Source organism: Medicago sativa, chromosome 6 (genome assembly GCF_051527215.1).
Source record: "Medicago sativa cultivar Bolivia chromosome 6, Bolivia_mono, whole genome shotgun sequence".
Lineage (NCBI taxonomy): Eukaryota > Viridiplantae > Streptophyta > Magnoliopsida > Fabales > Fabaceae > Medicago > Medicago sativa.
In genome coordinates, this window is record NC_140754.1 from 92229493 (window position 1) to 92361876 (window position 132384).

The 132384-nt window shown below is 33.5% G+C and overlaps 4 protein-coding genes, 2 long non-coding RNA genes and 2 pseudogenes across 17 annotated transcripts; 5 read left to right on the top strand and 3 right to left on the bottom strand.

The window, feature by feature from the left end:
• Positions 1–2261: 2261 nt before the first annotated feature.
• On the bottom strand, positions 2262–3624 carry LOC146918244 (alkane hydroxylase MAH1-like; annotated as a pseudogene).
• Positions 3625–19821: 16197 nt separating this feature from the next.
• LOC146918245 (uncharacterized) lies at positions 19822–23038 on the top strand. The gene is made up of 4 exons (XR_015016088.1): positions 19822–19963; positions 20544–22207; positions 22281–22380; positions 22667–23038. It is a non-coding gene; the product is annotated as an uncharacterized LOC146918245 (long non-coding RNA).
• Positions 23039–53106: 30068 nt separating this feature from the next.
• Positions 53107–55456, top strand: LOC146918246 (transcription factor BEE 3-like). The gene is made up of 6 exons (XM_085719877.1): positions 53107–53602; positions 53708–53827; positions 54230–54295; positions 54409–54477; positions 54602–54679; positions 55157–55456. Exons 1-6 carry the CDS (start codon positions 53201–53203, stop codon positions 55247–55249), a joined length of 828 nt encoding a protein of 275 aa, XP_085576003.1. The 5' UTR covers positions 53107–53200; the 3' UTR covers positions 55250–55456.
• Positions 55457–63383: 7927 nt separating this feature from the next.
• LOC146918247 (peptidyl-prolyl cis-trans isomerase CYP59-like) lies at positions 63384–70643 on the top strand. Of its 7 annotated transcripts, none has more exons than XR_015016092.1 (16): positions 63384–63529; positions 64622–64762; positions 64850–64954; positions 65325–65442; positions 65602–65652; positions 65901–65992; positions 66097–66196; positions 67139–67261; positions 67352–67429; positions 67550–67596; positions 67691–67746; positions 68095–68135; positions 68612–68708; positions 68838–68967; positions 69053–69886; positions 70038–70643. XR_015016092.1 is itself a non-coding variant. In XM_085719880.1 (15 exons), the coding sequence occupies exons 2-15, from the start codon at positions 64665–64667 to the stop codon at positions 69732–69734; spliced, it is 1818 nt and encodes a 605-aa protein (XP_085576006.1). In that variant the 5' UTR covers positions 63384–63529; positions 64622–64664; the 3' UTR covers positions 69735–70195. The 7 variants fall into 7 exon arrangements, 2 of the variants coding, with proteins under 2 accessions (XP_085576006.1, XP_085576005.1); XR_015016093.1 differs by having other exon boundaries at positions 70312–70643; XR_015016090.1 differs by having other exon boundaries at positions 64626–64762.
• Positions 70644–82901: 12258 nt separating this feature from the next.
• LOC146918248 (uncharacterized) lies at positions 82902–91003 on the top strand (annotated as a pseudogene). Its single transcript, XR_015016094.1, has 10 exons — positions 82902–83130; positions 84587–84858; positions 85040–85274; positions 85996–86168; positions 86490–86632; positions 86883–87059; positions 87143–87722; positions 89115–89227; positions 89714–89957; positions 90475–91003. The product of XR_015016094.1 is annotated as an uncharacterized LOC146918248 (transcript).
• Positions 91004–92137: 1134 nt separating this feature from the next.
• LOC146918249 (protein SRC2-like) lies at positions 92138–93510 on the top strand. Its single transcript, XM_085717381.1, has one exon. The coding sequence runs from the start codon at positions 92434–92436 to the stop codon at positions 93307–93309; it is 876 nt and encodes a 291-aa protein (XP_085573507.1). The 5' UTR covers positions 92138–92433; the 3' UTR covers positions 93310–93510.
• Positions 93511–94686: 1176 nt separating this feature from the next.
• Positions 94687–98516, bottom strand: LOC146918250 (uncharacterized). Of its 5 annotated transcripts, XR_015016087.1 has the most exons (7): positions 98033–98516; positions 97677–97707; positions 97408–97526; positions 96954–97054; positions 96255–96312; positions 96005–96104; positions 94687–95348 (listed from the first exon to the last, which is right to left on the bottom strand). It is a non-coding gene; the product is annotated as an uncharacterized LOC146918250 (long non-coding RNA). The 5 variants fall into 5 exon arrangements; XR_015016085.1 differs by having other exon boundaries at positions 97677–98516; XR_015016086.1 differs by lacking the exon at positions 97677–97707 and having other exon boundaries at positions 94687–94984; positions 98033–98515.
• Positions 98517–101338: 2822 nt separating this feature from the next.
• LOC146918251 (VQ motif-containing protein 20-like) lies at positions 101339–102362 on the bottom strand. Its single transcript, XM_085719881.1, has one exon. The coding sequence runs from the start codon at positions 102292–102294 to the stop codon at positions 101563–101565; it is 732 nt and encodes a 243-aa protein (XP_085576007.1). The 5' UTR covers positions 102295–102362; the 3' UTR covers positions 101339–101562.
• Between the last annotated feature and the right edge of the window lie 30022 nt (positions 102363–132384).

The window sequence follows — 132384 nt, forward strand, 5'->3', positions numbered from 1 at the left end:
ACTAACCAAATCACATGTTACAAACTGTGATTGATGAAAGGATAAGCATTTAAAGAAAGGATAAGAAGAACATCAATGGAGAGAGAAACGAGAATCATGGTTTCTTGTTGGTGTCTAATTAATCTCTTGGGTGGAACCAATTAAGATCCAATTCAAAAATTCTAAAATCGATATAATGAAGAAGGATAATCCAATTCTAAAATTCATGGTTTCTTGTTGGTGTCTAATTAATCTCTTGGGTGGAATATTGGCACAAAGAAACAAGAAAGTATGAGCTGTAATTGATGTTGCAGTAATGGAACGGTTAGAAAAATAGGATTGAGCTGCATAAATCCCATTGAGATTGGGAAAGTAACGATTTTTGCTGTTTAATAGTGATTCAGCGGTAGTTAACCACCGTGGCGGCGCTTTAACCAACGGTAGTTAACTACCGCTGGGGGTAATTTGGTCATTTACTTGTGTCAATAGGAAGTATTCTATGTCAGAAAAGCAATTCTCAAATTTTAACATGCACTCCCACCCCGTTAAAGTTGGAAGAATTCGGGTCGGTGTGGATTATGTTGACATGCCTAACCTATCATAAGTCTAATACAAATGTGGGAATATATTTAGGGATTAAATTGATGAATGGAGCATATGGTCCAGCTAACATATGGTTGAGACATGATCTAATTTATTTGTTGAATAAAACCAAGTTAAAATTTGGACCGAACTGAATGGTTAAACTGGTTAAAGTGTGATCGGCGCCGGTAAATTTGAGTCGTTCGTTTGCAATTTCACCTTGGTTTAAGCAGTGTTAAAAAGTTGAACCATAATTCATAAGTCTTGCCAATACTGTACTCATACAGAACTTAAGGACAAGAAAATTAGTACTTTATAACTTAAGATAGATTCAGTTTAGTTCAATATAAGGTAGACATTTGGTTTAAAAAATCTTTAGAAAAATAAAAGCCTAATATAACACTATATATGTTTTCACTCAACCTTTTTTTAAAGCGATGCAGCTAGCTAATCTCGTTTGTTTTGGATTCTTATTTCTGCTTTTGTGAATTTTTACGTGGTCAAGGATTGCACAAAACTTGCTAGGAAGAACAGACAATGAAATCAAATGGAAGACATTTTGGTCACTCATGGAAGAATAATAAGATGTCATAAAAAATCAAAAGAAACCATTAGAGTTATCATTGATCTCTTCATTAAACTTAGCTTCCGCGACATGATATTGTCGTGTATGTATGTCAACAACTAATATACCAAACAAATAAACTTTTTCTTAGTTGTCTTGTCCCACATAAACTGTTATGTTGTACAACACTAACTAATAACCAAACATTACTTTTTTGCAATGTTTTTGGGGCAAAGTGGATTGTTCGGTTAGGTACACACATCTCTTCTCTGTTGGTCAAATTTGAATTTACAGAGTATAATCACATTCCAACATACTTTCATATTTTAATTTCAAATTGCATAGTTAGGGAAATCAACAAATAACACTTCACAAGTGTGATTGGTTATACGGTAGCGAAATTTTATAGGAATTGATTCGGTAATGTTGGTTTTAGTTAAAAATGATTTAAGAGAAAATGATTTTTCTTTGGATATGCTAATTTGAATGTGTTTCAGTATTGAAATCATGTTTGTAGAGAAAAGCTACAAATTCTCATTTTTAGAATCAATTATATAGACAAAACTAGTTCTAGTTGAAAATCCCAAAACATACCAAAATAAATTTTTATGTCTCTTCCTAAATGCACTTAGTAGTAGGGTTAGGGTGCAAACCAATGTTTAAATAATCGGTCCGTCTGTTTCAACCATTCCACCGGGAATATTTGGTGCCGGGCAAGTCATAACGAAAGAACTCTAAGTGTTAGAATTGCTCTCTTTTTTAATAAAATATATTTTGTTAGAATTGTTATTTGAAGACTAATCGAGTTGAGCTATGACCAGTGGTTTTGCCGGTTCGACCTTAGAATCAGTTTTAAAACATTGGTGCAAACAATAACTTAAAAGAGATCAACATTGATTGAGTTAGATTCCTTTGTTTCATTACAGATACAATCAGAAAGATCATAACTTATATGCATCAAAAAACCAAAGAAGAGGAGAAACAGATTCATATAACAAAGCAAAAAAAAAAGTTTAAAAATATCTCTGATGTATTATTTATCTTGGAGAGTTTGTATAACATAAAAGTACATATATCAATCAACAATGCACCCTAAAGCACTTTATTCAATACTATTTAAATAGAGTTTGTATAACTATAACATAACATAAAATACCATATAGTATAATATCACTAGACCATAACAATATTTAACCAGTACATAGAGAGCATCAATGTCAACTGAAGCCCTAGGGGTTACAGGGTGACTTTCCACCAGCTGTATGTGAAACTTACATAACAAGGCAGCTGCAACCATCTTCATTTGAATGAAACTGAGATCTTTACCCATACAACTTCTTGGCCTGTATTGAAAGCTATGAACTTGTAAGATGGTATATATATAATGTTTCCTCTTTCCGTTACCCATCTCTCAGGCTTAAATTCCAAGCAATCTTCTCCCCATATTTGTTCAATCCTTCCCATAGCATACAAAGAGTAAATTAACTTCGTATTTGGATTAACATGCTCTCCACTAGGTAGTATATCAGATTTGATTGCACTGATAAGCTCAAAAGGTATAGTAGGATACAGCCTCATGGATTCACATATAGCTCCATGGAGGTAGAATAGCTAATCAAGGCTTTCCACCATTGAAGTTATCCATTCTCATGTTGTGATACACAATTATCTTTGATCTCTTGAATAATGTTGGCTTCCACAATAGGATGAGTTGAAACAAGCCAGAAAAACCAACTGAGACTTGAACTAATTTAGTAATTGTGCCATTACCTGCTAACAAAAGAGAGAGTGCATTGTCTCTAAGATACTTATCACACACTCCCTCCTTTCCACAACCTTCCTTCATCAGTGCTTTTACAAAGTTGAAATAACACATTCATCCATTTCTTCACTGCTGCTGCACTTGCTTTTCTCTTCGCGTTTGGAAAATGTTATACTTTCATACAAGAATCAGTCAAGATTTTCTTGAGCTATCTTGTACTTCTTTTCTTGACCAACAAGAAACAATTTCTGCAGCTTCCATAAAAAACTAGGAATGAAGTTCCTGTAGAATTGCACTTCCTCTATCACAATAAGATATTTTTGATAAGAAATTTCTCTAAGATCGCTTATCTTTATTGGAAGCCAATCAAGATCAAATCCAAATACAATAATGCAAAGATGCTATCAAAAGTGAACCTATTCAAGATATCTTGCAAATCCACCTGAGAACCTGCTTCAGAAGACATATATAAACCATTGCTGTGCTCAGAATCTGAAATAATCTCATAAAGATCCTTATAAGCGACTTTTGTTGGTATAGTCCCAATTGATGAATAACGAGTAACACCATCAAGTGGCAAAGGAATTGATTGGTTTTTGATGTGCATGGTTGAATTGGATGATTCTTTTGATTTTTGATGACATCTTATTATTCTTAAAGGATTAACAAAGCCTAGAAAGCCTCTTCCATCTATGTCATATTTCAAATGTCTTGCTTGTTTCTGTCTTTCTGACATGTTCTCCAATAGTTTTTGATTTCATTGTCTGTTCTACGTGGCAAGTTTTGTGCAATCCATGACCACCTAAAAATTCACAAAAGAGAAATAAGAATTCAAAACAAACGCGATCAGCGGGCTGCAACATTGTAGAGCTGTTGGATATAAAAGATCTAACGACTATGTAGTAACTGTACGGGCAGCTAATGTAGAGGATCCAAACTTTGATCTTTGATGTTGTTTTGGCATTTCTTCCATGTCTAAGCATTCACGTGCTTGTATCTGTTTTGTTAGTTCAACCAATGAAGATTGAGGGAAGTTTGAGTGTGGCTTAGAAATTTATCATGAATGTCTTCCTAAAGTCATCCATGATGTGAGCACAGTTATTTCTGATTATACAACAATCAAGCAAAATTGGAAACATCAAATATATAAGGATGCACCAGGATCATTAAACTTATTCATATTATACACCTCTACTCTAATGTCACCATCGTTGCTCACAATAGTGACATATGCTAGTAATGTGAAGCAACCGTGATTTCAACCCACCATGGCCTTGTATGAGCTGCCCCTTATGGAACTTTTGCCACCACACTTCACCTTGTTCATCTAATGTACCATTGCTCTTAGAAATATAGTTCCATTCAATATTTAAAAGAATCAAATTCTAGTTCAACTAGATTTGTATTTTAATCCCGAAAGAATAACTGGATTGTTCAGTTTGATCATCAATTACTTGTGTCCTACGAATTATTCAGACTAATTAAATTGGTTTCATATAGTACCTGTTATGACCAATTGAATTCTACCATTCAAACCTTGTTCTATATGATCATTCAGCTTATTAAGATACTTTTGTGGAAACATAAACATCTTATTGTAATTTAAAGCAATTAACATAATTAATGATGCACATTCAATAAAATTGGCATAAACTTAAGAGTTCAACATATGAGGCATTGGATAAATGCTTGCTTGCAATATCATTATTATGTGCTGCTGGTGAATTACATTTTATGTATCTTCTTCTAAGCTTAAATAATCACGAAAAGTGACACCATAAATAGTCCCACATCTACAGAAAAACTAGTATGGGGGTGTTTATAATTGTCAAGGTGCCCACATAGTGCACATGTAAGGTTGAGAATTACATGAATGAAATTTGAAATTTATGATGTCTCAATCTTATGATGTCTCAATTTTTACATTTTTTATTTTTATTTTCATGTAGTCTTCTACTGTTTGACATGGTTTTTTTTTTCTTTCTACTTTTCTACATTTTTAAGGAGAAGGTAGGTCAAACACAATATTAAATGGTACGGCGCTTTTTAACGAAATTTGACCAAATGTGATTTGTTTACCATCACATTGGAGAAATCAGAGGTACTATTAAGATATTATCTGCTTATTTATTTTATTAAAAAATTAGAGATTCAATTAAACAAATACTACTACTAGATTAAATTAAAAAAATACTACCACTGATTTTATAGAAATAATAATAATAAAGATAGTGATCATGTGATGACGATAAAGTCCACTGGATGGGGAAAAAAGTGCTACGAGATCAATTTATTTCTTACAAACCGACAAAATAGGTATATGGCACAAAGAAATCAAATCAGTGTTCAATTGCTTGCTTCTTCTACCATGCATACAAGAAGAAAAAATAAAATAAAATAAAATACAGGCCTTGGTCGTCCGTGAAATTTCGTGCGTACAGTATTCGCACCATTCAGCATTTTCCTTTAGATAATTGTACATGAAAACTCTAATTATGTGCTTTTGTTAATGTAATTGTACATGAAAACTCTAATTATGTGTTTTTGTTAATGTTAGTAAAGGTAGATATCATATATTTTGGGATTCAAGGAATAGAAATAGAATTTCATAGAAATTATAGTTTAAATTACTAGTTTTGTTTATGTATTATGTGTGTAAACACCAGATAGAAATAAGTTACAATGACATATACTAAAATTGCCTTATGTTGAAATAAGTAACTATTTGTACTTAGCTGTGAGATAATTGTAGTTTACTGTAATAATAATAAGTTTTTTTGCAGCAAGTATAAAGTTAGCTCTAAGTGTATTCATTACATATAGACATACAGAAATCAAAGTAATAAATTGTGAGGTAAGAGCTAGTGAAGTAGTAAGTGGGACGCCGCTTGCGAATAAGTTAACTTCACTAGTAGGTAGATTATTCCTAAGTACCATCACACTTACGAGTATCTGCAATTAAAATTGACAAGACTACTTCCTCTATGTAATACTCATTTATTCTTATATGTTGAGTTGCACAAAGAAATATATTACTCATGCCATATTCTATTTGATTTGGTTAAAGGATTCTAAGAAGAAGTTGTAGAGTGTAGCTAAAGTAAATAATGTACGAATTCCTATGTATATAAACCATTGTCTATTTGGTAAAATATTAGATATGTACAAGAGTTTATTAATTAGTATTATTGATGAGAGAGCTTTTTCCATGTCTAGTACACTATACATGGCTGAGAACATCAAAAGTGCATTGTATTTTATATTCTATGTTACTGAGTCTTTGTGCTCACTATGTTTGGATGTTGTTTTCAGATTAAGCTTGACATTGGAAAGTTGAAGAGTATGTCCGGACTAATCGTCAACAGCTTCAATGTTGAGTTCTTCGTTACCGAATCACAGTTAGAGTCGTAGACTAGAATGTAAATTGTAAATTCTTGGTGTACATTAGAAAATATATATAATTCTAGTATTAAAGGTTCCAAAATTATTTAAGCTTTATCTGTTCATATTTTTTGAAAATTTGGTTTTTTCATTTCCAATTATATCATATAACAAATTATAAGAATACTATATTTTTGGTGTCATTCAAAGCTTTGTACAATATTTTGCCAAACAACTTTTAACATAAAAATAGTTGTAAAGCTAAAAATAATAAAGTAACCAAACAACTTTAACTTCTATTTTAAAGCCCTTAATTTTATCTTTGTTTTAAAATAGGTTTTAGACCGTAAAAAAGCCAAGGCTAAACGATGCTTTCACCTTAACGTCTTTTAATTGCACTTCTATCTTTCATCCTGTAAGCAAAGCTATCTCACGGTAAAAAATATTTTGGGTAGAATTTTGAGATTTGAGTTAATGCTCTAAAAAAAGAGAGGTTTACCCATTCCTTGATAGTTGCTAATTGAGACTCTTTGAGGTAAATAAACAATATATTTGTCAAGCAATGTATCTTTCAACATATTTAGACTGATTTAGAAATTAATTTTAGAGATAAGAGTATATATTAGAGGATTTTACGGTTGCCTATAGTTATAAAAATTCTAGAATTATTTTCTTATATTAGAAAATGTTAAAAATAGAGTGGATACTCCGTCGAAATTTCTGTAAATATCATTTTGGAATTAAAAGTCGAGTTTGAAATTTTATAACTATGGTTTGTCAAGTTTTGTCAATACTGAGGATGCCACCCAACACTAGGATCTCCACTAAAACGAAAGTTAGTCCCTAGTAGGTTACTTCCCAACCTTAAGACCCCAGTCAAAGAGCACATTGTTCAAGTCGTACTCATGGTTAACTTAAAGGAAATGATCGAGTACGTAGCGTTCATCTTGACAAACGTGACTTGGTTGCACGAGTAACTAATGATGAGGTGCCTAGGGCAGGACAAATATTATTAATTTCTATAATACATTATGAGATGTTGTCCATTCTAAGTAATCACAAAAAATATTAGAAGGTATAAATGAATATTTCTTGAGTAAAAACCTAGAAGGTCAATAAGATATGTATATGTGACAATACCATCACCAGAATATTGACAATTTGTTAAAAGTCCACCAGTAATATTCAGATGATCAACTTCAAAAACCTTAGCACAAATTTGATGAGTATAGTTTACCATAGTAAGTAATTGAAGAATCCCTCAAATATCAACCCAATAATAACTAACCGATTAGTTTTCAGTTTCTTGATTTGTGCATATTGAGTACGGATAGATGCTATACCATGTCGCATAAATGGATGTAGGTGGGAAACACATATGTTTGGTGCTTGTGCTGGCGGAAAAATATGAACAGGAATGAGCACATAATGTTGGAAAATTTATAGATGCAGCAACGCCTATCAGATGTTGTTAAATGGTTGTCGGAGAGTGCAACGGGTGCTCGGTGAAAAAATGTTACCAAAAGTTGCGAAATTTGTGTTTTCACAATGAATTATTGACGACAGTGGAGAGATTATGGCTCACATCAGTGTCATAATAAATTTGTGTCTTTGGTTAAAGACACTTACAAGAAAGACTTCCTAACCAGGTCGACTGTGAAGATTCCCTATGAACATTCCTTGACGTGCACCCTCTAATTTTCGATACTGGTGCAATGTTTGCAGTTCCCCGCACTGTCGCAGTGGTGGTAAATGTCACAACACCTGATCTTTAGCTTCAATATACATGGTTTTTGCATCATCATCTTTCATCCATGCGGTGATGAACGCCGATTTCGTTATTGGGCGGCGATTTCCTATAATTAATGTCACACGTTTTCTCCTCTGTTGCTGGCATTGGATAGAGCAAGACTTGGGGTTTGAATCTGTTGTAAATTTTGAATATATTTCAAAAGTTTCAAATATTTGTGTCCCATATTTTTAATTGAGAAATATAGAAAAAAATATTTTAATAGAAAATCTTTATCTAATTATTATTTATCCTCTTTGACCAGGTTTTGTAACATATTTTTAACTCCAAAGTTTTGTAACCGTTTTGCTTTAATATCTCTTGAATGTAAAATAATATTGTTTAGCCAAACATTAATTCTCTAAAACTAAATATATATGTGTATCTATATTGCTGTACGTTAAACCACTTGAGAGGGGAGTAGAAGTATACACCTACACTAGAAAATTCTCCCTTTTCATGGTTAGTGAGCAGTAGCACAACAAAAACCAAATCCCTCTTTTAAGCTTCAAGTTATGTATTATTTGATTTTTCATGAGTCTATACACAATAATGGGTTCTCATCTTCCTCGCTAATATTTCTTCTTGCGAGTTCTCGCATCCTTGATTTTATATCAAGAAGGGTCTCGTTAAATCTCGGGGGATTAGCGTATAATTACGCGGAAAATCCTTAAGGACAAGGTGCGATCGCACGTCTCGTACTACCTCCACCGTTTGTTTATTTTGCAGTCCTCTTATCAAATTGATGTTTAAAGATGCCGATGAATTATGTAGATGGTCGGTTCTACAACAATATCAAGACAAACATAAGTTTAATTGATCTTTCTCCTTTGTTTATTCTCATCAATATAAATTGATTATTATATTTATATATTGTTTATTATTTATAGATATAATATTATGCCTAAATTTACAACAATCTTAAGGATTTTCTTAATGGAATTATTTGCGCTTTAACTCCCGCATCAATCACCATGATTCGTACAAAGAAGAACAAGTATAAAAGATCTAAAAGTGGCAAGATGTTTTGTTCCTCTAGTTTTATGATTGATCGAGTATGGTGAAGTGATTAAGATGGTTGAGGATTATGCTAATTTGAAAATTCAAGAAATAAATACATGTATGTATCTGATGAAGGATGAACATTATTTATTTATTTTTGAAGAAAGATGAACATTATTTATGACATTCACTTTTAAGCAGGAGATGACAGTATGTTTGAGGCCAATAAATTATTGAGGTAAACAATATCTTTCCCTTGCACTTTGTTATATCTCTAGAAGCTTTGGTGTTTGCATGTGCGTGTGAAATGGTTTCATATTTTTATCCTTAACTTGTCCACTCATATTCCCGTTTGGTATAGTTTCTATATTATTTACTCTCTATAATTTATTTGATTTGATTGTGTAGAATTGAGATAAGCTTTCTATTGCTGAAATTTTATTGAGCATAAATTATAGAAACATGACAGGTACAAGTGAGTTTTGGAAAATGTGTGTTGAACCATGGTTGATATGCATGCCAGATTTATATAGAATTTTTATTTTCTCGTGGAGTATTTTATCTTGTGAATGTTAATATATATATATATATATATATATATATATATATATATATATATATATATATATATATATATATATATATATCTTCAATAAGCTTTTCAAAATTAAACTGAAATTCTGTGAATAAATTCTTGAGATATTTCTCCTTCAATTTGTGTAAACATGTGCTATGTGGATCTTTGGCTTGATAATTTATTCATGAACTTATTTTAAACCGTGTCATTAAGATAGAGTTAGAAGATATATTGAATTGAAATTATATGGAAAATTATGATAATGAGATATGAGAATAAATTTGAGTTTGGTCATGTATGTCTCTCTGTGTTGCATTATTTTTGGAGTTAAAAGTTCCTAACTTATGAGTACTTGTTTTCATATTAATGGTTTGATGTACGACCTATATTTTACAGTGTTATTCTTGGAGGTTTTAATCTAACGGTTTTGGAATATAAGACCGTAATTTAAATTGAGATATTTTTTTATGACAGCTAGTTTCAAAAGGTCTTGAAATATCATTTGTGAATGTTTATTTTTATATTGTATGGCTTTTAAAATGAGGGTTGCATTTCATTTAGTTGATTTATGACTAGCATCATGTGATAAGTTTCATAATTTAAAATTTCATAATTTGAATGTGCATGTTTTGGTAGATAGATTTGAACATGTTATACGTAATTAAAAATGCATTGTTGATAATGAGAAAGTATATGAGATTATATGCATATTGGTTGAAATTATTTGTTTGTAAACTACCTTCTCTCGGTGCAACTATATTTAGCATAATTAACTTGACAAATCTCACACTTTGATTACTTCTATTTCTTTAATTTTATTTTGACTTCAAGAAATGAGTTAGTTGATGCTATAGTTGTGAAAATATTATACTTATATTCTTTGAGGAATATTTGAAATGACTTTGACATAAGAGTATACTTGAAAAATAATCCATTGTATTCAAATAACACAATGATGTTTAACAAAACTTGTTTATGAGAAAAATATATTTTTATCGGATTTATTTTTCATTGTGGAACTGTTGTCACTTGAAAATTATTCAAGTAGACCTGTATAATAAATCTATACATATAGTTATATTTTCTTAATGTGGGGGTTTGTCGCTTAGAATCTATCTAAGTAGACCCGATGAAATATATTAAGAAAGTCAGTTTGACACTTATGAAATATTGTTGATGAACCATTGCATCAAAACAATGCGATGATGTTAATTGAAATTGAAATCCAATGAGAATAAATCAAAATGTAGAATTACTTTTCTTATTGTGGGGATGTTGTCGCTTGAAGTCATTCAAGCAGACCTATATAATAAATCTACAAATAGATTTATATTTATCCACATTGATAGTGATGTCGCTTAATAATATTGTAAGTAGACATGTATAAAAATAATTATAGAGATCAAGTTTATTGTTATAGACTTTGATAAATATATATGATTGATTGACTTAGAGACGTCTTAGTCAATCTTATATGATGAAAGAAAATTGTCTTCATCATTTGTGTATAATGTAGCTACTAAACAAAGCCCCTTGGGATGAAATAAATTTGTGTACATCGAGGGGATTGGGGCTTAAGCCATTCGAAATTAATAAGTGATGGGAACCCAACCTTTGTGATTGGAGATCCCATGAATAAGGTTCATATGGGTAAGAACTAGTCACTTATTAGTTTTGCTAGCACCAAAAATTAGTTAATTAATTTTTGTTCTCGTCCCTTTCCTATGGTGTGTGTGAGAAGTGCTAGACACTGCATTATTGAGAGGATAAGCGTATAAAGCTTTTAATGAATTTCATATCCCTTATGGGTGGTGTATGATTTGCAGCATACACTTGATGAAATCACCTATGTGAGTGTCAAGTGGGGCCGCTTGTATGATATCTTGGTGAAATCTCTGGAGCACTCATGAAATATTCCAGCACGCGCACGGCCTATTCGCACACCACGGCGCCAATGCCAAGAATTGTTGGGGTGTGATGCGAATGGTATACCGCTAACATACGCCAAGTGATTTTGGTTCATATAGCTTGCTACACCAACTTCACTCTCGTGTTAAGTATTATCATTCTAGGGCCGGTTCATATAGCTTGCTACACCGAGCTTGATGCATCACATCTAGGATGTTAACCCGTGAAGTCCTTTTTCTAATTTCTTTTAAACTTTTGAAATATGTGGGGGATTGTTGTAAATTTTGAATATATTTCAAAAGTTTCAAATATTTGTGTCCCATATTTTTAATTGAGAAATATAGAAAAAAATATTTTAATAGAAAATCATTATCTAATTATTATTTATCATCTTTGACCAGGTTTTGTAACATATTTTTAACTCCAAAGTTTTGTAACCGTTTTGCTTTAATATCTCTTGAATGTAAAATAATATTGTTTAGCCAAACATTAATTCTCTAAAACTAAATATATATGTGTATCTATATTGCTGCACGTTAAACCACTTGAGAGGGGAGTAGAAGTATACACCTACAGTAGAAAATTCTCCCTTTTCATGGTTAGTGAGCAGTACCACAACAAAAACAAAATCCCTCTTTTAAGCTTCAAGTTATGTATTATTTGATTTTTCATGAGTCTATACACAATAATGGGTTCTCATCTTCCCGCTAATATTTCTTCTTGCGAGTTCTCGCATCCTTGATTTTATATCAAGAAGGGTCTGTTAAATCCCGGGGGATTAGCGTATAATTACGCGGAAAATCCTTAAAGACAAGGCGATCAAGACGTCTCGTACTACCTCCACCGTTTGTTTATTTTGCAGTCCTCTTATCAAATTGATGTTTAAAGATGCCGATGAATTATGTAGATGGTCAATTCTACAACAATATCAAGACATGTAAGTTTAATTGATCTTTCTCCTTTGTTTATTCTCATCAATATAAATTGATTATTATATTTATATATTGTTTATTATTTATAGATATAATATTATGCCTAAAATTACAACAAAATCTTCTTGTCTCTCGGCGTTGGATTTGAGTTGGAACACAATTCTCGTGAGCTTAGCTCAGTTGGTAGGACGATGCATAATATATACAAGGTTTGGGGTTCAAACCCCGACTACCACAAAAAAACCATTGGAACACAAATATTTTTTGTAACTATAACCAATTAACATAATTAATGATACACATTCTATAAAATTGCCATAAATTAATGGACTGTGTTTTTCATATATATAAGAAATTTTTTTCTTCTTTTCAAGCAAACTAATGGTATTTCATTAATAATAGTTCCAAAGCGGTCTCTCTCATCCTTCCTTTGTTAATTAAATAAATGATTTTTATATATTTTCCAATCTTATTTCGTTTGCTTTTTTATTTTGTTTTTCAGTTTTAATGCGGTGTTTATTTGATTCAAGTAGAAAGGTTGGCTTTGAGCAAGTGCAGATTCAATAAATGATTTTGGCGTCGTCAACTTTGCAGATTCGTAGACATGAGTATTATGAAGAATTGAATATAGTCATATTCGTAGGCATAGGTACTCTATCGTTTTATGTTTTTAACATAGATGATGTGAGTTTGTTCGTAGATTCATCCTTTTTATTTTTAACAACTTTGAATTTGAATTGTATAGATATACTATATCAAAATGAATGAATGAATGAATATATTTTTGTCAAAAAAATAAATAAAAAAGTTTGGCTTAGTCTTTAACCCGATAAGGTTATTAAATCATTAGTTTATTCGTCGAACCATTGAATCATGATCGAATCGAATGATTGAATCGTATAAAACCGGATGACTTTGTCATATGAATCAATCTCTCTAAAAAAGTTGTACTTGTAATAAATCGGATGGCTCAGTTTCAAAAACTTCTAAAAAACTCAAGACAAGTATATAATATATATTTCCTTAAAAAATAGTATATAAGATATATTGTAAAGGAAAGAAACACATATTATATACATATCTTATCTAAATAAAAAAATTGAACAATTGTTTTTAAATTCACAATTATAACACACATTTAAAAACAAGAGTACTAAAAGTATATTTTATATTTCACGAAAAAAAATATTTATAATTTAGTATAGTAAAAATTGTATCATTGCCATAAAAAGAAAAATAATAATAAATTTTTTATTTGTATTGCTCTTCGCCCTTTGAAAATTGTTCATTCCCCTAATTTAACGTGAGTTAACTCACGCTCAACATTTTTTTCTCGCGTAAGATAACCGAAGTTGGCACTTTCAAGATCGGTTGAACCAGCCTTAAAAGTGATTGAACCGATCTTAAGAGTATCGCCGTGAGTTAACTCGCGCCGAAAAATGCCGACCGTGGGTTAACCAACTCACGCCGAATCGCTAATCCTAGAGACTCACGCCGAATATATTATGCTATGGACAATGCATAATATATGCAAGATCCGGGGTTCAAACCCCGGCCATCACAAAAAAGAAGCACAAGAAGAAGAACATCCTTTATGGGAGGCTTCTATCAAAGTAGGTTAGAAGAAAAAAAAAAGGCATGATTATGGACAATCTTCAGAGCTGGACATAGAGTATGGGAAGACTTTGTCAACTGCAACTCTGAGTCACATGAAGATAACCAAGGAAAGTGAGATAAAGGAATCTGATGTACCTAAACCCTAAACATATTCCTAAAAATAGAATTGCATGCTTATTTCTTTCGTATACAGTTTATATATTTTCCGTTGCTAGCATTATGCATTATTATTTTTAAAAAAACAAATTAGTGTCATTTTCATAGTTTATAATGCAAGAAATTTTTTTTTATGTGAGCAAACTCATGGTATTTTATTCATAATAATCAATAAGGTTACTGAGTCATTGATTTATAGCTCAAACAATTGGACATTGATCGAACTTCATTGATTTATAGCTCGAACAATTGGACATTGATCGAACTGCATGATTAAATCGGATATTTTCATAGTTTATAATGTAAGATTGTTTTTTATTTTTATTTTTATGTAAGCAAGCTCGTGGCATTTCATTCATCATAATCAATGTTTTAAAAATTAGATCCGGTTTCTCTCAAAAAAAAAAAAAAAAATTAGATCCGGCGACCCTATAAGATTACTAGATCACTGGTAGAAACATTGACTCATTGGTCGACCCTACAATTGCTTATTTGAAAGTTTAAAGTCATTTTTGTCTATGTAATCTTTTCCTTTGATCGGTGATTTTGTTGCATGTTTGGATGCTTCTATTCGCTTTGGAGGGTGGAGTCTATAAGTATTTTGGTTGGGTGCACATGTTAGCAATTGCATGTGGTCTTTTACGTGCATTTGTAGCACGAGCTGGTCTTTTGTGTTGTTTTGGATCAACTTTGATCTTTTGTATCTTAACTTTTTCATGTTTTTTCCATTCTTGCATTCTTTGTGCATGACACTGGTTTAATTTATTTAAAGTAATTTCTCCTTCTTTTCTTCTTTGCATGTATGGACCGGTTTTAAAAGAAGAAGAATGAAGCAGAAAAAATGTTGGGATAGGTGGTGAATATAATGTATTTTACTTTTAATTAAACAAAATATCCCCTGTGCAGGGCACGGGTATACACGCTAGTTAAATATAACACACACACACACTTTAATCTAAGTTATTATATAACTAGTACATGTATCATAAATTTCATTGATGAATTGTTTACTACAATGATTCAATGTAACATCAGTCGTTTTGAAAGGAAAATTATTTCTCTTTGTTTTTTTTTTTTTTTTTAGAATTAGATAGTTAAGAATAAAACTTTGATTTAATACACAAACCAAAAGTGCTGCAACCTGCTATCATGGTTCTAACCTTGAAGGATATGCCCCTTTTGATGATGTTAGTCATCAGGCCTATATTTCTTTGGGAATAACTTGCTTGCGCACAATTTTTGTTGAAAATTACTCTTTAGGCATCTAGGTTTGTTCACAAGCACCTCGAGTTTCTGAAAATATCGTCAATGGTAATTACCTATCGTTCGCTTTTGAACTTGCCTTACAAACTATTAGCTCATATCTGGCAAAGTTCACTTGTACTACACTTCTCTATCACAACCCTACTACTGTAGAAACTCTTTAATTTAATACTCGGTAAATTAATAAACTCTTTAAAATAATAAATTTGTCCGGTCCCAACTTGGGCCAATGTAAAAAATTGAAAAACTCGATAAAATAATAAGATAATAATTTTTCGGAGATCCCTTTATAATTTTCGGTCCCAAGAAAATCATAAATTAATAATTCATAGAAACTTAAAAAATATATTAAGAATACATTGAACACATTTGTTCCTCTTGTATACATTTACTATACTTCAAAAGTCATTATTGATTTCCAATGCATATGAACACAAGTAGTTACTAATTTACGTTGAGTCTCAAGGTTCGCCGCAACGTAATTCTAAGAGGCATAGACTAATTTGCCTTTTTGTTTGGTATGTACAGTATAATTACTTAAAAACTCTTTTAAATTAATAATTATTAAATTATCGATAAATTAATAACTCTCTAAATTAATAAATTTCTCCGGTCCCGACATTATTAATTTATAGAGTTTTAACCGTACCTTTAGTTTTGGTTGAACATGCGGTTGATAATTATGTTGAGTCAAAACCTAATATTGTTGAGTCTTCCAGTGAATTCAAATCATGTATTGTTGAAGCTTCTATAAAATTGAAACCAAACATTGTTGAAGCTTTTGTCAAATTGAAATCAAATATTTTGAAGTTTCTGATGTTGATTCTAAAAAAAACATTATTTTTCCCAAACTTTTTCACAGAAGAGGAATGGAAATAAAGAGATGATGTGATTAATTGAGTTCATCAACAAACAACAAAGACATGATTTAGTTAAATATAGAGAAATCCCTACATTGAGAGAATTGTGCATTCATACAGATATCAGACCAGTGGATGTTTGTCAAGATGAGACGATCTAAAAATATACAGTTTAATTTTTGTTTTAAACTTCACAAACCCAACCTTGAAATTGGACATCGATGCCATGAATGTTGTTGTTTTTGGATTTCCAAACCGTTAAATTTGGATTTCCAAATTCGTTATCTACCGAAGTTGTTACTAGGTTGAGTCACGACCTGTGTCACTCTCTTTAAGACGTTTCGTGGCACTACCCAAAGTTGTGCAAGGTAGACTATCAACCACGCCGCCTCCAGATAAAACAAGCCCAAACCTACAACTGTTCAATTAACTACCGCACCGTAGAAAAATCGTTCGAGAATTACACCCTCAAATATGGTACTAAGACCACTCTTTAATATTGAAACCATTCAAATTAATATGGTATTATTACCATTCTATTGTGGTGCCGAGACCACTCGAATTAATATGGTATTATTATCATTCTATTATGGTGCCGAGACCACTCAAATATGGTGTTACCACCATTCTAACTTCTCCAAAACATCAATATGGCACTACGACCACTCAAATATGGTGATACCACCATTTCTCCTTAAATAGAAAATTATTAAAATAATTTATATACCGTTAAGATCATTCTTTAATTCCGACGGGACATTAGTATTACGAAAAGGGACTATGATCTTAATAGTACTCTATATTCCGAAGAATCATATATTATCGAAGGGACTATGAACTTAAGACCAAGGGACTATGGTCTTAAGAACACTCTTAATACCGAAGGGACAAATGAGTAGAAGCGAAGAAACTCGCTATCGCAAGTCGGAGGGAGAAGAAAAGAATTCCCGACAACTCAATGAAATTCTTTTCGGTGTGAAGAATGAGTGGGGCGAACTTCTCCTTTTATAGGGAGAGTTTGTAACAAAAAACGAGTGACTTGGGGATTAAGTCTCGCTTAATACTTAAGCAAACGCGTTTTGTTTTTTAATTGGATATATCCGAAGTTTCGGATACGCGTTATGGATCGGGTCGGATCGTAACAAATTTATTTGTTACGCGTAGCGCTTACGGATAATGATTAAATTAATTAATTAATTAATTTAACATTTTCAAGTGACAAAAAATATATATATCATTTTTTTTATTCGATATATATATTTTGTAAGCGTTCACCCGTTCACAAAATTGGGTATCCCAAGGGCACACCCTTGGAGGTCACTTTGCCCATATATAAACACTTACTAGTTGGGGTGACCCTCCAATGTGGGACATTTTTTAAGTCACACCCACACACTAGTTCTTTCATAGTGTTTTTCTATCCAATTTTCTTCACTAGAATTAACTAGTGTTCCAACAAATGTGGAAATGCTGAGAATCTCCAATTGTAACGAATTTGAATCCTATTGTCAAACAGACATTAAAAACCTGGTCGCGGTGGTCCAAATTCAGCATGCATATAATTTTAGGTCACATAATTGTGAATTGTGATGCCTTAAACAATAATGTTGTGGATTCAATTTCTTATATTAACAAGCTTTGAACGACAATGTTGCAGTGCCAATGACAAAAGATTGATAATAGATATTGCAAAGACAAAACATATGAACATGTTGTAAATAGATGGAGAATTAACCAGAGTGAGATTACATATCTGAGTACATGATTTCAATTATAACCGGTTATGACTACATCAGTAAGGTTGGCCTCAAATTTGGTGGTGTTTGATTAAGCTCTTCAGAATGTAAATGCTCGAATAGATTAAAAGATAAACTTTTAGGGATGACCAATTGAATTATACCATCCAAACCTTGTCCTAAATAATCATTGAGTCTAAGATGCCTTTATGGAAAGATAAAAATATATAGCTTTTCAACTTTTAAGAGGAAGAAAAGAGGCACCAAAACTAGTTAGTCCCGCATCTACTCAAATTAGTAGTATAGTAGTGTTTATAAACTTCAGACTGTCAATAACATTCAAAGTTGATGGGAAAATAGTTTGAATGATGCTTTTCTAAACTGTTTTTTGTCTCACCTTATTTTAATTAGTTTATTAAAACTTAATTCCATTCATTATATTCATATTTGCATTCATTATATTCATATTTTGTCTGATTTGTGAACAATCCCTCTTTTTGAAATTGAAGTTTTTGACCCATAAATTTACATATTTGTTGAAAATTGTAATTTCTGCTTAAATTTTCTGCTCTAAAATGGATGATTTTTTACTCCAAAAGTAGTGGTTTATTGCCTAGATGTTGAATCTCAAGAGAAAATATAACTTCTGGGATAAAAGTCACATTTTCTAGCACTAAAAATCAACATTTTGGGGTAAAAAATGCGGGTTAGAACTAAGTCGGCGAGAAATATAAAAATTGAGGGATCAAAAATTTCAATTATTTTTGAAAAAACACTATTTTCGTGAGTTTTATTAAATAGAAGGATCTAAAATGCATTTTAATTTTTTTTTTCTTTGAACTTTTAGTCTTTTCTTTTTGTTTCTTTTTTTAGTTTTTGATAGATAGATAAAATGACAAATAACCATTGAAACTCACATACATAAATGAGGGATCTGGATTCGAGCCTCGCACAACGTCTTTTATATTTTATTTAATAGATCAAATTATTTTTTGTCGACATTAGTGTCTTTTATTTTTATTTCCATCTTTTACAATACAAGATTGCACAAATTAATCCACTACAAGAATTCCTAAAATTACCGACCAATTCAAAATTGCATTACCGAGGGATTTAGACTTCGCAATTACCGCGAACAAACCCTCGGCAACTCGAAAAAACCCTCAATAACATTATTGACGGAATAAACCCTCAATATTTCGTAGATTTTCGTTATCGACGGATAAATCCGCCGCAATATTAATAAGGAAACCGCCTTTGATTACCGATAGACTTTTTCCGTCAATAATGATAATGGAGGACAGCTCAACATGGCTTTGTATTACCGACGGGTGTAAATCGCTCACTAATGTTCAAGGATTTAATAATCCGCCAGCACCCTTTAATTTTCGCCAAGAATCCGTTGCATTCAATTTCGCCCGTAATTCAAGATTTCTACCTCTAAAATCCGCCGCAATTCAATTTATAATTTAAAAAAAATAAGAAAATTAAAACAAGAGAAACGCCTTTGGCTTGGCTTTCACATATATGGTTTCCCTTCATCGAATTTGACTTCATCTCATCCATTTCCTCTTCATCTTGTTTGCTTTCCAGTCATTCAAACATCAAAATCTCAAACGTTTTCCCTTCATCTCAATTGGTCCTCTCTCGTTTGTTGTTCAACCGTGCTTTATCTCAATCGTTTTCCTTTCAAGGGTTTGCTTATGTTTTCATCTCATTGATAGGCAGCTGTCTATTACTCGACGAAGAAGATGAAGGGCTCGTTTTGAAAAGGAGTAAAAGGCGAAGAATGAAGGTTTAGAGCTTGGTGAACCCACACTTCATCAAAATCTTGAGGAATTAATACTAATTGAGGTGAGTTTCTCAAATTAGGTTCTAATTATAGCAAAAGGGAACTTGAATTTGCAATTAGGATAAGGAAATTGACATGGAATAGAACGAAAATTGAAACCTTAGATTTTCCCTTTTTGTTGGTGTGTTTTTACATGTGTGAATTTATTTAGTTAGGCTTGAAATTTGTATGTGGGATTAATGAAAATTCTCATGTTAAATTAGCTTAATTCATTAATTAACTTATTTGTGTAGCAGCAAGTAGTAACTGAGTTATGATGTTGTCATGTGTTGTTGCTCTACTTCTTATTGACATGTAGAGGGTTCTTATAACTAATGTTAATTAGTTACATTTGTATTGATTTTGGCACTGATATATTTCTGAATCTATGCTATAATAAAGGTTTCTGTGATCTAATTTATGATGGTTCAAATTTAGCTTGAGTTTTAAAATGGTTTCCTTTGATGGTAAAAATGAATTTTGGGAACATTGAGCTACTAGATATGAAATGTTCTTATTCTAAATCTTTGTTCTTTTTGAATGGAAACTAGTATGATACTGATACTGATGCTGAAAGTTAATTTTGCTTTTGTTTTTTCAAAGACTATTTTAAAAATGGTCTTTTTGTTGATTTTCCTACACAACAAACCCACAACACCACACCAAAAAGACAGCAGCAACCTTCCTACACAACAAACCACACGCAGGCCTGGAAATCCTCCCACCAAACAGCACCCTAAAAACCACAAACAGCAGACTAAGGAGTGGATGTTAACCCCACAAACGCTGCCCAAACAGCAACCACTGCTGCTGGACTGTCATGACAGCAGCGCTGCCACAGACAACCTGGCCGCACCGCAGGAATAGAACAGCAACACAGAGGAGGCAGCAGCTTCTTAGCGCACCAAGCAATCACGAGGACTCCAATTGATTTTCTAGGTATAAACCACTAATGCCAATGTTAGTTGATTTTTTGCAACATTCATTTGCTGGAATTTTCTACTCACGCCTCAGAATGATAAGAAGCAAGCCTACAGGTCTTCCTCTAGATCTTATTGCCTTTCAATGTCCTGATGAATTAAAATATGCTAGTGATTTTTTTTTTTATGCTAAATGTATGATGTCTTTTTAAGGTCATGAAAGTAATACTTATGGAGTAGTACTTATGATGTCTTTTTTCTCTACGTGACACAGTTAATCTATATATTGATATAAGAGTAGTAGTGCTGAATTTTCAAGTTTAACTAATACTTATGGAGAGAAAGTGTGATTTGTTCTCTCATGGCTAGAAGATAGAAAGTTAGGAAAAGAAACAAATTGTAAACATGGTTATTAGTATCTTACAAATTGTAACTTACAATCAATAACTTAAACCAAAAAATCTCATGAACTAGTCTAAAAAACCATAACAAACTAATCAGTTGAACTAACAAATTACATAAATATGAAAGTAGTCTAAAAAACCTCTACAACCATCCAATAAATATTGCAATGTAGCATAGATAAATATGAAATGATGGAGGCTGTGGCAAAACCCCAAAAAGATCGTGCATCTATTCTTTGTGATGGAGGTTATGACAAATCTTGTTGGGGACAATCTAGTAGTTTAAAAAAATATGAAATGTTGATTTTATTAGTAAAGAATCTATTTATTAAAGAATGGTAGCACTCAAGACCTGTGATATAGCATGGGTTGTCTGGATATAACACCCCTTCTAGCATATGATGTTACCCCCTACACTCAAAGGTCTAAGGAGAACCAACTACATTATGATGATAATATTTTGAAAAATTTGTTGAAAGAATTTCATTAATTCAAAATATAGGGTAACATTTTTGTCCTTCATTTATGAAAACATTTATGTATCTAAACAAAAATGAAGAAAAAGGTAATAATCCATGACACTCCCTCATATTATTTAAAGTTACATTGTAAGGTAATAATCCATGACACTCCTTCTAAAAACCACTTCATCACACAAGCACATAACTTGAATACTCAAATATTACATTCACCAGCAAAAAAATGGAAACATAATATCACAAGTCTACTTCAATCTTCATCTTATTAATTGGGAGCAAGTTCTTCAAAATTCCCATATCTTGAAGCTGCAAATCCAAAGGAAGCTATAGTTCCTACATGAACAGCAAGGACTGCAGAAAAGAGTTGAACATTAGCAAGCGGTTATGTCCTCTCTTTTTCCACTTTTTGCCGAGGTTATTATAAAAATTAAGCGGAGGTTATCGGGTTTCAAAGTGGTCCATAGGTCATCCTTCTGATCTTATTTCCTTTCAATATTTGCTAAAAATTTATTCTAATAACTGCGGATATTGTTTCAGATTGGGGAAAACAAGTTAAAAAAAAAAAAGCTTTCTACATTGTTTCGGTGAAAGCAAGTAATAAAAGAAAAGCTTAATACATTGCAATTTGGAACCAAAGGTAGGTTCTGTTTTGTGAGCTAGATTCCTATCTTTTAATCTCTCGTTCTTTCAAATGGAACACAAACTATAAGACTGTGTGGATACCGCAAATTGAAAACCAACAAATGAAATTGTGGATTCTTACATGTGTGACTATTTATAAGATTTCTGTCTTTGTGCAATACATTCAGTGTGACTATTTATAAGATTTCTCTGTCTCTGTGCAATACATTCAGTGTGTTTCAAATTAGTTGATGTTAGATATGATGACTGTTGATTGATTAAATAGAGTGTTTTATTTATAGGTTATATTGGTGGCTCAAAGCGTGGTTGAGTATTTTTCAGTTTTGCTACAAGTTTGGATAGGATACTCAATGTTTTTGGCTGGTGCTGTTTTTTCCCCCTTGTTGTCTTGAGAAGGGATGTTCTGTTCTTAGCTTCCTGTTTGGTCTGGGGCGTTACGCGTATGGATATTTGCGTTATGCGTATGGATATTTCAACAAGCCATCATTCACGTAGACAAATATATTAGGTGTTGTCTATCATACCAAAGTTCTTCACCACTTGATTAATTGAAATAGTAGTTGCTGCAAAATTCACATGTATGAATATTATTGAAATATTTATGATTTTGTACAAAAACTATTGATAATAATTAGTTTAGTCTTTTAGTTTAATTAATTTGTGTCATATTATGTTTAATTTTTTTTCCTTTAATTTATTTGTGTTTAATTAATTTTATATCTTTAATTAAAATAAAAAAAAGTGATGTAACAAAAAAAAGGTGGAAAGTGCATTACTGGCGGAAAATTCTGTCACTAATGCAGATCTGCAAAAACATTACCGGCTGGTAAATCCGTCAAGAATACTAGAAGGAAGTTGATGGTGCATTATTGAGGGATTATTCCGTCGCAATTACCGGCGGATTGTTCCGCCAATTACCGACGAATAATCCCCGCAATGCTTTGTCGAATTACCTCACCATTACCGAGCGAAAATTCCGCCAAGCAATATTACCGACGCCAAGATATCGAGGGACAATAATCCGTCGCAATGCGTAGTACCGAGGGATTTTTTGCATTATTGAGGGTTTAATTCCGCGCAAGAAATGCAAAATTCTTGTAGTGATCTTTAAGTTTGGGATTGGATTAGACACATGGCTCTTAGAAAAATAGTTGAATTCAATATTTAAATAAAGCAAATCCTTTTTTTTTTTTATAGCCTAGTGGCGAGCTCACGAATTAAATGCGAGACGCGGTGTCCGAGGTTCGAACCCCGACCCCCGCATAAATTATGCAATGTCCCTACCAACCGAGTTAAGCTCACATGGACTAAATAAAGCAAATTCTAGTTGAACTAGATTTGTATTTTAATCCCAAAAGCAAATTCTAGTTGAATTCAATACTTATATCTACAAATTATTTAGACTAATTAAATTGGTTCTTTATAGTACTTGTTACGACTACATCAGTCAGATTAGTTCCAAAAATTAGTCTGCTCTACCTGCCACCCCGAGTATAGAACCAAACGGAAATTAGATTTTGAATTTGGTGTTTTGAGTTTGGTATTTGTAGTCGATGATTTTCGGGTGTCAATCCATTAATTGGTTTTGAACCTTCAATCGTTTGGACTTTCTTGATTTTCACGCTCTCATTTGGATCGGCTCCCGTTCCCTTCTTCTCTCGTGAACTCGATACATCCCTTCATGCCTCCGTTCTTCACCTCGGTTCGATGTTGCTAGTACGGAAATTTGTGTTGCTGTTTGTGTAAGAACTTGTTATGAATTTGTTGGTTTATGCTTCAACAGATTTGAACCGGTTGTGTTGTTGTTCGATCTCGGAAGTGATCCGAAATCCACTACCTTCCTCTCTTGCTTCTACTTGATTCGATTCTGCTTGAACCTTAAAAGTTTGAGCCGATTTGGTTGTGTTATTGGGAAAGGAGGTGTTGGATTTGAAAGAAATGAAGGTTGTTAGTGATATTGAGTTTGTATCAATTTCTGGAAGAACGATTGCTGGAAAAAATTCTTGAGAGTTCTTGTGTTTGATTTTTGGACTGTGTTGTGTTTGTATGAAATGGAATGATGTTTATGAATAGATCGGAAAATAGTTGTGAGGGTTTGTGTTTGAGTGATGAATAATCGCTGAGAATTGATATGTGGTTCGATGTATGAAGGAAATTGAATTTGTGTTGAGAGATTTGTGGTTATTTGTGAACGTGATGTTTTTGTATTGATTGCTGGAAAATATTAGTGTTCTTGAGAGTTTTTGATAGAAAATGAGAAGAAAAAGTAGTTTGATCTAATTTTTGGGGTCTGCGGATTTGGTTTGTGTTATTGTGATATTCTGTGTAGCCTCTTTGGAAATTGTGTGCAGCCCCCAATCATTCCCAATCATTGCTACTTAAATAGTGACAAAATAGGGTAAGACTAAAAAATATAAGACAAAAATGCCCTTACTTGGGCACCACTTCTGGACAGATGGATCAATTGGAGGAAAATTGGACTCTTCTTGGGCCTTAAAATAAAAAGGAAACTCTAAAAAGAAAATAACAAAACCGTGACATTAATGGATAAAAAGTATAAGGAAATAGATGAAATAAAGTACATAGAATAAAAAGGAATTTAGCTACTAAGAATTCAAAACAATAAAGATGAAATAAATGAATTTAATAAAATGTAAAAATGTCCCTTTCGGAACCAAAATGAGGTATTTTAAAATACCTTTCTCGCCGAAAATTCGTCCGATACGACGAAATTACTCGGCGTTAAAAATATACATAAAAATTAAAAAACAAAGAAAGGTGGTCAAAATTTGGGGTATGACAGTATTGTTTGATTAAACAATTGAGAATGTAAATGCTCATATAGATGATGGTATTTGAAAATAAGAAAAATAAACTACTGTGAGGTGTTAAGAGAAAAACTTTCAGAGACGACCAATTGAACTCTACCATTCAAACGTTGGCCTATATGATCATTTAGTTTAAGATACTTTTGTTGAAACACAAATATCTTTTTGTTACTATAAGTATTTAACATAATTAATGATACACATTTTATAAAATTGGCATAAACTTAAAGAGTTCAATTTATAAGAGGCATTGGGTAAATGCTTGCTAAAAATATCATCATTAATCCACCAGGAACATTTCTTCATTGCATAGCATCTTATCTCATTTCTGCAAGAACAAAAGCTATAGTGTATTAATTTGTAGTCTTTAGTCACACTTTGTGATTATAGTAGGAACCAAAGGTTAAAAATATTCTCGATGAAATTTGATTAACTGTAGTCTTTTCAGTCACAGAATATACTCAAAGAATAGAAATGAATTGTTTACTACAAGGTCATTGAATATGTTAGAAAGACAACAAGAAAAGTAGAGATGAGAAAATTGATTCAACACCCTTCTTTTTTCTTCATTGACAATTGGATGGACTGAATTGTACCATTTTAAAAATGTATTGGTTAGTATGCAGGCATGATCTTATAGTTTTCTAAAGATTTTTTAAACTCGTGCTAGCTTATTTTTCTTAGTATTAGGCTCTTATTTTTTTAAAGGTTTTTTAAACCTATGTCTAAATTATTTTGAACTAAACTGAATCTATCTGAAGCTATAAAGTATTAACTCTCTTGGCCCGATGGAGTGGTGGTTTTTGAACTTGAAATTGTGTCCCTAAGTTCCATGAGTATAGTATTAGCAAGACTTCAGATTTATGGTTCAACTTTTTAAAACTGTTTAAACTAGGATGAAATTGCAAACGAACCACTTAAATTTACCAAACTATTGATGGTGCCGATCACACTTTAACCGGTTGAACCATCAAGTTCGGTCCAAATTTTAACCTAACTTATTCAACAGATAAATTAGATCATATCTTGACCAGATGTTAGCTGGACCATATGCTCCATTCATCAATTTAATTTATTCCCACATTTGCAATATAGACTTATGGATACCTAATGATAAGTAAATCTAATTAATTTTCGAAGAGTTGACATAATTAGCGATACGCCTTCTATACAATTAGCATAACCTTAAAACCTCAACTTTTAAGAGTTATTGGATAAATGCTTCTTGCAATATCATCATTATGAGCTGCTGCTAAATAATTTTCTTTGTATCTTCTTCGATAGCTTAAAGAAGCACATCAAGTAGTCCCATATCGACAGAGAAAACTAGTATGGTAATGTTTATAATCATCAAGGTACCGCCTTCAAAATATAATACTTGATCATTGAATTGCATTGCATAAACGACTTATTTCTTTGAAATTGGAAAGATTGCAATTCAATGATTCTTGTATTAGTTTTTTTTATATTTTTACGCTAGCAGTTGGTCAGTATTTTTGATAATTATATTTTAATATCAGATTGGTCTCTTTTATTTTCATGCAATATTTTTTTATTACGCAAGCAAAAATTGACTCGGTCATAATAACCAATGTTTTAAAAATTTATGCATGATACTCAATAGCACTTAGTACTCAATAAAGCACTTAGATGCAGATGACACGAGTCTCTTCTAACTTAATCAAGGTACCGAGTTCAAATCCTACCTTGAGATTTATCGTCCATTTGGATCCCACAAGACTCGACATATAAGTCTTCACAATTGCGCATGCGTAAGATACCTGGTTTTAAAAAAAATGCAAGATTTTCATGGTCTTTCATTAATAGTAATCAATGTTTTAAAAGTTGGCTCGGTCATCGACCCCATAGTTTTAAAAACCGCCTCGACCAACCGGTTGAACCGTAAACCGGACCTATTATCGAGCTAACCATTGGATTGGCTATGCTACCGACTCGGCTACCACGTCATCGGACCGGTTATCGAACCAAAGTTGGAAATCTAGCGCCTTTTTTTGTAACAGCGCCTTTTTTTAGCTTACAAACTGAAAATGTTTAAAAAATAAGAACATGGCTCACGCAGGAGTTGAACAACGAAGGAATAAATAATTTAATAGTTAAGCTTTTTTCTTCTTTTATAAAAAATAAGACAAACTTACTCTAATATAATACTTATAAAAAAATTAAATAATTAAAATATTTAAACCATGTATACCATATACAAATTTTACCTAATTAAAGTTTGTCTAATAATAAAATAACTTACACAATATTTTTACCTAATTAAAGTTGTGTCTAAAAATGATTTTTTATAGGCATCGTGAAATATTTTTTACATGATTTAGAGACCGAGTCACCCGGTTCAATACAATTTAATACCTATACAAATATTTTATAGTGTCCGAGTCATAAGAACGAGTCATCCGGTTTAATCGATTCGGTCATGCGGTTCAACCAAAGGTGACCCGGTGCTTCGACCAGCAACCCAATGACTCCTTAACCTTACCGAGTCGATGACCGGTCCAATTTTCAAAACTATGATCAACCCAATAATGTTATTGGGTCATTGTTTTACCGGTCGAACAATTAGATTATTGCCTGACCACATGATTGAATCAGATATTTTCATAGTTTATGATGCAGATTGTTTTTTTCTTTTCTTACACAAGCAAACTCATGGTATTTGATTCATAATTATCATTGTTTTAAAAGCTGAATCGGTCATCGACCCGATAAGATTACTCGGTAACTGGTTTATAAATCATCTTGATTGTATTTTGAGATAGGTTCTTGTACTAAGTTTTGGGGTGGCTTCCTCTAGTTTGTTTGGTTGATTAGGCGGGTTGAGAACTACTTTTACTTTACCACATTGGTGGCTTGAGTAGCACATGTACTTATCGTCACTTCAATTAATAAATTTGTGGAAGAGACTAATAGTAAAATATAAAGAGTCTAGAAAGAAACTCTTTACAATTCAAATTGACCTAGGCAATATATATATAAGGACACACATGGTCATGGACATGATTTGAATGTCATAAACTATACACTTTTTGGGTGTGCTAGGGTGATATACAAGTCAAAATGAATAATATCCATTTGCTTATTTCTACTAAAGGCCTACTACTATCATAACTTACAAACTCTATGATGGCTTTGGTGAAATACTACAAGACACTAATATTGAGACGTTAATATCAATAATAATTTGCAAAAATTGTATCATTGAATGTAACTATATGTATTGTTGTCACGTCTGTCGACACAATGACATATATCAAACTTTAACATGCGTCGACACCTAATAATAATATGTCTTTAATATGAAATAAAGGTTAAAAATATTATTGCTAAAATTTGACTAATTGTAGTCTTGTTAGTCGAATAATAAACTCAAATATCAACGTCAAAAAATAAACTCAAACAGAAATGAATTGTTTATGACAAGGTCATTGAATATGTTAAAAAGACAACAAGAAAAGTAGAGATGAGAAAATTGGATGGACTGAATTATCATTTTAAAAATGTATAGGTAAGAAGAATCACTCTGTCATTTTATGATGGTTTGACAGATTAATTGCCCTTATAAAATTTGAATTTATTATATAATTAAAATTATATATCATTTTATAAAATAATACATGCAATTTTAGTTAAAAGCAATTGAATCTTAAGCTTTAGACATAAAAGAAGCTTTAGAAGTTGGAATTATTAAAATGTTTATTTAAGTACTTGAAGAAACATACATAGAAAATTTAGATTTTTAAAAGTATTGTTAGTGCTGAAAAAAATCAATGAAATGAAGATTAAATGTTTAAAGAAAATGTACTCACTTAATAATAGAAAAGATTTGAACAATATAACACATGTGTATATTTTTGGATTTTGTTTTGAACTGAATTGCTTATATTATTTTTTGATAATATGGACTTGAAGAGAAAAGGATGTATAGTTATGGAAATGATAGTGTTTCCACTTTCTTACCTTAGGTGAGAAGAAATAAAAAGTGAGTAGGATCAATAATTTTTTTACAAGTCTAACAGTGTAACACACACATACAAAATGTTTAAAATGAAGAATCATATGTTCGAATATGTGTCCGTACATATTAAATGTTCTTGCAACTACCATGCACGTATACATTTTAAACTTTCTTGTGAATATATCTTACTTTTACTAAATAGACCGTCAATTCTAAGAGCCTTTTCTCCAAAGAATCCAAGGGTTTTAGAACAAAAAAATTGATACCACAACATTAAGAAGGTATTAACTAGAATTAATAGCCAAAAACCAAAAGTGCTTCAACCTTCTATCATGGCTCAAGCTCAGAAAAAACCTCTCATCAGTATCTTGGATCCGATAAATTTTAGTAGGAAAAAAATGCCAATCGAAAACTATCTTCCGATAACTGGGGGCTTTTCCAGCAATTTGGGGGCTAAACAGCTGCTACCATAACATTTTGCAACTTGCAAGCCCAGCCCATGTCCCTTTTGGCTCGACTTTCATAATCAATTTATTAGGCTAATTATTATGCTATTCTTCATATTAATTTGTCCAGCAATAATGCAATTGCAGTGTTGGTGATTCTGACAAAAAGTAGTACATGTAATTTGAACAGTAAAATTGCCAAGTATACAAGCATGATCCATTACATAAGAAATTTGTTTGGGAAAGTCAGAGCAAGAAATTAACAAATGCAGGGTCCATAAGATGATATTTAAACTAGAACCAGGATAATGACAATGTGGTCATAATGATAATGACTGAAATCAGCACATTGATGATGAATATGATTATTGATTAGGATTATTTATTTTGATGATATGATTAGGATCATTGATAATTAATCATGAAGATAACTACAAAAAAATCATGAAGATAACTACAAAAACTGAGATTACATCATTGATTTATTGATGACAAACAGAATGTACATACGTACAGTTAAAATTTAGCTTTGATAACAAGCAGGGTTGGGTGAAAACATATATAGTGTCATATTAGGCTTTTATTTTTGTAAAGATTTTTTTGAACTTATGTCTAGCCATAAAGTGCTAATTCTCTTGGCCCAACAAAAGATGAGGGGTGGTTTTATCATAAGTTCATAATATGTGCCCTTAAGTTCAATATGAGTAGAGTATTGGAAAGACTTCTAAATTATGATTCAACTTTTTAAAACCTATTAAATTGAGTTCGTTTGGTTCATATTGAAATATCAACTTCACTAATCACATATTTAATCAATGATTTGGATGTTAATGTTGCAGATTTGGAAGCATGGGTATTCTTGTGATTTAGATTTTATTATATTATTTGTAGGCATTTTTTCATTTTATTTTATTAACTTGGGTGTTGTGAGTTTGTTTGCAGATTCACGCTTTACGTTTTCCGTGATGTTGATCATGTTATTGTATTGATGTTTTATATCAATTTGAATAAATGAATATCGTTTTATTTTTGTAAAAAGAATCAATATATTAATGAAAAATGTCTAAAATGAGAATTACAAGATTTAGATCAAACTTTGAAATTTTGAAAAGTTGCAGGACGTCCAGCTTATATGAAAAATAGAGACTAACTTCTTAAATTTTAAAAATCAGGGACCAGCTTGACCATTTATGGAGACCAATTCACAATTTTTTTGAATATTTATAGGGACCAATTTTCAAAATTTGAAAAATATATGGAGCAATTTGTAAAATTTAAACGTAGACTAATGTGTAAACTTTTTGAAACATATTGGCGTCAATTTGCATAACTCGTAAGAACTGATATTCTCATTATATACAGCGTAAGGAATGAATTTTAAAATCTTGATTTTTAACTAGTAATAAAATTACCTAAATTTAGATTTGACAAATACTTCATAACATTTCATTATTTTGACTTTTTTCTATCAAATTTATCATCAAACAATGAATTTTTAATACAACAGTTTGAATTACCCTCTAAAACTGCATTATCTCACCCAAATACACTTTAAACATCGTTGTGACAAGAACTTTAGTATTTTCTTTTACATGAAGAACGTTTATATGTTATGTTGTCTTTAATATTGCAAAATAGATCAGAAATTTAGAATTTGCCGTGAAGTTAATATTTATGCGGACGTGTTTTAGGTGATAGATCTAAAGTCAAAATTTCCTAGCAAAGGGGTGTGAGGAGGGTTCTTCTATGATTTTTTTACAGGGAGATTAGTCACTTTAGTCCCCGAATAGGAAATAAGTCATCGTTCTAGTCCCCGAATGAAGATAAATTGCCAAATAGTCCCCGAATGTAGACTCCGTTAGTCAATCTAGTCCCCGAATGTAGACTCCGTTAGGCACTTTAGTCCCCGAAATTGACCAACAGAGTCTATCCAGTGGACTCGTTTTGCAATTTCTCTCGCATTCGTGACTAAAGTGACTATTTCTTTTCTATTCAGGACCAAAGTGACTAATTCCCCATTTTTATATGCAGTGTGGCTTGCTGCTTAAATTAGATTTCTTTTCTTTTCATTTAGGTGATATATATGATGTTTCTACGCCCTGTTTGATTATATTATTGTTTTTTTTTATTAAACTTCGCCTCTCTTTTCTATTAAAAAACTACAATATTTGAACAATCTAAATTTTCATACATACATTCAACATCTTATTTTATCTTTAAATCTCTCTTTCTGTCAAATATGTGCATTTTATATCGCTATATTTTTTTTTCACTTTTTCTCTTTGTTTCAAATGAGTATAGACCCAATGTCAAAAAAAATGTGCATTTTAAATCACTATATTTTTTTTCACTTTTGTCTCTTTGTTTCAAATGAGTATAGACCCAATGTCAAAAAAAGGAGTAAAGATCAAGGTTGTCAAAATCGGGATTTTGCTCCAGGTCGAAAGGAAAGAGCAAAATCGAAAATCGTAAAATCGCAATCAAAATCAATGAATTTTACCAAAACAAAAGTAATGCTAAATATGTGTTATAAATTGTATATGGTCATAAATGACTTAGTTTAAAGTCTATACAATACTTCTACATAAATGACTAAAAAAATTGACAAAATCCTTCAAAACCCTTTAAGATTGTGCGATTTTGTATGAATTTAACGATATTGTGCAATTTTGATGCAATTTTACTAGGATTTTGTCTATTTTAGGATTCGTTGTAGATTTGAGTCGTTGAAGGTGAATAAAGTCATAAAATTCGGATTTTACAATTTAAGTCAAAATTTTGACAACAATGATATAGACCCTGCCGCAGGTGACTAAATATTTTCCTTAATAAAAAGGTTGTCTTTAGTATATGCTAAAAAAATCCGTTACTTAGTGAGTTGATTGTGCTATTAGAAACTATAGTTAGATCATCACTTTGCAACCACTCCATCAAATCTCATGATTCATTGAACCCCATCTTAATTAATAATTAATATATATATATGTTAGTTGATCAATCAATGATAGTTCGACCACACATCAAGTATAGGAATTAATGGAATATATTAAAAGATCAAGCTTTTCCAATTATAGTTGATTTCATACATAGCACTTATAATTTTCTTCTTGAAAATGTTCCTTCCATTGCCACATAGTCACAATAGAGATGATATGAAGGATGCATTTAGACATAACATGAATAAGTGGTCAACAAATTTTTTTTTTGAGTCAAAAGTAGCCAGAATTTCTTGTCACTTAATCAGTGATCTTTCCTAGGTTGTTCCAAATACATGATTGCGTAATAGTCTTTTGATAAAGATTTATAACATTAATTAAACAAGATGAAATGTTGAATCCTATGGATTTGTTTAGTTTGTAGATAGATATCATATTTGGACTATATTGAGGTGATTACAATAGAGCCACGTATTGTATTAGTATAATGTGGTGGTACTGTACGTTTTGGCTTCATTTATAATCATAATGATAATGATAGTAGATTATATATTTTTTTGAAAAAGTATTTTGTTTTTTTTCATATAGAAGAAAATATAATACAGTTCCAAGTGTTAAGAAAGGACACGTTTATGGTAAAGGTTATTTTTTCTTTTTAAACTAATGTAGCATCCTTACATATATAGACTAATCATTCAAAGTAGTCGATATCTATTTGATAAATTGATCTCTTTTAATAAAATGTTTTTTCATGTGCATCTGTTTTTTTTTTTTTTTGAAAGATCATGTGTATCTGTTAAAGATTGAACTCTTGATTATATATTTAAGGAGACTCAGGTTATCTATTATTTATATCGCATTATATTGGTACTGGTTATATCTTAATTTCTTGGTTATTTATCTAAACATTTTTTTTTGAGAGGTAAACTTTTATAACCTAACATGGGAAATGTCGATAAAGGATATTTTAGCGAATGTTCGAGCTTATAGATCTACATTAATTTTGTTGGGAAATGCCTGCATAATTTCCCTCCTCCGTGAACTCAAAATAGGCACTTTAGCGGAAACGTAAAATGACACACAACAAATTTTTAGCATGGAAAACCTTCTCAATGTGAGTAAGGAAAAACCACGGGACCCGTAGGCCTCTTAAATCTCCACTATAATAATAATGGGAATACAAATCTTCACCTTCGGGTGGACCTAACTATGTATCTCAATTTGTAGATACAACTCTCACAAATTGGCTCACTATATTTTTCTCTCACACTCTTATGAGGAACTCTCTATTTTTCTCTCAACTCTATGAGTGAGGATTTCTTGTTGTTGTTGTTGTGGTGTAATTGCCGCAATTGCCGTGTGCTATTTATAGGCTTAAGAAGCACCGTTGATTCATAATTAATAATTGCAAGTGGCAATTGCAAGTGGAGAAAACAAAGCAATTTGCAAATTGCCTTCTTTCTTTTAGCCGGCAATTCACGTGAAGTTTGAAACTTCAATCACTTTGGGCTGGACCCCACATTTCTCCCCCTCCAGCCAAAGGGAAACTATCCTTCGATTAGTTTGGGGTTGTCGCCAAGCCTGCAGCCTTCTTTACAAAACTCTATCTTCTCTTTTGGTAGAGCTTTTGTCATCATATCTCGCTCCATTGTCATTGGTATGAATTTTCTCTATTCGCAGCAGCTTATTCTCCAACATATCACGTATCCAATGATACCTCACATCGATGTGTTTTGACCTTGAATGGTATGTCGAATTCTTGCCGAGGTGAATTGCACTTTGGCTATCACAATAGAGAACATAACTTTCTTGATTACGGCCTAACTCTTGCAGGAACTTCTTCATCCACGGGATCTCCTTACAACCTTCGGCTGATTGCGATGTACTCGCTTCGTGGTACTTAAAGCAACGCACTTTTGTAGTCGCGATTGCCATGAGACAGCCTCCCCGCAAAAGTAATCAAATATCCGGATGTGGATTTTCTTGAATCTACATCTCCGGCCATATCAAGATCTACATATCCAACGAGCATTTGATTTCCATTGCCAAAACATAAGCACTTTTTGGCAGTTCCTTTTAGATACCTCAAGCATCCATTTCACAAAGACTCCAAGTGTTCTTTTCCCGGGTTTGATAGGAATCTACTCACGACTCCTACAAAGATAACCGATGTCCGGCCTCGTGCGTACCATGGCGTACATAAGGCTACCCACGAACAAGAATAGGGCACCTTGCTCATTTCTTCTTTCTCTTGGTCATTCTCTGGACATTGTGTCTTACCGAGTTTCATATGACCGGGTAGCGGAACATGCACAGGTTTAGCATTATGCATGTTGAATCTTTCAAGAACTTTCTTGAGATAATCTTCTTGTGACATCCACAAGATTCTTCTCGAACGATCTCTAATGATCTTCATTCCAAGAATCTTCTTCACCGCACCCAAATCCTTCATAGCAAAAGACTTGCTCAATGCTTTCTTGAGAGCATTTATCTTTGCCTTATCTTTTCCAACGATAAGCATATCATCAACATACAACAAAAGTATGATGGATTCTCCATTTTCATAGTTCTTCACAAACACGCAATGGTCTCGACGTCTTCGTGAAGTTGTGTTGGGTCATGAAGAGATCAAACTTCTTGTACCATTGTCTTGGAGCCTCGCTTTAAGCCGTATAGACTTTTCTTCAAGCGACACACAAGGTGTTCTTTGCTCGGTTCAACGAAACCTTCAAAGTTGCTCCATATAGATTTCTTCCTCTAGGTCTCCATGCAAGAATGCCGTTTTTAACATCAAGTTGTTCTATCTCTAAGTCTAGTTTTGCAGCTAGACCAAGGATTGCTCTAATGGATGTCATCTTCACCACCGGTGAGAATATTTCTTCAAAATCAACGCCTTTCTTTTGATGGCACCCCTTCACGACAATTCGTGCTTTGTATCCGGGGTTTGGGTTGTTCTCTTCGGACTTGAGCTTGAACACCCACTTATTTTTCAATGCCCTCTTTCCATCCGGTAATTTTACCGAGGTCATACGTCTCATTCTCCTTCAGCAGATTGCATCTCTTCTTCCATGGACCGCAACCATTTTTCCTTATTGGTTGTCTCTATGGCTTCCATGAAGCTTTGAGGTTCTCTTATAGACGTTTGGCAAGTGCACCAAATACTATCGAAGTAGTAAAAATATCGATCCCACGAGGACCGTTTTTAACTTCAATAATTCAATTATGTTATATAATTAGGATGTATAAAATTTATTTTGTTTTGCCACTAGGCAGTAGATTTGGTTTGATTTTAATTAAATCAAAAAACAAAAATAAAGTTGATTAAGAAAAATATGGAGAGAGAGATGAGATCGTGTCTCGTCGAATCCTCTATGTTTCCCCTAATTGGTTACCGCACCTATTATTACTAATGATTCTCTAGTTTCACGATAGTTAACAAATTAGCCCTAATCAATCCCTTGAGTTAGGACCCTCTTTTTAAACTACAGCCCCTAATTCCTTAGGTGGTCTAATAATCATCAAAGGTTTAAGCACGTTAACCTAATATCACTAACAAACGATTATCCATTCCTAGACTAACCATGTTTATTAGAACAATTCAATTAGGTCTAAGTCGAAAGCTATGGTCGTAGTCATTCGTTCTCACAAAATCATGTTTATATTTGATCGGTGATATAAAAAGCATTAAGAACAATTGAATTGAATGAAAACTAGAATATCATTAATAAGTAATAGAGTTTCACAAAGAACATGTATCAATTAGGGTTACATAGATTCATCTCTCGACCTAATCTCTCGAGAGATTTAGCTACTCATAATCAAGTTTACAAATAGCATAATCAATGAAATAATTAAAACATACATGAATTGGTAAAAGGATGAAGAAATCGCCCTTCTAGCCGTCTCTACGATGTCTCAAAATCGCACTTTGCTCTCCAAAATCGTAACCCCGTTCTTCAGATTGAGTGCGGTATTTATAGAAGTCATGGGCTCGACCCATCAAAATCGCGCCGCGCCTTGTATATAGGCGTGCCGCGATTTCCTCTTTACAGAAGTGTGTAATTTTGCTTCAAAAATCGCAGCACGGCTTGAAATTGGCGTGGCGCGATTTCCTTCGAACGGACTTCAAATTTTAAGCTTTTTGCACTCCGAACGATATAAATTGCATGAGAACTCTATCAAAATGTCACAATAAGTCCCTAATATTACGTAATGACAGGATGTCATCACAACCCCAAACTTAAACCATTCCTTATCCTCAAGGAATTTGCTTGCAACAGTGACAAACGACAAGAAATAACAAGCACTCGACAAAACGATAGTACCCAAAAGTTCATTCTCCTTCTAGCTAAAGATGAGCTAGTTTGACTTGTTTGCATCCACCAATTCACAACTCCTCGCATCAAATTGAAACAGGTTCTACCACCGACATGCAGGTCTACATATTACCATACGCTTGAAAAGTTTCTAAACATCAATCAAAGTCAATATCATTACACACTTTTGAGGTCTTTAGGGTTATAACGGGGCTTAGGTGAAATGTGGGATATATTTGGATAAGTAGGCTACAAAAAAATTTGAGTTAGGCATTCCTACGGAAGTTAAAGCACAAAATTCATTCCTTCATTCATTCACCTTGTGGAAATACAATCAATGCAAAGGTACTAGAGAACATTTTTAACATTTAGGGACACTCGAGTTTGAAGTTACTCGGATTTTAGATGTTTGTCCCTTTTTCATCATTCAATTTTTTTTTTGATACACCATTTTTGTGTGTATTTTGCATGACAATTTCATATTTCTTTCATTTTTGTTCTCTTATTCTCTAGTACCCCTACCCCAAACTTAGTTGGTTGCAAATTCCAATAGCAACCCCAAACTTAATCTTTAGCAACATTCTACAATGCCTTAACTCGAAAATACATTAAGGGACAAGTCCTAAAAGTCTCTAGGCTTGTAATGTAGTTTGTCACCGAACAAAAGTTCTAATCCTACCGGCTCAAATTGGCTAAGAAATGGATAATATATAACAATTAAAATCAGGGGTAGGCTTCAAAAGGCTCACAGACCAAGCACTTTTGCCTCAAAGGTGTAATTGACAAAGACCAATCAATAATAGAGAAACAATGCAAGTTCTAGAAATGTAGTTGCATGGAAAACTAATCTAAATATAAGTAAATTGAAAAACAAGATTTGGCAATGAACCTTATGGCTGAGATTTCGGGAGTATGTGACTACCTAGCAACGCCGTACACTTCGCCTTTGAATCAAGTCACCCCTCCTTTAGAACTTTTGGAATACCGTTTCATCAAACAACTGTTACTAAACCGGAATAGGTCACATGAAACAAAACAAATTCATTAATAATAAACAAGTGCAGGAGCAATTACAATAGGGAAATAAGTTCAATGGACTTCGACATTAAAAAGAAAATAAAGAAAAATACATCAAAAAAAAATGACCGAAAATAAAATACAAAGCGAGAAAATGCTAATCCATCGGTAGATCAGCCCATGTTCACATCAATCTATGAAGAGTTTTGAAGTCATCCGAGTGTCCAGCCCCCGGTGTCCTCAATCCTTCAAAGATGCCATCCCCTTGATCTTGCTCGGTGGTATTGAAATCATCGTTGATTTCCCTCCTCATGCGCAGCCCATACTCTTCTTGATGTGTAAAATATTGCTCCATGCGCTCACGGGAGCCTCCAAACCTCTCATAAGATCCACTAATCGGACCCATATGCAATTGAGCCTCCGCAAAGCAAACGCAGCCGAGAACCTAGGGACAGTTCACCCATAGCTGGTCCGAAGTCCTCATTCATCCAATTAGCTTGCACATGCATGAATTCCTCAAGCTTTGGGTGAAGAGGAGCATAACCCCCTTGGCTACTACTCCCTCCTTGCTCCATTTGTTGTTGCCTTGCTGCCTCCCTCTCTCTCTCCTTCATATAGCCCTCATATTTCTTCATAAATCCATCCATTACCGAGTCGGTGATTGGCTTCATATTGCTTGTGTTGAGATCACTATCATAAGCCGGCACCAACTCTTGCTCACACAACCAATTAATTAGACTCCCATGCCCCAATTGTGTGGTGTTTCCGGTTGCTAGATCATGAAGACTATTGGCCAAGAGGCGGCCAATATCTATAGGGTGCTCCTTGATGATGGCATAGGCAGCAAGCACCCTCTTGAGAGGAATTCTCAGAAGTGTAAGATGCACTCTCGAGAGTCCGGACCACATAAGACACCCATGCCTTGGGTACCGGCAGCATCTCCGCATATGTAAGCATCCGGGACTTTTTCCAAGTCGACCCAGGCCTACACATGGTGGTGATGATCTCATCAAAGGTATCCTCCGTAATAGCAAATCTCTCCCTCCTCAATTTTTCAACCCAACACTCCGCCGGTGCTTGAACATTCAGCCATGCATTGAGAGCATCCGGCTGAAATCAATGTATTTGCCTCGAACAAAAGATTGAAAGGGTGTATCGGAAACCCGTGCATTTGCAAAGAATTCGACGATCACGGTTTTGTTGTTCGCTTCATCGATCATCTCATTCAACTTCGTCCACCCTCTCCTTCGTAACTCGGCCTCAAAGAACGGATAATTCACGAAGCTTTGTGAATTCAAACTTCCTCTCCCCCACAACTTCAAAACTTTTCATGGCTTTGTGGAACTCTTTGGGCTTGGTCATTTGATAAAATGAATGGCGTTTTCGGGTGGTTCGGATGCGGTACGAGGGCGTTTGGCTTTGCTTGTGGATGGCTTGGGGTTGGTGGCTTTCTTTGAGCGGGTGTTTCGTGGATTGGAGGCCATTTGTGGTTAAGGAAGATGGTGAAAGGAAAGTTTTGTGTAGTTTGGGAAAATTGTGAAGGATTGTGATGGATTGTGAATGATAATGGTTTGGATTGATGAATTTGTGATTGGATTGTGGTTTGATGATGTTTAGGAAGTGATAAGGTAGATTAAGATGGGAAAAATTCGTGAATGGGAAGTCTAGGGAAATTTTTGGTAGAGAAAAGTAGGAAAAATGGAATGAAAATGATGATGAATAGTGAGGTTTTTATAGGGCCGAGGAGAAAAATCGCGCTGCGGCCATATACGAGGTGCGGCGCGATTTTGTAGAAACGAGGAGTTCTCTCATACCAAAACTTGTTTTCTTGAAAAATGCCTGAGTCTTATTGAATTTTTGAAAAACTTTTGAAGAGAGAATCATGCAAGACATCGGTACCTTGCATGATTTTCTTGATAGGAGGTACTAGAACAATTTTTCGAAAACCTTCCCGCCTCATATTAAAAAGAAAAGAAAAATATTTTTGTGTTTTTATTTTTGAAAGCAATAAAATCATACCTGAAAATTAAACAAAGGGTTGCCTCCCACCGGCGCTTTCTTTTACGTCATTGAGCTTCGACGCTTCAACCACTCGTTAGGGTGGCAAATATGTCGAAAGAATATATCATCCTTCTTCTTCCTCTTGTTTGGTAGGAATTCCATGAATTTGTAGCAAAGAAGTAGATGCTCCCATGCTCTCACCGTTAAACCTTTAGAGTTTAAGCTCTCCCACCGTAGAGAAGGACGTGCATCCATCTGCACACGAGTGATTTCCTCAACCTCCGTTGGTTCGGACTTCGGGAAAATGTCGGCATTCCTCACTTTTGGATTTTCTTCCACCACAACCTTGTGACACTCAATCTCCATTTGAACCAGGCTTCCTCTCGAGACTCATGTGCTTTCTCAACAAGATCACCACACTGAACATCAAACTTTTCAAATGAAACTTGATTTGACACCAAGAAATCATCTAAAATATTCTAAAGTTGAGTATTGTAATCGATGTTGATCACCTCTTTCTTCCCTTCACCATCACTACTGGTTGATTCACCTCATAATGACCACAAATCGAGATTTTGTTGTCCAAAATTTTGATCTTAAAAGATAGCATATATTTTTCATACCGCAACTTAGCAATCTCTTCGGTGTCATAGAGGAGTAACTCTGTCTATCATAGGCTGCAAAACTTGGATAAACTTTTCGGTAGCACGGTACAATGAGAAGAAAACAAAGAGCATAATATTTTTTTTTTTATAAATATATATACAGTAAATATAAATGACGAAATCCTAAATAAAAACGTAATTGCCAAATTGAAATGACTCAACAAACTACGCAACGGCGCCAAAAACTTGATAGACGTTTGGCAAGTGCACCAAATACTATCGAAGTAGTAAAAATATCGATCCCACGAGGATCGTTTTTAACTTCAATAATTCAATTATGTTATATAATTAGGATGTATAAAATTTATTTTGTTTTGCTACTAGGGCAAGAGATTTGGTTTGATTTTAATTAAATCAAAAAACGTAAATAAAGTTGATTAAGAAAATATGGAGAGAGAGATGAGATCGTGTCCGTCGAATCCTCTATGTTTCCCCTAATTGGTTAATGCACCTATTATTACTAATGATTCTCTAGTTTCACGATAGTTAACAAATTAGCCCTAATCAATCCCTTGAGTTAGGACCCTCTTTTTAAACTACAGCCCCTAATTCCTTAGGTGGTCTAATAATCATCAAAGGTTTAAGCACGTTAACCTAATATCACTAACAAACGATTATCCATTCCTAGACTAACCATGTTTATTAGAACAATTCAATTAGGTCTAAGTCGAAAGCTATGGTCGGTAGTCATTCGTTCTCACAAAATCATGTTTATATTTGATCGGTGATATAAAAAGCATTAAGAACAATTGAATTGAATGAAAACTAGAATATCATTAATAAGTAATAGAGTTTCACAGCAACATGTATCAATTAGGGTTACATAGATTCATCTCTCGACCTAATCTCTAAGAGATTTAGCTACTCATAATCGAGTTTACAAATAGCATAATCAATGAAATAATTAAAACATACATGAATTGGTAAAAGGATGAAGAAATCGCCCTTCTAGCCGTCTACGATGTCTCAAAATCGCACTTTGCTCTCCAAAATCGTAACCCTGTTCTTCAGATTGAGTGCGGTATTTATAGAAGTCATGGGCTCGACCCATCAAAATCGCGTCGCGCCTTGTATATAGGCGTGCCGCGATTTCCTCTTTACAGAAGTGTGTAATTTTGCTTCAAAAATCGCGGCACGGCTTGAAATTGGCGTGGCGCGATTTCCTTCGAACGTACTTCAAATTTTAAGCTTTTTGCACTCCGGAACGAGTATAAATTGCATGAGAACTCTATCAAAATGTCACAATAAGTCCCTAATATTACGTAATGACAGGATGTCATCATTCTCCTTCGTCGCTGATGTTTACATATTCACTCGAGAAGTATCTTTTTGATGGTTGTCTAGATCCGGTCGATCTTCTCAATTGAGGTTCTTGTCCCATCTCAACATCATCATTATCATCGGCATCATCATCCGCCATCTCGTTCTTCATGCATTGGTTAATTTTGGTCTCTCCGATCAGCTCCTCCATTTGATTGGGTTCGTTAGCCGATCACGATCATAATTCATTTGAGGAGTCTCTCCCCGAATTGTTTACCACAATAGTCTTTGGCTTTTTAGATTGAATGTCGTGGATTGTCCGATCTTCATAGAATATTACGTCTCGCTTCGAACCATCTTCTTAGTAGCAAGGATCCCATAATCTAAAGCCAAGTTCATCTTTTGGTGAACCAAGGTATATGCACTCCTTCGTCTTAGCATCTAGCTTTCGCTCTTTCATCTTTTGGAACATGCACAAATGCCCCGCATCCAAAGACTCTCAAATGACCATAGGAGGCTTTCTTTCCATACCATACTTCATCCGGTATCTCTCCATTTAAAGGTCTTGAAGGAGATAAATTTATCAAATCAACTCAGCTTCATCGCTTCACCCCAAAATGATTTGGGAAGTTTTGCTTGAGAAAGCATGCTTCGACTTTCTCTCGCAATCGTCCGGTTCATCCTTTCGGCTACTCCATTCATCCGAGGAGTCTTGGGAGGTACTTTCTCATGTCTTATTCCATGAGATTTACAAGTAGGCCGCAAATGAGCCTATATACTCTCCACCGTTGTACGTTCTTAAACATTTCGGTTTTCTTCCGGATGCCCGTTCTACGGAGGCATGAAATTCTTTGAAAACCCGAAGAACTTGATCTTTCGTCTTCAATGGATACACCCACACTTTTCTAGAGTGGTCGTCAATGAAGGTAACAAAGTATTGTGAACCACCAAAGACCTTTCGTATGTAGAGCAAACATCCGAATGAACAAGATCTAGGATATGCTTTCTTCTTCTTGCATCATCTCGATCTTTGAAAAGATACTTTGTGTTGTTTGCCTCGCTAGACAATCTTCACAAGATTCCAAAGTGGTTGACCCTTGATGTTTGGAAGATGATTCTTAGCAAGAATCTCCAAACTTTTCTCGCTCATGTGGCCAAGTCGTTTGTGCCACAGTTCTTTGCTCATGTCTTGAGATACATTGATATCTCCCTTGTTTATCTTTCCCTACATAACATACGAGAGAGCCTTCCTTTTTACCACGAGCAATGATCATGCTTCCTTTACCGAGCTTCCATCTACCACTCCAAATTGGTTTATCATACCAATATCATCTAACTTTCTGTTGAGATAAGGTTTAGACGCATGTCCGGAACATGTCTAACCTCCTTCAACACGAGCTTAGAGCCATTATACGTAACCGTAATCACCTCGCCAATGCCAACAATCTTACTTGTGACATCATTGCCCATCTTTACCATACCAAAATCTCCTTTTTGATATAATGAGAAGAATTCTTCATGAGGGGTTACATGAAATGATGCTCCCGAGTCAATTATCCAAATGCGGTCATTAGACGCTACATTTAGATAATTTTTCATCTTCAACGAGAAAGAAATTCTCGTTAGTTGCTACGACCGCCGTCGTGGTTCCATCTTCTTTCTTCTTTGGATCGATTATATCGGGATGGATCGTTCCAGCCGTTGATCTCTCTTGAAGAATCTCGCACTCAAACTTTTTATGGCCCGGTTTGCCACGGTAATAACAACTTAGTTTAGTGTGAGTCTTTGATACGCCTCGTGATTTTTCACGGCCACCTTTTTGACGGCTTCTTGCTCCTTCCTCTATTGTCAACGACGTTGGCTTCGAACCGATTGTTCAAGCCTCTTTCCCTTCGTCTTGACTCTTCATTTAACAAGCGCCAAGGATCGAATCCATGCTAAGTTTTCCATCTCGGGAGCGTAATTGCCGAGAGTGACAACTAGAGTGTCCCAACTTTCGGGTAATGAACCGAGAAGTAGAAGTGTTTGCAACTCGTCATCTATCTTCATTTCTCGTTTTTGTCGGTTGATTTACAATACCTTTGAAGGTATTTAGATGCTCGATCATGTTTTGACCGTCCGAATATTCTAACTTCACCAGCCTTCTAAAAAGGTGTGCTTTGTTTCGGGCGTCTTCTTTTGAATCAACGATTCAAGCTTCGTCCATAACTCATACGCATTGGTATAAGTTGATACATGCTCGAACAAGCTTCGATCAATGTATTTTCGGATTAGCCCTTGTCTTCCGATTCTCCGTCTCCCATTCCGTAGCGGTCTTCTTCTCGGGTTTATCTTTTTGGGTGATTGGCTCATGGAAGTCTTTGCAATACAAGTGGTCTTCCATCATTGGCTTCCAATATGTATAGTTGTCACCGTTAGCTTGAACATATCACCATCATGGCCGATTGAACCATCCATCTTGAGTTACACAGAAATAATTTCTTTAACCAAAGGTCACTAGTATCGTATACTAGAAAAAATGAGTTTGTGAATAGTGCACCAGAAAATTCCCAGGTAAGAGAGGTGGGTCAATAGACACACTTAAATACCAAGTCTTTCCTTGCCGAACTTTCCTAGACATGCAATATATCACTACCTCACTTTATATCTAGCGACAAGAAATTTCTTTTCGATGTGGAAGATCAAACAATGTTGCAGCCCACAGAGCATACTAAGAATTATCTTGCAGATACAACACCTCGTAGTCCTGCAGCAACGAGTGCTCGATACCACCGTTGGGAAATGCCCGCATAATTTCCCTCCTCCGTGAACTCAAAATAGGCACTTTAGCGGAAACGTAAAATGACACACAACAAATTTTTAGCGTGGAAAACCTTCTCAATGTGAGTAAGGAAAAACCACGGGACCCGTAGGCCTCTTAAATCTCCACTATAATAATAATGTGAATACAAATCTTCACCCTCAGTGGACCTAACTATGTATCTCAATTTGTAGATACAACTCTCACAAATTGACTCACTATATTTTTCTCTCACACTCTTATGAGGAACTCTCTATTTTTCTCTCAACTCTATGAGTGAGGATTTCTTGTTGTTGTTGTTGTGGTGTAATTGCTGCAATTGCCGTGTGCTATTTATAGGCTTAAGAAGCACTTGTTGATTCATAATTAATAATTGCAAGTGGCAATTGCAAGTGGAGAAAACAAAGCAATTTGCAAATTGCCTTCTTTCTTTTAGCTGGCAATTCACGTGAAGTTTGAAACTTCAATCACTCGGCCGGACCCCACAAATTTTTCATATATTAAATGTATTATCATAAATTAGAATTGAAATATGATGTAATATATAATCAAATTCTCTAAAATATCATGTTAAATATCAAAAGGGGATTTAATCTCATTTATCTAGTAGTTTTTTTTAACCGAAAGGAAAATCATATTAAATAAAAATAAAGATACAAAGATTGGGGCATTAGACTTAACCCATGTATAATTCAAACGGAAATACATTGTGATAAATCGGACCAAGTGGTTTAGTCCTAAACTATCATAACAAAAATTCACTCATCATGGACGCAATCCGGCGAACACTCGTATAGGTGCGAAACCAAGTTACAAAAAGTATGAAGAGTGAACATCCGTAAAAGAGCATTAGGTTTAAATCCGACGAATGGATCGACCACAAAGAACATTTATCTAATAGTTCATTAGTCTATTTAAACATAAATATGATTGTTTATTTAAATATGTTTATATAAAATAAATTTTTAAACAGACAAATATTCCATATCGGACTTTCAAAAAGTTCAGACACATACCTTAAAAATAAGTCTACCACAATAGATTTAAGTCGTAAACTTTTTTGATAACGCGGACTTATGACTTACAAAGTCTAACTCGACTCAAACTTATTTCAATCCCTACTTAACAGAAGTACAACAAAACTTGAAATGCGATTCTACTTCTGGCACTATTTAACAATTTTGAGAAATTTATGTCCTTTGTTATAAGAAGCTCTCAATATTCTCTCTAGCACCACCTTTTTTTTTCACCAAAATATCTTATAATTTATTACTTCATCTATCCCTGTTCTATGAGGAATGGGGAAAAGAGGCGGGTGATAGTCTTAATAGGTATGAAGGTAATGTTAGATAATAAATTATACAAAACTGATTGAAAAAGAAAATTATACAAATTAATGACAAAATACATCCAACCAAATTATCCAATTTTCTAAATTTGTGTGAATTTTATGTATAAGGACAAATAGTATATTCTAAAAATCATTGTGCAATTATTAAAGCTTGTCAATCAATTGTTCAGAGTTTGAGTCAAGTTAGTGTCTTTTAAGGTCTTTCATATCTTAAATTTGAATACCATCCTCTCACCCTAAATTTTCTTAAAAAAGAATAAATAAAAATAATTTCATTAAACTACCTTTCAAATTTACTCTTAGTATCATGATATCTATCACTTTTTATGTGTCTCAAATTATTATTATTTATTGAATTAATATATGTTTTATCCCTACAAATATATTAACTTTGTATCTAGTCCTATAAAATTTCTTAAAACTTTAGTCCTCACATGCTTTCTATTGCAATTTAAATTAGTCCATGCTTGTTAAGATCTATAAACTTTCATTAAGTAACTATTTGTCTATTATTTGGGTTATACTACTTTTGTTGAACTACTTTTATTGTACGATAAACCAAATAGACAGAAAAGTACTATCATAATCAAGTCCACCAAATATTCTCTGAAAATTTCTTAACTATCTGACACATAGTACCTCTTCCCCAACCCTCTCTTAACGTTTTTGTTATAGCATATCCAAAATTAATTAACTCATCTAACTTCAAAAATCTATATAGTACATTGTTATGGGAATAGTTACCTTAAAGTTCAAGGCATGACCAAATAAAGGACGTTTCCCAAAAACCAAAAGTCAAAACAATTTCTGTTATGTGTTAGGTATAAAATCCGTCCTATTAATTAGTAGCCATCCATATCCATAGAAACTCTTTGTATGGTACCCATTTTCAAGGTTTAACTTGTTTGGCTGTAGACTTTGTATTTACACTAAGGCTTAAATGCAAATGCATGGGCATGCAAGTTCAGTTGTGCACGTTTATCATATGGAACTAATTTACCCTTTAGAGAGTGTGATATATGACAAACCAAATCTCTTGTACTCCAGCCAGCAAGGTCTAAAATTCAGTTATCAAACTAAAAAATAATAATTTGGTTTACGAAGGTATGTATAAGCACAACCAAAAAATAGTTTGTTGACAGTGGTGGAGTCAAACCCTAGTTTAGGGGTTGAAACTTTTAAGTTCATAGACCTTATGGACTGATATACAAAAAATGCTAGGGTTTGAAATGCATCATTTATAAGGGCATATTTTCATCTTTTTAAGTTTAGGGGTTCAGTCGAACCATTTTTAAGTTAAGGGGATTCAGTTGAACCACTTCAAACCCCTATCTTCGTCACTAGCTGACAATGTCCCTACTATTGTCTATAACAAACTTTAAGAAACGTGTGAATTTAAAGAAATTGTGAGTAGTTAAATTAATAACCATACGAAAAAACATATAAAAAAATACATGTAACAGTTTCAAAATCATGCGGTGAGTGTTTGATTATGCGGTGTTAAAAGTATTTTGAAAGAAATGATTATGTAAAATTGATTTTATTAAAATTGAATTGATGATAAAAAATATTTATGTTTTGATAATATTCATATAAATGAGTTGAATGATAAATTTTTGGCTAAAAATCTGTTTAAGAGACAAAAGTTCTAAATTCTAATGCAAAGTTAAAATCAAATATGAAGGCAAAATCAGATTTACTTCGGAGCAATGGAACATATTTTTTTTATAAGGCCAAAAGAAAGGTTAGGCATGGGGGGGGGGCGGATCGAAGCATACAATTATGCATCAACCAAACAATTGAGCTCAAATGGTTAATTAATTTCATCAAATGCCAAATTGTTAAATATAACTTGAGTTTTTCTTCTTCAAAAAGAACTTGAGTTCGATTCATGAGCAAAACAATTTTTGGTTAAATTTTCTTTACTTTTTGACCGAACTTCGAATCTTCATAACCCTTTTTCTTATAATAAAGTATGGGTCATGTTAACTTGTGCTCCAGCCACATGCTAAGCAACCTAAATAGAGCAATTTTGCATTGGAAAACACAATATAACAACTTTTAAGAAGTTGAATGCACGCCTTTTGATATGTGTATTTCTATAATGAGTATCTTAACATGTGCCTTTGAGCGCAAGTTAACATTAGCCATAAAGTATATATTACTACTATAGAAAAGATACATTGTCCAAAAGTTAACTATTTGTCTTTTTTGTATATGAACCGTTAATGCCTACAAACAAATGTTCAAACCATTTATACATCTATTTTTTGGTTAAGTGCTACACAATTTGGTAGATAGGGGTAACTCCTACTTTTGAGTGCCCATATGCTATCTTTAGACTATGAGACCAAGGAATGTAACCCTTTAATAATGAGAATTGAATGAAATGCTATATGCCAAACACACACCCCACATGTCAGAAGGCATGTTATAAAGTTTGGTTCATTCATTTTTCATTTTTCTGTTCAAATCAAAGGCAAGGTTGAGCAAATAAAGGATAGTGAACTGTGTGGCAAAGGTGATAGTAATTGAAAGGTTGATCAACTTATAAATATAATTATATAAATATAATACAACTTGCTCACTAACCCTTCAAAAAAAAAAAACTTGCTCACTAAGAAAACTATATTTAATTTTCATCTTTTTCCCCTATATATGCTCATGTTCAATTGATTGTTCCCTTAAATATATATTTGGTTTCTTTTTTTTTTTGAAAAAATCGAAATGGAATATATTACTCAAAAACAAAGTGATTCACCCCGCACAAGCGTGTCTTAAAAAGATGAATCACCTAACAACATACAACAACACGACACCTATAAAAGATGTCACCACCTAAAACAATAACAAGAAAAAGGCGCCGTATATAAGCGGAACACCCGAACACAAAACAAAAACCACCTCCTAACCAAGCGTCACCAACCACACCCTGGTAAAGTTCCCATCAGCAGAGCGTTTCGATACTAGATACATGACCACCCATCCAAACCACACCAAGACAACCCCTACCTACACCCACGCAAAACCGAACCACCGCCACCACCACCATCTCAACCGAAACCACCACTATAATCTCAACTGAACCACCACCACCACCACCATAAAACTACCCCGCCAAAACGCCTCACCAAGAAACCTGCATCAACTAAAACATCTATCCAGATCGAATATAGTCGGTCGCCGGTGACATATGGGAAGGCGTCCATCGGAATAAACAGCCATCAAACCACCACCCACCTCCAGCCGGAAAAAGTCTAAATGAATCCAATACACGTATCTAACAAAAACACGCACAGAGGGACAGGACCAGAGAAAACCACCAACTAACCACAACTTCCCAACATAAACAGCAACATAACGAAAACAAATAACAAAAAATCAAACACCAGCACCACCTTACAACCACCAAACAGCCATGAATAGCACCACCGAAAGCGGCAGGTCTCGCTCCACCAAACCAACAAGAATAGCCTCCAACGTCATACTACCATAATGAAAACTTGCTTAAAACAAAACAAAGAACATGCCGGCACATATAACCTCAAGGAAGACAATATAGTTCGTCTTTCTCACCAGCCGCCGGCCACCAAAGATTCATATCCAAAACTGGATCCAAAACTACCACCATAAAAGCACCGTGAGCCACCATCTGCACCACCACAACCACCACGAGATCTACCATGAAAACCAACACCAACACCCAAGGAACCATCCAAAACAACCACCACAACCTTCACGAGATCCACCACGAAACCAACCAAAACAACCACAACAAACCACCACAAACCACCATCGGCCCCACCACAACCACCACTGTGAGCTGCTACTACCGCCTTCTAAAACCACTGACGCAAAGAACGCCGTGTAGCCGGAGGTGAGGTGATGCGGAGGCCGAACCCTCATCGCATCACCATCATGGGGATCTACATTTTGAAGAAGATGAGTTGGATTTGAGGGAGAGGGAGGCTGTGTTGTGTTTCTAGAGAGAAGACAGAGGATTTGTTTTAGAGAGAGAAGGAACAATAGATTTTGTAAATTTTTATTAAGGATTTTTAATGTCTCTGCATATATTTGGTTTCTTATTTTCACCAATTCACGATTTTAGTACTCAAATTTCTATTAAAAAATCTCTAAGTTTTTCAAATTTTATAGATTTTCACCACCTTTGAATTTAAGACTTACTTTTTGCTTGTGTCAATTTGATGTGCTAGAAAGTCACATAGTGTTGTGATGATATATGTAGATTAAATTGTATTATTTTTTTAATAATGATATTTGCATAAACATTTTGTGACAATATTTGGGATAACTTTTTTTTCACTCTTCCTATTAGTCAAAAATAATAGAGAGAAAAAAAGAGTAAAAACACAATGTAAATATGAAAGATAAAGTTGTGACAAAATACTTGTACAAATATCATTTCTCTATTTTTTTTAGGGGGGAAAGATTAAATTGTATTACTTATTTTGCACATCGTTAAAATATTATTTAATAAACTAAAACTTTTTTTTTGACAAAATTTAATAAACTAAAAATAAAACAAAAATGTAAACCTCTTAAAACATCAGATTTCCCAATAAATATCCATTGCTACATAGTATCAATTATTGACTAGCCAATTTTTTTTTTAGAGGGACTAGCCAATTTTTATTTTTATTTTTTTGACAAAGAGGGACTAGCCAATTTATTATTCAACATGAGAAATCATTAAATTAAGTCTAAAATTAATTTCAGTGAAAAAATTCTAAACTTTTAAAATCCAAACACTATATTTTCAACTACACGTTTCAAAGTAATGCATATATGGCAAGTGTGGACAAACTAAAAACAACTTGAAAGAATCATACTGTTAAATGGCAGGTTATGTATGTAGTATACATGACAATACTTAGGTAAATTTACAATTCACCAAGGGTGGTGCTTGTTATTGGGGATTGGGGGGACATAAGAAATTGACAATCTCAGATGGATGTTTTTCTTGTACAACAATTGGAGCCAATGGTATCAATTGGACATAGTTTTATAGCTACAATTATTGTGCATTAAAAATACTGTGGTAATGAACTAATGATGTTGTAACTATCAATTTGATTGGTACATTTTTTGTGGAATGGAACAGTTTTTGTATTGAAAATAATATAGCATATATTTAGGAGAAAGTGACTATGACTTGTCTGTAGTGTTTTAACTATGGCAGGAAGGTGTTTGGCATTGTCACAAGAAAAAACTATGGTAGGCAGGAAACACACATGAAAGTGTCACAATTAGAGATGCCAAATTGTAGCTCAAGAGATGAGCCTCTCATATTCGAGTCAGAGGATATTTCAAAGATGTAATAAATAAAAATAATGGAGAAAGATTAATAAAAGCTATATAGTGAACTGACTTAATACTCTTTTAACATAATAATAAAAGGTTTGACTATGACTCATATTCGCAGATAAATGAGTATAAGCTCGAGTTTTTACCATTTGGGCTTGGCCCATTCGTATGTTGGGTTACAACTAGAAGGGTTAGAGGACATCGAAGTTGAAAGCTTTGTTATACGGTTCGAGAGGTAAATTTATAATGTAGACTTGTTGTAATTTTTGCTATGTAACTATAAATATTGCAAATTAAGTTATTGAATTCAAGTGGTTGTTTATACCTCAAAGTCTCATGTTGAATGTGGAAAATAATTTCTTGTTGTCCAAGGCACTAGGATCGCGAAGATCGATCAATTGACAATATTGTAGTGCATTTTTGTGGATTCTGCACGCCTCATGCGCCTTGCACATGACAACACATGCAAAGCGTGTCATGTACTATATCGGTCACACGCAAGGCATACGAGCCTGGCGCCTTGCGCCAAGCTCTAGACATCAACTATAAAATCTGCATTTTCCAATCTTTTTTTGGCTAATCTTGCAAATCCAAAGGAGAAAACTTTTAGGAAACATCATGGCTTAGGGGTGAATGTCATTGGGTGAGAATCTTGGGTTGATGAACAATTCTTAAACACCTTGAGTAGTTGAGATCCCATTAAAGGAAAGATTAAAAGGCTTTCTCTCTTGATTTCTATTAGGATTTGTTGTGGGTTTGAGTGACTTAAAAAATGGGTAGAAATTAGGAATTGTTCTTTGAGAGCTTGTTAGTATAATTTATTGTAACCTCTTTGTATCATTCAATTTATAGTGGATTGGAGATTTCCACTCCCTAGACGTAGGTCAATTTGGCCAAAGCCGGGTAAACAAATATTGACGTCTTTATTCATATACACTCTTATATTTATGCCTCGGCTTATATTTGTGGATTTTCTTTACTCATAGTTGCTAGGTTTGTTGTTGTTGTTGCCTCGAAACCATTTGATTATTGGTTGTTGATGATATTCACACATCTAAGTTCTTGGTGTGATTTGAAATTGAGTTCGCAACGCAAGTGGTTATTAAGTCCTAGTTAAGGACGAGCCATTCTGGAGAAACCGAGTTTGAATCCCGACTAAAAAATCTTTAGTCATGTTTTACATACCTCATGGCCGAACGTCAAATTACCAAAACTCCTTTCTCTAAGAATTAGAGGATCTCAAAGTTAAAGGCGTAAATACAATTAGTCAAACTCGATGATCAATCATGTTCTCGTTTATTTATCTATTTAATTGAAATATTCAATAAATATATCAAGATAAAATTTACTATAAAATACGTACTTTGTAACAAATCGATTTTCCTTTTTGGAAAAGCCAAAGATATTGTAACAAGTCTTTACTTAGACACACATAAAAAAAGGAATTATGGAAGAGTTTGCACCTAGACTCAGACTATACTTCTCCACTCAAACAAGTCCACTTTTTCTCAATTCCCACTACAACTTAAAAAATTACTAATAAAGGTAACAAATACAGTCATGGTTCCCAAATTAAAAAGTCTAAAAGCTCCAAAAATAGAAAATGCTTTTTTTTCTCTCACAAAAACATGGACCCTTATTGAATATTATAGATTTTTCTATATACATGGGACCCAACTAGGGAACAGAAAACTAAAGAAGCTTGATTTGCCACGTGACCACCAAAGATTAGTCCTATTCGTCAATGCAGCTGAAAATTCTACAGTATAAATAGAACATTTTGTTCCTCACATTATCCACAATATTACAAGTTCTAAAAAAAATTCACAATATTTCTAAGTAATAAACTTGTTAGAAAAAAAATACACACTTTGATTTATTGAAATCTCACATGGCTGAATTCACAGAAAATTTTCAAAATATTATTAGACCCTCTTTTCCTTTTCTTGATTCTGATCAAAGCATGGAACTGTTGAATCAATTCATGGAAAATTCAAACATGAACATGATGCATAATTTGATGCCTTTTTCTTGTGACAGCATCTTGGAACATCATCAACAACAAGAACAAGAACATGTTTTTCCAAGAAACTTGGAAGAGAATTTTCATGGTCTTGTCCAGCATGTCAATAATCAAAATCACAATGCAGTTCAACTTTCACTTCCAACAATTTTTCAAGAAGAAAATAAAGTTCATCATGAAGGTAAAAAGAGAAAAATGATGGATTTTCAAGAGACTAGTTCTGGAAATTCAACTCCTGCAGTTTCTGAAAGTGGAAGCAAATCCAAACTTGTAAATTTCTTCTACTTGTTTTTTTCATTTTATTCTTCATTTTTTGTGATTGTGATGAAATTAAATTATTAAATGGTTTTGTTATTTTTCTATGATTAATTTCAGAGTGGTGGAAGAGGAAAACGAGTGAAAAGCTATGAAACAGAAGAAGAGAAAGCAAAGGAAGTTGTTCATGTTAGAGCAAGAAGAGGTCAAGCTACTGATAGTCACAGTCTAGCAGAAAGGGTATAATTTCCTAAATATAGGTTAATTAAGTGTTTATAGTATAATCATTTATTATATAAGTGTTTATGCATAAGCTATTTCTATAATAAATGGTAAAATAAAATCAAACTGTTTTATATAAGGTATAAGTTGTTTTCGTAAGCTACACTGGTGAGCTTAAGAAAATAAGTTGAAAAAAAAAACTTATGGATATGTTGTAAGTTGTTTCCATAAACTCTTCAAAATAGTCTTGCACTTATTTATATGACAGTAGATAAGTTCAAATAAGTCAATATGAAAAGACAATAACAATTATGAATAGATTTAATTATTTAAAGTCTTTATCAAATTTTCTTCTATCTTGGTTCATAATTGATGTGTATGGACTAATAAAGTTTTCTCTGATTTTTTTTTGTTATTCAGGTTAGAAGAGGGAAAATCAATGAGAAATTGAAGTGCTTGCAGAATATTGTTCCAGGATGTTACAAGGTTAATATATGATCCTTTTAATTTTTAAAAATATAAAATAAAATAAAAATCACATTTGTGTCTAATTTCATAATTGTAAAAATCTTATTTTCTTTTTGTTTCAATGGTTGCAGACCATGGGAATGGCAGTAATGTTGGATGAAATCATAAACTATGTTCAGTCTTTGCAGCATCAAGTAGAAGTAAGTAATATTCATTTATTTCTAGAAAAATATAGTTTTAAAATATATTTAATTAATGTTAATTTATCACCTCAAAAAAAAAGAAAAAAAATTAATGTGAATTTATGTTTGGCTATTTTTGCAGTTTCTTTCTTTGAAGCTTACTGCAGCAAGTACTTACTATGACTTCAATTCAGAGACAGATGATCTAGAAACAATGCAGGTATAATCTATTTCTAAAAGTTTCATGGTTTTATTCATATATAATATGCTCATATTCATGTATAACATGCTCATTTTGTATGGTTGTTAGGGTGCATGAAAACTTCTCAATTCATATAATAATATACGCTAACTGTTGTGATGGATAAGTTAAAATTCATTAGAGTTGGTGAATATGAAATTAAGTAGTTGATAGTTGATAAAATTAATTAGAAACAATTATTATATTTAGTAATATTTATAGGTTAATTTTTTTAAAAGAAAGGTTAAATATGTTTTTAGTTTCTATAAGAATCATAAATTTTTAAGTTTAGTTCCTCCTACATAAACTTTGTCCAATTTTAGCACCAATAGGACTAATTAATATTGAGACTAAATAACTCCTTTTAAAAAAAGTTTTTTAATTAAATACTAAAATGAGACAAAATATATGTAAAATACTCTTCTTTTATTTATTTATTTATTTGATTTGTGGCAGAGAGCAAGGGCATCTGAAGCAAAAGAGTTAGCAAGGTATAAGAGAGAAGGGTATGGAGGAATTGCTTGCTTTCAACCAACTTGGCCACTTTGACTTCAATTTTGGATGGATTAACTCAACAGCCATATACAAGACATGAAAAAATGTTATAATTTGCTCCTTTTACTTTCTACAAAGTTTAAAAGATCAATTTGTTTCCACTCTATGCTACCTACAAGCACAAGTGGACATTAATTCTTGTTTCAAAGTTGTGTAAAAATCAAATGAAAGTTAATAATAGCTAGCCTACATGTTATTATATATTTTTGTGGAACTTGATTGGCATTGTGTTGTTGTATATGAAAATTTGAATATATAAGTATAATATAATAACATACAGAGGCAAGAACCACATTAGCATATATAGATTTGAGAAGGAAAAAACTTGAAAATATGACTTGAATTGATATGAAAGAGGATAAAATTGGGTTACTTTAGCTTGAAGAAAGGGGATACTCATACTATGATAGAATGAAACATATCATATGCTTTTTTTACCATATTATAGATACAAAGTTTCCACTCAAATTAATGGTAACTACGATCAAACTCATACCACTTATTTAATAGACTCAAATATCTTATAATTTTGATCGATTCATCGTTCATAACATAATAACTCCAGAAGGAAAAAAAAACATAATTCATTTTATTTAATTTATATTGTCAAATGGGATGGAATGGAATTGAACTTGATACAATGTATTCCAATTGATGCCCCACTTTTCCTTCCCCATCAATTTCGGGGAACATAATAGAACAAATCTTTCCTCCATACATCAATAAAACAATCTAATTTATAAATATTTATTAGTTTTATGCCATTTCATTATAAAATTATAATGAAATAATTTTTTGATTGTATATAAACAAATTCCCTCAAAAGATTGTATATAAACAAATAGAAAAACCAAGCTATTTAGTAAAAAAAAAGTTGTAAATAACTAATTTAAAATTTATTAGTAAAAAAATGTATTTCCAAACTTGCTAGATTCTTGGCAAATTTCTATCCCAAAAAATTAGTGAAAAATTATTCACGTGAATGTGTTAATTTCTTCTATCAAGTTCCACACATGGAGCCACTCAATAGCTGCCCCCATGGATCAACTAGGATGCCCATGTCTTGTAGGACCTACGGCCACACCAATTTTATCAACATGTTCTTTTCTGTTGGGGTAGAATGAAAAAGTTACCTTACAAGGTATATTCCTAGACTCATTAGGTGACCTTTATGTATGAGACTAATCCCTATTTAACCTTATGATAACGTGACCCTACCTACAAAGTGTTATTAATGAAATTCCGACCACTAAACTTAGTAGCTAACCATGTTAATTACCTTCTTTTGGGAGGGGGCATTCCCAAAAGCTAGGAGTTTTAAATTTAATTCTTTTCTATTTATTTAAGGGAGAAAAATTTCATGTAAAATTAGAGGTTCTCGGGAGCTTAACTCGCCCGTAAAAGATAATGTATAATATATGGAGCTAGGACCTTAGACACTCTACTTATTCACCTTTAAGGTGAATTTTTCTAACCGCTAGGCTTCATCGAAGATTTACACCTAAATTTACGTAGATTTACATCGAGTGTGATCGAAATATTCAATCATTTGTGTCATCTGCAATTGACATTTAAATTTTATTTGGTTATTTTTTTTAAAAATATTTGATGATATTTTTAGTACAAGATAATATTAATTTTTGTCATGTTCTATATGGATAGACAATCGTTTTAATTGTCAACATAAAATTATTGCTTCATTTGTGTGACTAAACACATAAAAAAGATATTATGTCGGTAAAACAAAGAGATTGATAATTAATATGATATAGAATCAATATGGGCATTGTAATGAGATGTGAGTGCAGCAAAGTGAAAGTATTTGTAATATGACAAAGCACAAGACAAAATCCAATAAAGGAAAATAGTGTCAATAAAAATCCAAAATAAGAAAATAGTGTCAATGGAACCCACTAATACTAATGAATTCGTAAAATCTTGTCGATGTTGCCAATTCATTAAGTGAATGATTGAGGAAAAGAAATATGTTTATGAGATTGTATAGTATATATATATTTGTTGTCATTTTTTTTTTTTAAATAAAAGTAGGGTTAGAACTTAGATGCATTGCATCCATTTGAAATTTGAGAGAAGTAGAAGACATTTTAAATGGGCCATAGCATGCTCAAATAAGGATGGGCAATGTGGGTTCTCCAACTTATGGAAAATGATAGAAGCTTTGTGAACCCTTTTGTAGCCTCTTTTGCTTGTTCATTAATATAACTAAATCTTTCTTTCTCATTTGACCCACTTTTTGACCAAGGTGTTGTTTCCTTGTCCCTTAGAGATTAGCATATTATATACATGAACAAGTGAGAGGAGGAATATGGACTAAAAGGGTCTTAAAGTTGATAGAATTGGTATATCATGTATTCTCTATATGGATTTTAGATTTGGGGTCACACTCACATGTTAGGAGGATAGTAGTTGGAGAGGAGACCAAAGTAATTTATTTTGGGCAAGTTCATGGACCCATGTCACTAGTACTAGTGGGCTCACTAAGTGAAAGTGGAAGTTGTTAGGTGGTCATTACCCCACAAAATTAGCCAAAATAGAAGCAAAACCATCACCATTTGTTTGTAACTTTGTATGATTTTACATGTATTCAAAAGATAGTTCATGACTATAATTGAAACCATTACACCCAATTTTGTTGCTATCTTAGTAATATCAACTTGTTATCATCTCCTAGTCTTACTATTGAGGTCAAGTGTTGTTGACTTCTGTGCTATATTGCTGATTGTGTAATCAGCTGTTAGATTTATAGTAATAATTTACTTCACATCAACCCCTCATTAATAAATGATTATCAAGGACATACAATTAATTATTGGTCTCTATAAAATTTGGATTTCTAGGTTTTAGTCCTTATAAAAAGAATATATGATTGTGTCCTCTTAAATTTTTACGTCTCATTATTAGTCTTTATGGTTAAGTCGATCTTCATTTGACTAACGAAAATGCATGTGACATAGTTACGTAAAAAAAAAAGAAGTAAATTTTTAGGTATTTTGAAGTTTGGTACCCCGTAAGCAAAAAATTTTTAATTTGAATTTATTTTAGAGGAATGCTAGGGACACTTGCTCATATACTCTCTCATAAACACTCTCTCAATATGTGGTGCCACCTGGCCTACTTTTTCAATTCCTACTTACTAACCGGTTCAACAGGTTTCCACATTTTCTTTTTCTTTTTCTTAAAAACTTTTTATTCTTTTGAGGGAAAAAAACCCTTTTATATTATTAATTAATTAATTAATGTAAACAACCCTTTTCCAAAGTCTTGTTGCTAACAACCACCGCATTGAAACACATACACGAAAGAAGAAGAACCGCTTTCTCTCCTCGCCGCCGCTATGGATCGAGTTCTAGGATCGGACTTATGTTTAAGCCGAATCTCAATCGATGATACCGGGAAGGATCGGTGAACGTTTACGGCCGAAGTCGATTTTAGACTTTTAGTGCGTGACCCCGTCGACGAGATTTAGAGATTCTTTTTGCGATGGCGAGAGAGAAAAGACAAGATGTGTCGTGTATGATGAACCGATGAAGGTCACATGCCGGTATAGAAGAAAGAAGACATGTGATAGTGTTCGTGGCCGGGTTTTTTGTTTGCAAATTGTGTTTGAATGAATTTTTACTTTTCACGTTTACCATACAATGATCTTTGTTTTGTTTACAATGATTTTTTTCATAAACAAAATTGCAGCTTTTAAAGGATGAAAGAACTTGTTCGGGCGGTGAGATTACAAAGCCGGTGTTGGAGTTCAACCATCTACAGAGATGACCATTGAGTTGCAGGAATAAAAATAATTAAAAAAGATAAAAAAAAATGTTTCCAACTTTAAAAGCCGGTAAAACAAGTGAACAAGTTAATAAATTGAAAACGTGGCACCATAGGTTGGGAGAGTATCCGCAAGCGAGTGTTTGGGTGACTGTCCCTAGCATCCCTTTTTATTTTAATATAAATTAATATTTTCGGTCCTATTTATAAGAGAAAGTTGAGTCAACAAAAGTTGATGGATCCTGGAGTGAATAGTTAACTGCATACATCAACTTTTGTTGACTAAAATTTTTCTTATAAATAGACCGGAATATAAAAATATGGCATGACATTGAATGATTGAAAGAAACAATTTTGTTCCAGGGATACCATTTTTGTTCAAAAAATTTTTTTGACAAGGTAGCACATAAGAGACATGGAGGGAGAGACATGTTTACAATGACAAAAGACGCATCAACAAACCAGACGCGGTTTTTGGCCTCAAATTTTTCTAGGAGGGGGAATGTAAATTGAATACAGTGAGGGGATGCGGCTGAGTTTTATTTAAAACGGTCAATATTAGTATGTTAATTGTAAGTTTGTTAATTCTTATTTGAGGTGAGAATCAAACCTTAACTCATAAATAATGATATTGAAATAGTGAGCAATTCCAATTCATCACATAACCAAAAAAATGATATTGAACATTAACTCTGAACAAAAATGAATGAAGATGAACCCAAGAAAAAAATCATCACAAACCAATGAACAAAAATGTTATAAAAGATGAACTCAGAACAAAGGCGAAGAACAAAAAAGAAAGGAATGATGTACGACATCGAGAGTTTAAGTTTTTTTTTAAGTGAATAAGTGATGATTTTCTGGCTTAATTTAAAATTTTTAAGTGAATAAGTGATGAATTTTTGGCTTAATTTAAATTTTAGCCAAAAATGTATTGTGAGCGTGCGATTTTGGCTCTCTATTTTTCAGTGATTTGACCTCCTTATATTCTCTTCTCTATAGTCACCCTCCAGATTTTCTTCTTAATTTAGGCTAAGGTGCCATAATTTATTGTTGCAACACTATATTTCATATCCAACTTGTTTTTTCTTTCAAAATTAAACACTAAAAACACCAAATAATGCCAAAAAGTTTGAAATTCTAATTAGATATATTTTTTTTTAGGAAAAATTCTAATTAGATATTTCATTCTCATTCACGTGTACTAGTTGATTTTTGGTGTTTTTAGTTTTAATCCCCAAATATTAGGCATGATGCCATTTTAATAAGTTGTGTCATCATAGCGTAAATTAGGGAGAAATTTAGAGAGAGACCACAAAATCATTAAGGGGCAAACATAAAAATTAAAGTAACTTCAAAAAGTAAGTGGGGTCAAAATCGAACAGTTACAATATTTTATAGACTAAAGTGAAATTAAACTCACTAGGATGATTACTTGAGAGAGAGATAGAGAGAGGCTTTGTGATTGAGGGTAATTTGGATTGGGCCTGGGGTGTGCTCATATAAGCTATACACAAAAAAGTAAGTCTATTACTTTTCCCACCCTATGTGTTACCCATGCGCCCTATTATTTTTCTTTTTAAAATTACCCTTTGCTTGACAAATACATTCTGAACCACATTTCGGATTGTATTTGTTAAACTGCTCTTAAATTCGTCATGAATCTAAATGTATGTAAATATACGATTTAGATTATAAAAATCAAATGTGAAGGCGAAAAATGTTTCGGTTTCTATAATCCGAAACCTCCCTATATATAGGTTTGCCCGTAACCCGACGTAAGTTCACCACTTTTTTCACCGAACACTCCCTATACAAAGAGCACAAGAAGTGATCGAAGCGTAAGATTACTAGTTCGGTGAAATGTGAGTGTTCGTTTAGTGTGAGAGGTTATTTGTTGATAGTTGGTGATTGAATTCTTAAAGTTGATAACGAAAAACACAACCATGAGATGACACTTAAGTTGAAAGGTCATAAAACCGTCGAACGTCTAAACACAAATGACATTAGTCACCTTCATGACGTGACGGACTACTTTGTTCCTCCAAGACATATTCTTAACAATATAAGGAATATATAGGAACGATCGAACCGCAACTACTATCAAACATATTTATAATGCAACTATTAGGGTCCAAGATCATAAATACATCATCTCATGAAATCCTTTATCGAAATACATCATTATAGAAAGTATGCACATTCCTATGATATCAAAGATATTTTTCGTGCGCATCCCGAAATTTTTTGATAGATCATAGTGTCTTTTTACAAACCGCAATTTAAGCTTAAAGAGAAAGATGGAGAAGTGAAAAACCGACAAAAAAATAAAGAAAAAAGAATATATTAAAGATAGAAAAAGAAGTTGGCAGTGAACAAGAGTAAATGGTGCTTTACGAGAAAGTTTTTTTTTGAAGATGCTAACCAATGAAGAAGAGAGGATAAGTGGGAGAAAATGTGTGTATTAGAGACTTGAAATTTTCGTCATTGATATAGTTGTATGCCCGGAGTTTGATTCCAATGCAATTAGTACAAGTCCATTGATGTACTAATCATATAATTTTGGAGTTTGGGTATGCTACATTTAGGGAGCTATCCATTTACTCCATTTATGTGTTTTGATGCATGACACGTGTTAAAAATGAAACTTAATGGCCGAGATGAAAAAATCAAAATTAAAGTTTTTGAATAATAAAAAAAGGAACATGGTATCCCTCTTCTTCTTCCCCTGCGGGCCGCCACTCTTTCTCATCGTCATCGCCATCGTAACGGCGCCGCCTTGCTCCGCCCCACATCCTCATGTTGTAATACCCGAAATTTATTACCACCACCTTTGACGATGCTCAAGTCGATTCATACGATCCAGTCACAAACCAATCAATTCCATTGATTCGTGAGTTCCACTTCTCTTCGCAAGAAATGCACCAATTTATTTCTCATGATTGTTACCAAAAAGCGGGAAAAAAGATCACACTTGGTTTCTATATACAATTTTTTTCTCATGGATTGTTATAAAAAAATGCGGGAAAATAGAGGGGTCACAAGTTTCAATATTTATTTCTTCAAAAAATGCGTAACACGATTTTTGGTCCGTGAGAGTGGCGATGCCGGGCGGCGCTTGAGAGAGAAGGACAACGGCGAGCGGCGGTTCGATAGATGAGAATGGGGATCGTGACTTTTGTTGAGAAAGAGAGGAGCATGAACGAATATATTTCCTCTTTTATTTTTAATTAAAAATCTCTCAATATAATATTTTAATCTCAACCATTCAATATTTGTTTGCCACATATCAAGCATCAAAACACCTAAATGGATTAAATGGATAGCTCCCTAAATGGAGCATACCCGAACTCATAATTATGACATTGATTGAATTTACGCTTATAAATTGAATATGATAAGACAAAATATGTAAATAAGAATGAAAATATGGAAAATGTGTCCATTGATAACCAATTAAGCTCTCGGTTGATGGTCAGATGAATGGAAGGGTAAAATTGGAATGAGATAACACAAAGATGGAAGGTATGACAAAATATGGAAATTAGGACCGCATAACTATGCTTCATTTTTTTTGTTAAGCAAAGAAGAACTGAAATTAAAAAAGAAAGGAAGTACAAGACCGGGGGACATGAACCCGACCCAGATAACCACCGATACAAACCCTAACGGGTGATACAACAAATCGGCACACAAGTGGTAAAGGAAACAACTCTAAACAAAGACTGCTACGGACGGCCAACGAACCCACGTATGGATACGAAACCGAACTACAAAAAAACGCGAGTGAAAATTTAAAGTATCAAGGTAGGCGTATGAATCGTCCGCCAACACGAAACGATTCAAGGTCCAACGGCTCCCTAAAAACATCAAGAAGCCAAAGCGCCCTTTCGGGCCCAACAATCCGATCGAAGTCCGGATAAATGAACATACGTCGGAACACAATCCACCTACGGCACAACCGTGACGGATAATACGGTTCCGAAGGTACGATTGAAGACTACTACCGCCAACACGGAGCAACTACACACCAAACTCTTTCAAGCAACATCTCGGCGAGACCACACGGATGAATCGAACAAAATGGAACGAGATCTTAAATGCGGAAAAACCAGATTCGAGATTGACGAGAACCTAGATCTTGATCGAACCTCCACCAGCCTTCATCTTCCCGAAAACAAAACAAAAACCAGCAGAACAACAAAGAAACAATTATGATGTATATAGATATTTAAAAAAATACAATTATTTGAATAAGTAAGTAAAGATAAAATAAAATTGTGACCGAAATAATAGGTTACAAACCTCAAACTAATTACTACTTGGTGTAAAACCTTTTTTTGCTAAAACAAAAACTAATTGCACTCTCCCTCTCTCTCCCGCCTTGTTCAATTTCTTCCCAACCCTTTGCCGCGACCACCACAATCTCTGTTGCCGCTGCCGCTGCTGTGACGTTTTCTCACTCTCAATTACCTCTCACAATCGATTTTGGTGAGTTCTTTGTTTTTTTTTTCCTGTGCAATTTGTGAGAAGAGATTGAGTTTTATTTACATGGTTATTGTAGTGGAGATTGGGTTAGGGTTAAGAAGAATTTTTGAGTTTTATGCACATGCTTTGTTGATAAAGAAGGTTATGTTTAGTGTATTCATACTTTTCCTAATTGGATTTGTTGATTGCGGTGGTTATTTTTTAACAATGGCAGTGTTTTGATTTGCTTGTTTGAATTCCTATGAAATTGGTTGGGAGCTATGAAGCTCGGACACTACTCGGATTAGGCGTGTCCTGGTGTCGTACACCAACACCGACACTTGTAATTACACCGAATTATGTAATTTTCTCGTATTATTAACGGTGTCGGAGTGTCGTTGTCCGTGTTGTGTCCGGTGTCCGTGTCCGTATCCGTGCTTCATAGGTTGGGTGAGATTATTGAAACAACATATAGCATGTATATAAGTTGTTTTTAGATAGTTGTAGTGTTATTAGTTTCTACTATAATTGATGATGATAAGATCCCTTGATACATTATGGTTCTTTGTCCTTTGATTTAAGTTAATTTATTACGTTTTTTTCCTCTTCTCTTTGTTTCACTTTTAGAGTAACAGTTGGCTTCGGAGGGGTCAAACATGAGAAATTAGGATATATTTGCTTTATCTTTTGTTTATGAAAAGTTTTTTGTGAAGAATCGATTCTGACCAAACGCATAAGCTACAAGACTCTGTGGTTTGGTAGGGTTAAGAAGGTTGATTCACAACCAGCCCTTTGCATGTCTCGCTTTGGATAAATTAGGGTTTAGAGTTTAGGATAATGGGTGTGTGAAATGAATGTGTTGGTTGGATAGGGAAGAGAGGGTAGTGGATTTTAAATGTTTAGGGATGATTGCTATTGATTGTGAACATGATACTGATTTGTATTAACAGAGTAAGCAATTTCCTGTTTTGTGTGTTATTCTGTGTGACTGAATTTCGAGGATCCATAGGGGAAGATAATTCGGATTTGAGCGCTGTGCATTGTTTATTCATATGGTAGTTTAGTTTTTTGTGAAGATGATTGCTATTGATCGTGAATCCTATTCCCATGAATAAGGTAGACAGAGAGCGCGAACCCCCCGCCCTAACGAATAGACGTGATGTCAGTACTGATGGTAACGAGTTTAGGCGACATGGTGATTGATCTACACACCCAAAAATGTCCCTTAACCTGCAAAAACTTCTTGAAGCTTTGCAAGTCAGTTTTCTTCATCATTCTTCTCTTTTTCTTTCTTCTTTCACATCATTATGTTAACATTGTTGTTGTTGTTGTTTTTGTTATTAGGATTAAGTATTATAATGGGTGTTTGTTTCATACTGTTCAAAAGGATTTCACTGCTCAGACTGGTGATCCTACTGGAACTGGCACTGCTGGTGATTCTATCTACAAGTAACATTCCCTAATTCATTAATTTCTTTTACTCTTTTTATTTTATTTCATAATTGTGTTTTCTAGGGTTGTTAATTGATTAATATTTTAATATGAGTTTGTGAAGTTTAGTTAAGTTTCTGATTTTTATTTTCAGTTACTGTTAAAATGTATTTTAGTTTGTTAATACCTATCCGGTATGAACACTTACACGTCAACACCAATAAAATTTTGAGAAAACGACATGATTAAATGTAATCACATCACATGTGTTGTGTCGGTGTCAAACAGTGAGACGCGTCTTCGATATGAGAGCTTGAGAAGTAATCTTGATTGGAAAATTTCTGACTTTGATGTTGTCATTTTGTTCAACGGCCTTCTGATTTTTCAGGTTTCTTTATGGGGATCAAGCTCGATTTTTCAATGATGAGATTCATATTGATCTAAAGCATTCTAAGACTGGAACTGTTGCCATGGCTAGTGCAGGAGAGAATTTGAATGCTTCACAGGTATGACATTGATTTTGGTGGCAGCTTGATGATTACTTTACTGTTACTTGATCTACATGTGTTCTTCCCTGACAACCTTGTATAAAGCTTGTATAAAGCATGAGTAGTTAATGCATCGAATAAACTATTTTTTCACTTACTATTTTTTTCTTTTTTCAGTTCTATATAACTCTGCGTGATGACCTTGATTACCTTGATGGAAAGCATACAGTAAGTATTCTAGGCATCCTTTCCTTGCTTTGATTGTTTCGCAGGGTACATGGGCATCATTGCATGGAATACACTGTGCATTTACATTTTATATAATAAAAGCATATAATATAATAAAAGCATATAATAGAAGCTTGACTAATTGAAGCAGCTATCATAACAAAAGCAAACTTAGCTATAACTTAACTCTATCAACTTTTATACTGTCGAAGTTATTTGTTTGGTTTCTAAGGTATGCCATCCTGCAGGTTTTTGGTGAGGTAGCTGAAGGATTTGAGACTTTGACTAGAATTAATGAGGCTTATGCCGATGGAAAGGGAAGACCATTTAAAAATATCCGGTTTGTACTCCTTTTTTACTACTAATAAATGTGGATTGAAAGAGGTATTTTAGATTGTCTTTTTGAGAAGAATGTAATGTAGCCATCTTGCATTACTTGAACAGAATCAAGCACACTTACATCCTGGAAGATCCTTTTGATAATCCTCCTCAGCTACCTGAGTTCATTCCTGAAGCTTCACCAGAAGGAAAACCTAAAGACGAGGTAAGGAAAAGTTGATTGCAGAATTGAATTTTATAGCTTGTAACCAAGCAACGTTTTGAATGGATTATATTTATCGGCGATCCTTTCTATTACGAGATCATTAATTGTGAGAATTGAGAAACTGAGAATGACTCCAATTGAAAGGAAGAAAAAAAAATACTGACCTCATTTTTCTTAACTTGATTACACGCGCAAATCCACCTGTTATTTTTTCAGACACATTTTAAAGCAATAAGCTTGAAGTTACATTAGTTAAGTTTGATAAATGTGGGAGCAATTCCTTTTATGGTATCCAAACTAGGGAGCAAATCCACCTGTTACTTTAGAGTCTGTTTGGGAGGGGGATATTGGAGGAGAGGGGAGGTAAAGGATTGTTTTTCTTTTCTAAATTACACAAGCTATAAAATGTTTCTAAAATTGAATGAAGTGTGATTGAATTGTTTTATGACCATATATCAAGGTATTCTTTCAAAAAAATTAAAAAATCTCAAATATATATTAAAATATAGACCTTGCCTTCCAAAATCCCTCTCCCAAAGAGACCCTTGCGTTTCCTTCGTGGTTTCTAAGAGGGTTTTCCTGATAGATTTGCAGAAGGATAGGATCATATGAGAGCTATTCAGCTTAATTTACACCGATTAATTTGTTTAATTTCAGTACTTTATTTTTTCACCTAGTTCAGGAGGGTAACACACCCTCCCCTATTTTTTGTGAAATGTGATACTACAATTTACGAATTGAATTATATATGTTGTCACTGTATGACTAATTTGGAGATGAATGACAACATCATCTATATATGGATTGGATGAATACGTTGGGTTTACTTTTTATGTATTTATAATCATATATCAAACATTATAGTGAATATTTGAATTTTACAATCTTCAGTAAAAACACCTGTTTGAACTTCAAAGTGACGACTAAATGCAATTTTACTAGGTTGATGATGAAGTCCGACTTGAAGATGATTGGGTGCCCATGGATGAACAATTAAACCCAGGAGAACTTGAAGAGGTTATTAGATCAAAGGAAGCACATTCTAGGGCAGTTGTGCTTGAGAGTGTAAGTATATGTTGCGCAAAATCTTAGTACTTTGTGATCTCTTATCTGATTATGATTCCTTTGTATAACTCCCTTTATTCCTTATTTTAGATTGGGGATATTCCAGATGCTGAGGTTAAACCTCCGGATAATGTACTTTTTGTCTGTAAATTGAATCCGGTTACTGAGGTGGGTAATCTTTTATGCTCTGTTATGGATCTGTATAATTTCCTTCTTTACCCATTCATATTTACCGAGGTAGCATTCAATGTTTTCTTAACAATTAATGATTTTCTCTTTAAAATACAGGATGAGGACTTGCACACAATATTTTCACGCTTTGGAACTGTATCATCGTGAGTAATACTGAAGATTTGACTTGTTAACACATTTAATAATATCATATTGTATATTGTATATACTGTTCTCACCTAAAATATTTGATGATAGGGCTGAAATCATTCGTGATCACAAGACTGGTGACAGTTTATGCTATGCTTTCATAGGTCAGTATGTATGTCCACAATCTGTGTTAAATTTATGCAATTTCAAGTTCATCCAGGAATTTATAATTTTCAGTTGTTTAAATTATTCCGATTTTTTTGTCATTAAATGGCCTTTTAGACTTATTAGTGAGAATCTGCATCTTTCTAGTTTTAAGAGGAATTAAAAGGTTATTGTTTGAAGACTTATAAATAACTTATATTATCTTGATATTATGTTAAGACTCGAGAGTATCTTGATATTATGCTAAGACCTGAGAGTATCTCAAACCTACCCTGCAATTGTGAAAGGGGTAATTACTCTTGTTATTAATGCAATAAATGTTATCTAATGCTTATGTGTCATGACAGAGTTCGAAGACAAACTGGCATGTGAGCAGGCATATTTTAAGGTATGATGGAGATCTTGACCTGTTATTTTTCCTAAGTAATATCGTCTCTCTTTTTCTGGACAGTAAATGACACTGTTAGCTTCATGCACACCAGACGTTTTGGTAGGTTTATTAGTTCCTTGATAAGCTTATGTATAGTTTACAAAATCTTCCTTGGTTAGCATTATCCATCTTATGTAATATTGCATTTATCTCCTAAACAACAATAACCAAGACTTATCCCACTAAGTGGGTTTGGCGTATTTATCTCCTAAAGATAATGATAATTTCGCTATTGTTTAATCTGCTTGCTTAACTGTTTTATTTGCTTTGTTATCCTGTTTCAATTTGGATTGACCTTTTGGATGTATTGGATTGCAGACTTGTTCTTTTCTTTTGTAATTTTTAGTTTAAACTTACAATTTCAACTACATATACATAAATTTTTTTAGATGAATAAAAAACTTATTTCTCCTTCATGGCCTCCTGATTTGCAGATGGATAATGCTTTGATTGATGATCGAAGGATACATGTGGATTTTAGTCAAAGTGTTGCCAAACTGTGGTCACAATACATGCGGAAAGATAATAAGGGTAATGATATGACTTTAAGCATTTATTTTATACTTACATTTTATGGCATCATACAGAATGCTAGCCTATGTTTGGTTGTCAACGATTGAAACTAACCCTCCATGTTGATACAATAATTTATGACTGCAGGTGGTGGTTGCTTCAAATGTGGTTCCACTGATCATATTGCTAGGGATTGCACTGGAGATGCTACAATGAAACAACCCACAAAATTTATCATGAAGGACAATAATGCCCAACGGGGTGGAGATAAAGCAAGGTCTGTACTTCTGATTGCATATGTCTGTCTTTTACTGCCTGTGATTATGTCCGTTCTAATGAATGACCCCAATTTCATGGTGTAGATACGAAATGGTTTTTGATGGAGATAACACAGAAAGTCCAAAGAGAGAAACAAAACACCAGCGATATGAAAGGGATGACCGGTATGATAAAAAAGGTAGGAAGGAAAATTTTAAAGATGATAGTCATAGTGGTCGTAGGGATCAGGAGATGGCAGGCTCGAATAACAGAGATAGGTATCGCGATAGAAGCAGAGGGCTTGAAGGAAACGGAGATGATAAAGCGGGACTGGAAAGAGGTGCAAGAGATCCGGATTTTCATGCCGACAAGAAAGACAGAGAAAGGAATATGGGAAGAAGACATAGAGACGATGACTACCGACGGAAAGATGAGCTAGACTCGAGAAAAAGAGACTTCGATGATAAATACACAGAAAGACGGGCTAGTCGAGATGATAGGAGAAAAACAGATGACAGCCATTTGGATAGGAGGGATGACCGAGATTATAGGAAGAGAACTGAAGACAGTGTAAGGCAAGATGTGAAGGTTGATTCTGGAAGAAGAAAACGAAGCCCAGATGGCGATGATTACAAACGTAGAAGGAATGATGAGGATTACAGAGAAGATGTGAAGATTGATTCCGGACGAAGAAAACGAAGCCTGGATGATGGGGATTACAAACGTGGAAGGGACCATGAGGATTACAGACATAGGAGGGAAGGTCGTGAACATAGAAGGACATGATACCAGATCTGATGACTATCCTCATCCTCTAGAAGGCATCACGGTGATCATGGTGACACGATATGACTGTTGGTGTCATCATATCCTAATCATTAGCACAGAACTTTGTCAATGCAAGTTTGAGATAGAGTTTACTACAGTGAAATTAAACGGTACGTTTTGTTTTCTTCGGTTCCACTAAACTTTTATTAGTGGAATCAGAAAGTTTTGTTTATTTAGATCTATGCTGTATTTAATATTTGGAACATAGATTAGAAACTCATGTGTCTAATATTTTGTCTTGTTTTTTGGTGTTTCCGAAAGAACAAAACTTACCAGTAAAAAAAACATGAAAGTCAAGATTTTAAGCACAGATATGCATAGACAGTTGTAGACTGTTATCAACAGTTATAAAGGAAAACGGAAACTACCACCCAAATGGCATGGTTTCACGGTGGAATCGAGTTTTCTTTGAATGGTTATATTGTGAATGTTCTTTTTGTTTCTTTTCCTCTGCTTCCGGTGAGCAAGTAAAGCGTATTATTATTGATGAATGAGGAATAATACGGCTCACATGGATGCAAATCATATTGTGCAGCCTCTGGTTGAGGTGCGGGATCTCCAGGTTGTTCCAATACACTCCCGCTTATGCTCAAGGTATTTTTTTTGGACGCATCAGGTAGCCGGTGCCTAACTCCTTGACAAGGTCAATCATCTTCCTAACTACATGATGCTCCCTCTCCATGGAGGGTGGAAAAAATGAGGAAGTGACCCTTAGAGAGAATGCCCTATCTTCTGATTGCATTGTACCCTTTTTTCCTTATGAGAAATGAGAAAGATTTTTAACATAGTAAGTGTAAGAACTATTTCAATCTTTATTTGCTAAAAAAGAGAAGTTGGGTTCCCACTACAATGATCATTCTGGGGAAATACCTTCATGTAGGTGTGAAACAATTTTAGTATTAGATTCGGAAGAGTCGTAAGATGTTACAAAATATGAAACTCTAGCTTCCCAACCTATGTGGCGGTTGTTTGTGTAATCGATTTAAAAAATTGGACGCAGTTCTTTTTGCAATTAATAAAAAAACTTAAAATGGTTCAACATTCAGTTGCTTATAAAATCAATTTCAAATATATACACCCTCTGGTTTTTTTAAACGAAGCAAAAGTGTCCATATTTTTTTATCCTTTTTATAAGAAACATCAACCAAATTTTAAATGTGTTGAAGCTAAATTTGATTTGCGCCCTTATTATTATGAGAGAGGATATTAAAAGTAATTCAATGGAATTAAGAGTAATTAATTTAATATAAGAGTATCTATAAAATAAATTTAAATTTATACGAGTATTTTCAACGTGTTTCTTTGATCTTGTTGATTTGTGTCTTTTTTTTTGGGTACATATGATTTATGTCTTTTATTTCTAATAAAAAGAACATGATGAGTACGTTTTACTTAAATCAATTTCGATATAATAACCAAATGTGGTGATTGTTTAGAAGTGTGGACCGTTTTTATTTTGACATTTAACTGTTTCAACTAAATTTCACACATATCATGGATCTAGATCCTCTTATGCTTGTTGTCTCATCTCATCGCTCCCGCGCTATTTTCCACGGTTCAATCAATCCGATCAATCCAACCGTTAAAATAATAAAAATAAAAAATAATACGTAACTATAATCAATTATACCAAGATTTAAAAAAAGGCTTAATAGCACTTTTGGCCCCCCGATGTTTGAAAAAATTGCGATTTTGACCCCCTATGTTTAAAAACTACAAAACCGCCCTTTATGTTTCGGTTTCGTTGCACTTTTGGCCCCCTGTGGTCAATTTTGACTGGTCCACGCCGACATGGCATCCACATCACTTATGTTGGGCCAAAATCGCAACTTTTGCAAACATAGGGGGCCAAAAGTGCTATTAAGCCTATTTTTTATTTTTTTAATTCATTTTCCTTTTTTTTCCATTTTTTTGTTTTGAAAAAATTAAAAAAGGGAAAATTAATAAAAATCGAAAATAATGAAAAAAATACTGAAAAAATTGGGAAAATTAATAAGAATGAAAACAAAAATCTGGAAAAAAATTTCGCATGACATGTGTGTATATACATACCACATCATTAAATCATTTCAATAATAAAAAACATTAAAAACTGAAAATCTTTTAAAAATAACAAAAAATCAGATTATTTTTTTAAAATAACAAAAAATCAGATTATTTTTTTCGAAAAATAAAAGAAAAAAACAGAAAAGACATTTAGATTTTTTTCGAAATTTAAAAAATTAGAAAAAGTTTGGATTTTTTTGAAATTTAGAAGATATTTAAAAATACTAGAATTTAATTTTCAAAATAAAAAAGTTTAGATTTTTTTTGCAAAATAAAAAACTGGAAAATATTTAAACTTTTAAAAATCTGGATATATATTTTTTAAAATCCAATTACAATATGAAAATTAAATTTTGAAAATCATATAATCTGAAGAAGAAAAAATCAATTTTAGTTCAAAAGAGATTGGAAGAGCAACTTGAGGTACTCACTTTTTAAATTTTAATGTCTCCTAAATAAGACACTTTTTAAAATTTTACACGCATTAATAATTCTTTTTACAAAAATATTCCTATGTAATTCAAGCTTCTCAGATTTTTTTCCTAAATTTTTAATTAAACTAAAATCAATTTTTTTTCTTCAGATTATATGATTTTTAAAATTTAATTTTTCAATTGTAATTGGATTTTAAAAAATATATATCCAGATTTTTAAAATTTTAAATATTTTCCAGTTTTTTTATTTTGCAAAACAATCTTAACTTTTTTTATTTTGAAAATTAAATTCCAGTATTTTTAAATATCTTCTAAATTTTGAAAAAAATCCAAACTTTTTTCTAATTTTTTAAATTTCAAAAAAAATCTAAATGTCTTTTCTGCTTTTTTCTTTTATTTTTCGAAAAAAATAATCTGATTTTTTGTTATTTTTAAAATTTTTAAAAAAACATCAATCTTTTATTTTTTTTAAAAAATAATCTGATTTTTTGTTATTTTTAAAAGATTTTCAGCTTTTAATGTTTTTTTATTATTAAAATGATTTAATGATGTGGTATGTATATACACACATGTCATGCGAAATTTTTTTCCAGATTTTTGTTTTCATTCTTATTAATTTTTCCAATTTTTTTTATTTTTTCATTATTTTCGATTTTTATTAATTTTCCCTCTTTTTTTAAATTTTTCAAAACCAAAAAAATGGAAAAAAAGAAAATGAATTAAAAAAATAAAAAATAGGCTTAATAGCACTTTTGGCCCCCCTATGTTTGCAAAAGTTGCGATTTTGGCCCCCCACATAAGTGATGTGGGTGCCATGTCGACGTGGGCCAAGTCAAAATTGACCCCGGGGGCCAAAAGTGCAACGAAACCAAAACATAAGGGGCGGTTTTGTAGTTTTTAAACATAGGAGGCCAAAATCGCAATTTTTTCAAACATAGGGGGCCTTAAAAAGTGCTATTAAGCCTTAAAAAAGCTTAATTGCACTTTTGCCCCCTATATTTTGCCAATTGTGCGATTTTGGTCCCCATAGTTTGAAACGAGCGATTTTGGTCCCCATAGTTTTCCCCCTTTCTGATTTTATGGTCCCCATCATTTTTTAATCAATTAATGAGTGCCACGTGTGTAATTCTATTATTTAAAAATGAAATTTTTTTAAAAAATTGGAAAAATTAATAAAAATGAAAAAAAAAATCTGGAAAATTTAAAAAATAAAATAAAATCTGGAAAATTTAAAAAATAATATTTTTTTAAAAAAAATTCTGGAAAAAATCTAAAAAACGAAAAAAAATACCGAAATTTTTTTAAAAAATTGGAAAAATTAATAAAAATGAAAACAAAAATCTGGAAAATTTTAGATTTTTTTTTTAACAAAAATCTGGAAAATTAATAAAAATGAAAACAAAAAATTCCAGAATTTTTTTTAAAAAAAATATTATTTTTAAAATTTTCCAGATTTTATTTTTTATTTTTTAAATTTTCCAGATTTTTTTTTTCATTTTTATTAATTTTTCCAATTTTTTAAAAAAATTTCGGTATTTTTTTTCGTTTTTTAGATTTTTTCCAGAATTTTTTTTAAAAAAAATATTATTTTTTAAATTTTCCAGATTTTATTTTTTATTTTTTAAATTTTCCAGATTTTTTTTCATTTTTATTAATTTTTCCAATTTTTTAAAAAAATTTCATTTTTTAAATAATAGAATTACACACGTGGCACTCATTAATTGATTAAAAAATGATGGGGACCATAAAATCGAAAGGGGGAAAACTATGGGGACCAAAATCGCTCGTTTCAAACTACAAACCAAAATCGCACAATTGGCAAAATATAGAGGGCAAAAGTGCAATTAAGCAAAAAATATTAAATGAGTTCTAACAATATCTTTTTTTTTTTTGGTACAAGTTCTAACAATAACTTTATATCATTAAATTGTAACAATAATTTATCTATTCATTCATAATTATAATTTTTGAAATATTAAATTAATTCAATTATAAATTATAAAAAAATATACTATTTTTAAATTTATTGTGCATGTGAGACCCACATGTAAGTGAGAGAGAGAGAGATTGTAAAAAAACTCATCTTCTTAGGCATCTAAATTTTTTGTGTCGGGCCTTAAATTTATAGTACTAGCCGACCAAATTTTCCGTAAATCCTCACCGACTCAAAATGAAAATCATAATAACCCCTTCCAAGCGGCACCATTTTCCATTTGTGTGTAAGCTTCCAAATCGAGCCTAGCTTTGTAGCCAAATCCCGCGCCGTGTAAGGCTTATCGCCCTTAACCAAAGTCAGACTTCCCCATAGGGCATTCTAGCAATAAGCTAAACCCTTTGAGTATTCTTCCTACCCAATTTTAATTCAAAGCGCATCACCTTTGATGCAAGGAATCGGAAGGGGAGCGTCATCAGGCGGAGAACCCCTTCCGCCAAGGGCCACCGTAAAGGACTTGTGAGGAACCGTGACAATCTGAGAAGAGATCGTGGCATTCGAAGAAGAGGGCGAAATCCGTGTCATCACAGATGGTGAAATAGTCACCGGCATCGCAAGTTCAACCTGTCAATCAAACATGGCCAGGCAGGCTGTGTTGTAACCAAACAGATGTGAAGAATCTGAGAAGAATCAAACCAGAAGAAAACATGTAGAAATCAGAAACAATCTTGCAGGGAAACTCTTTCGGTGATCAAAACCGCAAAACCCTAGTGCTTCCTTCAATTGAATAATGGTATGACACTCAATGGATACTACAAGTTGGCGATGCCACCAATGATTGCAACAAAGTCAACAAGTGTGGTTGAAATGTGATTCTTTTGCAAAGATGCAATCACGTTTGTGAATTAAAGAAAACTACCAGCCACAAGATGGAAGATGTTGTAACGTTTTCAAATTGATGGAACAATAGTGGTGGACGATTTTAATCAAAATCTAACTAATTTCACACAAAAACATATTGTTTATAATTTACACGCGTTACGGTGAGAAGAGCGAACACGTATAATTTTAATTAAAATCTAATTAATTTCACACAAAAAATATACTTCATAATTTACAGTGTTAGCGCAATAAAAAACCAACAGAACATGCATACGTAATACCCTACTGTTCACTAGTAAAATATCATAAAAATAGGTTGACATATAAAGTTATACTCTCTAAATATCATTTTATATCTTAAACAAGAATTTAATGTCATTGATCTAGTAACTCATTAGTTTATTTAAATATGTGTTGAACTATTTATTTAAAGATTTAAATAAATAAAAAATAGGCATTAATTAGGCTTACAAGTTATAACATAGCATACTTTTAATATGACCAAACTTATACCAAGATATAAGTATATGACATGTAACCAATCAGACTTTGGCCTTAAATTTTTTGGTCAAGTGAGCCTCAAATCTAACAAAGTTTACCTTGGTTCAACCTATTTCCACCCATATTTAAAATAAGGGTCATGTTAACTTGTGCCACTAAGGGCACAAAGTTAAGGAACCTAAAAAGAGCAACTTTGCATCGGAAATCATAATATTTTGACTTTTAAAAAGTTGAATGCACGACTTTTGATACGTATAATTCTATAATAAGTTCCTTAACATGTGCCTTTGAGGGCACAAGTTAACATTTGCCTTAAAATAAGGGTTAAACATATTTAAAAGAAGTGTTAAATATGTTTTTAGTCCCTACAAAAATATAATCTTTTAAGTTTAGTCTCTACAAAAGTTTTATTCACTTTTGGTCCTTATTTGCATTTTATAGGAACTATTTTGAAAGAGTAAAATTATCCATTTTTTAAAAAGCTTTCAAAACAAAAAGACTATTCTTACAAACTACAATATTATGGAAGACTAAAATTACCATTAAAATTTTACAGGGACTATACTTGAAAAGTCGTGATTTTGTATGGACTAAACACATATTTAACCCTAAAATCATACTTTTTAAATGTTCGGCCTTTGTTCATTTATTGGATGCGGTGGTTTCGGATAAACCGGGGTTGAACTAAAGTGAATTATTTTCATGATTCTTTGGAGATTACGCAAGAGAAGTAATTTGAATCTATGTCGGCAAAAGCATGAAACAAGTATGCGGGTGGTTTCCTTCAAAAAAAAAAAGTATGGAGATGGTTGATTGAGCAACACATATGCTTGATGATTGGAGAGCAACACAGTTCATCTGTGGTAATCTTAGTACTTCGCCACGGGAATCAACCGAATCTAGACCGCCATGAAATGAAATGATTCGGTGGAAGAAGCCACTCGAACGGTACAAGTGCAACATTGATGCCTCATTTTCTTCCTATATTAATAAGGTAGGAATTGGGATGTGTATCCACGTAGATGTAGGATAATTTGTCCTTGCAAAAACCTCTTGGTTCTCTCCTCTTTGTAGTGTGACATTGGAGAATCAATTGGCTTGCATACAAATTTGGAGTGGACATCAAACATTGAATTTTTTTTTGAAACCGACAAAACCGTATTAATTGTTACTCGTATTTAGATTGGAGACATTTCCTCCATCCAAACTTTATTTGGATCTAATATAATATATTGGGCCAAGGAGTGAGCATCCTTATTACAATTATGCCGACCCATTTACTATTGGTAAAGGTACCGCTAAGTCTATGAATCCCAGATAAGACATTTCCCATGTATGTACGAGAATGCATGTCTTTGGTTTAACATCTTCACAATACGATTAAAAAACTACCCTTCTAAAGCCGCCACACTCAACAACCAACATCATAGCACTATATAGCGCATAAGCTTCGTGTGTCTCGGAAGCGGATGCCAAAACTTCCCCTTCGATGTTCCGAAAAGAGCCTCAATTCCCCACCTGTCCCATAGATTGAAGACACACATCCGTATTACCTCTCGATCCAACCTTCTTCAAGGTGAGTATGACCGCTATTTAAAGTTCTGGTTCCAGTGTTTCCACACCTATTATTTTGAACCGACGCTTCGTTTCCTTGTTAGAGTCGACATCATTCTAAAATCCAAGGTACTTTTGGTAGCTCGTCGAATTACAAGATCTTCCGGAGTATCCACTTCTTCGAAGATACTCGGTTTCTCGCGTACCAAATTTGATAAGTAAGAGATGCAACTTGGGTAATAATATCCTTATCTCTCGTTCTCTAATCATTTGAATCAACCAATCCGTGAAGTTGATTTCATTATGACCACTGAAACCGAATCCCCAAAGAGGATCCAAACCAGACTTTAGAAACTTTTGAACATTCCATGAATGCATGATAATGCTTTCCACTTTGATAGTATAGATTTTGTTTTATACTCTAAGAAGGTTGTATATGCTTTCGAAGAAGCGCTAAAAAATACATAGGTTGGACGATGAATATATTACTAGATGTTTATCGAAGCGATGCACGGGTAAGTTTTATTGTATTATTGTAGTTTAAATAAATATAGAATACATTGATATGAATGTTTGTTATATTGAATTTGATTTCAACGAAGAATATAAGTTTTTTTAAGCAAGAATATAAGTTAATTGTTTTAATATTTTTTAACATTATTTGAGTATTGAAAATAAAAATGGTATAAAATTAATAAATAAGTGGCATAAACTACTTACATGTATTGTTTGTCATACTCTCAAATGAAAAATAAATGAGAAGAAAAGAGATAGAATAGTGAAATGAAAATATAATAAAAACAAAACTTTCTAAATGGAAGAAGATAAATCATGAAATTTGTATGACTCGTTTGATATTGTCATGCATAAAAAAAATTGTAATTAAAAATATGCAACATTTTAATGAATTTATATCTTATGAAAAAATAAATATATACCATTTATATCATACAATAAATCACAAATTATTATAATCTTTTAGTATATCATACATTTATTGAACATACGATTTTAATGAAAAATTATACACACAACTAAACAAGTACATCAAAGCAAATGATTTTCTATTTATCGGAGAATTTGTAGGATTATAAAACTAAAAAAAATAAAATATGGGATAAATCATGGGTGCCTAATTCCTCTCCATTATTTTTTTCTTTCTATTTTCTTAATTTAAATCCTATTTTTTAATTTTAATTTCAGTTTTTTGTCAAAAAAAAATTAATTTCAATTTCTAATATTTTATTTAATTAATAAAAAGAGGGGAATAAAGCCATGGAGGGTGGGTAGTTATAAGACTATAATAATATTTTTTTTAATTTAATTAATAAAATGAGAGTTTTGAAGGGAAAAGTCGTGGTGTAGAACTTGTAGGATTATAACAATATAGTTGTGGAGGTTGGATAGCTATATGATTATAACTATAGATGATTTTTTTAATTTAATTAATAGAATGAGATTAAGGGAGGGAAAAGTTATTGTAAAACTTGTTGGATGCTAATATAGTTGGGATCGTTTGCCTTCTCCGCACCCTCTAGCTTTTTTTGTTTAAAAAATGGCACATTTGTAAAATCTCATTGTAACTAATGTATAGTTAGAAAAAAATAATAAGGAAAGAAAAAGGAGTTTCATAATTATGCAAAATAGTATGATTAAGATTATATCAAATATATTAAAATCAAATCAAAAGGAATATGAAAAAATAAAAATAAAATCCTCAAGAGGAAAAAGATGAAGTGAATTGTACTAAACATTGCAAAATGAAAACTAAATAATGCTTCTCTTTATTTTTTCGGCAGATTACAAGACAAAGTAAAAACATGGGATAAGAATGAATAAGGAAGTTGTTGAACTTTCCCATCAAATATTGTGTGCATGCATCAAACGTGTTGCCCCCGAAAAATAAATCAAAAATAAGAATCAACAAACAACAACTCTAATACAAGGAAGAGAGAATGATGAGATGATACATGAGGAAAGAAGGAAATAACAACCAAAGAAAAAGAGAAATGTATTGAGAAAGGTGAAAAGTAAACGCTCAATTTGTAACAACTGCATTTTGATGTAGTAGGTGTGGTTCAAAGAATTTGTTGGTTATAAATTTACTCATGTATATCGTGTATTTACGAGTGATGTTGCTTGTGGATCTTGGTCAAAAATGGTGGGTTAGTGAGATTTTTTTTTTTGAAATTGGGTTAGTGAGATAATAAGTGGGTTTTTTATGTGTTGCATGTGTGAGTGCATGAGTTAGTGGGAATATATAAGTTATTTGTTATGTTTTTTTAATTTAATGATTAATTAATATAATTAGAATTTTGGAGGGATATTTTTTAAGGAGAACTTGTAGGATAATTGTAAATGATAGATTTTTTTTGGTTACTACTTCAATGAATGTAGTATGTGGGAACACGACTATGAAGTGGCATTAATAATAGGCTTAATTGCACTTTTGCCCCTATATTTTGCCAATTGTGCGATTTTGGTCCCCATAGTTTGAAACGAGCGATTTTGGTCCCCATAGTTTTCCCCTTTCTGATTTTATGGTCCCCATCATTTTTTAATCAATTAATGAGTGCCACGTGTGTAATTCTATTATTTAAAAAATTAAAAAAATGAAATTTTTTTAAAAAATTGGAAAAATTAATAAAAATGAAAAAAAAATCTGGAAAATTTTAAAAATAAAAAAATAAAATCTGGAAAATTTAAAAAATAATATTTTTTTTTAAAAAAATTCTGGAAAAAATCTAAAAAACGAAAAAAAATACCGAAATTTTTTTAAAAAATTGGAAAAATTAATAAAAATGAAAAAAAAATCTGGAAAATTTAAAAAATAAAAAATAAAATCTGGAAAATTTAAAAAATAATAATTTTTTTTAAAAAAAATTCTGGAATTTTTTGTTTTCATTTTTATTAATTTTCCAGATTTTTGTTAAAAAAAATCTAAAATTTTCCAGATTTTTGTTTTCATTTTTATTAATTTTTCCAATTTTTTAAAAAAATTCGGTATTTTTTTCGTTTTTTAGATTTTTTCCAGAATTTTTTTTAAAAAAATTTATTATTTTTTAAATTTTCCAGATTTTATTTTTAATTTTTAAAATTTTCCAGATTTTTTTTTTCATTTTTATTAATTTTTCCAATTTTTTAAAAAAATTTCATTTTTTTAATTTTTTAAATAATAGAATTACACACGTGGCACTCATTAATTGATTAAAAAATGATGGGGACCATAAAATCAGAAAGGAAAACTATGGGGACCAAAATCGCTCGTTTCAAACTATTGGGACCAAAATCGCACAATTGGCAAAATATAGGGGGCAAAAGTGCAATTAAGCCTTAATAATATTAAGCAATCATTCATACGCGAATGTCGGCTAAGTGGATAAGAGATGACTATATATAGTTAACGACATGACAAAGAATATCGTAAAATCTTGAAACATGCTACTACTATTGAGTGATTGCAAACTAATAATGATGAGTACTACCGGTATGAAATATGCATGCAATATTCAATAACGCTTAAATGAGATGACACATGTCTCTTCTAATTTAATCAATATCATGCGTTTGAATATGATTTTATAGATGCAAGTTACTCTTCATTTTAGTCCCACGAAACTTAAAAGATTAGTTTTCACAGCTTACGTAAACTTTCTAATCGTTTTTGAATATATGTCGCGGTTAGAAGTATTTATACCGACATAAGTGATGAATATTATTGTGGTGTTGTCAAAATTATATCCTAGACGCATCTAATATATCTATCAAATTGTTTATTGTAGAGAGATAAATGTACCTACTTTTGTAAACGGTCTTTATAGAAATGTCTTCTCTACATTGAACTGCAACAACTTCCCTTCACTCTTAATTTAATTCTTATAAAAATTAGTTATGTATAATAGACAAATATTAATTGTGTCACTCGAATTGAGTTGATTTTTTTATATCATTTGTTTACTTGTTGAAAGGAGATATAGAAGGAAGATGAGAGTTAGATGGATTGGAAATGAAGGATAAATAAAGAAACCAATGGAACCATTCAATCCCTATCATAATATCTAGACATCAGCATAAAAAATTCATTCATTAAATACAAATCCAACTGCATCAAACCCTGATGTGCCCACCATCTTATCTACCAAATTAATTAAAATGGTTACCAATCTTGGATTCCGTTGGATTTTATTTTTTGTTAACTTCCCCAATCTTAGAAGAAAGAGCTTCTAATAATTTAAAGTCCAATCGCAAGGTAAGTAAAATTTAATAAAATTTTGTTTCATCTAAAAATCTAATTTAAGTTTTCTCGAACTATTCGTTATTTAGGAGAGTTCATTAACAATTTAAACTCAATTATTTGATTATTCCATTTGAATTTTGAATACGTCATCTTATTACTTATTTTGCTCCAATTAAGATTTTCTCACTTTATTATAAATAAACATGATCACAATATATTATAAACACGTTGCAAATTTTTGAATAAAAAAGCTAAGAGCCAGCCAACCATATGTAAAGTCGTGGCAAAAAACAAAAAGAACCGATTTAAAAACTAGATTTAACTAATAGTTCAACCTACCTGTTGCATCTTGTTTGGATAAACATCCTAGTATACGGTTTATAGCATACAAATTTATCATATAAACACTTATGAATAAGTTATTTTATAATCCAAGATAAAATAAAGTTAAATTACTTTTTTTATATTTAATTTATAAGCTATTTTCGTAAGATATATTATCAAGCTTATAAAAATAGCTTACAAATATGCTATAAGTTGTTTTCATAAGTTTTTTAAACAGAATAACAATTGTTTATGTGCTACTAAATACTCAATTCGGTCTTATATAGTAGTATAACTAAAAAGTGGTTAAATAAACTCTACGTATTTCATTCAAATTTTAGACCAAAATCATCAATTTTCTTCATTATACTTTATCTTATTGAATAAAAAAAAATGTTATTTAGTTATCCAACAATCTTTTTTTGGTGGTGAGTTATCCAACAATCTGTTTATGTATGATCTATATACAATTTAGTCTTTTGTTAGTTTTTTCTCCCTTCTCAAATCAAATCATTATCAATAGTTGCATATAATATATTTTGAGAAATGCTAACTCGGTATCTCGGAACACTAATTAATGAAACAAATATAGTAATATTGCATCTTCAAAAATCTAAAAAATGTTATTTTTAAATCGAAAACTTTCTTATTTTGTTTTCTTTGACCAGCTCCGGAATACTAGTTAGCATGATCAATATATATATAATTTAAGTTGTCAAACACCTTGTCAATTTACCTAAAAAAAATACCTTTTCAATTTTTAATTGTCCAAGTAACATTCAGTTGAAATAAAACATTATTGTGTTTGATTTAATTATAATATTTTATATTTTCATATGGGAAATGCCCTAAGGGCATTTGCTAAAAAAGTCTAATGTAAAAATTTTATTTTAGAAATTATGAATTGATTATATTGAACTTTAAAAATTGACTTTTCCTTCATTAAACTCATCAATTATTTCTAAACACTCGTTGGTATAACCCTTTTATATTTATTATTATTTTGACAAATATGTATTAATCATTTGATAATATCAATTGAATTAATTAAACTATAGTAATACCAAGTTCTTATCTATTCATATCAAAATCCATTTTTTAAATCAAAAAATAATACAAGAACCAATGTATTTTCCCAGAAAAAGAAGAAAAAAAATCAAAAAACGAAAATCACACGCAATCATCAATTTCTGGATTCTGTCTGTGAAAAAGGTAACAACTTTGGATTCTTCCCTCTTCACAAATTAAATCCATTTCTCTAATTTCATACTTTTTTCAATACTAATCACTCTTAATTTCTTCATAAACTTCAATTCAAGTTGCTTATTTTTTGTTGTTGTTGTTGTTGTTGTTATTTTGATTTGAATTTTGGTGTATGTTAATATTTTGCGATTTGAAACTAGCCCATTTGCTAAAGATGAAATTTTTATGTCGGTTTTGTAGGTGGGTCACTTGGGTTTTGCTTTGTTATGCATGTTTGGGACTCATTTTCGTTTTTTTTATTTTTATTTTTATTTTTATTTCAGTTTGATTTATTATAATTTATCTGCTTTAATTTTGAATCATTTTGAGCATGTTATGTGTTTGTGTTTGAGTCTGAGATAGTTAAACTGTTAAAGCACTGCTTTTTTGTGAGAACTTTTGTGTTTATGCACTTAACACAGATACCAGATACTTTGATACAGACACTGATAATAATTTAGGAAAATGTAATTTTATGTAACCATACATGTCAATATTGTGTCGGTGTTGAAATGAACACCAGCACATATTGGACACTCAAACACTCCATCAATTTGAAGTGTCAGTGCTATATAGTTTGTCACCCTTGTGTATGTTTTCTTTTGTAGATTAATGGCAAATGTCGATTGTGAATTATAAATTTTGTAGAACTTTTGAAAGGTTTCAGAAATTGTAAGAAATGTTTGAGATTGAAATAGTTAAAAGAACTATTTCTTTTTAGCACTCTGACACCAACATGTAGATATTGGTAATAATTTGCGAAAATAGAAGTGATAGTATGCAACCACACACGTCAGTGTCGTGTCGGTGTTGGTCACTCTGGCATACCTTCAAGCTTAAGTGTTGGTGCTATATAGTTTGTTACCCTTGTGCATATTTGCTTTGTGGATTAATGGCATATTGTCTCTTTGTTAATCCTAAATTTTGTAGAACTCTTGTCTTGAAAGGTTTCAGAAGTTGTTTGAATTGTTTGTGGTTTATAAGTCTGATCACTATGCTCCAATTGTTATGCAATGTTACAAATAGCAGCTATAGCACTACAAATAGAAGTGAGGAAATAGAATTAATAGTATGTAACCACACATGTCAGTGTCATGTCGGTGTTAGACATTCAGACATGCCTTCAATTCAATCTGAAGTGTTGGTGCTATAGAGTTGTTGCCCTTATGCATGTTTGCAATTTTGTGGATTAATGGCACACCTTTTCTTGTAAATCCTGAATTTTGTAGAACGCTTGAAGGGCTTCAGAAATTGTTAGAAATGTTTGTGGCTTATAAGTCTGATCACTATGCTCCAATTGTAATGCTGTGTCATCAAATAGTGGTTATAGCTATTAGTGTTATAGTGTAGTGGAGTAGAATGATCATACTTATAAATCACAAACTTTTCTAACAATTTATGAAACCTTTGAAGAGCTATTGTTCTGTGATGCACAATTTAGTTCAAAATGTTGTCAAATAGTGAATATAACAGTGATATAGCCTAACCTATTGGAATTTAAACAAACCTCTATTTCACAATTTGTGATTGACACCACTGTTGGAGGAGTTGAGATCATTAATCTATGATTCGGAGTTTGATGATGATCTAGTTTTGAGGATTCATATTGGTGTTGTTCATTATTCATTTTGTTTACTACCTTACCTTTATGTTTCAGTACATGCAAGAACTTTGAGAAAAATTGGATATTAGGTGTCTTGTTTTCCATCTTGACAAGATAGTAGTAGGTTTAGTAGAGATGGCTACAGCTGGAAAAACCAGAGCTATGCTTGAAGGTCTAGTAAAAGATGGATCACTTAAATGGTTGCTTGGCAAGAAGAGTTATTTTGCTGAAGAATTTGAGGAGATGGAAAATTCACCTTCTGCTGGGAAGAACTTTGTACGTGAACTATCTCCAGTTGCAAACCTAGTTGTTCGTAGATGCGCAAAGTAAGTGCATTTTTGGCATCTTAACTCGTTATTGCTTCATTATCAGTTTCCAAACTTTCACTCTTGTATGATTTAGTTTGAATATTAGGTAGCCAAGGACCCTTAACGTGTATTTTCGTTCTCTACATTGTCGGATTTTTTTTATTGGAAATTAAACTGTAATTAAAAACAAATAATGCAGAATCCTTAAGACCTCTTCAAGTGATCTTCAGGAGGGCTTCAATCTAGAGGCGTCTGATTCCCTAAAGAATCCATCACGATATGCAAGGAACTTATTGGAGTATTGTTGTTTCAAAGCACTTTCATTGAAAGCGCAAATATCCGGTCATCTACTTGATAAAACGTTCCGGCGTTTGACATATGACATGATGTTAGCTTGGGAGGTCCCGGCTGCCACTAGCCAACCTCTTACTAATGTAAGTCTTTCAGAGTACGAGTGATATATTTCTTCACCTTGCCTTACCTCATACCTTTTTTGTTATTGGTACAAGTAGTTAATAACTTGCAAAATTCTTTGAAGAACAATATGTTTCTGTTAATGTTAATTCTTTCTGCACGTATCTATTGGTGAATTTATACTCAACATTTCTTCTTTGTTATTCCATTAAGCAAAACTGCACTGAGGGGTAGTTAAAGTTTCAAACATGTCCTTTATTTATTTTTAAATATAAAATGTCCTTTATCTTTCTAAACAACAACACTAGACCTTCAGTGATTTTCCATCCAAAATCGCGAAAATCTCAGGGCCTCTCCTTCATTAAGAGGCCCACCAATTGTTGTGAATGAGAGGCTCAGATTGTTGCGAGGTGATGGTGAGCCTATTAATGAAAGAGAAGCTTTGAGTTTTTCACGGCTTTCAACAAAAAATCACTAAATGTCTAATGTTGTTGACGTTTAAAAAAATAAAGGACTTCTTTTTTATTAATCTAAAAATAAACATAAAGGACCTCTTTAAAACTTTAAATCAAGTTAAAGAACCTCTGATGCAGTTTTGCCTTTTCATATTTATTGCCATATCAAATAGATATAGCATGTTAAGTGCCTATCCTTATGATTATCTATATTTTTATATTATATATGCATTCTATAGGTTTTTTTGTCGTTTCTTTACTAATACTAATGAACCTTTATGTTTAGAAGGTTGATGAAGAAGTATCTGTTGGATTAGAAGCTTTCTGTCGAATAGCTCCTGCAGTTCCCATCATTGCCAACGTCATTATTTGTGAAAATCTTTTTGAGGTGCTTACTTTGTCAACTGGTGGCCGCCTTCAGTTCCCCATATATGATAAGTACCTCGGTGGGATAGAAAAGTAATAACCTCTACCTTTAAATATGTTACTACTTTCCCCTTTGTCTGGAATTCAGTAATAGGCTATGTATATTTATGATCAAACATTTACTTAATACCTCTAAAATTTTGCCCTCTAATATGGGTGCACTACAAGTAGCTACATGTACTAAACCAAGAATACTTTTGTACTTTATAATTGAGAACTTCAAAGGTGCAGCATTTATACTTGATATCTGCTTCAGTTTCTGATTAGGAGTTTTGTTATTCTGTTGTATTCTTTATTATTGTGATTAGCGATAGGCTCAAAATTTTGTTTAAATTCTTATTTTTATCTTTCCAGAGCAATAAAAAAAATGAAAAGCAATTCAGATTCGTCTCTCCTTTCTGCTATGAGATCAACTAGAGGTGAGAAGATTCTTGAGATTGATGGAACAGTCACCACACAGCCGGTCCTTGAGCATGTAGGAATATCCACATGGCCTGGTAAGCGCTTTAAAGTTACATTTATATACCATCTTTCTCAAATATATATTCTATGACACTGCCACGTAAACACCGATAATAATTTGAGAAAATGAATGTAGTCCCATGTGTCAGAGCTGTGTCGGACACCAGACACGTATTCAATCTAAAGTGTTCTTGTATTCCTACATACTACATACTTGTTGATGCAGCAAAACCATGCATTGGTTATTCTTGAAGACATTAGTGACTCTCTGTAACATGCATGCAGGAAGGTTAATCTTAACAGATCATGCACTTTATTTCGAAGAACTTCGCGTTGTATCATATGACAAACCAAAAGATATGATTTAGCAGACGATCTAAACCAAGTTGTTAAACCTGAATTGACTGGACCATGGGGTACTCGACTTTTTGACAAAGCAGTATTCTATAGTTCGACATCCTTGTAAGTAATTGCACAGTTACTTTTTATAGATAACTGCACAAGTTTATCTTGCTATTAACTTTCATGTTGTATTTCTCTTGTAGATCAGAACCAGCTGTACTGGAATTTCCTGAGCTTAAAGGACATGCTCGTCGTGATTATTGGCTAGCCATCATCAGGGAGATTCTTTGTGTTCACAAATTTATAAGCAAGTTTGGAATTAAAGGGGTGGCAAGGGACGAAGCACTTTGGAAGGCTGTTTTAGGAATTTTGCGTTTGCAGGCCATCCAAGACATCAGTTCTCTGGGCCCTGTATTGAATGATTCTCTTCTCATGTTTAATTTATGTGATCAGCTTCCAGGTGGAGACTTGATATTAGAAACCCTTGTAAATATGTCAAACTTGAAAGATTCAGATCACGGGCATGATTCCAAGCCTGCAAGTGGAATGTATTCTATCTCGGTCTTGGACACGGTTTCTAACTTAGGATTCGTATTTGGAACAAGTTCAAACAGCTCTGTTGAGAGCAGGATTGCTGTTGGAGAAATAACTGTTGGAGAAACGACTTTGTTGGAAAGAGTGGTTAAAGAATCTAAGAACAATTATAAAAAAGTCGTATCGGCACAGGCAACAGTTGACGGGGTTAAAGTTGATGGTATCGACACTAATTTGGCTGTCATGAAGGTACTAATTCATTATCCGTTTTTACCTTTTAGCCAAGCTCTTACGCTTTTTCTTTTGCCAATAGTATTATTTGATATGAAGCACGAACCCAGACACCTGATTGACACAAACACGTAGACAGTAGACACCATTAATAATGTAAGAATTCAATGAAAGTAATTGAATGTAAACATGGGTCATAGTCTAAACACACAGTCACAGTCAATCTTGGATCCGTCAATCTAGGAACAATGAGAACAAGGGAATGAAGTAAGAAACACATGAAGTTTCCGGATTTTTTCATGACAAAGGAGGGAAGAAAATTAATAATGATTTTGAATTATGATTATGGTTTGATATGATTGAAGGAAGATTTGATGATTGATGCAAATGAGACTGAGTACTAAGCCTTATTTATACTAACTCAAGACTACAAACAAATCATGATGATAACTAATCTTAAGAGATAGTTTTCGATACTCATATCAAGATATTTTTCATATCTTCTAATAAAACTCTTAGGTTTTGAATTCAGTCTAATTCATTCTTACCAGACTAACTTTTAAGGCGACGGATGCCCTTCGTTATAAACTCTTTTTAGGCCTTATCCATTTTTAATGTGACAACGGAGTTTTCCTCAATCCTCCCCGCTTGACGAATAGGCTCTGATACGATATTAGGTTTTGATTTATGCCTAACTCATATGATGGAATTAAAAGAATAAACAAAATGTTAGGTAAAAATTAGAAGAAATTGAAATGTGAAGTGTGAAGGAAAAGGAAGAACAGAACACTGGAAAAAAAAAAAAGAAGAAGAAATAACAACTACCTTCAAGGTTCAAGCTGTAAATCATAAACAGACACTGCCGTCTCTGCCGTGTGAACAAAGAACAGAGACCTGCAAGCTCTGGGCATCTGAAAAAATCGGGGTTAAATGAAATAGATACGAGTGGGGCATGGATCAAATAACCAAGATGGGGTAACTTTCTTGCATGAACGATCGAGAAAAGTTTCAAACCTTAAATAGTTTCTTAAGCAATACACACATAAGAAATCATGACACTATCCAAAAATATATATTCAAAAACTCAGAAGTTGCGTATAAATGTGGGGGTTGAGACTTGAGATCCCACGTCAACTAGAGATACGGCAAACACCTCTTGAGCCAGCTTTTAAGGTTGAGTTAAGCCTAAAGTCCAAATTCTAAAATGGTATCGGTGCATATTATAGGTTGAGTTATAAATGAGCACCTATGGCAGCTATCCACCACAACATGACTGTGCTTTACCACCAATATTGTACATGATTCATTTCACTGTTTCTACTTATTCCAAAATCAGAACAGAAAACTCCGACTGATTCTACGAGTTATCCTATTTTGTCTTTAATGCATGCGTTTTCCCCTATTTTTCAGGAACTGCTTTATCCTCTAGATGAACTTAGGAAGTGTCTTCAATCTTTGCTAAATTGGGATGATCCATTGAAGTCTTCTGGGTTTTGTTTGTTCTTCGGTTACATCATCTGGAGGTAAAACTTTCATACATCGATCAATATTATATTGACCTGTTATTTGAAATTGCTATAGAAATGAGATAAATAATTTAAGGGGAAAAATTATGGATGGTATGTAATACTGAAAGAAAAACATTATTCTGATTTCTCAGTTTTAACATGCCGATTATGGTCTTGTTTGGTTAAACAACTTAATTAAGTGCTTATATTATAAGTGCTTATGATATAAGTGCTTATGTATAAGCTATTTCTATAACAAAAGATAAAAGTCATTGTTTTCATAAATGCTATAAGCTATTTTTATAAGTTCTCCTAGAGGGCTGACAAAAATTGGCTGAAAACGGCTTATGGACTTGTCATAAGCTATTTTTGTAAGCTCTCGCGAACAGTCTCACAAGTACTTATGCAAGTAGATAAGCTCAAATAAGCCGATACAAACAGGCTTATGATGATATATTTGACTTCTTTTGATAACTTAGATAATCTTATTATAAATTGCAGGGGTTGGGTTGGCTATGCAGTGGCACTAGTGCTTGTGTTCATTTCAGCTTTTATGATCATTACCAGATGTTTTAATCAAGGTAGGTCTGTAGCTGAAGTTAAAGTAATAGCCCCTCCACCAATGAATACAATGGAACAACTTTTAGCTGTTCAGAATGCTGTCTCTCAAGCTGAACAATTCATACAAGATGGTAACATATTTCTTCTCAAGTTTCGTGGCTTGTTACTCTCCATTTTTCCTCAGGTATTTTCTCATTCCCTTTTGCTATTTTTACGAATCATAGATGCATTTCTTGAAAGACAAAAAGCTTAAATATGCTTTTAGCTCTTTCCATATATTTCATTTTGGTTTTAGTCCCTATAAAAAAAAGTTTTACAGTCCTTGAAAAATTGAAATTTTGCTTTTGGTTCTCGTTATTTTGTTTTAGTTCATGTAAATGTAACATTTGGTTCATGTTCAATTAGTCTCTGTAACACGTACACAATACTACTGCCCTTAGTTCCTAAAATACGACATTAATTAAATTTACTTTATAGGGACTAATTCAACACGATTCAAATATTACAGGGGCTAAAACAAAGTAACTACGGCCACTATCAAATTTTTAAATTAGTCTCCTTTTGCCAATTTGTACTTTTATTTTTTAAGAAGTTTGGATGCATTTCATAACAAATAACAAATAAATTGAGAAGTTTATTCAATGTTGATTACATATTTCTGTCTCACATTGTACTACCTTGTTCCTTTATATGGTAATCAGGCAACGGAGAAGATGGCATTTGGTCTTCTATCGGCAGGATTGGTTTTGGCTTTCTTACCTACGAAATACATAGTTCTCCTTGTGTTCTTGAACATATTTACAATGTATGCACCTCCAAGGAAAGCTAGCACAGAGAGATGGGAGAGGAGATTTAGAGAATGGTGGTTCAGCATACCAGCTGCTCCTGTTAAACTGGAAAGAGATAAAGAGGACAAGAAGAAAAAGTGATGATGGCGAAATCTTTGGTTAAGCTATGTACATGTTTGTATTGAATACTTTACTTCTCTTCGTATATGGAAGTAGATTACATGTTGTATCACTGCCACACAGTTACAAATCTCGACCATCCGTCATAAGTTAGTGGCCGAGATAATTTGAAATTAATGTACTGACTGTGTAGAACCGTCCAATCTCAAATTACAGCTGGGATTCTGAGTCGCTTCCCATATATAGGAATGTTTGAAATGTAAAACTCAAAAGTGGAAGCAAGGTAATTTGAAAATGAAATGAAATCTCATATCCCAAGAAATTCCTAGAATTTTATTTGATCAAGTACTAGATTATAAGTTCTAAAAGGCAGTTGATGAAGTGGAAAAGCATCATGCATGTTGCAAGTGTTTTGGTCCCAAAATTTCGTTCAAGATTTTCTGCTGTTATCCAGCTACACTTAAAGTTCAGGACTCTCTTCTCAAATGTAAATGTCTTCATCAAGGGAAATAAAAAGAAAAGATACATTCCACTCATATAAGTGTAACTCTACTTATTATTTGTGACCTCATTGGTTTTTGTTTAAAAAAAAAAAAGAATTTGACCTCAAAAAAAGATAGATTAATTGATCAATAAAATGAAATTTTGATTTTTTATTATGTATGATTTTTTTTTCTTATATTAAAACAACTCAAAACGTATTATAATTTATTTTCAGCCTTGAAATATGTAAAATGCAAATAATATTTTATTAAGAATTTTTTTAAATACTCATAATATGTATGATTTTAGCTACTCCATCCGTCTCATAATTAGTGTCTCTTTGGCATTTTTTTTTCCAAAATAATTGTTACTTTACAATATCAATGCAACATTTATGATTTTTTTTATTATTATACCATTATTTCTTGAATTTCATCCAACTAACTACAATTAATGAGGATGTTTTAGTAAATGCTATTAATTTTACCATTGAAATCGACAAAATTAATCATTTCCTTAATAATTATGCATAAACCCTTAAACGACTAATGTTGTGAGACGGAGAGAGTATATTTTTTCCCCTCCCAAATTGGGTAGAATTAAAAACAACACTTAAGAAAGCAAATTAATTGATATTGCCGTGAAACATGGACGTGAATACATATATACATTAATACGGATCATATGTGTACACAATAGAGGAGAAATTAATGCTATAAGCATCAGTATTTGGTTTGTAGAGTGTCAATATTTTTTTTGATCAATTTACAATTTTATTCTAGATTAGTTTTTTCTTGGTTGACAGATTCATAAATAGTAAACAAAATGGTAATATTAAAAAGATACATTAGACGCGTACGATCTAAGCAGAGAGAATCTGTATTCCACCAAATAAAAACCTAGGGCGATCATCTACCAAAAAAAAAAAAAAAAACCTAGGGTGATCAAATGTTTGTTTTAGGGTTGAAAGTGGCGGGAAAAAATTTCACAAATTGCGCCAAAAATTTCACCTTTCCCTTCCATAAATATCCGTCACACACCTTTCCCTTTTCCACACAAAAATTAATCAAAACCTCAAACAACACAACACAACACAACAAAACACAACACAGATTCTCACTACTCTCTTTAATCTTTTGGCTGGTTAAGACACAAATTCTCTCAACTCAACTCAACAACATAAATATTCGTCGATTTTATATTAGGGTAATAATCAATCCGATTTTATATTAGGGTAATAATCAATCTTTTGAAAATAAGAAGATAAACATGGAAAATAAAACATTGAAACTCAGAATTGAATCTGCTAACAACCTCACTGATCTTAATAATTTCTTCAAAATGAACGTATACGCCATAATTTCCGTTCCAAACTCCAACAATGAAACCGCTGTAACCCACACCCACTATGACAGCGGAACTAACCCGACATGGAATTACCCTGTCGATTTCACTGTCAACCAGAATCATCACTCTCTTAACTTAATGGTCGTGTGCAAATCTCCCACCGCCGAATCCATTAGGATGGGTACCGTTTGTATCGCTCTCAAGGATCTTTTTGATAACACCTCCGGAGATTCTTTCCGCCAGATTAGTTACAAAGTTATGACAGGTTTTAGGGAGGAAGGGAATTTGAACCTCTCCTACAAATTTGAGGACAAAGTTCAAGATCCGGTGACAAACACTGCGGCGACACAAAATCTGGATCCACAGATCTCTCAACCGGCGGCGGCGGGATCTGGTCATGGAATAGTGGCGGGATCTGCCTCGGTGCTACCGGATCCACATACTCATCCAACGCCGGGTTACCCACTGTCGGGTTACCCACCATCCGGTTACCCTCAGCCGGGTTACCCACCGTCCGGTTACCCTCCGTCGGGTTACCCTCAGCCGGGTTACCCACCGTCCGGTTACCCTCCGTCGGGTTACCCTCAGCCGGGTTACCCACCGTCCGGTTACCCTCCGTCGGGTTACCCACCGCAGACTTATCAATGGCCTTATCTACCAGCTAATTTTGGAAATGGAATTAAAGCTGGGTTTCTTGGATATGGGTTAGGTGGTGACAAATTGACCAACATTGCAAATATGATTTTTGGTGATTCTGGTTCTGGTTCTGGTTCTGCTTCAGCTTTTCCATTTGATTGATCTTGTTTATGGATTTTACTTTTACTTTTTGCTCAAGTGTTTCTAATACATCCAGCAGCAGTTGCTACTGCTAATGATTATGTAATATAAATAAATCTTTCTAGTCTGCACTTTGGTGATGTAACAATTCTACGACCTTTCATGGTATTATTTTTATAGTGGAAGATTTAATTTCAGTTGATGGCTTTTTTAATTGTAGAACTCTTGAAAGGTTTCAGAAATTGTTAAAAATGTTTGTGGTTTGTAAGTCTGATCCCACTGCTGCAATTGTAATGTTGTGTTGGGTTAACATCTATTGCAAAGAGTGACCGTAGGCTCCGTAGCTATTAGTGTTATACAGTAGCGGAATTTGAACAAACAACTACTCCCTCCTACTCCTTCCGTTTCAAAATATAAGCAAAATTCACTTTTAGGTTCATTCATAATATGGACCATATACATCATTAAATGAATGAACCTAAAAAGTAAATTTTGCTTATATTTTAAAACGGAGAGAGCATTGTTCTGTTATATGCAATCTATCTATACTTCTTACGAAGCAATTTATTCAAATTCTACTGCGTGGCTCCGATTCTGGTGTGTGGTGAGTTTTCTCTAATTTTGGTGTATTTTTAGTTGATAATTAGACGCTTGACATAGCGCGGGTTTGTTATAGACTATTGATCAATATGTTTTGATTACAATCAATTCAATCAATTTGAAAAATATATCATGTGTGCAGAAGAAAAGGTCCAATCACGAGAGATGTTTTTTGAAATTGGGGTAATATGACCAAAATGTTACTTTTTGGACGGTTTGCATAAGCTTTCTCCCTCTACACACTCTAACCATGGATTTCTTCAGGAACTCTTGAAAATTATCACAAAACAATGATGCACACGTGACAGCAAAATCTTTCATCTAGATATGGAAGACCATAAATCTGACGTAAATTGCAACTACCCTATTAATAGCCAATTAACATGCCATAGCTTTCTACCATAGATCTCCACCGTACATATCAATATAAACACAAACCAAGTAGAAACAACCCATCATTCAAACCTCCATAATTTCTCTACACCATTCCCACAACAATTACTCCATGAATAGTTTTAGAAGAAGTTAATAAGAGAGGGCCAGTATTGCAAATGCATAGTGGATAGCCAATTAAAATGATTTTGTTCTGATACTGCCGTCTTTGATGCATATAATTATGTCTATCATCTATAATAAACCTCTAATCACAATTTAGAGAAACCCTTGCTAAACGTATGCTCTACAATTGTTCACAGGCTGAGTTATAACAATAAAGAAAACACTAACAACAAACATGTATTTGTATCATAATAGTAAGCTTTTGTGTGCATCCCAAACACAGGTGGAATTCACATTATGTTTCTGATATTAATTCAGGCTATTTATACCGACAATATTGCTTGAATCCACTTCATACAATGAAAGATAAACTGAATTTCAAATGGCTGTACATTTCAATGAATCATGCTGCACAAAGAATTACAACCAAAGAAAAAAACAACAACAATTGAGCTGAGTAAAGATTGTGATCATGACTCTCAAATGAAGTATACACATGCAAGTGCAGCACTCCATTCAGACCCTATGTTATTTTACTACTTGCATCTGTCTACATGATTGACATAAGTACCTTATCATTGGCGCCATCAACCAAGACCTGTGTGCACTATATTCTCGTTAACACATTCATTCAAACAATGAACTTGGATAAATCAACACAACAGACATTCTTGCATAAGTAAGCATTGATATCCTGCTCTTAAGTAGCGTAAAAACAGACAATTAAAGGAATGTCACAATTACATGCAAGAAAAAAAAATTTAAGTTCTTCTGCCATGACAAAATTCTGCTGCATGGACTCCATAATTAAAAACCAGATTATATATCATTATTGAAGATGCATTCCTTTATTACGAAATAAGCTGCATGAGAATTTGTAAGCTCATCTGAAGAGGGAGACTTCATTACCAGGAGACTGGAAAGGCTTGGTAATAGAAAAAGAAAACTTCAGCATCTTCAAACTATATAAATGAAGCAACAAAAAATTACTGAAAAAGGATTCATACTCATCCTACATAAGTACTTTTATAGTTGTTTATATCTTGCTACTAATCAAGTATCATAGTGCCAGAAAATCTCTTGTGATAATAATCTTGCAGGTTTTGCTGCACTATGTTTTGTGGAATAATCTCTTGTGATAGTATTGTGATAGAAAATCACCATTACATACGTGATTGTGTCATCCACTCCGAAGAAAATCACCATTGCATTTCTAACTTTGCAGTTTTCATCTAAATGTATTTGTGATTGTGGCATTATGAATCTTCCTTAACCATGTACAACACCAGTTTTTTTTAACAGGAAAAAGAAGAGCATCATTCACCAAAAATGAAAAAAAAGTATTGATGATAGGTAGCAACAGAAACAAAACTCGAAAAATAGCACTATCAGTGTTAGCCTGAGTTGCAATGGCTATGTGAGTTTGCATTCATATTTAAATGTAGCCTGAGTTGCAATGGCTAAAATGTTTCTTATAGATTATAAATTTTTACCAAGTACATTGCTAATTTGTTAACTGCAATTTCTTATATACATATAATTTTCATCAGAAAAACGGAGATCAATAACCAATCAAAAATAAAGTTTCGATGTTTCACAATAAGGCAATATGACTTACATTGGTTGTATCGAATTCCATGAGGTAAGTGCGTAGTTTCAAAAGGTTAGTTCGAAGTAACAGATCAGACTCGTCATCACCATCGATCAGACCTATTAAGCTGAGAAAGGCAAAGGTAATATCACATGTTTATCAATAAAAACAGCAAGAAGCATATAACAATAAAAAATAATTTTATATTGAGTTTTCTTAAGAAAAGAATTTTTTTTTGCAGATTTGTTAATGAATAAGTGAAGACAAACTAACCAACCCTTTAATTTAAGCAATCCCTCGGCAACTTCTTGTGTACTCCTTGCCATGATGAAATTCTGCAGCATGGACTCCATTATTAAAGACCACATCATATATCAATATTAAAGCAATTGCAGAGAAAAAGATGTGTTCCTTTATTTAAAAAATTAGTTGCATCAGAATTTGTCATCAGCTTTGTTTTAACCAAATCCTCAGTCTACAATGTTCTGTACAGACTTCTGACTAATAGTCTGAGTCAATTCAATTTCTCCATTGTTCATCCTATTTTATACAGTAGTTTAGCATGAAGACTAAATTATATGCACTTGATAATCTATAATCCAGGTAAGAATACTAAATTGTATACCATATCTAATCTTACTCAGTCTTATATGCATCAACCTCAGGTAAATCTCCATTTAAAATTACCTTAGAACCAAAATGGCACCTAAATACTTCCTTAACTTGCCAAACTGAAGGATCAAAATCACTGGTGAAGACATGTCATGTGTTGCAAAATATGACTCTATTTTTCCAGCAAAATCACTTCATAGAAAGCAGTTTATTTGACTGTTTTTGTATGTAATCAAATGTTAGATTATAAAGCTAAACATGCATACACCAACCAAGTCCATAGAAAATGAAGGAGAGAAAGTTAAAGGATAGTGCAAGAATACAACTGAAATATAAAAGAGACAGAACACTAAGATTTACGTACTCTAAATCCTCAAGAGCAATGTCAATGACTTTCTTCTTTTTTCCATTCTTCTTTTTAAAATGACCAGACAGCCTTAATCGCGTATCCTTGTACCTGTGTTGCTGCCATATTTACGTAGAAACATGACAGTCCATAAATAGATACAGAACATAAGATAACAAAATACTTTTTCAATTTGTTGGTGAATTAGGATAGATATAAAATAAATGCACACTTTTAAAACTTTTAGGGGATAAACATCGAAGTGACTGAATATCTACGATGCCAAAAAACAAACTGAATAATTTACAGTGCAACTAAAACACTATGTGACTGTTTGGATAAACGGCTTACTTAAGTGCTTCTGTATAAGTTATTTTTAATATATAAGCTGTTTTCATAAGTTATCATGCATGTAATTAAACTGAGTTGAAATCCAAACAAAGGGTAAATGAATCGATTTAGAGAAACTGACCATTGATAATCAGCATGTTTGATGCCATTTTTTGCACATAAGGTTCAGTGAGAACTTTAGCTTTGAAAGCTTCCTCGAACAACTTGGTAAATTGCTTCCCTGACACTCTGCATGAGCATCTAATTCCAATATATACACACAAAAAATCACCATCATTTTTTTAGGGAAAATCACCATCATTTTTTTTAGGGAAAAATCACCATAAAAAAGAACTGAAACAAAAAAATAATATTTGAATAAATTTGGGAACTGTAAATGGATGAACTTACTTCTCAAATGGTATCTCTCATTCAGAAATACCTGCATAAACACTTGTAAAATCGTTTGAGAAAGCTTATAAAAACAACTTATGACATGTCCATAAGCTGTTTCTAGCTTATTTCATAAGCACTTAATGAAATCTTTATCCAAACAGAATTAATAATAATACAATGTATGTCTGCAACAACATAATTGTATTTGAATCAAATCAAAAGTTTGTCATTATTGAGGCATTTCATCAAACATCTTACAAACAAAACCCCTCATGAGCATAACATACCAAGAACATATAATAACAGGAATTAATAAGAGAATTGAAAGAGATGGTTTTGTTACCAATGGAGTGTTAAGCGGAGCACATTACCTGAGATGAAGCATTTCTGAAATCCAGTCATGGTGGCGAAGGAACCATCGATTTCCCTCTTATATCAGATTCACGATCCTCAAATTGCCCTTGTTTTTTCTCTAGTCATGCATCACCTTCATCTTGTTTTTTCTTTTCTTCTCTCCCAAATCCGAGCCAGTCACGATGGATGAAAGGAAGGTGACATTCGGAATGGTCGCGGACAGTCTACGGTGGAGTGCTTCAGACGAGAGGGTTTTTTTGGGTTGGGGGAGGAAGAGATTTGGAAACTGAGTGAGAGTGAGAGTGAGAGAGAGAGCTTTAAGAGAAATGAAGAAGCAGGAACAACAATCAATGAATTGTTGACTAAGGGCGGTGGAGTGATGCAGACACTAAACATGTGAACTGAGTTTTTTTCTTTGAATCATGACCCCTAATGTCAAACAATGTGCTGCACCTAGCATCTGGTTTCAACTCCCCAACATGGCATCCATTGGTATTTCATTTATAATATTATGATGATTATGATTTGTTTGATTGTGTATGCTTTTGGTGCAATTTTGTAGGCGCTGGCTGACACAAAGTAAAAGTATTGAGGTAGTTTGATTTTTGTCCAAAATCTCCATTCAAAAATGAGATCCGGCCGTATCTTGATTCTGTTGTCAGAGAATTTTGATTTTTTTTTTTAGATTTGGTACCAGTGCTGTCAGGAAAGGTTAATGCTGTCAGAAGCTCTGTTTTTTTTTAGATTTGGTACCAGTGCTGTCAGTGCTGTCAGGAAAGGTTAACGATTTTTTTTTTAGATTTTTTTTAAGTTGCCATTGTGTCAGCAGCTCTGTTTTTATCTGGATTCCCATTGTTTTTATGTTTGAAGTAGTTTTAATGCTGTCAGAAAACATTGCATGTTTTTTCACTTTCTGCTATGTATATCAGTGTCAGGAGTTCAGGCCTGACAGTTGTTTTGTATGGATTTGCTTTACTTGGAAAGATATTTCCAAAATACTCTTTGACAAACAAACAAATTGTGCAATTGTATTTGGTAATTCTTTTTTTCTATGTACATTGTTTGTTTCTTGCATTAGCTTCTCCTCAAGTTTCTACTCATGGGCTTCATCTTCACATATTATCTATTTTCACCAATGCTATCTATGTTCATGTTTTTTTTATCTCTGATTTACATCATTGTTTTCATAAATATACTTATTATTAGTGTTCTATGGTGGTTTTGTTATCAAGTTGAAAAACACTTTTTCATATCAACCATCCGAAGTGCACATGGATCTTTTTTTAGCACCTAAACATGGAAAGTAATCTGATTGCAATAGAGCTGCTGTATTATATGTAAGTTCTGGACATAAAATAAGGTCAGTTTAAGGACTGGGTGTGATCAATTCATTATCATTTGTTGTATTCGATTTTATGCTCATAGCATGTTTGTGAAATTTTCTAGATAAGAAACTGATGTTGAATTGACACAAATAATTTTTGCAAATTTGTCATTTCTCTAGATTATCATATAAGTGTTGTTCTTACACTAGATTTTTTTTTTTTTGAAGGAAGTTCTTACACTAGATTGTCATTTGTGTTGCTTTTGTTTAGTTAGTATTTTTAAGCTTCTCAAACTTTACAAGTGTAGCAATTCCTAAAAACATTCAAGTTGAAGAATTTTTATAATGGCGTGGTTTTGTCAACTTCTGAATTTATAGTTGCATATCAAAAATTGAGATGAATTATGCAATTTGAAAAGGCAGGTTTATGCTGTTATGCCATGGAGCCTTTTATTCTTTGTTTGAATACTTGTTTTGAGGTTAAGAAATTGTCTCAATGTTTCATTGTTTACTGAAGTTGGTGGAACTGTGACTTTTTAGCCAATGGCAATTTTGTTTGACACGACCAAATATCTAAATGACACAAATGACACATGAAATCTTGCTTTTACAATAGTTGATCTCAATAGAGAAGAGGCTTAAGTTCAACTGTCTTCCTTTTTACTTCTTTTTAGTATTAGAAGTTCTCACCATTTTTTTGCAGGTTTAAAATGACATGTCTATTTCCTCATACTACAAACAAAAATAAAATTCCAATTATGAATTTCAAAAGTCTTTTAGGCTTATCCTTGGGATAGTACCACACATACTTTTTAGCATCAAGATTTATTGATTCCTTTGTTTTGAAGCTATGTACATGTTTGTATTGAATACTTTACTTTTCTCCTCATCACATATGGAAATAGATTCCCTGTTGTATTTGTGCCACACAGTTACAAATCTCAACCGTCCGATCATAAGTCAAAGTGGCCGAGATAATTTGAAATTAATGCACCGACCGTGTAGAACCGTCCGATCCCCGCTAATAGCCGAGATTGATTACCGCGTGTGACTTTGGAAATTTTTACAGCAGAGTTTCCGAGTCCCTTCTCATATATATGAATGTTTGAAAGTAAAACTCAAGTGGAAACAAAATAATTTGAAAATGAAATGAAATCTCATCTCCTAAAGTATTCTAATAAAAAGTTCTAAATTGCAGTTGGTGAAATAGAAAAGTATCATGTGTGTTACACTTGTGTTTTGGTCCAAAAATTTAGGTCAAGATTTTCTAATAATTATGAACCAGCTCCACTTAATCTCATAATTCATCTCAAATGTATATGCATTCATCAAGGTAAATTAAAAGGAAACAAAAGTTTCCATCCACTCATCAAAGTATAACTACTTATCCTTTGTGCAAAGCAAATTTGTTTAGTAAATGAAGAGCTAAAAAAACAAAAGTTTAGAGATAAATTAGGTATATTTCTAACTCTTGATTTATCATTTCTGGTTTGAAACTTTGCATTCAAAGGAGAAAAAAAGTTGTGGAATTTCTAATTTATAACTATTCCTTACACAAATTATCATCAACTTGCTTTCAAGAAATTTATATCATCCAAAAAAGTAAAACCACAATTCTATCAATTAAGTCTACCCTCATCATTAACTGATCATGTACATTTCCACTACCTATTCTTTGGAGTATGTACTACCATTATGTTCAAAGTATGATGAAGAATACAAATTATGCAGAAAACTTTAAGGCAAGTTGTGGGTGCTGTATTCCAAAGTATTGAACTTGTGCTCCAAACATATTTATTTAATCAATACTTTCTTATAAACAAGTGATACAAAAAAATAATTTAAGATACTTATAAAAATATTATAGTTTCACTTAGGCCTAGGATGTATCTATCAATTAAAAGCAGGTGCAGTAATAGGTTAGAATAGTGTAACATGTAATCAATGTAACATCTAATTATGTGAAAGTTCTGAAAAGCTAATAAAGAAATAATAGCCATAACATAAAAAGCCAAAACTTTCTTAATAATTCTGAATCACAAATCTATGAAACTCACTATAAAAAAAAACAACTGGAATAAATCCTCTGAGAGGTACAAGTTTTTGTCTACAACAAAAAAGTATTATTGATTCTTCAAAAAGAAAATGAAGTTCTATCCTGGAAAACTAGAACTTTTATTAGCTCAAAACATTCAAACCAGAGAAAAACTTCAACAACTATAATCAATAGTCACCAAACTCTTTCATCCCTCCCAAGGTCCTCATGTTATGTGAGAAAAATGAATCTGAGTAGTTCAATAAGGGCTGACTTGAGCACATGAACTCGGCTGAGCTCGACGCCAAGAAGTTTGTCATGAAAGGGTTCAAGGGAGGCTCCAACATCGGTGTATCCGATGCAATGAAACACGAGTTAACCTGATTTTCACCGATGTTGTTGCCATAATTATTCTCATCGGTGATCACCGATGATGATGTGTCGTTGTCCTCATTTCTAAGCATAACGACATTTTTTCGATCATTCTCTTTGTCTCCGATCAACATCCCATAGGTGCTGCTCACAGGCTCCTTCTTTGGGGTCTGGTATTGAGATGACGGGGCAGGGGCAGTATTGCTCCCGCCCTCCTCCTCCGAACGAGAGAGCCCGGTAAGCTTTTGCACCAATGCCATGAAATCTTTAGGTTGAGTATGGATGACACGTGGAGAATGTGTGTAGATTATCACCGGGCTACGATGTTGTTGTGGTGGTTTATTTGATGCCACCATGGTATTCATCATTGCGTACGATGTTGATGATGACGACGACGATGAAGACGACGGTGGTGGTGATGATTTTTTTATGAAATGAGAATCTTTATTGATTTTCAAATGTGATGGTAACAATCCATTAACGTTGGTGTTAGATTTTGTGGTGGTTGAGATGATTTCTTTCTTTGGATGAAATTGTGAAGGACTCATGGTTTTGATTTTTCAAGAAAATGTTAACAATCACACAAACAATTTGGATAGATAAATGAAATTTAGGTTTATGGTTGAAGAATTATATACGTACATTTGCTTTAAATGGATATACACAAACCTAAAAATTATCAAAAAAAATGTTAAAAAAATTAAGAAAAACAAAATAAAGAGAAAAAAATGGTTAGATTGTTATGATTTTGTGGAGGTGGTTAATTAAGGTAAATATTTATTAGGTTAAATTTGTTATATATATAGGGTTTGTGAATTTTGCATATTACAAAAACTAAATTGTTAACTCTCAAAAAAAAAAAAAAAAAAACTAAATTGTTAAGTGAGGATTAGTGTGCTGGAGGAGAGAAGAGTGAGGACGTGTACAATGAGGAGATTAAGGTGGAATCAGTTGAGGGGTGGGTCCCACGTATATATTTTGAGGAGTGTTTTTTGTATGTTTTGTTGTGGAAGTGCGTAATTTAAGGTTGCTCTTCCAGAAACAAACAGAAATAACAACAATATGGCTATAATTTCAACTTTTGTAATCTAAATCTATGGGTTAAATAAGATTTTGTTTCTTATAAATATAATCAATTTCGTTTTTAGTCTTTGTTGTGGAAGTGTAAATGACATTTTATTTTTTAAGGACGTGTAAATGACATGTTTCGGTAAGATTTCTTAAGTTTTAATCTTTGTTAAAATTTGTTGAATCATGCCCAAGTTTTTTCTTTTTAAAGATAACTATGTCTAAGCTTTTAAATGTTTGAATAATTTTTTAGAGATTTGTTTAGAGCATTTTTTTTGAAGAAGCTAAAATGAAATTTATTTAAAACATAAAAGAATCCTAGCAAGCACAAGGAATGCTAGGCTAGGAGACTTAAAAAGTAACATACAATTTGTTTAGAGCATTATAAAAAGTTTCTCCATTTCTTAAAAAAAAGTTCTCTATCAAATATGAGCTCAAAATTTGACTTTTCCGTCCAAATTTTCATTATTTTTATCTTAAAATGTTGGCGTTTAAAAATTTCATATTTAATTCAATACAAGTTATAATAATTTATATAAAATAATTTTTTTTATAATGTTTTAAACATGCTATAAATAATCATTCAAAATTTTAAAAGTTTAAACATAATTAAACAATTTTTTATTTAACAGGGACTAAAATTATGTGTTGATTTTTTTTTTATAAAGAACCAAAACATGTAACTTTTTTATGAGGACTAAAAACAAAATTCGTTATATTTATAGGACCAATAACTTATTCAACCCTTCCTTCAAAAAAAAAAAAACTTATTCAACCCTAATTTAAACTTAATTGTAAAGTTACTTCAAAAGAAAAATTGATGAAGATAAGCTTACTTAAATTTTAACTTATCATCCTCTAAAAAAAAGTTAAACTTATCATTGTATTTATACAAAATCGTATCACACGCGTCCCTTCAATCAAAGAAATCGCGGGACACACGTCAAAACTACTAAAAAAAGGACATTTCGAAGAACAGCTACGTACCTAGGCGCTCCCTATAGGGGTGGAAATGGGCTAGGCCGGGCCGGGCTTTGTAAGGCCTAAGCCTGGTCTACTTCAAAAATTATAGGCCCGAGCCCGACCTATTACCCGTCATAGGCTCATTTTCGAGGTCCGACTCGACCTTTTTAAAGGCTCGATGAAGCCTCGAAAGCCTATTTAAAAGTCTATTTTATGCTAAGGTCTAACAACACATGTAAGCCTACTCCTAAACAGACCAAAACTTATTAAGGCCTAAAGCACACAAATATGTTTGCTACTAAATAATGAATTCTTACGAAGGTCTAATCACAATAATATATCAACTACTAAATAACCAATCATATGAAGGCTTGTGTTTATGAAAAAAACTTCAAAAATATCAATAATGGAAGATATATTATATATGAAAAGCTTAATAGGTCGGCACGATGGGCTTAATAGGCTTTTTAGCAAACCTTAGCCCGACTCGTTTAATTAAATAAGCCTTATAAAAAACTTGAGCCTCGCCTTGTTAATAAACGAGCCGGGCCGAGCTAGGCTTTAAATAGGCTAGGTCGTAGGCCCCCGTCGAACGGCCTGGCCTGTTCCCACCCCTAGCTCCCTAGACAACATCATCATCCCACAAGATCGGCAAAAAGTGTCCTTGCGGCCAACGAGATCGGCCGTTGATTTTCAAACCCCTTGCAAGCTCCTTACCTCATAAGAACGATAATGGGTTGGGGCAATTGTTACAGATCGAACCTCGAGATTTAATGATCCAATAAGTGATCTATCAAAGGCCCCAAAGCATCCATCTATTTTTGATCCGTAGGCGGGCAAAACGTCTCTTGAAGGCCCTTGAAACGACACAATCAGGCTCATTACAACACAAAACATGGTAACTTGACGACCCCATCTATCATCTCATCACCAACAGTCATTACCGGCCTCTAATGTCGTATAAGCGTGGCATCTCTACCACGCCATGTACACAATTACTTTATACAAACTCATATACTTAAAGCTAAACTTTGAATACTTTTTCTTTCTTGAGCAAACATTGACTCCGTGCATTAGAGCTTGTGTTTGTTTTGTAGTTACTATCATCCCTCGTTGTAGCCATCACCGGAAATCTCACTGTCCACCACATCCGTTGCCGGAAAACTCATCGTAATATCTTCATCGGGGCCGGCCTTGAGGGGGTGCAAACAGCTCAACCGATCTGGGCCTCCCCTAAGGATGGGCCTCAAAAAAAAAATTATACCCAAGAATATACTATCCAAGAGTACACTATCCTGCAATAAAGGGGGTGCAAACAGCGCATGACTTTTGATTGTTTTGTGCAGGTTTAATTTTCCTCTTGCTTTTGGTGTTAGGTGGGGATTCCTCATGTATACGGTAGTTATTTTCACCTATGGGTGTACCGCATATATACGGCACGTTGTATTTATCTTTTAAAAATATAAATAGAGCATTGCTCTTTTAAAAAAAATACGTTTTGATTTTATCACCGGCCTCTTTTCATTCCCCGAGCCGAGCCTCCGAATTCTCGTGGACGGCCCCGATCTTCATCATATATGCTCCCCTTCGCACGTGTATCATAACTGACTAATCCTTAATATATGTTCTCGGACATATCAAATACTAAGTTTCGAAATTTAACTTGTATATTAATGAGAGTACCTTTTTAAAAAAAGTTATATATGTGCCTATTATATTGAATCATATATTAATACATATATCTAGTTTCAAAATTTTGTAATGATAACATACTTCTCTTTGAAAATATCACTAAATTAAACTATTGACTAAATTAAGTCATTCAATATTACGCACTGAATTATGCATGAGTACCAAGTTTCGAAATTCAAAATGATCACCTATGAAGCACATATGCTTGATACGGTGCGAATACGATACGACGATACATAGATTTTTTAAAATACAAGATGCAATACGGTTGTGATATTTTAATAAATAAAAAATGGGTCATGTTAACTTGTGCCCTTAGGGCACATGTTAAGCAACCCAAAAATAGAAACATTTTCTTAAATTTTGTGCATTCAATTATTGAAAAGTAAAAAAGTTAAAGTCAAATGCATTAATTACAATAGAATATTTCTATTTTGAATCATTAACTTGTGACTTGAGGGCACAAATTAACATTTCCCATAAAAAATTAGTCATTATAAGTAAGTGAAGATTAATCATTATATCCGGAAAAAGAGGTAGGTGAAAAGTTGTTGTAAATGGACTAAATTTTTTTAACCACTTATATTGATTTTTTAACTACCACTTTTGCTTATATTTTATTATGGATGAAATATATCACAAAAAGAGAACATCGTTATCGTTAAACTATATCTCAAAAAGAACATTATTATATAATGTATATATTGTATTTTTTTCTTTCATTTTTCTTAGTATTTTAAAAAAAAATAGAAAAATCATGTTTCAGCTTTTTAAAGAAAAAACTGAAAAACAAAATAATAGAAAAACCTAGTATTCCGTCCGTATCGGTTCCCACAGTGTTTCCTTTGCGTATTCAATAAGTATCTGATATGTATTATACAATTTTTTTTAAATAAAATTTATTCATCGGATACTCTCTCGATACATATCGTGGGGTATCAAGCACATATCAATGTATCATACATATCAAATATACCAGTTTTTCATCAATTTTAAAGTATCGGAGCTTCAAATTAATCATTAAATTTAGCCATCGAAACTACGCATGATGTCTTGTTTCGAAATTTAGTTATTGTAAATTTCATATAATATGTAATATCATACCAACTGGATTAAACTCACGTATATTTCAATAATATTGAAATTTAACTTAAAAAAAGTATTCTTCAAAAAAAAACTTAAAAAAAGTAGCAACTCGCAAAACCACATGATTACGTAGGATAACGATATCCAGTTTCAGACTTTTCTAATTGTAACATATTTATCTTTAAAACTATCATTAAATTTGAATTTTGACTAAATTAAGTCATTTAATGTTACACACGGTACCTAATATCAAAATGTAAAATATCGATAAACCCAAGAGCGCTTAAATGACACGAGTTTCTTCTAGCTTAATCAAGGTTCTAGATTCGAATCCAACTTTGGATATGCAACAACGTCAAAACTCTTAGGAAGAGTTTACCGTCCATTTTAGTCACATAAGACTTGAGGGATTAGTCTCCGCAAGTTGCACGCGGAGAGGGATTAGTCTCCGCAAGTTGCACGCGGAGAATATCCAAGCTTTACATAAAAAAAAGTAAAATATCGATAAGTATTATTTAAGGGTATCAAGTTTTGAAATTTTGTTATTGTTAATTGGGGTTTTCTAACATGTGCAAGATTGCAGCTCCAATAAATGCACTATTATTCTTGTTTTTCTAAATCCTATTAATTAGCCAATTAATTAGCCTTTTCTTTCTCTCTCCTATTTTTCTGAAACTCTACCTACTAGTACTTTCCCTACTTTCGGGTAGTACTTTCTACGTTAAAACCATTTTGTGACTTTTTTTTAGGCTTAATTATGGTTTTGGTCCCTGCAAAATAGGTCAGCTTTTGGTTTTAGTCCCCGCAAAATTTTTTTATAGCTTTTGGTCCCCGCAAAAATAGGTCAGTTTTGGTTTTAGTACCTGCAAAATTTTTTTATAGCTTTTGATCCCTCGCAAAAATAGACCAAGTTTTGGTTTTAGTCCCTCGCAAATCTTTTATAATTTTTTTTTCTAAAAAAAAATTAAAAAATTGATAGAAAAAATTTAAAAATTTCTAGAAAAATTAAAAATTAATAAAAAATTGAAAAAATATTAAAAAATTCTGGAAAATCGAAAAATTAATAAAAAAATTTTAAAAAAATTAAAAAATTTGGAAAAATTAAAAATTAATAAAAAAATTGAAAAAAATATTAAAAAATTCTGGAAAAATGAAAATGTCCCCTTGAACCTCATCCAACCCATCGACATCATTCTTTTGAGATAATGTCTCCGGTTTAGACTCGGTCTCTACCTCCGTCATAAAAGCATCCTCCCCCAAATTACATCCCCACTCCTCCACCAATTTAATTTCAAAATTACACCCATCAATAATAAATTCGTAACACTTATTCACTATCTCAATATTGGTAGTCGAAATAAGAATGCGCGTAAAATCTAATCGAGCCTTGTCGACAAGACATTCGTCGGCATGAATAAATCTTCCAATACCGGACACACATAATCGAAAAAAAGCATCATTCCACGCATGAACGGGTACACCGTAAACACGCAACCAAGCCCCCTTTCGTACCTTATTTGCGTTGTCAACCACTTTTGAAAATTAGAGAATAATAGGCCAAAGAAATCAAGTGCACCATGAATCACATTCCAAATATCCTTTCCTTCGGATAAATAAAGAAACACCCGATCACCCCCCAAAGGAGTAACAACAACGTTAGGAAATCCGGCATCATCTACTCGTTGTTGGAGAGCTAATGCCGAGTCACCTGCTGCCACCATAGCTACCACACCCGAATTGGCCCACCGTCGATCCTCCAAACGTGATGTATACACCGGAATAAACTTGAAATCGCTTGAACTTCCTTCGAATATTGTGAACACTTACCGGTTTCGACATTAACAACTTCTTCTTTTCCTCCCTCGATACGTCACCACTTTCCCACCTCCTCTCTCCACCTCCCTCTTCTTCTCATCTCTTACTAACCGTTCCTCCACCAACCCCCCATTTTTTCCATACGACATCTCCTCCACCCTCCGAACCTTTCGCTTCCTCCCCTTCTCTCCTACCGACACCATCCCGTCGGACACCATGTCCCCTTCCTCTCCCTTCTTCCCATCCACCCGAATATCAAACCTTCCAATGTTTTCTAACACGCCCTTCATAGACACCCTCGGCCTAACCTCCTCACCCTCCTTCCTCATAACGAATTCGTCACATTAACGTCCGCATCATTATGAGCGAACCTATCGAACCTAGCTTCACTAGCCCAAATCCGACAATCACGTATCCATATATTGTTCAAAGCCCGAGAGAGTTTGTGTTTGTTTTTAACGTTAACGTACCCGACAAAACCAAATTCTTGTCCGCGGGCATTCTTGTACCTTGCAACATACACATCCGATAACATCCACAAACTTCGAAAGCTTCGACGTAAACAAAAAAATGGCGTGTTAACCGGAAAGTTTGTAACATAAAAAGAAGCTTTGGTCCCTTGCTTCCCGTTTGACAAAACCACCCGACTCCCATGCCACTCGGTGATGCAAACCGACCTCCCTCTTTGTTGGAATATCGTCCGTCGAAATTTCCCCAACTGTCTGCCTAAACCGATGATTTTCCTTGAAAACCCCTTCGAAACTCCGATGTCGCGCTTGACCGTAACCTGCCGTCGCTCTTCCTTTGCCGTCGTCGTCCCTTGATCCGTCCCATCCTCTTTGAACCGGTTCCGGTGCTTTCCTCTTCCTTGACCTCACCACAGTCCAATTTCCCTATCCCCCCAATATCCGCCACCCGGCCGGACCCCCTCCCCCTTGAATATCTCTCGGCCGGAGATAAGCTCCGGCGCGGTGGCCCGTGAAGGTGAGAAAAACACAAGAAGGGGGGGGGTTGAATTATGTTTTGGAAAATTCTTCGTTTCTCCTAACAATTGAACACACCGGTCGAAGCTAAGTGAGACAAATTTTCCGAAGTGATAATCGAATCTAAATACGGCGGAATAAAACAAAGAGAGAGAAGAAGAAGAACGACACAAAGCAATTATACCGGTTCCTTCCACAATCCGGAAGTAGTCCGGTCCCCTTGCACTTCCAAGGAGATTTCACTAAGAGTAATATCTCGATTACAATTGCTCAAGCACACCTGCAAGAGACTTCCTTTGCTCAAGCACACTTTGCAAGAGTCTTCCTTTGCTCAAGAACACAATCAAGAGACTTCCCCGCTCAAGCACAACCGCAAGAGACTTCTAACTAAACAAAATTACACGAAATTTTTTAAGGTTGAACACTTGATATACAATCAGAGGTGCTCACAATACAAATCAGATACGTACTCAATAACTTAAGAATTTCTAAGATATGACTTTGAGACACGAAATTCTAAGTGAATGCAGAACAATTTCGGCGAGAGGTTTGACACTTGTAAAAATGTTGTGAGTCTAGCGTTCTTGCATTACCAAAACTCTAAGTCTTCACTCCTTTATATAGAGGTGTGAAAGAGACGTTGTGAAATTGCCAAAGACATCAAAGAGTCGTTGTTGAAGCTTGATCTTTCACCAATTATCTTTTGCCTTATTTGGTTGTTGTCCTATGAAGAACCATTTTGAAATCCATTCCTTATCCAAAGGAACATCTATGCGAGGCGAAGCCGTATTCGGAGCTATTTTCTTGTCTTGTAGCGTGGACGAGAAAACGAGTAGTGGAGAAGGTGGTTGTACGGTTCGTACAAAGTACAATGTCAACGCTTTCGTTCAAAATTGCAAGCACATGTCTTCAAACACCTTTGAAATGACCGTTGCAAAATTCCACCGATCTTTTGTTGTCCTTTGATGAATTTCGATCCATGACACAACTCTTGAATCCTTGAATTTCTCAAATTAAGTTGATCTTCAAATTTTCCGGTGAAATGACTTCGATGAGGCGGCTTCGATAACGCATCTTCGATGATGCAGCTTCGATAACGCAGCTTCGATGATGTAGCTTCGGACCTCTTGTCTTCGGGAGCACTATTCTTCAGAGCACTTTACTAACTTCAGGAGCGGCTTTTCTTCAGAGCGCTTTTTCTCTTCAGAGCGAGTTGCCTTCGGGAGCGTCTAAGCTTCAATTTTGTTGATTCCTTTTGCTCTTTATTTGCTCATTCGTAACCAATAAATGATGTAACTTTTTAATTATGGTCCCGTACACTTGAACAAATATTAGCTAGTCCAATTTACAATTTTTGATACCTTGTTATCATCAAAACTCTTTAAGGTTCATTGTTAAACACATTTTGTTCCAACAGCCCGGACGTAACCCTAGACTCACCGCGATAATATCTAGCGCTCGCTCTCATTTTCTCTCTATTGTTTGGGTGTTGTTTGTATTCGGCATTTTACTTTTAATCAAATGTTCAAGACAAACAAATCCTTCACTGCAACAAAATGTGTTACTCTAAAAGCTTGACTTCCTAATAGCTTCTTGTTTTGAACTACATTGAGTAGAAATAATCAAAATCTGATGAGAAAAGATCAAATGGTGGACAAGATTCAGTCTCCACCTATTAGGACATTTATTATTCCACCAATCATAATTAATAATGGTGCTTTAGTAAATAATACGCATTTTATCATTAAAATAAACACTATTAATCAATCAATTATTTTTTTAATAACTATGTAAAATTTAAATAGGACATCTACAAAGAGTACATGGAATAAAAAAAATGAAAAGTCTTTATTGAGTCAAATAGGGCACCTATTAGGGTTTAAATGCATGCAGAATCTGAGTCAAGAAATTAAAAAAGAAAAGTTAAAAGTGTTTATTGAGTACACTGTATGTTAGGTCCATTTGTGTTTAGTTGTTGGCAATATTTATCAACTATCGCAAACTGCTAGTGAAGTACCAAGAAGATGGAAGAGTGGTGGAGAAGGCTCGACGCGCTATTCCATAATTTTTTTTCCTTTCTTTCTCCATAAATATATACCCTTCTACAACGTCATAAACATGCAAATGTCATAAGACCTTATAAGTCAATAACCAAGCAGACAAAATCTCTCAAATCTCTTTGATATGGCATATACTCCACTTATAGTGGCGGCAGCGGGGTCTAGCTCGGGGACATGCATGACATTGTATCCTCCTCCACCGCCGACAACATCGGCTTATAGTGGATACCCACAGGCTTATCCACATGCTTATCCACCAACTTATTCACAAGCTCCATCGGATCCATATGCTCCACTGAATTATCTACAGGTTCCACCAGCTCCACAGACTTATTCACCGGATCCACCGACTTACTTAGTAGCTTATTCATCGTCATCGGCTCCACCTACTTATTCACAGGCTCCACCAGCTTACCCTCCATCGGCTTACCAACAACCTCCGTCGGTTTATCTACGGGCTCCACCGGCTTATCCACAGCCTCCACTCGTTTATCTACAGTTCCATCGACTTATCCACCTTTTATGTGAATGGTGGTTCTCAAGTGGCGGATCTTGCCGAAAATATTGGGGGAGCCGTAAATATGAACTAAATATTATAATTGAAATTCATAAAAGTTATATACAATTTCATCCAAAAAATATCACCGCAATAGCTCGTACACGAGACTAAAGCTCCAAATATACTATAAAATGCACAATTCACACATAAATTACAAGTAACAAATCAAACTAGAATTGAGAGTAACAACCAAGACAAGAATAGGATCAGCAACAAGAGAGTAACAAAACAGAGTAACAACCAAGACAAGACAAAATCAAGTCTTGTTCAAAATATATATTAAGCCATTATGTTCTAAGTTCTAAAAATAGAATTGAATTGAATCAAGAACATAGGAATATAACAGAATTGAATCAAACAACATAGAAAATCAAGGATTAAGTTTCCCCAATTTTTTATTTATAGGGTTCAACTGTTCAAGCAACCGAAGTTAAGGAATCAAATCAAAGGAATGAAATTATAACTTTTAAGAGAACAAACCGAAGTGAAACCGTGAAAGGAATCAAAATCAAAGGAATGAAACATAGAATGATAGGGAGAAGAACAAACCTGAAGTGAAAATCAAGAAAACAACAAACCGAAGTGAGGTCTATGAGAGTTCGTAGGAGCACCGTGCCGTCGCCGCCTCCACATCGCCGCCGTGATGCACTTGCCGTCGTCCGTCGCCCGTCGCGTCGCCGAAGGTGAAGAGTGAGAGGTGAGAATCGCTTTGATATGTGAGAGGATTGAGAGGAGAGGGGGTACCGAGAGACAAAGTCGAGAGAGAGTAAGACAAAAACAAATGTGAACTCGGGGTACAATAGTAGTTTTTCGTGTATAAAAAAAAAAAAATTTAATTGGGGGGTGCCACGGCACACTGGGGGTCTCAATAGAGATCCGCCCCCTGGTGGTTCTTGACTTCTTCTGCTCGCTCCTTGTATTATTTACTACCGAGCAAGGGCGTACGAATAAGGATTCACTATTGATGCATATCATAGGGAGAAGGAGAATATATTATTTTTTTTATCATAGGGACCAATTGCTTGATTATTATCAATATCACGGGGCATTTTGCACATAAGTGCAAAATTTCGGGGTATTTGCTCATAACCGTACAAAAATATCCATATTTTTTTCAAATAAAAAGGATTTTTTTACCTCTTGTGACGTGGCATGACAATTCGGACATGTGGCGGTGTCATGTAGACAGTCAAATGTCACGTCAAGTTGACTAACGGAGGAAATTGACGGAGTGGTAAAATAGACTAACGTTTGACAATTTCGAAGGGGTTTTAAAGTTCACAAAATTTAGGGGGTTTTGATGGACGTTGCAATTTCCGAGAGTAATTCTATTGACTCATTTCTTTTTGATAGAAAGAGAAATGTTTTATTTCTTAGCTTGAAATTGTGAAGGACTCATGGTTTTGATTTATAAGAAAATGGTAACAATCACACACACACAATATAGACAAACGAATATTAGGTTTATATGATTATGAAGAATTATATACATGGATTTACTTTAAATGGATATATACAAAATTAGTAGCATACTATAAAGCATTGACACGGACACCATTTCTACCATGTCTTGTTTAAAAAAATGGTTATATTTTCTTGTCCTTGTTTGTTAATCACGAATTCTTTGAAAAGTGTTATATCTTCTGCATTTTTGCCATGATAGGGTTTTTAAATTTTCCTGATAAGCTTTTACCAATTTTCCCTTATGTGTATATATGATTATGAAGAATTATATACATGGATTTGCTTTAAATGGTTAAATTTTAAAGTGACATGTAATTTAGAACAGAGTGAATATTATTCAACATTTAAGCGGGCAAGTATTAGTTTTGATCAACGTTTAAGCTTCTGCATTTAAGCATCTATATACACCATTCTGATCACTAATATAAGCAAAAATCCACTTTCTAAGTTCATTCAATAAATGATGTATGTAGTCTATAATAAAGACTACATACATCATTAATTGAATGAACTTAAAAAATGAATTTTTGCTTATATTAAGTGACCGGAGGGTGTATATATTATCTTTGAATTTGAAACTTGCTTCATTCTAATGCTTGGATTTTTGCAACTAGGCTTTTAAAGAATTAAATCAAATAAATCACAAACTCATGAGTTTCCCTAACTATAACAATTCCATTTAATATCTACTCCAAAATTTCTAAACAAAATGCTTAAACTTCTTAAAGCTCCTCGGACAATCGTAAGTAGTCTTGAAAACCAAAAGATTTTAGTTATTACTCTAATTAAATTCCATCTATGTCCACATGCCAAAAAATCGTATGAGTACCCTTCATAGTTAAATCCCACCATTTCTAACATTAATAATGATTATGATGCTCTTATAAGTTCCATGCATATAAGGGTGTGTTGATGGTCGGGATAGAGATTCGGGATAGAAAAGATATATCATATCCTCGTTTCAATCCTTCGTTTGATGCACCAATATGATATGATAAATTATTCCTTTAATTTATCCTATCTTATCCTATCACTCCTTTGTATTTTCTATTCTGAGTTTGAGCCGGGTTAAAATTAACCTATCGGGTTTGATAAGAGAAATCCTAAATTTACCCTCACCTTAATCCTCTCTACCTGATTCATCCACAACATCCACTCATCGTCTTCTTCCTATTGCTCATGCCATCATTTTCGATTTCAATTCATCCATCATTATTATTGATATCAATTTATTTTTGTATGGATTCATATCATTTTTCTTTCAATTCCTCTTCGTCCTAACAACATAATTGATGTACAAACACCATCAAAATCTGCAGTTGGTGTTCTTCGAAGTTGAAACAAAACGGATAAATTGTTCATAAAATCTGGCAGATGGTGTTCTTCATCCTTGAATTTTCCTGTTTCAATTGTACAAAACGGATAATTGATGTACAAACACCACATATTCTTTTACTATGTTCATATCATTTTTTTATAGATCCATTTTTTTTCTTTTCCGATTTCAATTCCTCTTCGTCATTTTCTTTTTAGCATTCCTCCTTTTTTTTGTGATTTCAATTTTTTTCCAATTCGTTTTACAAATTTCTAGTTTTTTTTTGTTTTATTATAATTCATCTCTTTATTTTTCTATCGATTTCAATTTTTCCTTTTTGTTTGATGTTTTTTAATATGTACAATATGAAAAAAGTTAAAAATGTAATTGATTACAAGGGTAATTTTGTCATTTAATATGATATAAATAATGTTCTACGCGTTGTTATCATGCTACAAGATCAACACATACGATATGATAATGTTTATCTTGTCTATATCATATCATATCATATCTCTATCCCGCCTTTTTCTTATCCCGACCATCAAATGACCCCTAATAGTATATAAGTTCCTTTTCAAAATTAAAATATGAAATTCCAATTGATTTTTTGACCCCTGTAATTTATATTACATCATCCTCTTAATTACCATTGTTATTGACTTAGTGTGTGTTTGGCAACACGTTTTCAGTAGCCAAACGTGCTTTTACTTTTTCAAACGCGGTTTCCAGATTTGTTTTGTTGTTTGGGTGAATGAAAAGTGCTTCTAGAAAACTTGGTTTTGATCTCAAAACGCCAGTTGTGCTGAAGCTGGTATTCCTAGCTTCTGCGTCTCACAGAATCGATTCTGCAACAAATAAGCTTTATTTTCCAGCTTTGCCCCTTTGATTGCCATTTGCAGTTCATAACGTCCTGTTTCATGTTACAAGTTGCAGCCGCAGTGTTCTTTTCATGTTCTTTAGGTTAGAGATAAAGCACTAATTGGGCTCCTTTATATTTTCTCACACAACCCGGCCCATTAATTTAAGTGAACAAACTGATTTTTTTTATCAAATAATAACCGTTTTGCTTCTTATGCAGCCCTTTTTTATTCTTTTTGACAAAAATTTTTGTTACATTATTCTTATATATTGTATTAGAAATAATAAGCTCAATTGATCAAAAGAATATTAAAAATTTAAAATAACTCTTATGAATAAATATTATTTTCAAATGAATTTGTGAACCAATAAAAACTTATTTATGATTTTACATAAGTTGAAATAATTATAAAAACAAGAATGAGATATTTTGTTTTAAATATAATTAAAAGGATAATTTGGTCATTACACGTTCAAAATCAATTTTCATTCAAACTATCCAAACAACATCTACTCATAAGAATCACTTCTATTAAAGTGTATCCAAACATAATCAATTCACATTCAACTCACTTTTAACCAAAATCAATTCTCTCAAACTCAATTCTATCAAAATCAATTCTCCCCACCGCCATACCAAACACACACTTATTGTAGAATATATGGGTACCGATACGTTTTCACACTATTTTGTAGTACATTTTATTAATTTATAATTAAACAATTATGCAGCTTTCTTCCATGCAAATAAAAGCTTTCAAACAACTTTAAAAGTTTGTGATCCTAATTGTTAAAGATGGGCTATCACAAAATGGGAAAGCAACTGCCGCACGACAAATTCTATTTGTTGGGGGGGGGGGGTTAGTTTGAAAAAAGATTGATGAACACCCCTTTTCATACCACTCCTCCATACACCTCCTAGCTGGCAGGTATTTTTGTAATATCAAAAAAGAAAAATCTTTTAAACCAGTTCTTCAAAAAACCAGTTTAAAAAGTCTAAAACAAAACACACGGCAACGAAGGAAAAAATCACAAGCAACATTCTTTCTCTTTCCCTTCTCTCATCTCTATCCCCACATATCACTCACCAGCGCTGCCGCCCCCATTCTCAAGCCTTCTCCGTCCTCTTGCTCGCGCCTCCGACCCACTCTCTCACACCCGTCTCCGACCCTAACACCACCACAATCACCACCTCTTCTCTTCAAAACGATTTGACAAAGCAACACAACTTCACCGCCTCCTCTTCTTCTTCACAACCGCCATCCTCGTCAATATCGTCGTTGTCTCTTGAAATCGTTCGCATCTAAAAACTACGGCGTCGACAACCCGAGCCTACCGCCGCCGCGTCCCTCACTCCCTCCGCCGGCATCTCCTTCAAATCTAACAGACATTCGCATTCGCTTTTAAAACAATCACCGTTTCTCGCTTAGATCCGGCTCCGACGTCGATGAGAGAGTAACGGTGGTGAGAGATGATTTCTTTGAATTTGGGTAGATTTGAGAGGAGGATGAGGAAGAGGAACAATTTCACTCTGCCCCCACCTCCGTCGCGTCCTCTTTGAATTTTGAATGCAGGGAAAAAATGGTTACGCCTTTGACAAATTATGGTTATATTGTTCGTTTATTTGGTTATCTCGTAACTTACATGTGCGGAAAAAAATCAATTCAAGCCAATTGTCACCGAGACATTATAATTTATGAAAAATAGTGGTCACTTATATGTAAAAATGTGGTCATACGTACCATATATTTGGCTAGTTTTTCTTTCCCAGTGTAAATAATATCGTTTTAGGCGAATCGAACGCATGATCTCATTTGATCACCGCACTAAAAGCATTTCCAACCATAAATAACCCTTTGTTTTACAATCGGCAAATTTATCACGCCTAAGGACGGACAAGTTCTAATTTATGAAAAAATAGTGGTCACATATTTGTAAAAATGTGGTCATACGGACCATACATTTGGCTAGTTTTTCTTTCCCGGATGTAAATAATATCGTTTTAGGCGAATCGAACGCATGATCTCATTTTGATCACCGCACTAAAAGCATTTCCAACCATAAATAACCTCGTTTTACAATCGGCAAGTTTATCACGCCTAAGGACGGACAAGTTCTAATTTATGAAAAAATAATGGTCATGTATTTGTAAAAATGTGGTCATACATACCATATATTTGGCTAGTTTTTCTTTCCCGGATGTAAATAATATCGTTTTAGGCGAATCGAACGCATGATCTCATTTGATCACCGCACTAAAAGCATTTCCAACCATAAATAACCTGTTTTACAATCGACAAATTTATCACGCCTAAGGACGGACAAGTTCTAATTTATGAAAAAATAGTGGTCACATATTTGTAAAAATGTGGTCATACATACCATATATTTGGCTAGTTTTTCTTTCCCAGATGTAAATAATATCGTTTTAGGCGAATCGAACGCATGATCTCATTTGATCATTTGCACTAAAAGCATTTCCAACCATAAATAACTCTGTTTTACAATCGGCAAGTTTATCACGCCTAAAGACGGACAAGTTCTAATTTATGAAAAAAATAGTGGTCACGTATTTGTAAAAATGTGGTCACACAAAACATATTCATATTCATAAATAAAGAAGCGGCTGACATTTGGTAACAACAATTAAAGAAGCGGATGACATTTGGTAACAACAATTAAAGAACAGAATTTTTAATGCATAATAAAAGACAAAACTGAAAAAATGGCTGGTATAGTCGATGCTTAATTCCTTATAGAGCTAAGAAGGGCATTCCTTGAACCCTAGAATACTATGACAAAATATAGATTAAATATATGTTCTTATGGATTTTGATATATTATGAATTAAGAAACTAAAAGAGTTAAGAGAAAAATAAAAAATACAACAATCATATTCATACCTCCCTAAGTAATCTGCCTTCTGAAGTGATGTTAGGGTTGGAAAGAGGGTCTTTAAACCATTGGATTGATTTTACAGCGGCCATGCAGCCCATAGCATGTGCAGAGTAAGAATGTCCGTGCAAAAGGGCCTTGAGCTAACCAGAACAAGAGGATAATCACTTTATTATGCCATCAGAGCACTGTTTAGGAACTTTGCTTTGCATAAACACAAAATACAAGTAGGACCAAAATGGTAGATCAAATATCCAAATACAATTGAAACTAAAACGAATGGGATCAGCTGCATTTCTTTCTACTACAACAGAGAAAAATAATAAAGGTCCGCTCAATCTCAAAAAAGTATGATTTGCAAAAATATGAGAGGTAAAAGAAAGTCACATTACTCTTACTTCTTAGCTATTATTTTTAACATTTGTTAATCCAATCAATGCCAGATGCTTAATAGTCTATATGGGTTATTTATCAACAAAAAAAGAAATAGCCTATATGGTTTGATGAACAAATCAAGAAGTCGGAGATTAACAAACGAATTATATCAAAGCAACTGGCAGAAGCAGATGAAACCAACAGCAGGTTCTGTGTCTATCAACTTAAAGAAAGAAAATGCAAAAATTATTTATATACCTTTTGAGTCTCCAAGAAATGAATCAAATACGGCATCTGTGGCTAAGGTGGCAGCCAAAGGTATTATCCCACCAGTCAATAGCAGGCTATGTCATCAGCTTCCCATAGCAGGCTATGTCAGGCTCACAATCAAGGTTTTAAATACGGGAACGTTACCGCGATATCGGCCGTTACAAAACGGTATAGGCCATCACCGTTACCATTATTTGCCGTTTTAACGCTGAGAAGAAAAATCACACCGAAACGCCGTTACGTAACGCCGTTACAGCCTCGAAACACCGTTACGACCGCAAAACTCGCCGCTACAGCCGCGAAACCCACTGTTGCAACCGCGAAACATAGTTACGGATGCAAAAACTTCATCTCGTTTCTTTTCTTTGGCTTCATTATTCAATTTTCATTGCCTCCTCTACAATCTTCATGGCCTCCTCTAACTAATTTCACTCTCACTCTTAATTTGGGTGTTGTTCGTAAATTTGTATAAGAGATGAGATGAGATTTTAGAGGGGAAAAAATGGGACTTTAAGTTGAGTTGATTGTGTCTTTGTGTGGAATCTCGTGTATGAGAGTTTGGACCTTACAGATAAAATATTCATTTTGTGTCAATATGTGGCTGCTTGCTTCTGTTTTGTGAGAAAGAAGTGAGAAAGAAGAAGAACCTAGAAAGAAGGTGAGGTGAGAGGAATTGGGTGTAGTTGGGTTAGGTGAGGGAATCACAAACTAATGAATGTCACTAACTTATTGACTTTTAACAAGATTTGTGGTTTTGTGCAACAATGTGATTAATTCACACCGCGACGACCGCAATATGTACGCAATGTCCGTGACAGTCCGAAACCGTGAAAACCTTAACGCGACCGTGACCGCAACCGTTACCGTTATTTAAAACCTTGCTCACAATGGATTAGATCCACCGCAGTCTGTGAGAAGAAATATCATAATCAAATAAATGAAGAAAACAAAATACAGTTCTTTTTATAAATTAGAAAAGAGAAAAGTCATTAGGGGAAATCACCTCTACTCCCAAACGCCAAAAACCGGTAAAAACCTTGTCAAAAATAACTGGAATTTTTCTACTTCGACACTCATTAACAAGTATGCGTGAAAAAGTGGATCCGGCCATAAAGGCCATCGTACTCTGGCCAAATAGATGAATCACAACACCAACCATATACTCTAGCCAATTAACTCTCTCCCAAGCTCAATATGACAACATCGAGAGGCCATCATTTCAACACTAACACCTGCATAACAGTCCCACAATACAACACCGAAACCGAACCGTAACACAAGCTTACGATGAAAAAAATTGGCTGCACTATAGTGAAGATTGAGCAGCTTGAATTGACAAATAGAGAGATGTGAAAGCAATAATAGGTGAAGCAAATAACGAGAATTTTACAAAGGTTTAACACAAGCCTTAAACCATGTGATCGAGTCAATTCGGACTTAATTCAAGCTATGGATTCACTTCAATGCCGAGTCTAACAAATTCGGATCACGCAAATGTGTCCATGACAGAGTTTTCGTACAACAATTCAACTTCAAAATTCAGCTCATTGTTCATTAATGATCAAGGGAAAGAAACCAATTCAAGCAATAGCTCAAATATGAGTACTATTTATCCATCTCAAATGAGAAGTACCGTGATGGAAAATAATAATGCAGGGTTTTGTTGGGATGGATCGAGAGAACAAATTGGACCCTTTGTTTCAGTTCCAAGTAAATGCTATAAAATCTGATGATTATGGAACTAGTTCATGGGAAGAAGGACAACTTCAAACTCACAATTCAATAGAAGATTTCAATAGCTATCCTTTAACATCACTTTCAAAAGATTTAGCAGAAGCAAATATTGATGTCTTCCATCATATATGAATTGTAAATTCTTTCTTTATTTTTTCCTTCCAACAAAAGAATACAAGAACGAGAGATAAAACTAATTAGAACTAATGAGATAAATGTAATTAGATCATGACTAATTAGATACAACTTCTCGAATCGAGCACAACTAAACACACTCAAAACGGTGTATGTGCTATGTTTCAAGTCCAGCAATTCCGACAAACTCGTGTATAAATTTCAACAGTAATTTCACAAATGTTAACAAGAATAGCAATTTTACAATACAATGTTGTAATTTCAGTCACTTGAAATATAAATAATTGGAATCAATCTTCATTCCTACAAAATCTGGAAACAACATCTAAGCCATTTTCTATCTCAACAAAAACGAGAAAAGGAAAAGAGAAGAGAAACAAAGATGTGAAGAGACCCTTTTTGCGATTGGTTTAACACGGTCACAACGTGTGGTCGGTCGGTGTATCTGACCTCTCTCCGCCATTAACGACGGTGCTCTGTTATGATGTTGAGATATAGAGAAGTGAGAGATGTGTGCTCGCCGTTATGGTGGTGGCCGGTGACGAAGGTGGTGGTTGCCGACGAGAAAGAAAGAGGGAGTGGTGGTGGTTAAGCAGTGTGGTGGTGAGATAGAGAGAAGTGAGAGAGATCTGTTTGGAGATGAAAAGAGAGTGGTTGTGTGATGAAATTTCTAAAATGTTCCTTGCCACATGTCATTTTTTTATGTGGGTGTAGGAGTGGTATTGCCACCTATGATGGTATACCTATCAGGACTCGTTTACTTTTAATCAAATGTTCAAGACAAAGTGACAAACAAATCCTTCAATGCAGCAAACCACGCTACCGCAAAAGCTTGACTTCCTAGCTCCTTGTTTTGAACTACAATTGAATAAAAAGAATCAAAATCTGACAAATAAAGTACTGATGAGAAAAGTTGACAAAAGAAAGAAAGAAAGAAAAAATCGAAGGGGAGTAACACCTCCATCAATATGCCTTAGTGGTAAAGGAAATTAACCCAAGTTTAAAATCTGCAAAGAAAACAAATACAAATATTTAGGCTCTGTTTGGATAACTTAAAACTAACGGAGTGGAACGGAATGGAACGGAGCGGAACGGAATGGAACGGAACAAAGATTCAATTCCATTGTTTGGATATTTTATGACGGAATGAAACTAATTTTCCATTCCATTGTTTGGAAAGTAGACGGAACGGAATGAGTTATAACTTTTTTATTTCAATTTTACCCTTTATTTTTTATAAAAAAACAACAATAAAGTATTGAATTTTTAATTCAATCAATATGTGTTTATTTTGGCATTATTCACATGTATATTCATTCATGATTTTGTATCAGTATTGAATCTACAAAGACTATAATAAGCTGCAGAATTCTCCATGAATCTACTAGCTATCCAAAAATCAAAACTATCATAGTAAAAAACAAAACCAACATTACAACTATCGAAAAGTTACAACTATCAATGAATAAAATAAAACCATCATGCTATCCCTTCCTTGAACGGTCATATAGAAATTTAACCTCAAATGTCTTTCTTGATATGGTCACGTTCACAAAAATAATTGAACGAGCTGCAAACAACATAAGCAATGGCGAACAATGCATAGTTGCGAGAAGATGATAGGAATTAGGGAAAATTACACTAACCTCCCACTGAGCTTTATGTTAATATATGCCACCTCCCCTCTATTTGTTCACTTAACAACAACACCCCTTGCTGTTAAACTCCCATCCATCTTCCGTTGAAATTACATGTGTTCTCTTTTAAACATTGATTCACAGCTCCAACAAAAAAATAATAATTAAAAGCCCAGAAAATCATAGAGGCATAGAACAGGAAACAAGTCCAGGGATCACAATTTATTTTTCGTTGCATTTTTTTTTATGTCTCAAACAAATTAATTTACACTTGGATTTACGTATGTGTTTTATTGGATCTAAAAGTTTCTCAAAAATGGATGGATAATTCTATAAACAATCATGGGGATACACTTAATCCGTATATGGGAAAAATAACCCACAAATAACTGGAGTATATTATTACAAAAATATGTGTGAATTCCTTACTCATAAACTGTAACCCCGAGCGTGTAAAAAGAGCCACATAAAAGGGGTTACCGGAGCCGGGGAGAGAGAGAGCGGGAGAGTAGAAATGCAAATTGATTTGGGGCTAGAGTTAGGTCATTGAATCAAATGATCATACTAAGCCAAATTCACATGGATGTTTAAGATGTTTTTAGCTTTGACGGAATAATCACGGTGTTAAGTTGTAAGAGATTTATCTAACCATTTTAAGATACCTCGGGGGAGGTTAATGTCAAATTTAAAACTAGAGGGGGTGTTTTTATCGTTTGAAAAGACCTCGGGGGAGGTCAGTGTAATTTCCCTAGGAATTAGGAACACAATATGAAAAAAAGACGGAATTAATGGCGTAAATGAAATTGGGGAATGAAAAGTAGGGAGAAAATTGTAATTTTATTATTAATGTATTTCATTCCATTGGATACCTCCCAAATTGGGGGGAATGGAAAATTGGTTAAATGAGTGGTATTGGATGGAATGAGTTCCATCACACTCCATTCCATTCCATTCTTTTTTAAAAACCCAAACAATGGAATATGGCTCTATCCCACTCCATTCCATCACTCTCCACCAATCCAAACATAGCCTTAAGAGTGTTTTGCATATAAAATAACAAAGTATTTAATAGAAACATTACATCAATGTTAATATTTAGAAAATAGTAACGAGTTTTCAAAATTTAATACTATTAATTTTCTCATATCAATACATAAAAATATACTTCCGCAAATATAAGCCAATAAAATCCACAATGCTCGACAAGCTTCGGTGATGTCGGAAGATGTAGTGCTAGAAAGGAGTCTCGAAGTTGTATCATGATGGACGTTCGGTACGGGTTGTACAAACTCTTGGGTCCCTTGGCTCCGCTCGCTTATTCACATGCTCCACCGACTTATCCATAACCTCCATCGTTTATCTACAAGCTCCACCGCCAATTGAAATGGTGTTCATTTAGTTCCTATTGAAATATCGACATCAATCAATAACAAATCCGGAAGCAAGTGTATTTCGGTGACCTAGATTTTATCATATTATTTATAGGCATTTTATTGTTGTATGCTATTAAATTTTTGTTGCGAATTCGAACTCAAAATCACACCAATACAAACTATGATGTGTGGAGCAAAGGAAAGTAGTAACCAATTTAAAAGTAAACACAAGCAATAACAACAATAACAGCACCTAGATCTAATCTAGGAAGAAAAGCATAAAACCACAAGCAAAAGATAAAGAGAGAAGAGAAACAAACACACCAAAGATTGTTGACCCAGTTCGGTCCAACTTGACCTACTCTGGGGGAGAGATTGATCTCTCCAATCCACTATTAATGAGTTCTTACAAAGAGATACAAATGGGTTACAAGAAATTAGCTTCAACAAGCTCACAAAGAACAACCTTAATTTCAACCCATTTTCCCAATCTCACAAATGAACAAAACACTCAATGATTTTCACCCACATCCCATTTTACAATGTTTCCCAACCCAAGAGAACTCTAATCAAAGACCCTCAACCCTAAAGTTATCTCCTTTGATTTTCCAAGTTTTCCTCTCTTGAAGCTCTCTCTCCTTTTTCTCTCAAAAAGAGTGAAACACTTAAATAGTCCTCTCGCAATCGTCAAAATCGTGTGACGTTTCCCAAAATGTGACACGGTTGATGCGTACGACCCAAGGTACGACCAACCTCATCCCGAAAATGTTTCAAGCAAGTCAAAAATCGTGTCATGTTTTCCTAAAATCGTGCCACAATTGGACACCCCGCAAAACATGGTCACGACATTGCGAAATCGTGACACGCTTCACAAATCGTGTCACGATTGTGAACTTTCATTTTTGAGTCAAAATACAACATTTCTCCACCTTGACTCTAAAATGATGATGATGCCACTTTAACCACCAACCACCATTATCCATTTCTTTTTCCCATGCATCCAACTACACCAAGTAGCTCCACAAGTCTACACCAAACCCTCTTCAACCACGGAACGTCGCTCGCTTCCTTGAAGATCACCTTGCATCCAATCACCCTTGCTTTTTTTGGTAATCACACAAGCCACACCATACATTCTTCAAACCCCGAAATGCCTTCCGTCATCATGAAGAATTCACATGCTCACAACTAGAGCATAAGCACCCAACGCCTCCATAGTCGTATCATTCCCGATGTCATATACTCCACCTCAAGTTGAGCTTTCTCTAACTCAACTTCCAAATGCGTACTCACACTATGCTTCCACCTTGCAACTCCACCTCGAAGGTTGATCACGAGTATTTTTACCACCGCCTCTCCAGCCGACCATGAGTATTCTTCCCACCGCCTCTCCAGGCTGATGTTGAGTGTTTAATGTCTCTCTAGACGATCACCGCTCTACAAGGCATCAATACCAAGGTGAGAAACCTCACCCTCTTCATCCTCCCAACAATTCACCACCAAAGCACCCGCATCCTCATACTCCTCGGACACAACTTACAAGGAGTTCTCATTGTGCTCCGGACAATCCCTCTTGAAGTGACCAAACTTGTGACACTTAAAACACTTATACTTTTCCTTGTTATCGCCCTTTGAGCTTCCTCGGTTACCTCTACCTCTGCCATTTCCTCTTGAAACATTAAGGCCTTCATTGTTTTCATCCGCTCTCAAGTCCTTAGACTTGGTCAACTTCTTGCTCAAAGCCGCTTGAACTTCGCCACGGTGACACTGCCTTCTTTGCCATAGAGCATGGTATCCTTGAAGGATTCAAATGATCTCGGTTGAGCATACAACAAGAGTATAGCTTTGTCTTCGTTTTCAAGTTTCACCTCAATGTTCTCCAAGTCATCAAGGATTTTGTTGAACTCCGTCAATTGCTCCGTCACGGTCTTTGACTCCACCATCTTGAATGAATAGAGTTGTTGCTTAAGGAATTGCCTATGAGCCAAAGATTTGGTCATATACAATGACTCCAACTTTGACCACATCGACGCCACGGTAGGTTCCTTCGCGACATCCTTCAAAACTTTATCTCCGAGGCACAAGACAATGGCACTCCTAGCCTTGTCCACCATCTCGGTCTTCTCCGCTTGTGTCATGGTGACCGGCAACGCACCTTCACCCTTCAAAGCTTTCTCACACTTTTTTTGTATCAACACCGCTTGCATCTTCACCTTCCATAACCCAAAATCATTACTTCCGATGAACTTCTCAATATACCACTTTGAACCCATGGTACTCACTAAACCAATTCACTCCTTTGCCCCACGGTGGGCGCTAATTGTTGTAAATTCGGACTCAAAATCACACCAATACAAACTATGATGTGTGGAGCAAAGGAAAGTAGTAACCAATTTCAAAGTAAACACAAGCAATAACAACAATAACAACACCTAGATCTAATCTAGGAATCAAAGTGAAAAGCACAAAACCACGAAGCAAAAGATAAAGAGAGAAGAGAAACAAACACACCAAAGATTGTTGACCCAGTTCGGTCCAACTTGACCTACTATGGGGAGAGATTGATATCTTCAATCCACTACCAATGAGTTCTTACAAAGAGATACAAATGGGTTACAAGAAATTAGCTTCAACAAGCTCACAAAGAACAACCCTAATTTCTACCCATTTTCCCAATCTCACAAATGAACAAGACACTCAATGATTTTCACTCACCCAATGTGTTTACAATGTTTCCCAACCCAAGAGAACTATAATCAAAGACCCTCAACCCTAAAGTTACCTCCTTTGATTTCCCAAGTTTTCCTCTCTTGACGCTCTGTCTCATTTTTCTCTCAAAAAGAGCCGAAACACTTAAATAGTCCTCTCGCAATCGTCAAAATCGTGTCACGTTTCCCAAAATCGTGACACGGTTAATGCGTACGACCAAGGTACGATTAACCTTATCCCGAAAACCGTGCCAAGCAAGCCAAAAACCGTGTCACGGTTTTCCATCGAGACACGATTGGACACCCTGCAAAACATGCTCACGACATTGCGAAATCGTGACACGCTTCACAAATCGTGTCACGATTGTGAACTTTCATTTTTGAGTCAAAATACAACAAAATTGAATGTTGTGAGTTTGTTTGCGAATTCATCATACATGTTTATAACGATGTTTGTATCCGATGTACTATATTAATTTAAATGAATGGATATCGTTTTGTTTTTTTAAAAAGAATATATTGAGAATTACATGTAAAATAACAATTGAATTAAGGTTTGTACGGTGGGGGAGACGCCGTTGCGTTTCAAATTTCCTAGGCTCTTTGATTTGGCTGTAGATAAGGTTTGTACGGTGGCTGCTATGGAACGAGAGGGTTGGGATGTTGGTGGAGGAGCGTGGGTGTGGCGTCGTCGTTTGTTTGCGTGGGAGGAGGAGAGTGTCGAGAGAGTGTTCTTTTTTATTACATAACCTGTGTTTTACAGGTTAATGCCATTGATAAATGGAGCTGGACCATCGACCCTTCTCATGGATATTGTGAAGGAAGCTTATCGCTTTATTGCCGGTCATGAGACTGATTCGGTTACGAGTATTGTTGATAATGTTTGGCATAGACACATTCCGACCAAGGTGTCTTTGTTTGTGTGGCGTCTTTTACGCAATAGACTTCCAACTAGAGACAATTTGTTACGAAGAAATATTCTTCGGTTTAATAATCATTTACGTGTGGTTGGTTGTGATAGTACGAAACAACGGGACATCTTTTTTTATCTTGTGGCAAATCGAATATTTTATGGTCATTGGTATTGGCCTGGTTAGGATTGTCTTTGGTTTGTCATAATGACTTAAGACAACACTATACTCAGTTTTGCTTTTTGCCGGGCCTTTCGAGGAGTACTCATCCTTTTTTTACGAGGTATACGGTATGCTTGTGTTTGGGTGTTATGGAAAGACGGGAATAAACGTATTTTCCATAATGAGGATACACATACCACTGTTCTTTTGGAAGAAATCAAACGCACATCATTTTTTTGGATGAAAGCTAAGAATTTAAATTTTAGCTACTGTTATTTTGATTGGTGGTTACACCCGCTCCTTTGTATGGGAATGTATTTGTAAGTTATTGGTTGTTTGAAACTCCTTTGTTTGTAATTATTTAAGCAGGGTCTTGTTTTTTGCACATCTTGTGCGAGCATCTCATTTCTTGTTTATAAATATCCATTTTAGCTTTTGCAAAAAAAAAAAAAAAAAAAAACAATTGAATTATGTTCAAAGTCAATTGAATTATCCATAAAACGGAGCACAATGCATGAACCCTTGCGTAGACGCATGGGTAGTTTACTATTATTCAACATTTAAGGATTTTGCTTTTAGTCAAATGTTCAAGACAAACAAATCCTTCGGTCGTCTAACAGACCAAATTCAGCCGCAAGAATAGGAAGAATGGTGGACAAAATTCAGCCGCCACACGCAAATATCATAAAGAGTGTTGACAAAAGAAAGAAAGAAGTTAAGGGGAGAAAATTATTATGAAGTCTTGTAATCTATTTTAAATTTTCAAGTAAATAACACCTCCATCGGTGCTTTCTTCGATAAGTGAGATACGAGAATAGTGAGGTGGAAGGAACTTTCACGATAAAAGTCATTTTTCGGGAGCGACACTTGAGTGTCGTTGCAATACCGACAATTAAATATCGTTATTTATCTAGCGAGTTAAGTGCCGCCGGAGTTAATACCGACTCTTCCACGTGCCTCTAAACAATTCGCAATGTGAGATGAGCGATCTTCTTTTCCCTTAAAAGTAATGTAATGATCGGTGTCGGCTAGTTTGAAAGATGTTTGAGTTTTAAATGCATGCATAATCTAAATCAAGAAATTAAAAAAGTTAAATGTTATTTGGACAAAGACAATCAAAATATACAAATATGTGTAGTGTATGTATTACATAGGCCTACGAAAATCCTAGATGGCGAAACCTTTGGAAGGGAGATTCAAATGCAATATCGATGCATCCTTTTCCGGACATCTAAATAGGATTGGCATCGGTATGTGCATTAGAGATGACTCGAGTACCTTTGTGTTGGCTAAAACTGAATGGATCAGCCACCTATGTGACGTTCATGTTGGGGAAGCTCTCGGTTTATTATCGACTTTAGAATGGGTTCACGAACTTCGGGACCTATTGATGACTTCGAGCTTGATGCGAAAAGAGTTGTTGACGGCTTCTTATCCACTAACAATGATATTACGGAATTTGGAAGTATTATCAACAATCGTAGAACTCTTTTCGGTTTATATTATGAAAACTCTAGTGTGGAGTTTGTTCGGATACAAGCAAATGAGGTTGCCCATGTATTAGCTAAAGCGGCCACATTATTAGCTACTCCCTCCGTCCCAAATTGTATGACGTTTTGAGCATTTCACACTTATTAAAAAATGCAATTAATATTGTGTGGAAAAAATATATTATGAGTTGTTTTACAAAATTGTCCTTAATAAATAATATGGAAAAAATAAATGAAAGAATTGAAAGAAGAGAGAGTATTAAATAGTTAAGGTTATAATAGGAAAAATAACATTAATGTTGCATTGGTATTTTAAAGCAACATATAATTTGAGACAAATTTTTTTCCCTAAATCAACATACAATTTGGGACGGAGGGAGTAGTTTCCAAATTTTTGGTTCTTATACCAGATTGTATTGAACACATTTTAAGTAATGAAATGTTATAAGTCTTTTCCTCTCAAAAAAAAAAAGTGTAGTGTATGTATTAACACATAAATCAAAACAATAGAGAGAGTAAACAAAAACATATTTGTAAGAATGAAATATAAAATTGTCACAAAAGTAGTTATAAAATAGTTTTTTTTTTTTTTTTTGAGGGAGTTATAAAATAGTTTCTTAAATATCATTTCCATTAAAAATATTTATTGTGTACACTTTGTATGTTAGTTCCTTTTGTCCTTTTGTGGGTGTCATTACTTACATCAGCATATATGACCTCTTAGTGATGAATTAATCATATAGTAGTTGACGATAATAGTCAATTATTGGAATCAAAACCTAATTGAGTAGCGAAGTACCATGAAGATGGGAAGAATGGAAAAAAAATCTCACGCGCTATTCCATAATTTTTTTTTTTTTTTGCTTTCTTTCTCCATATATATACCTTATTACAACGTCGTATAAACATGCAAGAATCATAAGACCTTATTATAATTCGATAACCAAGAACACAAAATCTCTCAAATCTCTTTGATATTTTGTTCATGAACATGGCTTACTGTGGATACCCACAGGCTTATCCACATGCATATCCACAGGATCCACCAACTTATTCACAGGTTCCACCAGTTCCACAGACTTATTCACAGGCTCCACCAACTTACCCACAACCTCCATCAGTTTATCCACAGGATCAGCCGGCTTATCCACAACCTCGACCGCCGGCTTATCCATGCCCTTCACCGTCTTATCCACAGGCTTATCTACAAGCTCCACCGGTTCCAGCGACCTATCTATATACTCCACCACCTTATTTGCAGGCTCCACCAATGTATCCACATGTTAATCCGAGACCACAAAAACCTAAGAGGAGTCGTCTTGAAAGATTGGGATTAAAAGTAGGGTTGATTGGAGTTGCATGTGCAATAACCAGTGGGGTGACTGGAGTTGAACATATGATTTATGATGCTTTTGTTGGTGATGATGATGAGAATGGTTTTCAAACTTAATTGTTTTTACTTTTGGAATACTCCTCCGTCCTTAATTATAAACGAAATTTGACTTTTTTGGTTTATTCAATTATTGATGTATATGGTTCATATTATAGACCACATACATTATTAATTGAATGAACCAAAAAAGTCAAATTTCTTATAATTAGGGACGGAGAGAGTATATATTATATACCTACTAGCAGATAGACTAGACACTCTAACATGTTCTTCTATCCGCTTTTCTTTGCATTGTGTATTTGATAAAAATAAGTTATAAGCCAATGATAAGGAGGATTATTCCTATCATGGTACAATAGTAAGTATTATGTATGTTTCTTCAAAAATAATTTATGGAACCCTATCCTCGCACAATAGTAAGTATAATGTATGTTTTATCATAAATAAATTATGGAACCACAGAGACTGCGCTTAACTCGATTTCACCAAATTTCTAAACAAAGTTTTACAAAAGCTTTTTGTTAACGTGATCAAAAGTAAAATAGTCCAAGATAGATAAAATTGTGTTGGGATTAGATTTCATCAATAGCTATTCCTCGTATTTTTCCTTCTAATCGATTGTATATTTTTATGCTTCAAATATAACACCGTATATACTTCGGTATACATCTCCATTTACGATTAACGATGTGAGATCCATTGAATTAACTCGACTTTTGATGTTCGGTGGCAAAATAGTCGATTGTTTCAATGACATACATGAGTGGTTTTGAAACTTAATTGTTTTTAATTTTGAAATATCTGTTATACATATTCTACTGCATAAATAGCCACAATTTATTTGTTTTTAATTATTTTATTGTTCATAATTTATATGTATTAACAGAATAAAGAAACCGACGGACGTTGAACGTTAGTAGAGATATAATATATGTATACATCCATTTTTAGGACAATTTTTTTTATTCTTTTGAGGCAAAAACAATAGATAGAGGAAGAGGAAGAGAGAAAGAGTAACAAGATAATGCCGATTTTCGCAAGTGTACGAAATCGTACAATTAGTAAAGTTAAAACGGAAAACTGAGTGTTGAACTCGAGGACTGCGTCATATTGTCGAATTGTATTTTAAAACTTAACTGAACAAAAAGGTACGAGTGTGTTGTTTGTAATTTTTGCAACTACGAAAATTGAGTACGGCTTGGTTACAAACTTTACACTATTAATCTCATCCTATAAATTTAATTCATTATTCATGTTACTATCAATTTCTTAGATTGTTTAATTCTAATCTATTAGTGATCAAACCTTTAACCTTGAGATAATCCTTAATTAATCTCTTAGTAAATTTAAAATCAAGATTAAACTACAAATATAAAAAATTATAATAATTTCAAGGGTTCACAACTATATCTAGACTACGATAGTAAGAATATATTTAATCTCAAATATTTACAAATTTCACTCTGATTTCAAATTGTAAATCTTACATCAATTTAAGGTTGGATAGCATTAAGGTCATGTTTTTGTCAATACAACTCATCCATAACAAGAGAAAAATTATCTACTCATGATATTCGTCAAAAGCCAATTAAATCACCCTTCACCCTAATTATTTCTTGGAAAATGCTATTTCTCTAGAAAAATAGCATCAAGAATTTTTCAAGACACGGTTGACAAGTTTTAATTGCA

Coding starts and splice junctions, on each gene's coding strand:
- LOC146918249 (XM_085717381.1), top strand. CDS start 92,434: ATGGAAAATAAAACATTGAAACTCAGAATTGAATCTGCTAACAACCTC.
- LOC146918246 (XM_085719877.1), top strand. CDS start 53,201: ATGGCTGAATTCACAGAAAATTTTCAAAATATTATTAGACCCTCTTTT. Junction 53,603..53,707: donor GTGGAAGCAAATCCAAACTT/GTAAATTTCTTC, acceptor GATTAATTTCAG/AGTGGTGGAAGAGGAAAACG. Junction 54,478..54,601: donor CTTTGCAGCATCAAGTAGAA/GTAAGTAATATT, acceptor CTATTTTTGCAG/TTTCTTTCTTTGAAGCTTAC.
- LOC146918251 (XM_085719881.1), bottom strand. CDS start 102,294: ATGAGTCCTTCACAATTTCATCCAAAGAAAGAAATCATCTCAACCACC.
- LOC146918247 (XM_085719880.1), top strand. CDS start 64,665: ATGTCAGTACTGATGGTAACGAGTTTAGGCGACATGGTGATTGATCTA. Junction 64,955..65,324: donor GCTGGTGATTCTATCTACAA/GTAACATTCCCT, acceptor CTGATTTTTCAG/GTTTCTTTATGGGGATCAAG. Junction 67,597..67,690: donor CGCTTTGGAACTGTATCATC/GTGAGTAATACT, acceptor ATTTGATGATAG/GGCTGAAATCATTCGTGATC.